Source organism: Silurus meridionalis, chromosome 1 (genome assembly GCF_014805685.1).
Source record: "Silurus meridionalis isolate SWU-2019-XX chromosome 1, ASM1480568v1, whole genome shotgun sequence".
NCBI lineage: Eukaryota > Metazoa > Chordata > Actinopteri > Siluriformes > Siluridae > Silurus > Silurus meridionalis.
This window is the reverse complement of record NC_060884.1, coordinates 12,571,827-12,716,005: the sequence shown is the minus strand read 5'-3', so window position 1 is coordinate 12,716,005 and position 144,179 is coordinate 12,571,827. Positions and strand designations below refer to the sequence as shown.

The following is a 144,179-nucleotide window of genomic DNA, read 5'->3' as shown; positions in this document are numbered from 1 at the left end:
ACCCATGTTTTTGTGATTTGAAATAATAGTCAGAAACATTTGTAAAACAAAACAAAACAAAACAAAAAATCATACAATAACCTAGTTTTATAAGTGTACACGCCCTTAAACGAGTACTTTGTTGGAGTTCCTTTTGAATTTATTACACCAACATTTTTTGGTAAGAGTCTATCCTGTCTTCACCTGGCAGTGTTTTTCCACAAACTTTCTTGATTTATAAACTATAAGGTAATTTTCTGTGCGATTTTCATTAAAAATCACTTATCTACTGTTGCTCTTCTTTTTGTTAAGACATTCTTTTGTCTATTTGGATGTATTATTTGAGTTATAGTTAGGATTCAAGTTTTTTATTGCCATATGTACAATTTGTACAAATTGAAATTCTGGCTCTGTGAAGCCTCCCTGCAGCCTATCACATAAATTACAAATTTACAAAAGAAAAATAGTGCAAATGCAAATATATATATACCAAAATCTAACAAAATGCACCAAAATCCGCAATGATGCACACTTTAAAATAACATAGCAAGAGTTATGTTTGTTGTCCTGATGATTTATGTAAATTAAAATGCCATAATTACTTTAAAACATTTATGAGAATATTTTGTCTTCATGCTCAATGTTGAGTATGGTTTTACTACAAATGTACAAACATGCATAGTATTAATTCAAGGTACATTTTTTAACAGAACAAAATGTGTAATTAAGTTGCGATTAATTGTGATTACATACATACACACGCACGCACACACAAACACACACGCACGCACACACAAACACACACACACACACACACACACACACACACACACACACACACACACACACACTCAAAATCACACAAAAATTCACACACAGTGTGTGTGTGTGTGTGTGTGTGTGTGTGTGTGTGTGTGTGTATATGTATTATGTCTACATGCATGTGCAAAGTATGTGGAGGTAGACTTATTAGTCTTTTTATGTTATTTGCATTTTAAAAGGTGAAATTCCTTTTCATCTTCAGGTTGCTAATAAATACCTGAACATTTTGCACTAAACTCAGCAGGTATTTGTAGTTATTCATGGGTATGTAGCTCTCCACCTATATACATGCCACAAGTTTGGCTAAAAAAAAAAAAAAGCACTGTACCCATGGTGCAACACAATGCTGCACCATGAGTACGATGTTCTTCAATGTCAGTATGGTGTTCTTTGTTTGTGATTTTGCTTATATGGTTTGAAATTGGTATCAAAACAACACATATTTACATTAACATTTACATTTACAGCATATATAAATATATTCAAGAAAAAACTTTTCCAGAATTGCTTACAACAGTGATTTGGGGTGATTGAAATGATCTTGGATGTTATTTTGTAAGCAAGTGCTTTTGTCTAGTTTCCCTGCCCTAAAGCTTGAGAATAAAAGAGATCATTGTCACATGCAGAGAGCAATCAATACTTGTCAGATATTTCTGAAGCTTAGCTTTTAATGTTTTTGTAGTTTTCTTGGCAACCTTCCTGGTATTATTTTGTCTGGTTCTTTGATACATTTTGAAGAGAATTTGTTTCTGATTGTTTTTTACTTTATTTGTGTACATGGTAAGAAAGAGTGGAAAAACTTCACACTGACAGTGGAAAAACTTTTCACTGTTTTACTTCACAAAAACCTGACATTTAATCAAGGGTGTGTAGACATTTGAACTCCATTGTACCAAATATTAAGAAACCAAGAATTCGAGGGTGTAATTTGTTTTATTTTTTTCAGCCAGCGCACTCCCACGGAATTTAGAACAGAATGAAAAATAGAAATTGTTACCAGACTTTTGGACACCACAGTATGATTAACTCACATTGGTTTCTCAAATGCATTCAATGAATTAGAGCAGATTTAAAGAATGGATTGCCATTTTTTATTTTTATTTTACTACATTATATTGTTTGCTATCCAAAAGTCACCTATGACGCACACACATGCCCTGTCTTTCTACGTTGTGATATAAGGTGCACTTAAATCTAGAACCCTAAAAAGATCATCAGTCCGGATGAGACTGTATTGAAAAACAAGCCTGGTGTCTTATGGGCTATGTTAAATAGCAGCCACTGCATTTCTACGTCTAGATCGAATGTCACTAATCATTCACAGCTGCTCCTTGTAACCTTGATTAGCACGTGTTTTTGAGTCTAACCTTGCACCACTTTCCTTGCCTCATGTGGTGTTTGTTGTTTTTCTCGGTCACCAGCATAGGGTATGTTTTCATGTTCATGTTTTGCTCTTGCTTGGTGGATTTGTTTTGTTTGTATTAGCAATTTTTTTTATGTTTGCACTTTAAATAAAAGGAACACTGGACGTGAGGTGGGAATACACCCTGAACAGGAAGCTGTATTTCACATTGAACAATCATATATCAACCCTACACCGGCTCACAGAGGAGTCTGGAGCCTATCCCTAGGGTGCTCAGAACATCCCAGGGCATAACTGCACACAAACTGGCATTCACACACTTTGAACAATTTGCAAATGGCAATCAGACTACAAAGCATGTCTGGACTGGGGGTGTACTTGAAGGAAAAACGAGGAGCACAGGAAGAATAGGAGAACTTTGTGCAGACAGGGTAGAGTAGGGATTCAAACTCCCAACCCTGTACAGTAACTAGTAAAAAATAAGCTTTATGTCTAAAAAATAGATCAAATACAAGACAATAATTTGTCTGAACCCCCCCCAGAAATTTTATGACGTAACTGCTACAGTCCACCAAATATTTCTACCCAAATGAGGAACAAAAAAGGGGGGATAACATCTGCTTGGACAGAAAAAAAATGAATTAGATGTTTTTATATGTCCAGTAAAAAGGCTGCTTGTTCACGCAAAGCACAAGGGATTATGTGAGACTTGCTGCATCTTTCAGAAGAAGGCTGTAAGGAGCTTCATTGCAATGCTGCCTTTTGAAGTTTTGATTTGAAGTTGATTTCAATACATTGTGTGCTTTCAAACAGCCAAGCCTGTGTGTGTGTGTGTGTGTGTGTGTGTGTGTGTGTGTGTGTGTGTGTGTGTGTGTGTGTGTGTGTGTGTGTGAGAGAGTGTGTGTGTGTCTGTGATGAGCTTTACCAGGTTTGTGCACACAACTCAAGTTTAACCAAAAGGGATGCCAGTCATGCATCAGTTGAGTGGATAAAGTAAAGTGGTGAATGGACACACACACACACACACACACACACACACACACACACACACACACACACACACACACATATTGTTTAGAGAAAAGTCTTGTGTCTAGAATAGAATTTAATTGAAAGCAGTCAGAAAAAGAGAGAGAGAGAGAGAATTTGGCCCAGATTCCCCTCTGACCTAATAAAGCAGCTTTGGAAGCAATCTGTCTGTTTAGTGCAACTTGCTGCACTAAAGTGTACTTTTCTTTTCACTACACCTCTCTTAACCTCTTAAACTGCTAGATTTATTGTTCAGTTATCATTTCTAAAGCATCCAAATATTAATGGTAAAAGTAATATAATATGATATGCAGCTCCAAAAGAAAAGAATGTATGACTGCAGCTGATGACAGGTTCTGGGATTCATTTATTCCATCCCTATTGGCATTGGATAGATTACTTAGGAAATGTAATCCAACACTGATTACAAATTACATCACAAAAAAAATATAATCAGCAATGCAATCTTTTAAATTCGGAGCAAATGTAATATTATTTGATTCCTTTTGGACTGCCTTTGGACTTCTGATCTCATTTGATTCATGTTGTTTTGTTTTTGTTTGGAATAATCTTGTATTGAAAGTACAGAAAGAAAGAGGAGCATATTTTACTTCACTGACTATATATATATATATATATATATATATGACCTAAAAGAGCTAAAAAAAATGAAATGTGCATTAATGAGTATTTAATTGAAAACCTATGTAAATGCATGTCCCTTCTGAGAACTGTTATATAATATATTAAGTTTTTAAGACATATTATTAAGATGCAATACAGCTAGGGCGTGGCAATATTTAGCTAATATGTCTCTTCCTGTATATTATGTAAAACACTGTAATTTGCTTAACAGTCAGGGGCATGGGATGACATTTTAAAACTGATATTCTTTCTAAATTTACAATCACAATATCATATATATATATATATATATATATATATATATATATATATATATATATATATATATATATATATGTTGATGGAGAAGTATAGAGAAGGTCAGAAGCATTGTGAATTTGAAAGTGTTTGTGGATTTAGAGAAAGCATATGACAGGGTGACAGGAGTTGCGGTTTTATGAGGAAGTCAGGTGTGACAGAGAATTATGTGAGGGTGGTGCAGGACAGTGTGACAGCAGTGAAGTGTACAGTAGGAACGACAGACTGGTTCAAGGTGGAGGCTTTATTGCATCAAGGATCAAGGATCCTGAGACCTTTCCTGTTTGCAGTGGTGATGGACAGGTTGACAGATGAGGTCAGACAGGAGTCTCCGTGGACTATGATGTTTTCGGATGATATGGTGAGAGTAATGAGCAGGTTGAGAAGAGCCTGGAGAGGTGGAGATATGTGCTGGAGAGAAGGGGAATGAAAGTCAGTAGGAGTAAGACAGAGTACATGTGTGTGAATAAAAGAAGTGCAAAGTAACAACAGCCTACGGAGAAGAGATTTGAATCCTGACAGCATGGTGTGCCACCAACAACCTGACCCTCAACGCCATGAAGTCTAAAGAGCTCATTGTGGATTTTCAGAAATCTAACAGCAGGAGACACTTCCCAAGCTACATTAATGGAACTGAGGTAGAGAGGGTCTCCAGCTTTAAATTCTTGGTAATTCACATCTCTGAGGATCTGTCCTGGCACCAGAACACTTTAGCTCTGGCTAAGAAGGCACAACAACTCCTGTACTTCTTGAGAAGTCTTAAAAAAATTCATCTGTTCCCAGGTATTCTAACAAGTTTTTACCGAAAGCATCCTGACCAACTCCATCACTGTATGGTAAGGAGGCTCCACTGTGTGTGAATGCAAAGCCTTTCAAAGGTTGATCAAAATCGTCCTACTGGCACCCAACTACAGAGCTTACAACATCATCAAGGACTCTTCACATTCCATTCACAAATTGTTTAACCTCCTTACATCAAGAAGGAGGTACAGGAACATACACACCAAAACCAGCAGGTTCAGGGCAAAGCTTTTTTCCATCCACCATTACACTACTGAACTCTACACTACACCTTTAAAAACATTGTTAAAACACTGTATATAACTTCTGTACAATTATAAATAAAATTTACATATTACATATTGTATATTTTATACCAGTCATTCCCTACACGTTGTGCCTTACATACATCCACACTACTATTTTATTTATGTGTATCTATATATACCTTACTGTACATCCTGCCTAATATTTCACATACACATGTATATATATTTAGTGTTCTTGTTTATTCAGCTTGCACATTTCTTTTCAATGCCATAGCCTTATAACATTTTACTTGTTGTACCTATACAACAGTGTCTGCACATATTTTTCACTGCCATAGACTTATAACTATTTACTTGTACTTTTCAGCAATGTATATTTATATTTACATGCTGAACATATACTTACATATTTATCTGCACGTGTCAATTTTCACAGTTGCTACTATTAGCACTTCTGGTAAATGCTCAACTGCATATTGTTTCTTTGTACCTTTACTAGGCAATTACAATAAAATTCTATCTATCTATCTATCTATCTATCTATCTATCTATCTATCTATCTATCTATCTATCTATCTATCTATCTATCTATCTATCTATCTATCTATCTGTCTATCTAGATAATTTTATACTTAGTAATATGTTACTTTTATTATAATTGTATAAATTTTTTACTTCATATTTTTATTTATTTTATTTATTAATTTTTATACTCTATCATATAAAGCCTTTCACAACATGCCATACTCTGTATGAATGTCTGTGTGACAAAAATAAATTGGTTTCGATTCAGCCATACGAGCATTAGTTAAATCAGGTACTGGTGCAGGGTGAGAGCTCAGCATTAAAATATGGGCTAAATACGAGTTATATAAGTTAATATACATATTACTATAAATAAAATGTAATAAAGCAATTTATAAAAAAGTGTCATTATGGTTGTGTTTTCAAAGGTAGTCGTAGACATTCATCTATTGTCATTCGGATTGTACAATGTCTCTCTAGCACACAGACAAAAATAAACTTGTGAGCGTATTTAAACAAACCTGACAGCCACTGTCAGTATTTCATAAGATGTACTGAAAAAAGTGTGAAATAAACACCATTACCTAACATGATGTGCCTATCTTATAACATTGACAGTAAATATCTTTACCCTGTCCCTTTCTAGATTTAATGTGGGTGCAAGTGTTTCTCATTCTTGTTCTCTCCCAGATAAGAGAACTGAAGAAAAGCCAAGATGAAGATAAGAAGGGGGGAGGGGATGTCTTTTCCTTCGACACCTGACTGTCTACTGCTGGTGTGTGTGTGTGTGTGTGTGTGTGTGTGTGTGTGTGTGTGTGTGTGTGTGTGTGTGTGAGAGAGTGTATTTGCATGTGAGTAAGAGATGCTAAGTGCTAGAGACAGAAATCTGACGTGTTGATAAGCAAAATGACTCACTGTGCTTGTGTTGCAAACATGCTAACAGTGACAAGCCATCAGATAAAAAAATATAAATTTCGGCATAAGAGCGAACTAAATTCTAGAGAAAACCCTGCCTTACTGTTTCCTATCAAGAAGAGAATTGTTTGAGCAGAAGAATGATTCCTGCAAGCACACACAACAGGTGTGAAACAGGATGACAGAGATACAGAGGCACGGAACGGCCTTGATCTTCACACACCAGCCGAGGCAATTACCACCCAGAGCACACTAAAGTAGCTCATTATCCCGGAACCACTTTTGATGAAGAAGAATGCAGGGCTGTGTGAAAGCTACCCATTTTTATTTTACTTGCACTTAACTACACATGACCTGAGTATATAAGAACATATTGAGATCATGCTGTACGTATAGTAATTCCATTTTCTTTGTCACATATCAGTGCCTAAAGGGCCGTAGTCTTTTTATTTTGCCTGTATATACTCTTCTACATACAGGTTACGTAGGATGCACAGTGGAGCCCTGTGCATTTTTCTTAAAACATAAACTACATTTCATGGCTCTCACATGACTCTACAGAATCCAATTTCCAATCTTGATCTGTTGGGATGATCGTGCCAGCTGTGCACTTTAGATTGAATGAAAATGGGGCTTAAGATAAGAGACATTTCTTTCCCCCCATGACTCGAGGAAATTAGATTTGTCAGTAAGTGCATGCTGTAAGCGAGGTTCTGCCTTTTCAGAACGATTGCTTAAGCGAGTGGGAAAGCGGACGGATCCAGTGGGGAAACAGTACTCCCATTAAACTGTCAAAGTGCATGTTCACTGGAAAAAAAAATCCCAGTCTCTTGTAAGTTCCATAAAGATTACATAACGGAACTGAAGTGTGTATAGTCAGAACACATGACGAGTGTGTCAAGGAGCAACAACAGATTTAAAGACTTAAACTGACTTAGTATGTTAAAAGTAATAGATGTGTAAACCTGCACATGGTTGTGCATAAATGTGTTGTGTGACATTGATATATGCAATAAATGAATTTCTAACAGATTATTAAGAATTAAAGCTGCCATGCATGGTTACTGGCAGATTTACCAGCTGTGTGTGCATGTTTCTAAAGAAAAATACATAGTTGGCCAATGCACTAGAAATAAGAAGAACTATACCTTCTGATATGATTTATTTATCACTAACTATTAAATATTGTTAAATAAAACATTTAACACTAGAATTACTGACTTTTTATTTGTTAGAAGGTGTACATTTTGAAATAGCTAAAAACAAATATATATACCATCAGTTTTAATGCAAATAAAAATGCATCTGAGGTTGCAGACAGATTTTCTCCTTGTAACTACATATATTTATATACATTATATACATACAGACCATTTCTTCAAAAACTTTTTTAGAGCTTATCTCTGAAACACTTAAGCATGAGGTAAGAGTATACCCTGGATGGGAACTGCATAAAAACATTATCAGAAGGTAAAATATTCAAATAGATAAGATAATTTAATCCTGATACATTTCAGATACAAAGATGGCCTGCAATGTCTTTTTCTTTACACACACACACAAGTCAGATGATCTTTAGTGGATTTAAATGCTAAAACATGAACTCGTTTATGGACCATGACACAGAAACCACTTACCATTCCCTGAAGATAAGGCTTTATAAAAATTTGCAGCCTAGAACCACTACTTTTAACACACTAGCTACACATACTAACCGAGCATTCATTAGCATTTAAATAGGAAAAAGATAATACAATGGTAAGCCTCCGTTGCTCCTCTCTGTACCCAAGCCAGCAGACTTCAGTGGGATTTTCTCCGAACTTCTCTGGTGAGAGTCCTATTTCAAACAGCTGTCTCACAGATGCCTGAGAACAGATCACTTTAGCCAGTGCTTAAAGGTTCCTATGATATAATCACACTTTTTTCATAGACTTAATGCCGATCATTATCTATCTTTTAAAACTTTTAGGAGTTGAGGAGTTTAGGAGTTTGTACAGGTATATTACAAAAATTATCTGGTGACCCAGAACCATGGTCTTGATTTAATTCTGCTGAATTAACATAGAAAGCAAACTATGTTTATCCAGAGAGAAGAAATTGTAAGAGAGAATTTGTATCTACATAGAATCCCTTTTGTACTTTTACATTAGAGTCAGTTATGGTAGAGATGTCAGTATTCAATATGTTCATATTCCAGAATAAAACAGTGTAACTAGTATATAATTTTTATGTTGTAAATTTACATTTATGTGTCAGAATATATGTTACTTTCACCCTGTAACCTTGTCGCTCTGATTATATAGGAGCTGTTCTCAGTCAGAATGGTGGTTTCCATTAAATATGAGCTTCACTGACCTCTGAACCACTCAAACTGTAACAATTATAGTTTACTGACCTTGACACTTGTATCTATAGCTCTGTAATTATGGCTTCTGATTGCAATGGATTCTGCTATTGAGATTTCCGAGATTTATGTCTATATTGCAAAAAGTGACATGTAGGTGTTTTGTGTATACTTTTCTTAATAAAAGATTGTACAACCCTGATTCCATAAACCCATATTTAACAGAGAATTCATATCAAATGTTTAAACTGTAGAAATGTAACTTTTTAAAAGAAAAATAAGGTCATTTAAAATTTGATGGCTGGATGATGTCTCAAAAAAAGTTGGGACAGTAAAACAAAAGTTTAAAGTGTTATTAAAACTAAACAGCTGGAAAATCATTTTGCAACTAATTAGGATCATTGACAAATGATTGAGGAATCTCTGTGCACAAGGGTGAAAATCCATGTTGGATGCCCATGATGTTTGGGCCCTCAGGTAGCACTGCATTTAAAACAATTATCATTCTGTGATGGAAATCATTACATGGGTTTATTGACACTTCAAAAGAACATTGTATGTGAACACAGTTTGCCATGTTATCCACAAATGCAGTTAATTTTTATCATGCAAAGAAGAAGGTATGTGTGAACATAATCCAGAAATCCCACCATCCTCTCTGGGCCAAAGCTTATTTAAAATGTATTGAGGCAAAGTAGAAAACCGTTCTGTGGTCAAACGAATCAAAATTTTAATTTAATTTTGGAAACCATAGACACCACGACCTCTGGACTAAAAAGGAGTGGGACCATCTGTTTTGTAATCAGCGCTCAGTTCAAAAAGCGGCATCTCTGATGTTGGGAGATTGCACATTCAGAAAGGCTCTATAAATGCTAAATGGTATATACAGATTTTAGAGCAACAAATAATTCTATCCAGAAAATGTCTTTTTCAGGGAAGGCCTTGCATATTTGAGCAAGACAATGCTAACTGCATACTACATCTATTACAATAGCATGACTTCATAGTAGAAGAGTCCTGGTGCTGAACTGGCCTGCCTGCAATCTGGACCTTTTACCATTTTAAAACATTTGGCACATCATAAAACAAAAAATAAAACAAAGGACACCCAGAACTGTTGAGCAACTTAAATCCTGTATCAGACACATATGGTACAACATTCCTTTTCCAAAACTTCAGCAAATGGTCTCCTGTTTCCAGATGTATATGGACAGAAAACATGATGCTACACAGTGACAAACATGGCCCTGTCCCAACTTTTTCTGAACGTTGCAGCTAACTAAATTAAAATGACTTTATTTTTTTTCCTTAAAATGATGTATATTCTCAGTTTAAACATATGATATTTGTTTAATTGTGAATAGAATATGAATTAATGAGATTTGCTAATCTACCCAGCACAGATTTACCGTGTTTCTTGTTGTTAGATTTGTATAAAATACAAGTGTTTTTCTTAACTTACAGGAGAATTACCTTGCAACAATGAGCACTTGCTTTTTCTGTATGAGTTCAAACAACAGATTTCAAAATAGATTTTTTTTTCAGCCTCAGTTTTAGATCCTCTCTGTTTTTCTGGAATTGGCTTGGGCTCCACAGTGATCCTGAGCAGGCTGAAGGGCTTACTGAAAATGTTATCACTGATGTATACATTTTATTTTTTATCAATTTCTTTAAAAAATAATGAATGTTTAGAAATGTATAGTTTTGTCTAAGTTGTTTTTATTTTTGAGGATTTTTTTATGCATGCTTTTAAGAGAAAGTATTATTATTATTATTCAAATATACTCTTTCAAGTTCAGAAAAAAGTGAAATTTAATATTAAATATGTTAGAAGCATTTGCTTTTTCCCTAGAAGAAGAATTTTCACTGTATAATATGATCACTTTAAGTAAATTACAAATACAGCTGTCTGGTCCACTAGGGTTCAGTTATTCATTGCATGGAAGAACTGTATTTGTTTCCCATCTGAAGAAAACCTGAATATACTACTGGACCATTAAAAATAAAGTGGTTCTGTGGGAACAGTACAAAAGAGTTGTGTCTGTTTTAACTTTGGCTTTGCTTGCTCTATAAAAGCCTTTGTGCATTATATGTATACTTATATACGACTATTACTGTATGTAGAAGATGCTTCAAGGACCTCTATTTTAGTTTCACATGAGAGTCATATATTATTACACTGGGAATTAAAATAGCAGTGAGATTCCCCGTATATGTACGGCTCCAATAGAATGAATGTGAATAAAGGGAACAATGCTTTTTCTCCGTACAAAGCCACCATCAGCGTTATTTCTGCGGACACATATGGATCTAATCATGGCACATTTGAACAGGGTGTCTCCCGAATGAAAACAATGGCCTAGTTTGCAAAATGCCCCACCATCCTGTTTGGGGAATTACTCTTCTCCCAACTGTGTTGTGTAATCCTCCTCCTGTCAAAGCACCCATCAGAATCCCCATGTGAACCCCCTGTCACGGCTCATTGTGCCCCCTGTAAATGACAGACAGACCTCCATTTGGAGCAGAAACCAGTGTGCTATGCAGGCACATGCTCTGAATATGGGCTGTAGACCTCATCTACAAAATTCCATGCTCTAATGACATGGGAAATGGACTGAAAGCAAGACAGACAGAGTTAACCATGAATTTCAGACCAGAAAATATGTTGAAATCATTTAGTTATATGGGAAAAAAGAGAGGAAGCACTATAGCAGGCTCCATTCACTTGAAATGAGATGAATAGAAAATGCTGATATGAGTTGAAATTTGTCAAAAACAATAAAAATAGAAAAACATGGCAGGAACAATGTCCAAATAAATTTAGATCATTTGTATAATAAAAGTTCAGCACGTAACTAATATTTTGTTCTGTTAGTTTTGGGTCCCACTGTATTTAAACAGGCTGACAATGATGAACAATCTACATTTTATACTTTAGCATAACATAATTATGTTGGTATTGGTAATGCAATAAGGTTATGGAAAACTTAAAGACACTGATTAATAAATATTTTGTTAAAATTTAATTGATTAATCCATAATCTTCAAAAACATTTACTCTGGACAGCCAGTAGTATATTATGTCCCACAACTTTATTTTAAATAGAGAATTTGCTTCAAATTGGCATTTATCTTTTGCCAGCCTGACTCTCTCTCTCTCTCTTTCTTTCTCTCTTACAGTATGACTGAATTCAATAACATTTGATAAATTATGTGTGTTTTACAGATGTAAACAAATATTAATACATTATTATAAATAAACAGATGCAATGACAATGTCCATTGTTAACAGCACTTTACAATCTGAATTGAATTCAATCATAGAGCAGTGAAAAAAAACTTTATTAACATGAGCACGTGGTACTGAATGATGCATTCACATTAGTACTTCTGCATTTACCATAGTTTATGCCTGGTGAAGCTTCTAGTGATTGAAATTATGCTAATAGTTTGTTTATATTTTAGAAAATATAGGAGCATGTCCTGCTTTTTTGTTTTCTTTGTACTTAATGGTATGGTTTGTTTTGAGCTACAAAACATTTCTTATTTTGTATAAGAACTTCAATTGAAGTCCAAACACAGATACAGATATTTGGAGTGCTAAACAGATGTGTCATTGTCATTGTGTTATATCCCTAATGTGTATGACAAACTGACATGGCTGCCTAAAACTTCCATTAGAATTCATGCCTCAGCAGCACACAGTATCATATTATCTGATCCAGATGTTGACTCTCAGCATGAGGTGCTTGCGTGCGTGTGTGTGTGTGCATGTGAATATGTGCGTGTGTGTGCATGTGAATATGTGCGTGTGTGTGTGTATATGAATATGTGTGTGAATTCATACTATGGCTAGGATTATCTACTTTATCCAAAATAATCAAATGACATATGGTACTGATGCTGCAATGATATCACCACTATTAATCCTTAAAGAATCACTTTGATTGGTCAGACTGTTCCATGAGAATATCAGGACATCAATCATCATTATGATGGCGTTTTTAAACTCCTTTAGAAACAAAAAAAAACAATCTTTCATTATGAAACTCAAGTCTCTACATACTGTGCAGTTAGTTTAATATGGGCCACAGCTTTACCCAAGAGATATTAATGACAATATGATTTACTCATTTGATAGATGAAAAAGACTCTTTCTTCCCACATGTCCACAGGTTTTGCTGAATAAGCCCTAAATAAGCTCCTAGATTTCATTATAGTGTATCAAGAAACCAATGTAGAAATTCCATGAATACATTGTTCAGCTGATTTATGATGGGCTTAAAATGGTACAGTGGTCTCAGAGAAAACTATTCCTTATGCTTCAAGTAGTCATGGGAACTAGTGTTTAATGGGAATACATCCCACTTAAAATACACCTATCACAGCAGAATGATGTATAAAGTACAAAGTTTGCTTCCTAGTTAGAAGGTTCTCAGGTGACATGGTGAGGATCAACATCTGCTTCAAACCATCTCTCCACTGATGTCCCACAAGGCTCAGTACTTAGTCCTCTCCTGTTCTCAATTTATACTCAATCTACTGTGAAAGTTATATCCTCACATGGGTTGTCATGCCATTGCTATGCAGATGACACTCAACTAATTCTCTCCTTTCGCCTACAGACTCTCCTGTTTATGCTCAGATCCCAGCATGTCTGGCAGATATCTTAAAGAGAAGGGCTGCTCGATCGTTAAAGCTTAATCCCAGCAAAACCAAACTGCTTTTTATCCAAGGTGATTCATCCCCACATCAAGGTCTTGTGATCTCTGTGGACAACTCACTTATCTCACCGTTGGTCACTGCTCACAACCTTAGGGTAACCATGGACAATCAGCTTTTATTTTCTTCTTACATTGCTAATCTAACATGTCAATTTAATTTCTCCTTTACAACATCAGAAAACTGAGCAATTTTTGTTCACACATGCCACTCAGGTGCTTGTTCAGTCCCTTGTCATCTCGACTGAACTACTGCAGCTTGCTTCAGGAAGGTCTACCTCTAAAAGTTATTTACTCTCTGCAACTGCATAAATGCAACTGAACAAATTCTTTTCAACCTTTCTAGGGTCTCCCGCACCATCCACTGCTATGCTCCCTCCACTGGCTTCCTATAGCTGCCTGCATCCGATTTAAATACTGATGCTTGTCTACAAAACCAAAAGAGGACCAGCACCCCCAGTCTTTAAATGACAGCCTCATTCAAACCTCTTCCAAAAGTTCTTTCAGGACTTCTTAGACTTTAAATAAAAAAATATATACTTTCTCCTATCAGAGGTTTAGATGGATGATATTCTATGTCCTATGAACTAGTATTTGTCAGTGTGCAGACCAACGCTGAGACAAAGAGAGTAACTCTATCATGTTATCATCATCACACCAGAGACAGATAGAGTTTACGAACCGTAAAGCGGCGTGAGTCCGGAAGATGGGTAAGATCGGTGCAGCGGGTATAATCCTTGGAATGGGGATAATCCACAGAAGGGGTATGATCCTCGGAAGGAGTATAATCCACAGAACGGGGTAATCTACAGAACGAAGATAATCCACGGAACGGGGATAAACCACGTGATGGAGATGATCCACGTGAAATAGATGATCCAAAGGGCGGAAGTAATTTGAGTTGGAACCAGCGGGGAATGCTGGTGGTCGAGGGTCCACGATAAAGGTTAGTCCGTAACAAGGATCAGGTGTTTGGGATCAAAGCCGGGAGCAGCAGAGATGACAGCCGCTGAGAGAGTGTGGCAGGTAGAACCCTAAAAATTACCCCCCACCCCCCTCAGAGGAGGGTCTCGCCATTCGTCCAGGGTCGAAGGAGGCCTGGTTAGCATTGCCGTGGAACAGGGGAAACCCGAGGCGAAGCGACGCCCTCTGCAGAGGTCCGGAGCGAAGCAACACCCTCTGCAAAGGTTTGGAGCAGAGCGATGACCCCTGCGAAGGTCTGGAGTGGAGTGACGTCCTCGACGGAGACCATAGGTTGAGTGACATCCTCGGCGGAAATCAGGGATGGAGCGACGTCCTTGGGGGAGGTCAGAGGCCGAGCGACGCCCTTGGCAGAGAAATGGCGTGAGTCCGTGAAGCGGCGTGAGTCTGGAAAATGTGTAAGATCCGTGCAGGGTATAATCCTTAGAATGGGGATAATCCACGGAACGGGTATGATCCTCGGAAGCAATATAATCCACGGAATTTGGGTAATCCATGGAACAGAGATAATCCACGGAACGTGGATGATCCAACGAACGGAGATGATTCAAGGGACGGCGATGATCCACTGGACGGAAGTAATCCAAGTTGGAACCAGCGGGGAATGCTGGCGGTCAAAGGGACACGAGATCGGTAGCATGACATTCAAGAACCGATAGCCTGTGACTCTGGAACAGGCGTTTATAAAGGTTAGTCAGTAATGAGGACCAGGTGTTTGTGATCAAAGCCGGGAGTGGCAGAGATAGTGGCAGCATGACAACCGCCGAGGGGGGCGTGACAGGTGGAACCCTGACAGTATTATAATGTATTAATTGATGAAAATTTTAAACCACTTTTAATTGCTCTAGAAAAGGATGTCTGCCAAATGTCATTACCGTAAATGTAATGAAGTCCTAAAGTTAGGACTCAGGAGCATAGAAGCACACAGAGCAGTGGGTAGTCCGGAATGATCTATGGTAGTAACCTGTAGATTGGGTGGTGAGTGAGGGGGAATCGGGACCTTATAAAGGTGATAGGTAAACGTGGAACAGGTGTAGGTGATTAGTGGGAGTAGGACAGCTGTATGTAATTAGTAGGAGGGAGAGTCTGAGCGAGAGTGTTGAGTGAAAAAGGGAGGCATGCTGGTGGTTCTCTGACAGAGGTTCTCTCACAATATTTATATTGGATTATGGTCAGTACTTTGAGTTGGCCAATCCAATTATTACCTTTAACTGTTCTTTGGTAACATTACTTGTATTCAGTGGCGGGTGGTCAGAAGCACTGACCTACATTTACAGCCTAAATTCTAATATTTGTTTCATGAAATTGTATTAATTAACAGTCTATTCTCTTTATTTTGTAGCGTTTCTCTTGGCTCTACTGCTTCTAGTATGTGTATGTAGATGTTAGTTTTTTTGTTCATTAAGATTTCAGCCTCTATGTGCTGCCATGTCAATTCAATCTGCCCAGGGCCTGCAAAGTCAATAGTGCTGGCTCTTTGACCACAAAGAATATTAGCAACGAGTCTGTTTCTTTAACCAATCAGATTTCATATTTGCCTCACAGGGCCAGTTGGCCCAGAATAGCATCAGCATTTTTACGTCCTCTGATTGGTTAGTCAGAGGGAAAATGTTACAGCCAAGTTTGACTGGCAAAACACGTCTGTAGCTCTGCACACATTAATACATCCGAGTAAGACTTTTGTATGTTTATGGAGTTAGAGAAATTGATTTGTTCTTAGACATACTTAAAAAAACATTTCCAGAAAAGCTAGACATCGTGAAGGGAGTTTGCCCAACCCCGAAGCTAGCTCGCTTGTCTCAACGCGGAAAAAGGTTTGTTCGCCGCTTCCAGACCAGTGAATACAAACGGTACCATTGGCTTACAGCCTCTGAGGAGCGCAAATTGTAAGTATGCATCTCTGGTGAGTAGGTTGTATTTTATTTACATTTTTATGTTTCTGTCATGTTATTAGACAAATATTGATTCTGAATTGCTCCAGATGATGTAGGTGCACAGTTGTGGTAGTGTAGAGGTTTGGAGTTGTCTTAACTGGGTTTTTTTGCTTTAGTAAAATGGTATTCACCCTCCAAATGTGAAATGCCTCTCTCTCTGTAATGCCACACGTTGTTATATTGCATTTTTGTACAGTATTGATGGTTTCAATAATCGCAACATGATATTGGTGGTATTAAGTCAGGTAAGTCCTCACTGAAGGCCCGGGTACCAAATGCACGGCCTGCCACTGCTTGTAGGGTTAGAACTTGATGGAAAAGTTTATGGAAAAATCTTGCTGAAATAATTCTAAATGTATTGCCTACAGCAAAACAATCATACAAACACCACCCATTGTGATAAGTTTTCATGCTGGATGTGTATCTTGCTCCAAATATAATTTTTCTCATTTACACCTAATTTCTCCAAATTATTTTGTTCTTTTCCATCCAAAACACATTTTTTTAATATATGTCTGGCTTGTTCAATTGATCTTTGGCAAACCGCACACAGCAGCAATGTTGTTTTTGCAGAGTAGTGGCTTTTGCCTTGCAATCCTCCCATGCACATCATTGTTGTTCAGTGGTCGGCCTACAAAATCCCTGTGCATGACCTAATGATGCTTTGGCTGCCACTAAGAACTTAGTTTGCCAGAACAAACAGGGGCTACGCTTCCCAACAACAGACTTTGTAACATTCACATTTACCCGAGTACTAATCACCCACAACGGAGAAACAACACACCTCACAAAATTTGACCTTTTCCTAGTTAAATAAATATCAATGAACTCCCACATTACTTAGCAAGCGATTTAATATGATTATAGATATCTCCCTGAATTATAATTGACTGTTTTTGATGTGTTTGTATGGTTTGCCCCTCAAACAAAGCTTGTCTGGATTACAACTTTGACTTCCGATTAGGAATTTTTAAATGTGTTGCTAAAAATGTAAGCTAGCACAGCTTATACATTAATACATTAATACAAAAATGCTTTCTTATAAAGTTTCTATTAAAGCCACATGGCAGAATATAAGAAAAACGCTGTTGAATATCGGATTTTGCTCATTTAAATAGTTTAACATGGTCATCAATATAATATCAGCATACTCTATAAGCCAAATTTATGTAGACACCATATGTGTTTGTAGAGCATTAGTAAAGTTCATCCCAAACGTTTTCAGTGCGGTTGAGGTTAGGGTTCTGTGCAGAGTGCTTAAGTTCTCACATCAAACTTAGCAAACCATATCTCATTAAACTCACTTTTTCATGCACAGGGACACTGTTGTGCTAGATAATGTTTATACCTCTTAGTTCTAGTCAAGGCAATTGTAGACAAACTCATTTAGGTCAATCGTGTGCTTTTCGCTTTATAGCTACTGTTTGGTGAAGGAACACGTGTTAACAACTGTTTGGCCATAGAATGTATTAGGGGTTTTGAAATTACACAGTTAAAAATGTTGATATTATACAGGAGGCATGACCATATATAGATCACCAGTCCACAACTTTTAATTCCTGATCAACTATCACATTAGTTTATGAAAAAAAAAATATATCTATATGCCCAAACAAGCATCCATGAGATAGTTTGTCATATAGCCCATTGAGAGTAAATGTAGACAATCTCTAAAATCAGATATTTACATTCTTATTACAGAAATATAGCCATTTGCTGTTAAAAATAGAGACATTTAACTTAATTTTCCCTTCGTTGATTACTTACCACCTGCTGTGCTGAACCCGCTCCGTGTGTGTGTGTGTGTGTGTGTCTGTGTGTCTGTGTGTGTGTGTGTGTGTGTGTGTCTGTGTGTTCTAATCAATCAGTTGCTCCCCAGTGAGCCAGCATTAGTGTTAGACGAAGATTCTCATTAGAATGGCAGAGCTTGCAGCTTGCATCTGTTAAAAAAAGAGGACCCTACATGATCTCTGTACCAATGACAGATATTCATAAGTCTTGTGCATTGCTAAAACCTTTCTTGTCACAAAACATATATATATATATATATATATATATATATATATATATATATATATATATATATATATATATATATATATATATAAACTTTTAATAAAAATTATAGCTAGGTACAATTTCAAGAACACAAGAATCATTTAAAATGGATTATTCATTTATCATTTAAGTATAATTACTTAAGTAGCATAGTGTTTACATTTTCAAGCAATCATGCATTATTCTGTACTTAAATGTTCTTCATTTTTCTATATTTTTTTGTTCCAACTTTCAGGAACTGTTGCTAAGTTCAAGCTTTCCCTTTACATTACATTTTCTACGTTTCTTTTACTGTTCATTATATAACAGACAAACAATCTAACCATCAAACAAGGTAAAGCTAGTGCCTGAAAGCTTGATAGAAAATTTGCTGTCTGGATTCAAATAGATCAAATTTAAAAAATGTATAATTTGTTTTTTATATATGTTCATTACCTGCTGCTGTACATTTCCTGTAAACTGCTTATACCTAAAACTCACCTTCCTGTTTCAAATCTTGCATGGTTACTGTTGACATTTATCATTTAAAAACTGCTGTTGTAAAGCAGTGGTCACACCAGAATTTCACTTGCAAGATTTCTTTCCCTGGGACAAGCATGTATGTATGTATGTATGTATGTATGTATGTAAAAAGTACAATTATAAACTGTTTTTTCTTTTCTGTGAGACTGTACCATGTGGCTTATGCATGTTGAGCCTTCTACTGTTTTCTCCACACTGCCAAGGTAAGTAGATTAATGAATTAAAAACTCAACTATAATAACTATTTAATATAGAAAAAGGGGCAGATACAAACTTAAAAGTAACATCCTATTCCAGGTACTGCAGGTTATCTATCAGGTGTTAAAGCAGCTTCATCATATTTATCCTTTGCTCATTCAAGGAGTTTGTTTACAGTAACATCATTTAGAACATCATTTAATATATATTTTTTTTTCTAGAACTTCTAAACTTGTATGTGGTAATGATTTATAATCCTACTGCCTGGGGTCACCCAAAAGAAGGTGATGTGGGTTATTATTCTGCTTTCAAAGTTTTTTTTGTTTTGATGTTTTTTTTTTGTTGTTGCCACAGTCAGCTCTGAATTGCCTATTAGGGATCCAAATCTACATCTGGATTTCTGTAAAGCTGCCTTGGTTCAATGTCTATGATTTAACTTATTTGAAAATAAATTGTAATTAAATTCAGTTGGACAGCAGTCAATGGGTTATAAATCCAAACTGTACCGAAGGAAAAATACACATTCTCATATTTATTAGAGTCTTAAAGGGAAACATAATAACCACTGTAAGTACCTTTCAATGGGCTCTTAAGAATATAAAGGTTTGCATGTTGGACCAAACAATCCGTATTAGATTTCACACTGCATTTTTCACAGCCAGAGTATGAAAGTTTTTGAATTTATCTGTTGCCACAATTTCAGTACATTTTGCCACATTCTGTCTAGAGCTCTGTTTGTTTTTGCCTGCCTATGGTTGTATCTAGTATCAAAATATGGTCAAAGGTTTGTAGACATATACATGTGTATGATTCTTGCCATAAAGTTGGATGCATACAACTGTTGTATAGGAGGATATTTTATAGTGTAGCATTAAAATGTCACTCAAATGAAACTATAAGGTGTTTGAGCATGACACTGCCCCTCATCAAAAAGTGAGCGGCATTATGACAGTTTTTGAACATTGGAAGGGGTAAACACCAATGGCCTGCACAAAGTCCTGACATCAATTTCACACCTTCAGGATCAACTGAAATGAGAGCTGCATCCCAGGCCTTCTTACCCAACATCAGTGGCTGACCTTATGAATTCTCTTGTGGCTGAAAGAACACAAATCTCTACAGTCACACTACAATATCTAGTAGGAAACATGTTTTGTTTAGTCAGACATCCACAAACTTTTGTTCATGTGAGGTGCATCCTAAAAGTATTCACAATGCTTCACTTTTTCCAGATTTTGTTATGTTACAGCCTTATTAAAAAATGCTTTAAATTAATTATTTTCCTCAAAATTCTACAAACAATACCCCATAATAACGATATGAAAAACGTTTGAAATGTTTGCAAATGTAATAAAAATAATAATAAAAAATACCCACAAATAAAATACCCACATGATTCAGGTAAGAGGTTAGACAGGGGCTCAGTGTTGGTAAAGCAGGAGTACAAGGAGATGCGGCAGCAGGTGAAGAAGGATGTGGTGAAAGCCAAGGTAAAGGCATATGCGGAGCTGTATGAGAAGTTGGACACTTAGGAAGTAGAAAAGGATTTATACTGATTGGCCAGGCAGAGGGACCGAGCTGGGAAGGATGTGCTGCAAGTTAGAGCAATAAAGGATGGAGATGGAAATGTATTGACTAGTGAGGAGAGTGTGTTGAGGGGTGGAGGGAGTATTTTGAGCAGCTGATGAATGAGGAAAATGAGAGAGAGAGAAGGTTGGATGGTGTGGAGATGGTGAAGCAGGAAGTGGATAGGATTAGTAAAGTGGAAGTGAGAGCAGTGATTAAACGAATGAAGAGTGGAAAGTCAGTTGGACCAGATGACATACCGGTAGAAGCATCGAGATGTTTAGAAGAGATCTCAGTGGAGTTTTTAACCAGATTGTTAAACAAGATTTTGGAAGGTGAGAGGATGCCTGAGGAATGGAGAAGGATTGTGCTGGTACCGATCTTCAAGAATAAGGGTGGTGTGCAGACCTGCAGTAACTACAGGGAAATTAAGTTGATTAGGCACACCATGAAGTTATGAAAAAGAGTAGTGAAAGGCAGGCTGAGAGAAGAGGTGAGCAACAGTATGGTTTCATGCTGAGGAAGAGCACCACAGACGCATTACTTGCTTTGAGAATGTTGATGGAGAAGTATAGAGAAGGATAGAAGGAGTTGCATTGTGTGTTTGTGGTTTTAGAGAAAGCGTACGACAGGGTGCCGAGAGAGGAGTTGTGGTATTGTATAAGGAAGTCAGGTGTGGCAGAGAAGTATGTGAGGGTGGTGCAGGACATCTATGAGGACAGTGTGACAGCAGTGAAGTGAGCAGTAGGAACGACAGACTGGTTCAAGGTGGAGGTTGAACTGCATCAAGGATTGACTCTGAGCCCTTTCCTGTTTGCAGTGGTGATGGACAGATTGACAGACGAGGTCAGACAGGACTCTCTGTGGACTATGATGTTTGCTGATAATATTGTGATTTGTGGTGAGAGTAGGGAGCAGGTTGAGAAGAGCTTGGAGAGGTGGAGATATGCACTGGAGAGAAGGGAAGTGAAAGTCAGTAGGAGTAAGACAGAGTACATGTGTGTGAATGAGTGGGAGGGCAGTGGGGTGGTGCGGTTGCAGGGAGAAGAGGTGGTGAAGGTGGAGGAGTTTAGGTACCTGGGGTCAACAGTGCAAAATAATGGAGAGTGTGTTAGAGAAGTGAAAAAAAATGCAGGCAGGGTGGAGTGGGTGGAGAAGAGTGGCAGGAGTGATTTGTGATAGAAGGGTATCTGCAAGAGTGAACGGTAAAGTTTAAAGGACTGTGGTAAAACCAGCGATGTTGTATGGTTTGGAGACAGTGGCATTGACTAAAAGACAGGAGGTGGAGCTGGAGATAGCAGAGCTGAAGATGGTGAGGTTTTCATTACGAGTGATGAAGATGGACAGGATTACAAACGAGTTTATTCAAGGGACAGCGAATGTAGGCCTATTGAAATGCTGGCAATTTCGTTTGACAGCATTTACGTTCTACTTTCCAAGTTGTCAAGTTTTTTTCTCCCTGATCATTTTGGTTTCAAGGTGAATTCAGTGTCTTATGTTACATCTAGATTAGACTACTGTAACACTTTACCATCTTGGTGTTCGAGTAAGTGCATAAAAAAGCTTCAGTTATTTCAGTATGCAGCAGCAATTGTCTTTAGCAGATCTAGAAAATATGACCACATCACCTCTCTTTTAATCCAGTTTCATCATTATAAAATACTTATACTGAAACATAAAGCACTTAATGGTCTTGCGTCGCAGTATCTGAGTGAACTTCTGTAGCATTATTGTCCCCCATGCCTACTTAGATCAAAAGGTGCAGGCTATTTGTTGGTACCTGTAACAAAAAATGTGGAATGTGAATACACACTAAGTGTATCAATTTAACATACCTGATATAGCATCAAGCTAATATAGTAATAATGTTTGTGAATGAACCAAACAGAAGAATCAGCAAGCAATAGAAAGGCTAATTGTACAATTGTTTAAAATAATTTTTGAGAAGTGGGGGGAAAACCATTGAACATGTATAAATAATACGAAGTGACACTAAACTGAGTTCAGGGTCAAACTAGGGACCCTTGAGCTGTAAGGCAGTAATGCTGCCTGAGAACATTTTCAATTTAAAGAAAAATCTGTGTTTTTAGTATAATCATTGAATGGGAATGCAACTGCATATAATTGGACTACTTGACAGTCTGAAAGCATTTTTAACATCTGTGTTTCTCTGTTTTTATTGGCAGAAGTATGATTGTCTGTACAAGCATGTCAGCTTCTGTTTTAGGAGAACTCAAATTGAATTTTTTCACTGAGTAATCACAAATGTCTCAATGAAATGGTATTATGTAAATACGTCAACATTAATGGTTCCAAACTAGTGGCTCTTAAGTTTTGTTTAAAAATGACACTGACTCTGGTCATTTGCCTAATTATTTCATTGCCAATTCCAAACCACTGGTTAGTTTTCCCATCTTTATTACATGGGAGCAATGCCAAAGGTGACTGAATGGAGTGAAATCATCATTCCCACCTTTTTTTTTTTTTGTTTTCTTTCTTACTTTTTACAGCTTTTGAATGCCCTATCTGTCATATTAATGTGATTGCCTCACAAAAATAGTGCTTTCTGCACTCTAAAAAGAATATCAATTGAAACAAAGGAAAATGAAAATATATTTTTCCATCACACTAACTGGCTGAACTCCTCTGCCCAGCTCCAATATATTAAGAGAAAATGTGCGCTGACTGTTTGTGTCCACATTGGAGATCAGGCAGCTCACAACTGTCATCTCCTGTTAACTGTATTCTGTCATCACTGCATACAAGCAGTCAATTAGCAACATAGATGAAAATATAATACATACTGTAAAGAAGACCATATAGATCTGTGAGTGATGTATATTATATGGTGACCAGGGGAGGGCTAAAAGGGGTAATACTAAAAGTCAGCACTGAAGTGCCTAATAAGTCTTGGCATTTTTATTAGTGCAGCCCTTGAACTAAACATCTTTACAACAAAAACCTGAAAGCAAGAGAGGAATGACAGTGACAGGAACACTAATGCATTTTAATTTTTACAAATGATTACTGACATCTTGCAAGGATTCAGATTACATCAATAAGATCAATTGGTCATATATTTATATTATACTATATATGTTACATAGTTTTTTTATTTTTGGCCAACTTATAAAATGACCCCATATTAAGTAAACCCATATTAACTTTATTAACATTGATTGGTAAAATAAGAGTTATTTTCATCTTTCAGCAATATCTCCAAATAGTATTTTATCTCTTATCTCTATATATGTCTTATAGTTGTCCAGAAAGAGCAAGTCTGCTTTAAAAAAAAAAGATGGTTATAGGATAAGGGATGATGTTTCAGAGATAAAAAAAAGTGTAAAAAAAAATTCTGTCAAAGCAAATTATCATCAATTCCTTCATCTGTGTGTGCAGTGAGCCAGAAATATTCCATTTCACTTCCTATTTTTTTTCCTCTTTTTACCTGAATTGACTTCTTCCCTTATTACTAAACAGTATGTGTTTTTCATAGTGATATGGCGTTAAGTTATTAATCAGAGAGAAAGAAGAAGAAAGTGTGAGAAAGAGAGCAACCATTATCTTTCATTAATAACTCATATTCATATGAATGAAACTGTCATTCATAGCTCGCACCCAGCCGTGTATTAATATCATTTTGTAACCTTAAAAAAGTATATTTGTAATGAAATTATTATGAGCTGACACTTCACTTCCTCACCAAATCGAAATCCTATTGTCTTGTATCATGATCAGTTAAATCCGGTTGCACCTTATACACACACTAATCTGCGTTATGTCAAATTTGACCTTAAGGGATATAAATTAACTTAATTGTCTGAAACAGGGGAGAAGAGCGCAATCATCACACAGACAAAAGGAAATGACTGGGTAAGAAAGCGTCTAAATTAGTTTGCTGAAAGATTTTATTTATAGCGATGATGAAAATAATAATAGTTGAAGCCTGTTTTGAAAAGGATGAGCCCTAGCATGTTGGTGAAGATATAATTTCCCTACATTACAGCAGTACAAAGGCGAAGTGTTGTTCTACCTATTAGATTATACCAAGTCCAATTTCAAACTCATTCCTATGGTCTCATGTACACACACACACACACACATGACACACAGTCACTCTTGGCATTTGCTGTGAATAGTGACTGGTATCAGGGGAGCAGCTGTGATGTAAACAGTGTCATGTGGCCCGATGTCTCCACTGATCCTGTAGGCATAACAAGGCGAGCCCAGGGGAACACGCCAACTACTCCAGGGCTTTTTCTCACACTAAGTGACAATAGAACAACAACATCATAAAACTGGGATTTTAACAAGAATGACAACCATTTAGTAATTGTTTTATACAAGTGTTCTGTTGTGTTTTATTTTTCAGCAGCTCATTAAAATTATGAGATAGAAGTAGAAAAAAAGAAGAAGAAGAAGAAGAAGAAGAAGAAGAAGAAGAAGAAGAAGAAGAAGAAGAAATGTTTTAATAACTTTTTTAATTAACTTTTATTGGGATTTGTTTTTCAACTCAGTCATATTACATTCACTTGTATATGCTTTTTCCAAAAGCAAAAATTCATTTCACTGAAAATTTCATAAACAGTTCAATCTTATTCACTTAATCTCTGAAAACTTCAGATTCAATGCTGCTGCCTTTTGTTGCCAAAGCCAGGGAGTAAACAGTGTGTGTCGATGGAAAGGGAGAAAAGCATATCTTACCTGCATGTGTTGAATTATTCAGTGTCAGGGCTGAGAAACATTGCTCAGGTCTATAGGTCACTGGTCACAAAACTTCATCATTAGCTCAATCTGTTGCATCAATACACCTAAAACATTTAAGCAAGACTACTATTAATATGCATTAAGAGTCCTTGCATATAGTACGTACAGATAAATGCACGCACAAAGCATCAGAAGTCTCAAAGCAGCTATGTGTGGATTGTGTTACCATAGAGACAGAGAGGTGAGCATTTCAATGAATAGAGGGTGAGGTTAGAAGAGTAAACACTGGTGACTGAGACTCATTCAAAGTCAAAGTCAAATCATACACTGCTGTGAATCTGTTGGTTGAAAGGTTGTCCTATATGCAGAGATACAAATTTTTAATTATTGCATATATATATATATATATATATATATATATATATATATATATATATATATATATATATATATATATATATAAAATTAACAAACAAATAATAATATATACTATGACAAGAAGGTCTTTTAAAACACTTGATAATCCAATGTATGTTCTGACATAGCCCTACCCAGAAGTCATTGGATGTTCAGAAGGATATTGGATATCCTCTAAAATAGGACCTATGACTCCAATAACTTCCATAACCTTGAGAGAGGCCTTGATCTGACTGCTATGTTGCCAAAAGAACAACCCTAAAAATATAAGCTCCATAGATCACTTCCAGATTAGTCAACGGTTCCAATCAGTGCTACTGGGTGTCTTGAAGGCTACAATTTCAGAGACCTGTCACAAAATTGTTAATTTTTTTTATTAATTTTATATATGTTGGCACAGTGGGTATCCTTGCTCTTTTATAGCTCAAGAGTCCCTGGTTTAATCTTGAGCTCAGGTTACTGCCTGAGCAGGGTTTCACTTGTTCTCTCCATGTTGTTCTGGGTTTCCTTTGGGTTCTCCAGTTTTCTCTTATATCTCAAAATCATAACATTAGGTGTACTGTATTGGCTGAATGTCAATGATTGTGTAGATGGTGCCCAACTCATGAAGTGATGTCCCATCCAGAATTTCAAGCACAGTGTTCCTATCGCACCATCAATCATAATTTTTGTAAATGTTTGCTAGAATAAAGAATATATTAATAATAATGCAGAACTACCTTTTATTCATAATGCAGAACTTCTGAAAATGTAATGCACATGCTGCAGACATTGCAAAATAATCTTCATAGATGTCCCTCTGTCTCTTAATTCATTTCAACACCTTTGATTTGTTGGTTAAGTGAAGAAATCTTCACCACATGGAGAATCCATTATTGTTCATTGTGGGAAAATCATTGTTGCCAGAGAAAGTTGTAATATTGAGAAAATGACAAAAAACTTGGCTGAAAGCTGGAGGTGGTAAAGGGAAGGCCTAGGGTGGCACAGACCCCATAGAAAATAAAATGGTCACCATCAGCACTCTGCTTCTGAAGCTGGCTGCTTGTATTCTGTCATGAAAGCGTGTCAACATTTTAATAAAATGTGTTAGTGTTTCAATTTAGAACATTCATGAACATTTCAGCTATTGTTTAATCAAATTTGGGCAGAAACAGAGCTGGACCAACCCACCAACTAAAAAGTGCCTTTTTTACCTGCACTTTTTATAACAACCATTATCAGATAAAAAGGACAGGAATTTTTTTTTATATATATTAACACCTTATAGCTTATATCCATGTCTATTTATCTGTTACCACATCACATAATTATTTTGTCCAATCACATAATTAATCAATCAATCAATTTCTTAAGATAACTGATTCCTCTGCTGGGCAAAGTTTTAAAAGCAGTGTCATTTGATTAAACCATGTGTGATGAAGTTACTCTGTTTAGGTTAGTGATATTCAATTTCAAATTCAAACAACTTAACAACTTGGCTGAAAATGTTATCGAAAGATATTTTAACTTACTCGTATATCTAATATTTTTATGTCAGCTTTGGGCCTCATCTCTCAAGTCAGTCTCGACACCCTGCTGACTGTTAAATAGATTAAGACTACAGATTCTGTTTTTGATAGCACTGCAGCATTGCATTTGAGCCAATATCAACAACAAAAAAATAGCATATGGGTTAAATTTTCATTAGCAGAAATACATTGAGATGTGGATATTTACTATTCATCCAACCTAGCCAAAAAGGAAGTTAGATGTCTGGCATTAGAAAGGCTGCATCTGATCTCTAGAAAGCAAACACAGGATGCGACTTTGTTATTAATAGTAATATCTCAAGTATGCAAACGCAGAATTCGCACCTGCCTTGCCTAAACCAGTATGACCATGTCAGGTTTCCTGTTTTACCCTGTCACTCTATCACCATCTTCTTTAGCTGCATCCTATGCTGACCTCAAGTTCCTCTGGACTGTTACTGCCAAAGGTTTCAGATAGTTTGGCTCAATGTTCTTGTCTTAAACCTGGTAACACTGTGCAGTAAATGTGTAATGATGCGATCGAATTGAAAAAACGTCCTTGAAAAGGGTGTGTCATTTAGTGTTATGGTGTGATTTTATTTTTAAAAAGTATGTATAAATGGATATTCCTGAATCAACATATACATTCAGATGTTAGTGGTGCATTGGTGCATTCACTGACTTCCAATGACCACAGAGGATGTACTCCTTGACCTTTGGCCCTGAACTGTTGAAAGCCGTCTGGTTCCTGTTTCCATGGTCGCTCGAGTAGACAGGCACTCCAGCCAGGATTAATGAAGGAATGGGGATTAAGTTTCAGGAGGACATGCTGGAAAGGGATAGCTCCCACTTTAAGACGTTGTTCAGTTCAATGGTGAAGTGCATTTTGTTGGTTTTGTTAGGGTGAAGCTGGGGTTGATGAGGACAAGGTAAGGCTGATTAGATGAGACAAGACAGCCAAGACACAAAAACGGGCGTTGAGTTACACTCAAAAGCTGTGTTGGAGAGCTTAAATCCTCTGCACATGTTTCATGGAAGATATGGTGGACCACAGTGTCAGGATCACTTAACGTCACTGACCACTTTTGTAACCTACACATTGGTACAAGCTCGAACAGATACATATCAGATTGACATGTGTCTTCTTTGGCACTCCTTCAAACGGTTTTTCCATTCAATCCAAAATGTTGATAATTGATAATAATTGTCGAATTACATGAAACATTTCTGTGTAAAAGAAGCTTTAATATCGAGAAGACTAAAAAAAACTGTATTTACTTATAAGGATCTATATTGATGGCTGTAATAATACATTTACTACCCGAAAAAGAGCAAAAAGCATGGCACTTTTGATAATTTGGACATATGGTTATGAACAATAGCAAAGTATATTACACTAGTTCTTACATATTTGCTTAATATTTCTCTGGTTAAAATAGATTCCAATGAAGCATCCATGAAATATAATGTGAGCAACGGATGAGTCAACATTTGAAACACCCATGCCTCTCATTTGCAGATTTGGATTTGAAAAAAACATTCACAGTACATTTGCTGTGATTTTCACAGTCATGTTGGACATTGGATGTAACAAATAACTTCAACCAAAAAAAAAAAGCCTCTTCATGTTCCCATCCTTTTGAAGGAGTATCCCTTCATACAATCCATCAGCGGATGTCAACACCCCTGTTCTGTCTGATTGCCTCTCCCCAGGGGAATGATGTATCCTGCTGCAGAATTCTTCACCTTGCCCCGAGTGTCAGTAACATCAGGCACAGATACCACTGCTTTTCTTTCACAATAATTTCTCTCCCATTTAAAACCTTATTTTCCATTTAATATGTTTCACATGTTCGAGTGTTTGACATTTCTTTATCTGTGGTTGGGATTGGTTTGACTTCCTTAGGGATGTTTATATAAAGGCTCAGGTTAAGGTCTGTTCACTGGCTCCTACTGAGTAAGCCAGCAGGGAGAGAGACACAATGAGACTCGTTTACACAGGGAATGGATTTCTTTTCTCATGAGGGGCCAAGTCGGACAAGCAATGTTCACAAGTTTTTACGACTGTGTGCTTTGGGGATGAAAACAAACTTGTAGTCAAATTTCAAAGAATCTGGTGCAACAGAACACATATTCTTAATGGAAAAATGCACAACTGCAAAATCCCGGCAAGCATAAATTACTAGGACAAAATTTTATGTCAACAAATGAAGCTCTGACTTGATTAGCAACAGACACTCGTAATCCTTCCATCACTGGTTGATTACTTTTGCAGGCAATTAGAAATGGATTACTACAGGCAATAAATTCTCATTTCATATGCATAAACAACATGCATTCAGCTGCACCTTACAGCTGCAGGAAAATGATGTGCAAACCTATAAATAATTATTGCGAAACATTATTATTGGTTCTTGCGATAATACCACACTACTGGCGCCACTCATTTTAGAAACTCCAAACCGAAGAGGCCAACAGCAGCAGCTTTAGTTTTATGGACCTTAAATCCGACCTCTGCTAATGATACAGAGGTCAAAGGAACTATGTTTTTAGTGCAAAACCATTTCCAAAAGGAAGTGATTAATTACAAGTTCCTCTTGCACAGCAAAATGGTGAGAGAAGGTGCACAGTATGGCTTCTGCAGACCCTAGAGTCAGGCGTCGCACCATTAAAATTGCTACAGGAACTAATGCTTTACTTGTGTACCCCCCAAGCCAATATTATATGTTCTGGATGAAAAACTGCACTCTAATGAATATTTTTTGAATACTGCCCTTACTCTGCTTATTCTGTGCCAAACATTATATACTTATTGTCTACAAAAAATCTTAGAAAAATGACAACCACAGAAATTAGATTAAATCTGTTTGACCAAATCAATGTCAGCATTAGCAACTAATCCATTTGCTTTTCTCTTCATTCAGCCTAGTTGTTGTTTATTGGGGATAATATAATATTTTACCGAATAGGACTGTGAAACCTAGAATATATATTTATTAAAAGCTTCAGAAATATAATACGATTTATTTAGTAGTTCCGATAATAAGATTACAATAAACTAAATATAAGATTATAAAACCAAGCATGAAATAGTCTTGTTGCAATGGCTGATCATTTTGCTCATTTAAGCTTTTATTTCTAAAAAGAAAACTACAAGCTTGAAATAGGAAATAATGTCAGTAAACATATTGATGATCTTATAATTACATTCATCTTATAATTAGTAATATTAGATACATTTGAATCTATTAAAAACATTTTGCTGGCACTTTTATTGCAGCATATGTACATTTGGTCAACATTATTCACCTGAAAGAATCATTGATTTTTCTAAAGCAGACAGCTTGTCTGTGATATATATTAGAGAATAAAACAGCTTTTGTATTTTTTTTTAACCTAAATAAAATACAAAATCTTTAAAGCTGTGTATATGTGAAGAAAAGTTTCAGTATGTGAAAAATACTAAAAAGCCCACAAAAGCTTCAATTTAGTAGTAGTAGTGTCTAAAGACACCTCAGTCACAGACAAAAGGAGACAACATTTTCCTTTCTGTTTGAGTGGCATGAGTGTCTACAATGTCTTTAAGGTTCACCACAGACAGGCTGAATTTGACCTTACTTGTCAAAGTGCCTCCTAGATTGTTGTTAAGTGTTGAATAATAAGCTTGGTTTGTGAGCTGAAGGGTGCCACAGGGGAAATTCAGTGATAATTACTAGAAGAAGCTCGGGTGGCACAGCTTTAATTTCATTTCTTCTCCAATAACAGGCCAGCGAAGCGTAGGTTTTGGGTGGGAGACGGTTGGAGACTCAGTTTGGTGCATGCCGGCCACTGGGACATGAGCATGGTGATTAGTGAAGAGTGAGTGGCGATGTCAGAGGTAAGAAACCCATCAACAGCTCATTGTGTTCTTACCATTTCTATCTCTTTTTAATCCCCACCCTCCCACCCTCAATCTCCGAAGAAGCTGGTGAAAATCATCTGGCTTTGTGCTGAACGTGAGAGGATTCCCTAGATGTTCACACACACACACACACACACACACACACACACACACACACACACACACACACACGCACACACACACACACACACACACACACACACACACACAAACACAAAACTAGAATAACAACACAATCCTATTATTATAATATGATTGCTTCATTCCAAAACTGCATGTTGCTAATAATTAAATCTAGTATGTTCAAATTAACACCGCACAATGAAAAACATGCTAATTAGTCCCTCAGTAGCACCAAGTAATTATTAGCTGTTGTCTATCTATTATAGTCTGCCTGGATTCTGGTATCAGCCAGCAAGTGCAATTATAAGACCTTTCAATTTGATGCACACATTCCAGCCCACTCTGCTGAAGGTACTTTTGTCTGTAGATCAGGTTATGTCATTCATTAATCTTCTTCCAGACTTATCTGAGTCATTTCAATGCTGACATGCATCAACAAACATACCAAAAGGATGTATAGTTTTGTCTCCAGGCCTCTAGCACTCCTATTGCACGGCATGCAGATTATCAGATGATGAAGCCTTTGTTCTTGGAGAAGGATGGGGGTATTTAAATTGATCTCTCTTGATAGTTCATGATCAAATGCAGTGCTAAAGAGTCAGGATTAGAGGACTATGGTCCTTGCCAGATAAATAACAATAAATACAATACATGTCACTTGGGGATATAAAATAAATGTCAACTAAATACATGTATGTCAACTAAAGCAAATTGGCTACACAATTCCGCCTATTTTTTATCCACTACCAACCTTTAACACACAACAGATAAACATCTAAATCACATGATCCTTATCTTCAGGTGAGTCGCGTGATTCAATGTGTTGTTGTTGCTCTCAACACAGCCAACAGGCAGCAGAGGATAACTGTGTTTTGATGATTTCAGGATGATATTGTTGCAAGCACCGGGAGGCTCAGGAGAGCAGTCACGCTATAGTCTATCATAACATCTCTGTCACACATAATTGGCCTCTGGCAGGTAGAATATAATATTCCCACCCTGGGAAACTCTTTTAGGGATCATGAAAGGGCACAAAATCTTTTTAAGTGTAACTGATTAGGAAAGAGATCAGTAGCTGGCTGAACTCTGTTGCAGTTGCTGTTCTTATAGCCAATCCCTGTATTTATTCTGTCATCTTCCTGTAGCAGCTGGCCATAACAATTTATAAAATTTAAATATATATTAAATGCTTGACCAAGTGGATATTTTTCCAATTAGTTTGATGCAGGATATATTGTGGGCAGCAAAACTCTATTAAAGTTTGGGTTAGAAATAAATGTTCTGAACATATCTTGTTTGTCAACTCCATTTTGAAGCTATTGTTTTCTGTATGCACTTTATTTTTGCATAGATTTGTATTTAAAAAGAGACCATGATTTCATGATTTATTCTGTTTTCAGGGCACAGAGTAACCATGGCTGTCTGATAGTTTAGATACATTGCAAATAAAAACAAATCAAAGGATATTGTTACTTGGTACTTGCTTTGGAACCTTTGTAATAACAACATCTCAGAGTTCCCGCCATCATTCCCTTTTACAGATCTATTGTTCTATTGTATTCTTGATGTAGTAGTTTATTTGTTTTGTGTTTTACCCCCATCCTTGGCCTCAATTTCTGGGGTACCAAGAGAAAATGCGAGACTGATAAGCTCTGGGTTTGGTAATCTCCCTGAGGTGCTCAAACTCTCTTTTGTTTTTGCAGTCCTGAGCAAACACAGGCTACTGGAAAATCACATGTACCCAACTTCTAAAATGTTTATATTACTTACTGAATTTCACAAATGTATGAGGTAACTGTTTTAATAGTTAGCCAAACATATAAATTAATACATTTTAAGAGTATTTGTACATAGTAAAAAATGAGAAAACACAATTCTATTTTTAGGCTACTTTATTATAACAGTGAAAAGAACACATCAAATTACACTTCAATTAACAGCTATACACAGACTGCAAATAAAATTTCTAGCTTTAATGCTTTTGTATGCTACATAGTCCAAAGACTAGAATAAATGATTTAAACAATATGTGCACAAATTAATACATTAGAGCATTGCATTAGAGTATTACATCTAATGTCTAAATACAGACAAAAAAAATATGTGAATAATAATTTAAGAAATTATATAGACGAAAATATTGGAACAGCTGAATTCTCCAGTTGAGTTCCATGAAGATATGGTTTACATGGTTTAGACTGGAAGATCTTGAGGCGCCGGGTTCAGAGCCCTGACTTAAATCTTATTGAACGCATTTGGGATGAATTGAGCACAAATCTCCACAACCAGTCTCCAAATTCTAGTGGAACAGCTTCCCAAAATCTAGTGGCAGCTATAATAACAACAAATGAGTACTATATGTGACATTTTTTGTTCGAAAGCACACATGAAGGCTATGGTCAGATGACCACAAACTTATATTTTGGCATATAATTTTGAAATAATTGAAATATGGTTTGGACATGTGCAGAGGAGGGCCATGGGGTATAATGGTAGGAGAATGCTGAGGATGGAGCCACCAGGAAGGAGGAAAAGAGGAAGGCCAAAGAGAAGGTTTATGTGGTGAGGGAAGACATGCAGGTGGTTGGGGTGAAAGAGGCAGATGTAGAGGACAGGGGGGTATGGAGACAGATGACCCGCTGTGGCGACCCCTAATGGGAGAAGCCGAAAGAAGAAGATGAAAATATATCGGCCAATAATCAAATAAGACAACTACAGAATTCGAGTAAAACAAAAATAATTAATTATTAAATACATTTTTTAAATAATCTAATAAACAAAATCTTTGTTGCATTTGCCTATATTCAATACAATACATTTATCAAGAATTGTTCATTTGGATATGTAACCTGCAAGCCCCAACAAAAATTCATGGTAAAGAACAAACATGAGGCTCTTGGCACAAATAAAATACATGCCGATTAAAATGGGAGCTTATTGAATGCTGTAAAGTGACATTCGGTGTGCCTAAAAAAAAGTCATTGCTAGCTGGTTTTCTTCTGACAATAAAGAGCTATTTAAATATATAATTCAGTCGAATACATTTGATAAAAAATAAGATTTGCTATAATTATTACAAATTGCCAGACACTGATGATGTTACAGGAAAGAGTATGGAACAAAAGAAAAAGAAAGAAAAGCAATGTGATATTCCTCTGCACTGAAATACAACATTACAGTCCAGAGATACACTTCCTAATTTAATCATGGGGTAAATTGAGAAATACTTCTCAATTTTCACTTCTGGGGGATCTGAGATGTGCATCCGCATTCAAGGATGATTCTCTCAGCTACATTCCTGATTAAGGTAGCACTGAGATCTGCTTTCAGCTTCAAACAGAAGTGTCAATGGGCCTGTCGTCAGCTGGCTCATCCATGGCGCCTCTGAAACCTGACCTTGGGGTAATAGATGGATATTCTGAGGGGTAAAAGACTGGGATGGATGAACATGACAAAACCTTTCAGCAAAGAAGAACAAGCAAGCAGAGCTGGGAATTGTGGTAAAGAGGTAGGGGTTGGTTGAGTAACTGTAGGAAGAAATAGTTACTCTGAAGACTCTGAAAAGAGACTAAATGAATATGATTTTAGAGCACCATATGGAGAAAAGAAAAGGGTAAAATTGGTAAAATTAGTCATTTCATGACTTATAACAGCACAAAGACTAGTGGCTAATAGCACAGAAACCTGTTCCTGCTTCTTGTTTAGAATCCTGATCAGGTTTGAAGAGAGAGGAGTAAATCGGCTCAGGCAAAGGGATTCAGGTTTCACCACTTGTTGCCTGGTACTAAATAAACTCTGGCATGCTGTGTGCATGCTGCGTGGATACTCTATCCTATACTGAAAGGAGTAGTGACATTGGATAGGATCTTATTGCTTACCGACCCTTGACCATCAAGTCCTTCAGGTCAGAAGGATCTCCTGCCCCTTTCCGACAAGGTCACCAATATCTACGCATGCCCCCATGCATACAAATGGGTACAACGTTGCAACCCACTGCTCTCCACAGCAGCTTGTCAGCCTGGTGATAACAAGACAACCAAGGGTGCTGCAGCTCATTTCAGGGGGCATATTGGGAGAACATTTAGACAGAAAGATAGACACCGGAGTCTGGCTCTCCAGAAGTGTGAAAGCCATATTGACTTGCACCTGCAAATCATCCTTGTCTTTGTCACTTTGGCTTAGATTTATCATAACTTAAGACAGCATATATAAAGTGTAAAGCAATTCTTTTTTTTTTGAGACACATCAAATATCTTCTCAACCTAGCATTTGCAGCCAAACATATAGACCATCATTAGATTTTTTAAATGCTAGATAATCCAAAGAGGCCAACCCTGATCAGAGACATTCTGAACTTTTTTTGGCTTAAATCTTAAGATGCAGTGATCCACAGCGGGCACTCTCATCAGAGAGAAGCAATCAATATTTCCAACTGCAACTGAAGCCAGCTCACCAAAGCATGAGGAGCAAGAACGATGGAAAAATCAATGGATCTCATATGCCCATGGACCAATAGTGCTAATGAAGCAACACAAGGACATAGAAACTTCTCACTGCTAACATATCAACACACCAATAAAGGGGAATGGAATCAATGGGGTGAAACTGAAATCTGATTGCTCATCGAATCTGATTGAATCCCCATTTTCTAGCCACATTGTCTAGCCACACCATTATCTCTGTCTTCAGAAGTGGCAATATAGGGAGAATGTGACCACATGACAAGCAATGACAGAAATGATTCAATGTGAAAACACATCCTAGAATTGCACTTATTCATTTATTACTGTTATTGCCAATAAATGATTAAAGAAATAATAACCAAGAACACACCAATTGTCAACTGCCAGTAGATATTTTAGTGGTTACTAGGAACATAACAAAAAAAATACACATCTATAAATTTCAGAGAGAATATCTTGTTCATCGTGGCATTATCAGTGACATCTTCAGTTAACATCTGGCTCCACACAAAGCATATATCACTTGTTCTTTGTCCTATCTAGTATCTGTCTTCAGCCTGTTCCTTAGGCAGATGGCCCTTGGCTCATGTCCTTTCTAGACCTTAACATCTCTAAGTTCTCCTGACAGCTGCTGAAATCAAAAGTATAGAGGAATAACAACAGCCGGGGGTTACTCATTCCATCAAGACTCACTTTCACTTAGCCATTTATCCATACTGAACATCTGTTTATTGTGTTTCACTCTTGGATTAAAGTACTATACATCCAACAACACCTATTTAACTTACTTTAAATCACTCAGTCTAAAAGAAAGTACAAACATACTTTTATATGTTTGATATTTGGATTTGTTAGCGGTATAATGCAATTAATAGTGTATAAGATCCATATAGTGTATCAGATCCATCTATCTAAGTTCATTTGCATCATAAATACATAAATGAATTAAAACTCATGTTTTGACTTCGATGACTATATCCATATTGCATCCAAATTCACTCTTGTTATCATTTCCTGTTCACAGTTCATAAGAAAACCAAGAGGTAATCTGGATTTATTCCCCATTTTTTATAGCTAAACTTAACCCCATGCCTGTTGACACATGAGCTAGGGAAACAAAACCTGTATGCGTCCCTCCTGCTGTCCTTCCTGGGCCTCTGGTGCCCCATAGAACCCCATGGTGGCATTCCATAGTAGGTCAAAGATGGACTCCTGTGGAGTGGAGCTTTGGGTTGCAAAAATGCCTCCCTCTTTATCAAGACTGAAAAGGAGAGGAAAATCTTGGCAATTTCTCACACAGTCAAGGGGAATACCAGAAAAAGAAGAGGAAAGATCTGCTCAGTTGGAGTTAAGCCTTTGGCTTTGTCTATGAGGCAGTGGGTGTTGTTGTTGTGAGGCTATTTTAACCCTCCAAAAACTCCCTCTTATGGACTCCCTAGAAACCAAAGCCTTTAGTCTGTATCATCTCCATTCATTTAGCATCCAGTCAAGTGGCTGAATTATTTATAAAGGCGCCAGAGCTTTTAATGGCTGCTTGGATTGAGTTTGTTTACACTTAATTGCTGGGGGAAGGAATAAAAACAGACAACAACCCACTGTTCGGTCATGAGTAGCCTGAGAAAGTCAACTATAAAAAGATTCACTGCTATATGTGAACAGGTATATTGGCAATTGAGGAAAGTCAATAGTTGTTTAAGGTGGATTTAAGTGAGTGAGTGAGTGGGTCAGTTCAGTGTTCAAGGTCCTAGCTCTGAGGAAAGTTTGAAGTAGGCAAAATATTGCAGGATTTCCAGGGCAACTATTTTTCAGAACAGGATTTCGAATAAATAGATGTCACTAAATTTGATGTATGAATTTGGTGTATGATTCAAATAAATTGTTAAAATAAACTTCTCACATAATATAATATACTAACCCTTACCCCTCCAAAAAAACAACAGTATTGCAATGTCTTTTTTTATTTAATTTGCACTGTCAACAGTTTCAATATTGATCAGATTACATACCTGCATCAAATCCAGATGCCACAAAACCAAAGTGAGATGAAACCAAGATTAAGGCATGAGCATAGTTTAAAAAAGGTTTTTTAAATTCGTGGCCAACAGCAGGTCAGTAATATGTAACAGATCTAATATGGAATATGAAACACCTGAAGGGCAAATAAATAAATAAAAAACCTAAGTAGCTATAATATCAGCAAAATCTTGAAAACTGAGGTACAAATCAGCAATAATGTATGAAAAAACTACTTAAGCATCTGCAACGACAGAATACATACTTTGAATTTTGAACTGATATTCTCTAATATTTGTTAGTTCAGAGGTGTCATAGGATATTTTTGTAAACCAGTGATATTTGGAAACACTGATAGAAGCATCCTGAATTAAGAAGTAAAGAGAACCCAGATGTTTCTGCTAGCATGATTACTTTTCCCAGTGTGAGGTACAATTGATAGTGTCAGCTTGAAATTGTAAAAAAAAAAAAAAAAAGTATTTTACCACAGATTCTGATGTTGTTACACAATATATATTGTGTTCATGTGATTGTTATACTCAACCTATTTGATTATTACTAATTTACAATGGAAACAACCAATAATAATATAAAAAAATAAACAAATAAATAATACTAATAACAATAATAATTATGAATTAATATGTTAAATGTTTTAACTATGGTATGTGCAGGGCTTTTCTGAACAGTGGCTGCAAGTGACCTTTTACGAGATAAGTATTTTATTTTCGCTAATGATGAGACTTTAAATGACCTTTTAATCTTATTTTCTGTGTTGTCATGGATTCTTATATGTATATTCATTCTTGGTGTAAAAAGATATTGAAATACTATACCTTAATAGCCTTGTGAGCAAAAACACTATAATTCAGATTACTGTGTTTGAAGTGACATTTACATCTAAACGTTGATAATTTCAAAAACATTAATTTCTTCAAATGTGGAAAAAAAAGAATGCTAAAACCACAGCTAAGACTACTAAAAAACATTAAGGAGGGTGATACATAGGGTGAAGTTGTGAACATTGTTTATTTATTTCCTTTTAGCAGATAATATGCTGCTGGTTATGGCTTCAGCTTGCTATAGTTTACTACACCCACCAACTTAGCCAAATTTGCATCTCTCCTGCATTCACAGAGCATACCAGCCATTACTCTTAGCCTGACATACAAAGGGAATCTTTTGCAGGTCCTCCATTCCCACAGAACCATCTGGAGAAAAATCTGAGGTGTTAAAAGGTGAAAGAGGTCGTGACAAAACCACATTGTTGTTTTTTAAACATTTTGACCCATGCCTGCTCTTCTCTCACATGTGACTGGTATTGTCTAGATGGAAGTGTTATCTCAGTATGGTCCAGAGATGAAAGTAATGTAGCTCAGATTTTCCATTTCGGTTGGGAGAATGGTGGGAAGGGTTATAATATGAACATTTTGTTAAATGTTAAATAAAGAGCTCTGATTTCTATAGACTTCTATATAATCATTATATCCTACTGATCCAATAACATGACCCAGTTGAAACATGACACAATACTTAATTCAAAGCCCATGCGATACATGTGGATGAAAAAGTGATAATAGAGAGTGTTGACCATTGGAAAATTAGTTAAACCACTACAATAAATTGTAATTATATTGTGCAAATGTACAAATGTGTTTGTGTTTGTACTATGATTGTCATCATCTTCTAAAACCTGTGTCCTACTGAAGGATGTGTGCAAGTGAGCAGAATGTGAACATGTCTATTTTGCAAAAGAATGATGCATTTTATTCCACATGACACACCATATCTGCAGATGTTGCAGAATTCATGCTGACACAAGCCTCCCACTGTACTGTAGGCAAAGTCTAACTAAAGAAAAAGCCTATAAACTGACAACTCAGCATACACTGCAATCAAATAACATCAATCTATCAACATCAAACTGTAAACGTCAAATAGATTGGCAATAATAATCATAGAAATTAGCCAAAGTTTTGAATGTTCCTTCATTTAGAATTTGCAGAAGGGGAGGGTTCTAACATGTTTAAACTGAATTTATGCAACAGCTATTCTCTTAATAAACAGTTACAAAACTCGACATCAATTATATGTAGAAAGACACTTCAACAAAGAAAACCTTGTGGAAAATTGTAGACTAAACAACATAATTAGGGGACGTGACTATCAATTCATGACTTAAATTTCAAGAGACTGTGAAGTCTGGTGACTCACACACTGAGATATATACTTATTAAAGCCAGTGAAATATTGTACAAAGCATATTATGTTAAGGAGCTTCTAGGTGACACTCTGAACTGGTAGTTGAATTTTCTGTCCAGAATAATGTACTTTGTCTTAAAAGAAAAGTGAATATAACATTATTTTATAACCTAATTTTAGTAATTTGATTATCAATATTAATTGCAATTAAAAAAATCCTACTTGACCTATAACCACAAAAAAACAATATTATTTGACAAACATAAAATGCACAAGCTTGCTTTCCAGATTTGGTTCTCATCAAATATTGTTTGCCAAGTTATACACAACCTCAACATGAGATGAACAATCATCAATGAACAATTATTAATTATTTATTATTAATTAATCATTAATTTTATATAAAGAATATTATTAAGCAAAATATATAGGTGAAATTTCTAAACATACTAAGCAATCACCTAGACTTATTAGATATTATAGTATCTTTATAAAACTTATAAACTTAAAACTTTTAAGACTTAAAGAAATCCTCAAAGATATAAACCTGAGCAGGAAGTCTGGCTTACCCTATGTCTAAAGTTCCATGATGCCATCTAACTCTAATTCTAGTAAAATGTTAAGCCATTTATAATTGAGTACATTTCACAAAACAGGAAGAATGTCACCTATGAGCTTTCTAATGATCACAAAAGATATGAGGCTTTTTTTTTTTTTTTTTTTACAAAAACCACAATATATGTTCATGTTAGATGAGTCCCTGTTATAGCAAGTAAACCAGAATTGTCCAGCTAAAGTCTGAATGGCCTTCCTGGTTTTTCTTCCTGGTGGCATGCCTGTTAAATTAGTTTCTAGGTGTGACCTTTCTAATAACCACTTACACTTATCACTATTAAATTCATTGTTAACCAGAATTTAGGCCACCAACATACATACTAGCCAGCAGAAAACAGTTTAAACCAGCAACAAGGTAATGCTGGTTTTCATTTTCTTATATTGTAGATTAAATGAGATGTAGCAAATCTGTAGCATGAAGTGAAGAAAGAAAGAAAGAAAGAAAGAAAGAAAGAAAGAAAGAAAGAAAGAAAGAAAGAAAGAAAGAAAGAAAGAAAGAAAGAAAGAAAGTATTAGCTTTCAAGAAATCAGTGTACTCTGGTGGGAAACATGATACATTAGAATTAGAAATCCAGAACAAATCCTATCATCAGAGGAACAAACAAACCTCCTTAATCCGGTTAAAACAGGTCACGGAAGTTAATCTTGGACCCATTCAAGTGAAAGATGTAATGAGTGCTGTATAACAGTGAATTAATTGTCTAAACATTCAAGGCACAATGAGATGCATTGTCATAAGCTTACTTCTTTGGCAATGGGACTAGGGTCTTGATTTCCATAACTGTTTAGATATACAGTTCTGTAAAAAAGTTGACAATTTTTTTGTTTTAGAAACGTTTTAATGACCATTTATATTTATTTTTTGTCTATTTATTAACATACAAACAGAAATTTCAGTATTTAATGTCATCTGTGTAATCTGTTTGTATTTTTCTGCATTCATGATCACATCAATTTGGACAATATCACCAAAATCACTGATAGAAAATGTATTTTGTATTATTGAAATGTATTTTCATGTATTATTGAAGGCCACATGAACTCATTCTTTTATCTCTCTCTCCAACTCTTCTTCTCATATACTGTCAATGATTGGACCCAAAAAATCAACCTTTGATTTCTCACTCCATAATAATCTTTACACTGATTTTTATTCCAATCTTTGTGGGATTTAGCATACTGTATCTTAGCCTTGTCTCCTATTCCCCTTTAGAAAAAGTGCTTTCTTTTCTTCTACCCTTCCAAACACCATTCCTTCTCAAGCTTCTTGGATTGTAGAAGGGTCCACTGGGCATCCCAAAGCTGCCAGATATTAAGCCAGGTTCTTGCAGGACTTTTTCTGGTCTTTCATAGAAGACACTTTAAAAAACTCTTGGCCTTGCAGTCCTTTTTTCATCCTTGACGTCTCCTGATTCTTCATTTTCTGTTTGTCAAGTCAAGTGGTTTTTAATGTCATTTCTACTATACACAGTAACCCTGGTGCTACACTAAACAACATAGAGCCACAACACACAACATAAAGCTACATAAAGTGCATCGAGTGCAACCTAGTGCAAACAGTGCAGACAAAAAAAAAACAGTACAAACAGACAGTACAGACAGACAGACAACACAAGACAGTGTGGGACAAATACACATAACACAAGATAGCGCCGACCAGTAAACCTACTGTATACCTCTGAAAGAGGACTATAAAAGACTATGAACAAGTGTATATGTAAACAAACACAATGCAGTGCAAAAAACAGCAGGAGGAGGGAGATGAGCTTTCCTTAGCCTTCTCAGGCAGTAGAGATGCTGCTGGGCTTTTTTGAGAGCTGGTGTTGAGTGAACAGGTGAGGTTATCCACCGGATGAACAACAAGGATTTTTGGTGTGGATCCAATGAGGATCCATTGGTGATCAGTAAAGAATGGCCACTCTGTGCTCTCCTGAAGTCCACAACCATCTCTTTGGTTTTGTCATTGTTCAGAGACAGGTTGTTGGCTCCACACCAGGCTGTTAACTGTTTGCTGATTTCACTTTAAGAGTGGCCTTGCTGATGCAAAATTATGATTTTATGTGTGTCAATTTTGTGATCTTTGGCATCTAAATGGATTAATGTGAACAAAGGTCTTATTAGCAAACCTTTAAATTAATTAAACATGCTCAAGCATGTCTTGCACAAACCTGGTGTAATAGACCTTTTTAATGGCAGTCATTTTGACATGAAATTGTAGGACAAATACAGGTGGTAGCATTGACATTTATCAGAGTTCATTACCTCTTTCAAACCATTTACCTGCATGTCTTCCCTCACCACATCCATAAACCTCATTTTTGGCCTTCCTATTTTCCTCCTTCCTGGTGGCTCCATCCTCAGCATTCTCCTACCGATATACCCCATGTCCCTCCTCTGCATATGTCCAAACCATCTCAATCTCGCCTCCCTCATTTTATCCCCAAAATGTCCTACATGTGCTGTCCCACTGATAAACTCGTTTCCAATCCTGTCCATCGTCATCACTCCCAACGAAAACCTCAACATCTTCAGCTCTGCTACCTCCAGCTCCACCTCCTGTCTTTTACTCAATGCCACCTTCTCTGAATCATACATCGCAGGTCTCACCACATTTCTAATAACTTTCCCTTTCACTCTTGCAGATACCCTTCTATCACAAATCACTCCTGCCACTTTTCTCCACCCACTCCACCCTGCCTGCACTCTTTTCTTCACTTCTCTAACATACTCTCCATTACTTTGCACTGTTGACCCCAGGTACCTAAACTCATCCACCTTCACCACCTCTTCTCCCTGCAGCTGCATCACTCTCCTACACTTCTTCTTTCCTGCTGTCTCTGTAGACGTATTCCTCCTCTCCTTCTCCTCCTTTGGCCAACAGTAGCCCAATTTCCACCGGTACCCTGTTGGCTAACAATACCTGTGGCGGTCGTTGGTAACCCGAGCCTCGACGGATCCGGTATGAATTCCCGATTTGTGATCCGCATATTTGATCTGGCACTCGTTTAAGTTGGAAGCCCTCTCTAACGAAACCCTTCCTATTTCTGGGCTTAGGACCAGCACTAAGAATGCACTGGCTTGTGCAACCCTAATGGCTGGGTCAAAAGTAGCCATTACTACTACCTGTTTTAATGTCACACTGGTAAATGGACCTCACATCATATTAATATATTAATACAAGAGAATTTCAAACTTTCTTATCTAATGAATGTATCCAGGCTGAACATCCATATAGAACACAAGCAGAGAAAAGATGATGATAATCAGGTGATCAGGAATGTTTACTTCGCTGACTTCCTCTGATTCATCTACATTAGCCCTTTAATTCTTGTTGCCTTCTGCTTTGCTCGTTGTTAGCTTCATAGACTAGCCTGCGTCTGTGGTGCATTATAGCCAGGTAATGATACACAAGTGATAGGTTGAAAAAGAAATGACAAGAAATAGGATGATTGGCTGAAAACACTGAGGAAAAAAACATTGATCATGTCACCAAATAGATTAAAACTAAAGTAACGAGCCTGGTTTAAAAATGTAAGCAGTAAAAAGTACAGATATTTGTGTAAAAAAAAAAAAAAAGTGAAAGTAAAATGTTGTCCAAAAAATAAATAGTGAAGTTAAGCACTGATACCAGAGAAATCTACTTAAGCACAGTAACAAAGTATTTGTACTTCAGTACTTTCTTTCTCTGGGCATAACATTATGACCTGCTTTAAATTGTGTTCGTTTCTCTTTTGCTGCCAAAACAGTCCTGACCTATCGATTATTAACAACATTATTTTCTTCAGCAATTCGAGCTACAGTAGCTTGTCTGTTGGATCAGACCACACTGCCAGCCTTTGCTCCACTGTTCCTTTCTTAGACCACTTTTAATAGATACTGACCACTACAGACCGTTGTCAAACTCGTTTAAAATCCTAATGCTTGCCCATTTTCTCTGCTTCTAACATATCAATTTTGAGGACAAAATGCTCAATTGCTATCTAATATATCCCACCCAATAACAGGTGCCACGATGAAGAGATAATCAGTGTAATTCACTTCACTGGTTATGCTTGGTTGGTGTATTTCCTATAAACTATGTAGGCCTAATCTGCCAATCAGAATTAACATAATGTGAATCATTCACTACATTAAGCTGCACTGTAGCACTTTACAAATGGAATCATTTTCACTGGTTGATGTTGTAAAAAACTTTTTTACACATCCATAATAAAACTCTAATGTCTGGATTGCAAGTCATTAACTATGAAGAGACAAGTTTCTGCCAGGTTGCCAGGCAAGACAAAGATGAAGCAACATTTATGTTTTCATGTTTATGTGTGGAAGGCAACAATGTAATAGTAAATTGAAGTGAGCAGTTTCAAACTTTTTTTCTTTGCCTGCAAAATCACAGACATGTGTCTGTGTGTACACAACAAAAAACATCATATAATCTTTAAGGAAATGAAAAAAAAAATGTAATCCCATCCAAATAGGGTCTAAGATGCTATATGTTGTGTCTTCTCGATCTCCTGGAAAGTTAGCCATGATGTATGAGAGGTCTTTGCCTTAGGCAAAAATCTCACAGACAAAACAATGATCCTGTCATGATGGTGATTTAAGGCACATAAGAAAAACACATCTGTAATGCACATGTAGACTCTGTGTTGGTGTTGTTTTTCCAATTAGCAACTTTAAGATGGAGATACTGACGGCTCTACGGGAAAGTATTGATTTGGTTGGGTTGATTTAACACACTAAGTGCCATGGCTTTAATTTGCTGATGATAATAATAATAACGATGATAATAATAATAATAATAATAATAACGATAATAATAATAATAACAATATTATTATTATTATCGTTATTATTATTATTATTATTATTATTAATAATATTAATAATAACTGCTACTTGTATAAAGTCTTTTTAAAAAGTATAATACAGTGTTTAAGTGAAAATGTGTCATATAAGCTGTGTGTGTGTGTGTGTGTGTGTGTGTGTGTGTGTGTGTGTGTGTGTGTGTGTGTGTGTGTGTGTGTGTGTGTGTGTGTGTGTGTGTGTCTGTGTGTGTGTGTGTGTGTGCAGTGGTCATTAGTGATGTTGTTATTGATGCAATTGGACCGTTAAAAGTGATCCACCTACTCTATCACTGCCCAAGGTAAACAATTAAGCACTGTGACTTGTCACACACACACACAAAGAGAGAGAGAGAGAGAGAGAGAGAGAGAGAGAGAGAGAGAGAGAGAGAGAGAGAGAGAGAAAGAGAGAGGGAGAGAGAGAAACGTGTACATGGGATTAATGTTTTATAGTTAAAGTGTTTTTTCACTTTACAATAAAAGTTGTTGTTTTAACAATGAACATTGTCTCAAAGCAGCTTTACACAGTTCATGCAGTAATAAAGAACAAATAAGAATGTTCTTCATAAGTGTAAGTTTGTCCCTACTGAGAAACAAAGGTTGGAAGTAACAAACTGCAAATACTTCGTTACTGTACTTAAGTAGATTTTCCTGACAATTATTTACTTTGACTTATTACATTTTGTACACAAATATCTGTACTTTCTACTTTTTACATTTCAAACCAGACTCATTACTTTAGTTTTAATCTGTTTGGTGAAAATTTTCCTTCTCACTGCAAGCAGTGCAATCAACCTATTATATATATATATACAGTGAGGAAAATAAGTATTTGAACACCCTGCAAGTTGCAAGTTCTCCCACTTAGAAATCATGGAGGGGTCTGAAATTATATATATATATATTCATCAGAAAAAAAATTTGCATTTGGTACCTGGGCCTTCAGTGGGTAGCTTTTCTTGAAAATGTATTTTTAAGTTTGTCTGAAACCAAATAAATGTATCTTCCTCTGTACGCATAAAAAAGTCTAACTCAGATTTATTGATGTGTACTAGTCGAACAGTTTTCCTCTGACTAACCAATCAGAAGATGGAAATATGCTGACACTGACGAATTTCAAATCTGATTGGTTAAAGTAACAGACCCATTGATAATATTCTCTAAGGTAAAAAGGCCAGCAGTACTGACTTTAAAGGCCCTGGGCAGATTAGATTGACATCGCAGCACATAGAGGCTGAAATCTGATTGGACAAAAAATCTAACATCCACATATATGTACTGGAAGCCTCGCAGCCAAGAGAAACACTACGAAATAAGGAGAATAAACTGTTGGGAATAAATTAATACAATTTCATGGAACAAATATTACAGTCCAGTAGTACAGTCCAAATCCATCATCTAAGATCCTGTTTTACTCCGTAATTTCATGGATCCCCAAGCCGTTGATGTGAAACCGTCTCCAGCTGCACAGAGTATTTTTGATAAGAAAAACTATTACATGAGATGTGTTTTTGTAAGTTCCCAGTGGTCCAGCCCTTGATGTGCTAAACTTTTTTGAGTTTTTGAGAAAAAGAAAATATTCCTAATGTGACCAATATGATCAATCAACAACATTTCTATAACAAAAAAACCTTTACATCCTAAAATAAATACATTGTCATCTTATAGGTCTGTACCTGAGTCTGTGCAGTCTTTAGTAAATGTGCACTGTCCCTGTAAAACACATCAGTATTCTACAAAAAAGCTGAATTCAGGCATATTCCTAAGTCAGCAAGGATGATGGCAATAATTAACGGCCTCTGCCGTGCCTGGCGCAATCTCAGACATCGACAGTTGACACCTAAATTGCTGCCAAGTGCAGAGCAATTTCAGGCACCCATGTCAGAACAGGCTTATTCATGCAGAAGCTGCCTGATGAGCTTTATACTCAAACAAAAGAGAACATAATAAAAGACTTTAGATGACAGTATAAATGTGGCAGCACAGCAAAGGATAGGTTGTGTAAATGAACCGATCTAATAGCTTGGAATACCTGCAGGATATGACCCTGCCCCTGGACAAAGCAGTAAAGGAAGCTTTTACTTTGAGATCTAGGGAAAGTTAAGGTGCAATAAAACCACAGCAAATGCAGTAGAAAAGCACTGTTAAACAATTTACTTTGGATATGTAGTACAGTTAAAACTTTAAAACTTGTACACTACAAATTTTTGTGCTTTCCACCCTTCTTAAAACATTATTTTTTCCCAATTCATGATGTGGTACATAGATCTTATATATCTTTTTTTGTAAATAATTTTCTCAGGCAACATAATAATAACACCAACCAGATTTGAAAATATGTTGCCGCTTTGAAAATCAGTGAATCTTTGCACTTTTTATAATGGATGTGTTTGAATCCCACAGTTATCAAAAATGTGAAAAGATCATGCTGTTTTGTAAGAAAATCAAATATGCAAAAGTTGCTGAAAAAACAGATAATGAGCAGTTCCTGGATAAACATCTTGGATTCCTGGATAAACAACAAATGTATTAAGAAATATGTGAATGTAAACTTTTGAACTCCAATATTAATTATGTATAATTGTGTCTTGTGGGCTAAATGTATACATCTGCTATGTGATATAGGTTCATCAAGTTAATTTTTATTATCCTTTCTATTTATTTATTATTGATATATTTACTTTATTTAACCATTAATTATTTAATATTTTCACATTTTATTGATTCTGCAACGCATATGTAAACTAGTGACCTCAACTGGAGCACATCAAGCCCTCAGTCAGTAAAAGGGGCATAATACAAAAATGTGCAGTGCATCTGCCTGAGAACCACAGCTTTATCCCAGATTATAACACATAATCTGCTGGAATTTATCACACTCTTCTTCTTTAATATCAGCAGAAGAGAAAACCACAGACTGAGGCATTTGTGGTGCTCTTGCTAATGCCTGATCTGGTTTCTACAGTTGATTTATATCAAGACAGCTGTAGACACGCTATGCACTTTTCACAACTTGTCGACAGAAGAACGCAGCGTAAGAGATGGCCTTGTAACTTGATTCTTGTGGTTAAGAGTGTCATATCATACTCAAAGCTCAGAAAATGGGTGATAATGGTCCATGAAGATGGTTGGGCCTTTACAAAGAGAATCTTAAACAATGCATGAAGTTTCTCTCAAACTTGGATTCAGATAAGTATAGTTAATGTGTTTCGCAAGTATAATTTCAGAACTGGTGATATAAGAGCTGTCTAACATAATTGTTGGAAACAATGTGTTGTATGCCTGAGAAAAAGAGGACCTGAAAAAGAAAAGAAAAGAAACAAAAAGAGTTCAGATTTAAACATTAGAAATTTTGCTGCTGTTTATGTAACTTCTGTCAGTCATTTGATAGACCTGCCCCAAAGCTAGGAAAGGCAAACATGTAGGAATTTCCTATAGACTTTTTTGTAGGCTGCAATTATCTGCTGCAAAGATGCACAATGGCAAACATTTCAAAGAGAAAACAAAATATCTTTCCAAAAATTGAGTAACTGGAGATGTTGAAGGACACTCAATTAGCTACATTTCCATTGGACAGGTAATGTGATTATTAATTTATAAACTGGTAAACTGATTGGGTCAGTGACTGCAGCATTAATTGACAAGGTAATTCTTTATTTATTGCTAACCTTGTCATAATCTATTAATGTCTTCTTCATAGGCAATCTGTATCATTGTTAAATTAAAAAAACACAAAGTTTATGGTGTAAGTATTGTGACGTTGTCATATTTGTCCAAATCACATGTGGCAATAAAAGGTTACGTAGCCTGTAGCTACTGAACTAATGTGAATTAACTCCAACACTGGCTAAAGTGTTAAATCCTCCTGAATGTATCCAAACCTACCTATAAAAATGTCTACATTGAACATAAAAATATAACATATAAGCCCTGATTAAATTTTTTTTTAAATAAAAACCTTCATATACTTTGTAATGGTTTTAATAGTTATAATAGAATTGTACAATCCCAATATCTTCAAAAGATTCAGAGAACTTAAAGGAATCTCTGTGTGCAATGGGCAAGGGTGAAAATTAATACTGGAAGCCCATAATCATTGTCTGTGAAAACAGTTTGCCATTCTATCCATTGATGCTCTATCATGAGAAGTCATATGTGAACATGATCCAGAAATACCACTATCTTCTCTAGGCCAAAGATCATTTAAAATGGAAATTTTTTTGGAAATCAAGGAAGCTACGTCCTCCGGACTAAAAAGGAGAGAGACAATCTAGTTTGGTATCTGCATCTTTCATGGTATGTATGTGCAGTAGTGCCTGTGAAAGGTGGCAGTGTGTGTAAATGCAAAAAGGAAAAAAGTAAATGTAAAAACAAGAACAACAAAAGTATTTAGCAGCATTTACATAATACAAGGTAGAAATCGTATGAGTTAAGATGTATCCTGGTGGTTATGAGGAATAGAAAACAAATTGGTGTTGCTGTAACACTGTTTGTAGGCTATATGGTTTGTAAAAGGAAAAACGTTTAAGTCGCTATAGAGAAATTATACAAGATGTGATGAGTTGATTCATTCTGATGTGGTGAGGCTTTTCAATTTTTTTGGGCAAAACAAAGGGAAGGAGTCTGGAAGGTTGTATACACACACACACACACACACACTCATTGTGGCAAAGATAGCACAACAGCTGAGTGATAAAAAATAAACTGTAATAACAACTTTATCCCAAATTGTTTTTCCCAATAGGCCTAAACACACCCACACTGATACACACACACAGCCCAGCTCTCTGTGTGGCAGAGCTGGCCTCTGGGGTCCACTTACTCTCACTGTGTAGCCCCAGTGCCCTGTTCAGATTACGCAGCGTGGGAGGTCAGGAGAAAGCAGGAAAAGTGGGACCATTATCCCCTTTTGACCCTGACGACACCTCCGGACTTCTGGCTGATCCATCAAACATATGCTCCCATTCCCACAGTACCTGTGCATGCTCACACACACTCTAAGAGAATGTTCAACCTGGTGTGATATTTTTCCATATAGAACCAACTTTGTTCAACTTTATTCCCATCAAAATCACATAACACAACTCAGCATATGGAAAACTAATTGTACTACTGTATTTTATGCCATTAAAGGATAAAGGAACAGTGATAGGAATTGAGAACAATGAGGGGGAAAATATTATAGCTTTTGAAAGGACCTAGGGTGCAGGGCTGAAATAATGGGATTCACTCACCTGCAGTAAGAGAAGATAATGAACCCTGCACTTTTGGAAATAGTGCAAGTCTTGGTGAAAGTAGTCTAATAAATGTTTCGGAATATCCCAGTTCAGCTCCACATTTTTGAGTTTTCCAACCTGGGATTTTTTCGTGCTAAGAAGCAAAAGTGATTACATGAATAAATTCCTGCCTCATTTGTACACTGTAGCAGCAGCTTGCAATAATCACGAGCTTATAATTAAGAGATGCAAGAATTAATTAGAATTCATTAGAATTCATTAAAACTTGTTCCCAATCTAGTTCTGTGACCTTTTAAACTGACACAAGCAATCATCCACCATAATTAATGACAAGAAAATGAGAAATATAGTGTACTTCCAGCTTGCTGTCAGCATATTGAACATAGTAAAGTCCTCATTTATTCAGGTTTGGGGATTATATGACGATAGGATAAATAAAAGCTAATGAATCATGTAATGAATGTTTATGTTTCTGCTACAGTACATGCATATGTAAATACCACCACACAATAAGAGAGTGGTTTGTATTTAATATAGGATGTGAGCTTTCAAGCAAATCCTTTTAAAATTGTATTGAAATGAAGAAAGGAAAAAAGCACACAAAACGCCTAGAGGCTGTTATGACAACAATCATTCTGCGAAATACCGAGCTGGTGTGGAAGTACTTTGAAAAAGATTGAGTTCAGGTAATTTCAAGCATTTGCAGTGAAGTTGGCGCAGGCTGCTGGTGTGACAGAAGTTAACTGCGCACAAAGATGGTCTTTGAGAAGTCGTCATTTTATGTGCATTTAATAGGTGTTATTATGGTCCATTTGCAATGACTAATAGTGCGATTTTCCCAACCTCTCTAAGTTGTTTGTTCAGTTCAGTATTGTGCAGCTACAGATGGCTCTAAATTACGAAAGAATTATGCCACTTCTAATGCAAACACATGGCAAAGACAGATTCACGATAAAATGTACACATCAGCACAAAAGAGCAGAATAAGACAAATGATTCAGCACATTTTGTAAATCTATACAAGTTACAAGCCCCCCATACAGAAGTAAACCTGGATCACTAAAGGTTACCAAGACATTCATAATAAACAGTGTTCTCTCTGTGTGATCTTTAAATAGGCTAAATAGGGGTTTGACTGACAGGGACTGACTTCAAATCCACACTGTTTCAAAGGGCTGACAACATGGGAAAAGAGAACTTGAGCTATTAAAATGCAAACACACACTGGCAGGTTAATAAGCAGCTAAAATATTCGGATGCACACAGTATTATGTCTGGTTGTGTTGTATTTTGGCTGTGTCGGATTTGGATTAAAGCTGCATTGTATTGGGGTCATTTATATCACTTCCATTGTTTAAGATGTATATGAAATAAAAAAAAATGATATTATTTCTTTCTAGTTATTAAAGATGACATTTGAGGGTCTGAATTAGACATAATGTTGTTCACACACTGACTTTAACAGCCATTTCCAGTAATACTAGGTACAGTGTGGTAGAATGTGCCATGGATGGCATACCAGATCATCTCAGGAAACTATTCACACAAATTCACACACTAAATTACACTTAGGGAGAATTGAGCATATCTTATCCACATACCAGCATGTATTGGACATTTGGAGGAAATTAGAGAATAAAGACAAAAACCAGGCATGGAGGCACATTTTTTTCATTAGTTTAAAACATTTTAAATACAATCATTTATTTATATGCAGACAAATGTATATGCCAGGATCACTTTTGTTCTATGTTCAGCAGGCTTAAATCTTACATTGTGCTCAAACACCTTTCAGACAAAGATTTTATGGTTTGTGTTCCTTCCACCACTAATGAATGATCTATTCTGCCCCATTTTACAGAATACATTATGAACAGTAAGAGTCTATTTTATTTGTCATATGTACATTCAACCCAGTCTCACGGCATTTCGTGATATAGTCAAAACCCTAATCTATAATATATAATCTATTGACTCTATTCCCTCTTTTTTTGTGTCATTCAGCACGACTTTCCATCGAATGTATTTCAATACGATGTATTTATCGTGCCTCCGCCACATTTTTATTTCTGCCACTGGGAGCCACAGACACTGTATGGTTTTGTTTTGTTTTTCTCATTTGTTACTTATATTTTAAATATTCTTCCAGCACCATTACTCAACATTTAATAAGGAGATTTTAATTTTGCCATCACTTTTTAATTTTGCTGTTACTATTTGGAGAAATACCATTTTTCGATTGGTTAGGTATGTGAAATCTAGCAGTAAATCCTACAGTACCTACTATGAGTCTTATCGACCATTGCTATGGTGAAGACACCAGCTAAAACTTAAGTGGACCCGCCACCGATTCTCTTTTAATAATATCGTCATATCTTCTCAACACAAAGACAAAATTTCAACAATACAACCATCTGTTGTTTTTTGTTCAGTTGTGGATTAATGGATGCAAATATATCAAGATAAAATAACTTTTAACTATAAAATTAAATTCTTTACTTTTTCGTAATTATAATAAACAATATCACATTTAATTTTTTTTTTTTTGGAAAGTGATTATGCAAAGGACTTTTGGAAAGAAATGTTTTGTATTGTTTTCTTTGTTTACAACCTAATGTTGTCTGCATCCCATGTGAATTATATATATTTTGTTATATATATTGTTATAAAACTGGAAAAAAGAAATTGTGAAATTAGACTTGCTAAACAGTGCTAGCTAACTTCATTATAAGCCATGTCTATTTTAAGCTTTATAAGATGAAGGGTAACTTAGTACTGCATTATTGTGTGGGTTAGGGGTCATTTGATGTGGTGTAGAATACCTGGGGGATTTGGGCGACATTTACATTTAACAATGTAAATTCCTGTGTTCACGTTTTCAAGGCCCAGTCTAAAAGGAGTAAAAGAAAATAAACCCTATCAATTATACCAATTTTCTTTTTAATTATTTTTACATTTGACACTTCTGTTTCTCTCACTTTTAAAATGATGGCTACACCCTTGAATGTGTCAGTAATAACAATACAACTTGGCCTAACATTACTACACATAACTACTTCTTCTTCTTCTTTCGGCTGCTCCCATTAGGGGATCATCCGTCTTCATACTACTCTGTCCTCTACAATCCACAAACACACAACGCAACTGCTTCTGACCTTCTCTATACTTCTCCATCAACTTTCTCAAAGCAAATAATGCGTCTCTCAGCCTGGCTTCCACTACTCTTTTCCATAACTTCATGGTGTGACTGATCAACTTAATTCCCCTGTAGTAACTGCAGGTCTGCACATCTCACTTATTCTTAAAGATCAGTACCAGCACACTCCTTCTCCATTCCTCAGGCATCCTCTCACCTTCCAAAATCTTATTAAACAATCTGGGTAAAAACTCCACTGCCATCTCTCCTAAACATCTACATGCTTCTACCGGTATGTATCTGGTCCAACTAACTTTCCACTCTTCATCCTCTTAATCGCTGCTCTCACTTCCTCCTTACTAATCCTATCCACTTCCTGCTTCACCATCTCCACACCATCCAACCTTCTCTCTCATTTTACTCATTCATCAGCTGCTCAAAATACTCCTCCATCCTCTCAACACACTCTCCTCACTAGTCAACACATTTCCATCTCCATCCTTTATTGCTCTAACTTGCAGCACATCCATCCCAGCTCGGTCCCTCTGCCTGGTGAATCGGTACAAATCCTTTTCTCCTTCTTTAGTGTCCAACTTCTCATACAGCTCCTGATATGTCTTTTCCTTGGCTTTTGCCACATCCCTCTTTACCTGCTGCTTTATCTTCTTGTACCCCTGCCTACTTTTCTCATCTCTCTGTCGATCCCAATTCTGTTTCTCCAACCTCTTTCTCCTAATGCTTTTCTGCACTTCCTCATTCGACCACCACATTTCTTTCCTTTGTTTCTTTTTTCTTTGTTTCTCTTTCCAGATGTTACACCAAGTACCTTTCTAGCTGTCTTCCTTATCACTTCTGCAGTAGTTGCCCAGTCATCCAGCACCTCTTCACCACCACCGAGCTCCTGTCTGACCTCTTCCCTGAATCTCATACTACAGTCTTCCTCCTTCAGTTTCCACTATCTTATTCTTCTTTCATGCCTCACTCTCCTTCTATTATTCTTCACCATCATCCGATGCTGTCTAGCTACACTGTCCCCTGCCAACACCTTACAGTCTCCAATCTCCTTCAGGTTGCATCTCCTACATAGAACATAGTCCAAATTTTACGCTATGATCCTCCTTTTTCCTAAAATAAGTGTTCACCACTGCCATTTCCATACTTTTAGCAAAGTATATCACTGCCTTTCCACATTCATCTCCTTAAGACCATACCTACCCATCACGTACTCATCACCTGTGTTTGCTTCACCAACATGTCAATTAAAGTCTGCCCCAAGCACCAATCATTCTTTATTGGTACACCTTCTACCACTTTATCTAACTCACTCCAGATTTTTTCCTTTTCCTCCATGATATTTATCATCACCCCTTCAACTTCCAGCTTCACGTTCATCACCCTATCAGAAACTCTCTTCACCTCCACTACACTCTTACTGTACTCTTCCTTCAGTATCACCTCTATACCATTTCTCTTTCCATCTACATAATGAAAGAACAGTTTAAACCCACCTCCAATGCTCCTGCCTTACTTACTTTCCACTTGGTCTCCTGAACACACAACATGTCTACCTTTCTCCTCTCCATCATATCAGCTACCTCTCTCCCTTTACCAGTCATAGTACCAACATTTAAAAAACCCACCCGAACCTCCACTCTCCTACACTTTTCCTTTCCCTGCCGTCTCTGTAGACGTCTTCCTTCTCTCCTTCTACTCCTTCAGCCAACAGTAGCCCAATTTCCACCGGTACCCTGTTGACTAACAATACCTGCAGATCCTGTCCAACAAGTCACCTGTCCAAATCCAACTACACCTGATTTATAGAACCCAAAGTGCCACCATATCTCTCTCTCTCTCTCTCTCTCTCTCTCTCTCTCTCTCTCTCTCTCTCTATCATTTTTTCTCTGTATAATTCAATGTAAAGAAGCTGAGATCAGCCATGATACAGCATCCCTAAAGCACAGAGGACTAAGGACCTTATTCAAGAGCCCAGGAGTGGCAGTTTGGCAATACTGGGGCTTGAACCCAAGACCTTCCGACCAGTAAGCCAGAGACTTAATCACTATACTACCACTATCTTATAAAAAACAAAATGCATTACAAATGCATGCCACTTTTTACCATCTTGCTATACTAGTTAAATATCTAAACAAATTACAAATCTCTTTAATCTGCAGCCAATTGATTTCAGTACAGGTTTATCATAATATCCATGTGTTTAATTTATAAGACTTTGGCAGGTCTCCTTCTTATTTCTGTCCCTTTCTACAACCAGGATTTGTTAGGTAATAAACTAGGCCCTCTATTCTATAAAAAAAAAAAAAAATGCATTTAAATCCAGTGCATATCCAGGCTCCTCTTCAACCTGGATAAATTAATTGCATTGTATTTAGGATTTTAGTATTGCATTTTTTTACTCTCTGTAAGCACTTTTATAAATGTTTAAATTTGTATATCTCTATTTTACTTTCTCTATTTTGATAGTACTTTTGCTTTTTATTTATGTCATATTTTTTCCCAATTCTTTAACACTTTGCCCTTCTATAATCTGCAAGAGGCTTTGCCACTTGCCAGACTACCATTAAATGTAATCATTCGAATAAATTAAAATGAGATCAAATTTAATTAATTTAAATAAAGAGAATTTATGATTCAGTCATAGACGTTAACAATTTATCCTTTATCGTGGGCCAAAGTAAAATGAGCACATTTAATAATCCTCTTACATAATGTTTTTCTCTAACATTGTAATTTATGACAAAAGTTAACCACTGAGAACGAACACACTGAAAGGTAATACTGGATTCACAAGGGTGGTCTTTTGTAGAGCTGCTGTTAACACCAGGGTTCATTTACAGCTGTCATTATGACTAGAAAGCAATGGTTACATTATACCAGTGTAATGGCATGTAAATGGGTGATGCCTGTTTTAGCATAGCATACAAGAATAGCATGACAGCATCTCAGATCCTGTAACAGGCTGTTAGCAACTTCTCACTATAATGAGAATAAAAAAGAGTGAATATGAGATCGAGGAATTTGTGGCTAGTCATGTTTGTCATTAGCTGAGCTTTTATATCTATGGTGATCTATATCACACACATTATAAGCTCAACCACACATACCACAACTCCACACTTAATCCATGTTACTTCATTTGAATGCCTGCGAGAGCAAAAAAAATTAAATGCAACCGAGTGAAGTTTCAAGAAATGAATTGTGCAAGCAGAAACATGCCATAGCGTTTTCATTTCAGAACTCCCCCTTCGTTAATGTTTGTTTTAAATTTTTTAGAAAGAATATTTCACCCTTGTTGCCAGAAGGCAAATAGTCCATAATTGGTTCTGCTCGCTGGAGGGGATGGGTGTTTTTTTTTCTCTCGCCTGTCAATCATGCACTTGCACATTGTGGGTGTCTGTAAACACATGTATACAGAATAGTATTAGTACTTTTCCTTAAGCACATTTTACGACATTGTATGTACAACAGTTTGAAAGATGTCAAACTAAGAGTACTATGCGTTATCTATCACACATCTGTCAGATTTGTAGCTGTCTTTTGATACAGATTGCAGGCTTGTAGGCTGTGACAATAACTAAATGGTGAAAAACTTGTTTTTAAATTCACTGCAGTTATTTAATAAATACTAATAATATAAAGATAGGTTTAGCAAACACTATACTATGGGGGGCAGATGACAACTGTGATGCATATGCACCAATCATGCATAACTTTATACCAATACTGAATTTATAATACCTTTATACCTACCTAATATTCCTCCTACAGCCACTCTTGTTTCCACTCAGATCTCAGCATGTCTGGTAGACAACTCATCATGGATGGCAGATTATAACTGCATCATAATCTCAGCTAATCTGAACTGCTGTTCATGCTAGTTGATCTCCAGATCAGGATCTTAATAGCTCTATGGACAACTCTCCTATCTCATCTTGGTCATTGCACTCAAACTTTGAGGTAGCCAGGGACAATAACCAATCTTTCACTACTCACACTGCATATTTTGTCTTTACAGCATCTGGAAAGTTTGTTAATTTCTGTCCACACAGGGAACTATGGTACTTGTTCAGTCCCTCATCATCCCAAGACAGGACTATTATAATTTTCTCCTGGCAGGTCTGCCTCTGAAAGACATTCAGCCTCTGCAACTGATTCAGAATACAGCTGCACATCTTGTTTTTAACTTATATAAGTTCTCCAACCACGCCCACTGCTACACTTCCTTTACTAGAGGATGTAGCTGCCCACATCAGATTTAAAACTGATGCTTGCCTACACAGCCAGCACCCCTCTACTATATCACTTATCTCACACCAAACTGCATCACGCTCCCAATGATCCTCAACAAATGCTTATGTACTTCACAAGACTCTAAAGCTGTGCTGTGGTAACCTTTAAGTCCTATAAAATGCAAGGTAGGCCCTATACAGATTGGACCTGTTTGTCTGCCACATCCCACAGATGTTTGATTGGACTGATAGCTGAGGAATTTGGAGGCTAAGTCAACTCCTTAAACCGTTCCTCAACAATGTGTGCAGTGGGGTAGGGTGCATTTTACTGTAGAAAGACGACCATGTAGGTGTATACTTGGTCTTCAACAATGTATAGGTAGGTTGTTTGTGTTAAAGTTTTACAAAAAGGACTCAATGTGTCACAGCAAAATACTGCCCAGAGCAACACGCAGCATCTGTTTGCTTGCCATTTTCCTATAATGCATTCTGGTGACATCTTTTTCCCCAGATAAGTGACATAGGATTAAATTGACATCTAAGGAATTTGGAGGCCAAGTCAACACCTTGTCAAGTTCCTTAAACTATTCCTGAACAGTGTTTGCAGGGGGGGTATGGTACATTATACTGTAGAAAGACGACCATTGAGGGGGTACTTGGTCTTCAACAATGTTTAGGTAGGTGGTATGTGTTAAAGTAAGATTCACATGAATGTCAGCAAAATTTTGCACAGAGCATTATGCAGCTTCTGCCCACTTGCAGTTTTCCTATAATGCATTCTGGTGCCATTCCGCTCCCCCCACCCACCGATAGTCACATTAATTCCTGACCATTCACATGATGTAAGTAAGGCCATCTTCTTTTATTGCCTGATGATTCAGTGCCCATTATAGGCACTTTACATATCCATAATTTGTGAAACACAGTGTTCTTATAAAACTTCCTATCAAGCCAGCATTAGCCTTTTCAGCAACAGTACAGTAGCTCTTTTGATGATGGATCAGACCAGACAGGTTAGCCTTCAGCCCCCGCCCCACCCCCACCACACACAGACACACCCAACCTGTCGTCCTGACCCAGTCATAAACTCATGACAATTTGGCCCTTGTCAAAGTTCCTCAAATTCTTACACTTGCCCATTTTTTGTGCTACCAACACATCAACTTTCAACTTGCTGCCAAATATATCCCATCCCTTTAAGAGGTGTCATTACAAAGTCCAAAAGGCAAACTACTGGCCCAATCATTCAGTACCTGTTTAAGTATCTGATGTAGTATTTGTATGCAACCAATGGGACTCTAAGGCATTTGTGAGACTTCCATAATACATAAAGTGTACAAACACACACACACACACACACACATATATATTTATATATATACACACAGCACTTTAACAATTAGTCAGTCAACACAAGACAGAATAGTTAAAGACTTCAGCAGCTGCTGTGGTCTATGAAACACATGCTAGCATTGGGAGCAAACTCCCAGAGCATTACCTTCATTTTCCTCTCAAATGTACATCTACAGTGTCAGGTCAAGTTCCTCCTTGTGTTTCGTCAATTCACGACAAGAACAAAAATCTAGTTGATAAAAAAATGACTTGAACATGTTCTATTTAATAGCTTTGTTTCTAACAGAGAGTTTCTAATCTTTTAAACACAGAAAAACATAAACTGCTCCAATTGCATGGGAGAGACAAACAAAGCACCTTAGAAACCTCAGTTTGTTTTAGTGACCCCATTTAACCAGAGCCTGTATCAGTATGGCATGATGACAGACAGCAAGCCTTCCCGTTCTCCTTCCCTCCCTTCATCCGTCTGTCTCCGTCGCTCATCTGGAGCCATTTTAGGGTGGGGAAAGGACCATCATTAATCTTCTGTCAGAAGAGATTATGCTACATTACAAAAGGCTAAACAGGGTAAAAAGACATCAGATTCTTCCCTGACACTGATGTTGGCAGGCAGGATTACTTTACTGTGGTAATACTTTATTTACCTTTAGAGGCATTAGTATTCTGAGCATTTAGAAACTTTAATCTTAGACTGATTTACAACATTTGTCTGTTTATACTGGGATGGGTTTTTGGCATCTATTTGGCATGCAACAAATCATTCGCCTGTTTTAGCCCACCCTGCTTTCTGCATCATGGTTCAGTAATTAAGAATCGCTTACATTCAAGTACCATCAGTTACTATTTCCAATGAATCCAAATCGCGCTTTTCTAAAAATTTCAAGACGTTTATCATAAATAGAAAGATTATAAAACATTGATAAAGTAAAGACAACTAAGTCCTGATGGATCTACTGTACGGTGTCCCAAAATAGTGCTCTGGAGATGTAGCTCCAATTCATGTATGTAAACATCACAGAAAAGCAAGAAAAAAAAATATTTAACTCAATAACATTGCTATGTTAAAAATGTTTGAAGCTTTATTCGTTTTTTTTTTGTGTTATTCATTACAAATTCACTGAGTCAGGCGATTCTAAAGCACACTCTAGTAAAAGAAGGAATCGTTGCAGGAAAACAGTTCAATACATCATGTTTTAATGGTTTCATCGAATAATCTTTTACACCAGGGTACACAAACCTGGTGAACATGCAAACAAAGCACAAATGCATTTATGCAAAATGCAGCACATAACTGAGCACACACATCACCCTCTCTGCTTGCTTTAATCATCTTTTCCTAGCCTCATTTGTCCAGTAAGTAACTATTACTACATATACACTCTATGTAAATAAAACTGTTTATTTCAGGATAAGAGTGACAGCATTATATAGAAAAGGGGTTGCTCAACGATTATGATGCTTGAGATTAAATTTGGATTAGAAAGTTGTGAGTTCAATTCCCAGCACCACCAAGCTGCCACTTCTGGTTTCTTGCACAATGCCTTAATCCCCAACCGTTCAGTTGAATAAACGAAGATTTATATTTATCTCATTAAATTTAAATATAGATAAATCACTGTGGATAAGGGTATCTGCCAAATGCCAGAAATTTAAACGTATATTGATACTTGTTCACTGGAGCGTGAACTATTTAACTCTACCTATCTAAATCTTTCTCAATTATCTATATGTACCTGAAAAGCCAATGAATTCCAACATTAACTAACATAGCTCAAATGTTTCATTGAATCACTGAGACCATTAAAGCATTTGCATTGGGTCAGTAAGGAGTCAGAGATATTCTAAGCTGGCTTCTGGCTATGTTTCTGGAAATTTCTAATCATTTCTCTGAAATTGGATGTCATGTACGGAAAATACAAAGGTCCATCGTAGGTTATATAAGCAATATTTTTTTCTTAAATAGTCTGTCATCTTTTAATGATTCTTACATTCTACAGTCCATATGGACAGTTCATTCTACAACAAAATTTATACAGCTTGTTTGAGCCATATTCCTCCTCCTGGAGAAACATTTTTACATTTCAAACACTGCTCATTTTGGAGACAGATGACTTGGGGACACATCGCTATCACTGTACACAAAGCGGTGTGGTATTGGGGGGTGGGGGGGGTCAACTGATCATAATTTAAATTTCAAATGCTGCTTTAGTGCATGTAATGAGCAGTCACTCCCCCATCCCCCTTTTTTGTGGGGACTATCTCAAGGCTGGACAGGGATCCTATCTATTTTAGATAAAATACACTTTGGTACAGGATAATGAGACCCCCTGTACAGCCTCCATACACCTCCTGCTGTGTCAGACCTGCATCTGCCATGGATACAATCTCCCCCCAAACACTCAATGCCCAATTTCTACCTCCATACACTCTTTCAAGATCTGCATTCATGCAAAGTACACTTTTTTTTAGTCTGTTTCCTAGTCTCCTATAAGATAATTAAGACAGTGATTGTGCCATTTGTCTCTAATGGAGGGGGGAGATTCAGAGGATAGAGGGATTAATGTGAAAAGATGGAAATGAGAATGCATAGCCTAGATAAAGGGCAAATGGTCCACCTTTTAATATCAGGGCTCTATTTGCTTCAATAAAAATGGACTCATTTTATGTACCAACAGATTAAATCCTTGCTGTGGTGCCCTTCAATATTTAAAGGATGTAAGATGAAAAGAATGCAAATTACAATAGAAAGGTGGTGTAGAAGATAGCAGAAGATATTATGGAATATTTAACCAATTGATGATGCAAAAAAATAAAAATCAAATCACTTTGGTTTTACACCATACATAGATGCCAGTGTCACTCGCACATCAAAACAAATAGAAAAGTCTTTTATTAGTAAGTTAAAATTCGAAATGTTACATACACAAGGGAAATTTGACATTGTTGCACCTTTGAATAGCAAAACTGAGCCATTCAACAAGCAAGGAAGGTTCTTTTGCTTACTTATCCTTTCTTTCTCCCCCCCCTTTGCTATGATCAATCATTTAAGCATGACTACTCAAAACAAATAATGCGAGAGTCCACATTCTTCTCATTCAACAAACGCAGAACGATGGATAGAGAACAAGCGTTTTCGTTTAATGAGGAAATGAGGAAATCACTCATTCATTGTATGATGGAGTATGGTAGGATGGGGTGGGGGTCAGCCTTAGCAGGTACAGCTGATTAATTACCTACTAAGCACCCTTGCTCCCTTGGCAATTGTTAAATTGCAGTTCCAGAATCCAAGTCGAGACAAAAACCTCGAAGAACTCCACGTTTGCCTTAATTTTAAAGCAATATCCAGAAACTGACATAGAAAACCCAAAACGGTTGTATAAAAACCCCTGACAGATCTGATTTAACTAACTAACTGCTGAATAAGGAAAACCCCAGACATGTATTTGAAACTCAAAGCCTCCTTGTAATAAGAGGTAGAGATGTGGTTTGTAAATGTGGAAAAACGCTTCTCAAAATATACATAATAGGTCAATTTTAAATATAAAGAACAGATTGTGATTTCTTGAATAACGACAAACTCAACACAGTAAACCGGTCAAGCTAAAGCTCTCTACTGCCACCCAGAGGTGAAAGATCGGTAAAGGTCCCTTGTAATCTGCAGGGACATTAAATGGTAGTCTAAACAAAAAACACAAAATAAACAAAAAAATTCCTTATTCAAGTACTAGAGGATTATAGTATTAAAAAAACGAAATAATTTCGTACTTACTCTGGCAAAAAGACATACCAAACTTTAAAGTTTTTAATGGTCTTAACAAATCATTGATAATGAAAATAAGATTAAGTACACTATTTGGGATTATTATTACACTTCTTCATAGGTTTAAGATTTTTTTTAGATTTTTGCTATAAACAGCTGATGTATAGTTACAACTAGACATTGTGTTGAATTGTACAAACATTTTAATTGTATCTATATGCATACAAGAAAACATTACATTTTCCTTGCTTTGTTTCTATATTTTCCCTCCCCCAAAAGTTCAATGCAGCTTCAGTGAATGAGCAAAATATGGCACCAGAGCTCGCAAGAGCGCATTTATTTGATTCTTACTCATTTTCTGGTGATTTGTTAAAGTCATGAACAGTGTAATATTCACCAAATCTGGCTTAGCCCATTTTGGTGTCCAGGAGTGAATTTGAAATATTATATTCCAAAGACTGTCATATTCTGTACAAAAACAATTATTTGCATACCCAGAGCTCCCACCAAAATGGCTTACAAACCAATTTACTGGGATGTTACAAAAGCATTACATACTACAGGGCACTTATTGTAATTATCTTAGAGAGAAAAAAAGTACAGATGGCCTGTCATTTAATAACAATAATAATCTCTGTAATGACATTAAAGATGACAATGCAGATTATGGCAGTCAGTTTATTGACTCACAGAATACTGATTTCTACAGTTACAATTACATTTACAGGAGTTGCAAAACTCACTTATTTCTCATTAAAAAACACACAATACAAAGTGAAGGAAAATAAAATAGTGTCAAAGCCCTGAACAGTTCAGCTACAAAAAAGAAAAAAAGAAAACAAAAAATAAATTGTAGCAGAACTGTGGACTGAGAAAAATGTATTTATAACCATTACAGGCACAATCAAGACACACAATGGAGATTGAGCAGAAAATCGGAGTTAGCTCACAGAAATGGCCTGAAGTGAGCTGCTGGCATAAACTGTGCATTTCAGTGATTCAGTTCTTTAACTCATCATTCAAGCTCCTTAAAGCGTGCAAACATGGCCTTCCGCACAGCCTGCTTATAGGTGGCAGCATTCCAGACAACCGCTTCCTTCTTGCTCCGCTGTTAACATGAGGGAGAGAAATGCACAAAGTTGCCAATAATCCATGACAACTGAAAGAACAATCAAGCAGCTTTGTTGTATTTCTCAGGCTGTGGCTCACCTCAGTGGTCTCCAGACCTAGTCCTGGTCTCTCATTGCCTTTGTGTGTGTCCCTGCAAGAACAGCAGCATAGTCAAACATCAGCCAGCAATCTAAGGAACAGGTGTGCAACACAACACTGCTATCAGTATTTGTTTAGCACATGAATTTTATGTTCTTGTCTTGCGTTTTGATTGTTTACACATTTTATGAAAAATTGCAATCAGCGGAGCATTGATAATTGAACTCTAAAGTAGATGTCCTATGGACCTTTCTGGCAAGCTTCCTATCCTCACTTTAACAAGACTAAGCACGCATAAAATCCATCTTTTACAACAACGTCTTTCAGAACTTGGAGAACTGCTGTTTGCTTACACCTGGTCGTAAGTATCCTATGTGCTGTTTGAGCATCGCATTCCATATTTAGTCCCATTTTCTTTATTTTCCTCAACTCTTCCGGGAAGATTTTTCCCGATTTTGGAGTGTGCTTGTGGAGATGTGTGTTCAACACCCCACAAGGGTGTTACTAAAGTCAGGCACTGATAGAGGGTGCAGAAGCCTGGGGTACAGTTAGTGTTCCAATTCAACCCAAAGGTGTTCAGTAGGGTTGAGATCAGATCTCTATAGCGCCATGTAAAGCATATCTTAAAGGAGCTCACTTTGTGCAAAAGGGGGTTGCCATATTGGTACAGGTTTGGGTTTCCTAGCTCAAGTGAACACAAAATTGTATTATACCCTATCTAAAGACAACCTGTACAATTGTGTGCCCCCAGCTTTGTGGTAAAAGTTTGGAGAACCACATATGGCACGAAAGATCAGGTGTCCCAATACTTTTGTCCAAATAGCGTAACAAAAAGTCATGAGCTCAAGTCCCAGGGACACCAAGCTTTACCCCTCAACTGTTCAGTGCATAAATAAAATTATTGCAAGTGTGGATAAGGGCATCTGCCAAAAGCTGTAAATGTAAGATGCACTTCACTACAATTCCAGTTACAGGTACATCTCAATAAATTAGAATATCATTAAAAAGTTGATTTAATTTGGTAATTCAATACAAAAAGTGAAACGTATATTATATAAATTCATCACACACAGACTGATATATCAAGTGTTTATTTCTTTTAATTTTGGCTCACATTTAACAAAAACCCACCAATTCACTATTAGCAAAATTTTGAATACTTTACAAGACCAATCAAAAAAACATTTTTAGTGAATTGCTGTCCTTCTGGAAAGTATGTTCATTTACTGTATATGTACTCAATACTTGGTAGGGGCTCCTTTTGCTTTAATTACTGCCTCAATTCAGCGTGGCATGGAGGTGATCAGTCTGTGGCACTGCTGTGGTGGTATGGAAGCCCAGATTTCTTTGACAGTGGCTTTCAGCTCATTTGCATTTTTGGTCTCTTGTTCCTAGTTTTCCTCTTGACAATAACCCACAGATTCTTTATGGGGTTCAGGTCTGGTAAGTTTGCTGGCCAGTCAAGCACACCAACACCATGGTCATTTAACCAACTTTTGGTGCTTTTGGCAGTGTGGGCAGGTGCCAAATCCTGCTGGAAAATTAAATCAGCATCTCCATATAGCTGGTCAGCAGAGGGAAGCATGAAGTGCTCTAAAACTTCCTGGTAGATGGCTGTGCTGACCTTGGACTTGATAAAACACAGTGGACCAACACCAGCAGAAGACATGACTCCCCAAACCACCACTGACTGTGGAAACTTCTGTGCCTCTCCTCTCTTCCTCCAGACTCTGGGACCTTGATTTCCAAATGAAATGCTAAATTGTCTTTCCTTTCATCTAAAAAAACAACTTCGGTCCATTGAGCAACACTCCAGTCCTTTTTGTCCTTTGCCCAGGTAAGACACCTCTGACGTCACTATTTCATTAGTAGCTTAACACAAGCAATGTGTCAGTTGTAGCCCATGGATGCGTCTGTGCGTGGTGGCTCTTAAAACACTGACTCCAGCTGCAGTCCACCATTTGTGAATCTCCCAAAAATTCTTGAATGGGCTTCATTTCACCTTTTTCTACCACATTATTTCCTTTCAATTAACTTTCCATTAAGGTACTTGGTTACAGCACTCTGTGAACAGCAGCTTCTTTAGCGATGACCTTTTGTGTCTTACCCTCCATGTGCAGGGTGTCAATGATCGTCTTCTGGACAACTGTCAAGTCAGCAGTCTTCCCCGTGATTGTGTAGCCTGAACCAGACTGAGACACCATTTAAAGGAAAGCTTTGCAGGCATTTGGATTTAATTAGCTAATTAGAGTGCGACACCATGAGTCTCCAATATTGAACTTTTACACGATATTCTAATTTTCTGAGATACTGAATTTTGGGTTTTCATTAGCTGTAAGCCATAATCATCAAATTTTAAAGAAATAAACACTCGAAATATATCAGTGTGTGTGTGATGAATCTACATAGAATATACAAGTTTCACTTTTTGTTTTAAATTAATAAAATATATAAACTTTTTAATGATATTCTAATTCATTGAGATGCACCTGTATATTTTTTTTAAATAATGATACCTATTGATAACAGCAAAGGAAAGTTATACTGCCTTGTGCATAGCATGAACAATACAGAATGAAGGCTTTACAAATAAAAAAAAAACATTTATTTTGTTTGTAAAAAAAATATGGTTTTATATTATATGGCGTAAAAAAAAAAAAGCAGTGCTTTGGTCAGGGAGCACACCACCTTCTTGAAATGTGGGTTGTCAGAATCACAGGTTTTCAGATTACATTGGGCTTGCTTTGGAAGTACATTTTGTTGCATATTAATCAAAAATGAAAACCTGTAGTTTCTCTACAGTGTGCTTAAGCGTACCTCGAACTGCTGGGAAATGTGCTTTGTTTCCGCTTCTTTGCTTCAGGTGGACTGTGAGTTTCTTTCATATGCATCTAAGGCACAGGGTACAGGATCAGGAGACAGAACTAAAAATCAGCTAGCTAGATTATAACAAGCCAGTGCAGAATCATAATATTGTTCATGCGAGGAAATGCTAATTGCTCATCTATAAGACTGGCTGTTGAATGTGAAAAATCGAAGGGTCTGAATTATTACAACAAGAAAATCTATTAAAAAAAAAAAAAAAAAAAAAAAAAAAAAAAAAGTACCATGACCCAATTATCTACCAATATATAAAAATGAGAAACCTACCTCTTTTTCTTGGTTTTCCAATGCTTCTAGTTCCCTCTTTGACTTTTTAATCTTTAAGTGAATCTCCATATTTTGCTGGCAAAAAAAAAAAAAAGATCAAGTGTAAGTAAGTGTAAAAACCAAAATAGTGCTCATATTCTATCCTCTCATACTATTAAATACTACTTTGGGTGGTGGCTTGAGCAAGTTAGTAGTGTTGAAATACCTTATGTAGGTCTGAGAGCTGTTGATGGCGGATCAGGGCGTCTTTACTGGGAAACTGTCTCCTGCACAACAGACACGCCATTTTCTTCCAGTCTGTCAGTTTGTCTTCTTTCTCCTGGGGCTCTGGTTGGCTCTTTGCAGGTGGGGCAGGTGCTTCATGTTTCTCATGTTTTTCCTCTTCCTCTTCATCACTTCCAGCTGCATAGTCAGCAGCTAACATGCCCAGTGAACCCATGGGTTTCTAAATATGGGTTTTTACAAATGCACAACGTGTAAACCTTTTTTTTTTTTTTTTTTAGTTCAGTTAAATACTGCAGCTGAAATATGTAACCTTTGGCCATCGTTCTCAGAGCAGAGCTATTGCATGCTAAAGCTCACCTTGGATGTCTTCTCCTCTTTTCTTGGTGGAGCAAAAGGTTTTTTGAACAAGTCATCTCCACCAGCCTATGTAGGTAAGGAATATATGAAAGTAAACTATTTACCATGGCATATATGGATATTCCTAAACATACACAGAATACAGAAAAAAAAAAGGTTCCTGACCTTCCTTTCGAATACTGCGAACGCTGCATCAGCAGCTTTGGATGCCTTCTTGTCCTCTGCTCCACTCCTCAGGACAGGAGATGGAGCTCGGACACTGTCCTTCTGTCGATTCTGGATCTTGGCCCAGCGTTCCATGTCTTTCATGATCTGAACACATGAACCATTACAAATACAATATAAATATATTTTCTATTACAAATGATAGAATATGCCCTTTATACACACTATATATCTATGTCTGTATCTATCTATCTATCTATCTATAGATAGACAAATTGTCTAAATAGATAACGACAAAAGTAAGTGTACCCCAAGTCATAACAGCTCAATGTTGTGTAACAATTGTACTCTTTTAAATGCTCTAATATAATTTGTATATTATATATACACATACATACACACACACACACACACATATATATATATATATATATATACACATTAATAAAACCTGGTCATTCAGTATATTCAGGTAGTCATAGTCAGCTGACCTCATTAATCACATAACGTTGCTGAACCTAGACTTGACCAACTGCCCCTGCAGGCTTGTACGGTGGGCACTAGGCATGATGGGTGCTTCAGTTCATCCGCTTCTCTTCTTACACCCTGATTTGCCAATCACTCTGTAAATGTGGACTCATCAGACCGCAGGACCTTCTTCCATTGGTCCAATCTTTTGCTCCCAAGCCTCCACCCCCATTTTGATCATCACCGATAAGAAGTTTTCTTAAGGCTACACAGCTGTTTAGTCCCAATCCCTTGAGTTCCTTTCGCATTGTGTGTGTGGAAATGCTCTTACTTTCACTATTAAACATAGCCGTGAGTTCTACTATTGTTTTTTACGATTTTTTTTTATTAAACGTTTAAGTGATCGCCGATCGCGATCATTCAAGATTTTTTGTCCGACCGCATTTCTTCCTCGAAGCTGATGGTTTCCCACTATCCTTCCAGTTTTGATGGGATAATGCGTTAGACAGTTCTTAACTCAATTTTAGTAGTTTCAGCAATCTCCTTCGATGTTTTCTTTGCTTGATGCTTGCCAATAATTTGGCCCTTCTGAAAAAGATTAACATATTTTCCACGACAATAGGCTGTGTCTTCCGACATGGTTGTTTAAGAAATGAGAAGCTACTCCCTGCATCAGTTAGGGTTAAAGAACTTGTTGCCAGCTGTAACAATCATCCATGTAGTAATTATCCAATGGGAGGCTCTTAACTATCTTTTTGGACAGGCAGTGTATATTAGTATCACACAAAAGTGAGTACAGTTCAGAACATGGTGTAATAGTTGCATCTATGCACCTTAAACGCTGCCAGGCTCCTGGGTTTATCTTCCTTCTCTTTCTTCTCAGAGCGTGGCATAGTGTCGTCATCCTCCCTTCGCTCTGGTCCGCCTTCTGATGGCATTTTAAGTTCCTCAGCTGCCACAGTCTCAGCCACAGCCTCCACAGGAACATTTACTTTCTGAGCGTCTATACCCGAGCCTTCGCCTTCAACTGGTATATAGATCTTTGAGGCACTGTCCCAATACAAGTACTGCTGTGTCTGAGCATTGTAAAAATACTGCAAACAGACAAATCGGAATCAAGTGCAACATTAACACACTATACACGAATACCCATTCCACAAGTCTAAATACTAATCTTAATTTAAAATAGATGTTTAAATATCCAGCTTTATCATACAATTCCAGAATCTAATTATTCAATCTAGTATGAGAGAAAACATTTCAAGACATACCCTTGAATTGGGGTCATAGTACAAGGTAGTCTGTGGGTCATAGTAGAAGCCAGACGTAGCGTCAAACAGGAAGGCAGACAAATCTGGAGTGTCTGAAACTGAGTAACCGTAAGAATTAAAAACCCTCATATGCATAAACCTGTCCTCTGAAATTTCATCTTATTCTTAGAGATTATGCCTTACCAAAATAACAAAAAATATATGATCAGTGTTATGCAATATATCGCACAAAACAGTGACCCTCCACTAACATTGGCATGCTTGTTAAACATAAGCACAGAAGGCAGTTGGAGTTGTCTGTTTAACCTTATGATCATTTGCTCAAAAAAAAAAAAAAAAAAAAAAAAACATTTTATATTATTGGCACCCTTCATGAATTCATCTCGTAAAATATATTTCAAAGTATTTTCCCAATAATATTTTACTATCTTAGTACATCTGGTTGAGTAAGAACAGGAAATGATTCACTATGAATATACAGGGGTATAAATATAAGGTAGTATGTAGGCCAAACTGTGTCATTCAGACCAAGGAATGGAACAGTGATGTGGGGCTCCTGAGTGTCACAAAAAGGAAGCTTGCTTTAAGAAAATAGCTAATTTATTGAAAACTGATATTTCCACCACCAGATCAAAAATTTTCAGTGAAATGGAAATTTTATAGATCAACCCAGAAAAAGGACGTGTACTTTTATTGTCAATGTATTTTGAAGATAACGGTTTCAGTGGCCAAATAATTTCTAAGATCACAGCTAGAGAACTGCATTTGCAACTTGGGGTCAGTCAGAAAGTCTCCAAAACCTTTGTTTAAAAATAAATAAATAAATAAATAAAAATAAATAAATAAAACTAATCCAGAAAAGTCTTTGGTTAACTTCAGTTTACCAGACACTACTGGAACTTCAAATGGGATTGGGTTCTAAGATCAAATAAAACCAAAAGAAAGCTTTTTGGCAATAATCGCCATTGTTGGGTTTGGACAGAGAGGCAGACATATGGAAAAATATTTGGGGGCAGTTTTCCTGCCAGAGGACCTGGACATTTTATTAAGATCCATTACAACATGAACTATCAAATATCAAAAGATATTAAATGAATCATCTCTGCCAGTTGAGCTTAAAAAATTGGCTGTGGTTGGATCTTCTAAAAGAACAATGGTCCAAAACATACATCAAAATCTAAATTATTTTAATGACCACAAAATCAAGATCCTTCTTGGTACGAGATGTAGATGGACATGGACACTAAAGTGGCTATGAAATTTAAAAAGATCTGGAGAGAGTCTGTATGGTTTCATGAACAGTCTCAAACCACTTGTCATGTTACTCTCCAACCTCATTAGTCATTATAGAAAAACTCAGTGCTGTTATCTCGGCAAAAGGAGGTTTCACAAAATAAAAGTGTGCAAATAGGCACACACATTTAACAAATACGTGCTTTTTTTTTTTTTTTTTTAAACAATGTGGTGTTTACAATTGACCAAATTGACTCCATTTTTGAACAAAAGTACAAAATGTTAAAACAAGAGTTTTTCTTCCAGTTTTCTAAGGAAGTTTTCTAATTTCCTAAGGGTGCCAAATGCAACTAATGAACAGCAGCAATTCATTGTAAAGAAAGTTAAGCTGGCGGAGGATACAAAATATATATATATGTGGTGGTGGTGGAGGAAACCTCAAAAGGAGAATCCATCAACATCAGGAAGTTATCAAACTTAAGTTGCAAACTGTTTGAGGCAAACACAATGTTTTTTGTGTTCTTTGCCTACTTTACCATTATTGAATAACTTTTGAATGCCCTTACTGTAGCTATAGTCTTCAGAGCCACCAGCAGAGTCAGTGTAAGCAGTGTCAGTTGAAGATGTCTGTTGCTCCGTAGCTTCAACTGAAGCCTCTGCAAACACTGCACCCTAAGCAATGCCAGAAAGCAACTTGATATAAAACCCATTACATATGATATCAATATAAAGAGATAATAGTTTTTAAACAAGAACTCACTTGGTTCAAGCTTGATTCCTGTATTGAGGCTGAAGCAAGAGAGGAATCTGTATGCAAGGGATAAGCAGGCACACCCATACCTAAATACATGCAAAAACAGTATTTATACTATGTAGATTACTACAATCATGCAATTACAGTAATTAGTCATTAGCACTGGCCTACCTTGTGTGGTGCTTGAGATGGCTGTGTGAGTCGGATGGAAGTACTGTTGCTGCTGTAGAGGCAAACAAAAAAGCATTTAAAAGCATGTATTTAAGGTATTGTGTGTGTGTGTGTATATAAATATTTTAAAAAATCGCCAGAAAAACACCTCGATAACATCAGGTGGGAAACCTAGAAGAGAAGTGTTTGACTTGTCATAGTCCTTCTTGTAGCTGGAGGAGGAAAAAAGACTCGGTCAAATAAGCCCACCAAAGCTAAACAGTGGTCACTCTAAATACCTGGTTATGTTTTACAATGGAACTCACATCTGGTTCTTTAGAGGTTTTGCTACCTCTGCATATACCCGAACTCCATCGATCACAATTGGACGAGGTTTGGTGAGCAAGTCGACCAACCTTGTCACTTGCTGCAAGATGGCAAAAAAATAAATAAATGCAGTTTGTTGAGATCATAAAGATTCACTCACAAACCGAATCATAAAGCTTCGTCGTAAAGCTTACCTCGTGCGAGTCCATATCTACAAAGCAAAAGCATTTGGATCCAGGCGTTTTCCCTTTAACCAGACGGACGTTGCGTTCATCGAGGTAAGCAAAAGTATCTAGTGACCTCAAGATTGTCTCCACTGTAGTGGTGGGCAGTATGTTCTTAATGATCATTGCTAAAAGTGTAAAGGAAGTGAAAAGGAAATGTTACCACAGTTCACATACAAGTTTAACATAAACTCTGATCAATATAAAAGGTCTCACTCATTTAATCCTTAGATAGTTATACAGATTTCATTGATCATATAATTAATAAAAAAATGTATTATCAAATCATTAAAGTATAATTCTATGTGCATTGTTTCTGCAGGTTTTACCAATTCATATTTATGACTAAGACTATTAAGAAGGAAATTTAAGACCTATATCACGACATCAAATACACATGCGTGCGCACGCACGCACGCACGCATGCACAGTTAACAACTGGCCTAAAACAAACCCTAAATAATCTTTTTTCAAGTCAAGTATCAGCTTGTCGCCGTAGGTGAAAAATAAAACCCGCTTTACGTCTGTGGTACAATCCAAGAGTGATTTGGGTCAGTAACAAAGCTGATTGGCTGTTGCATGTTGGTCTCATTTGTAGTCATAATACAACAAATTAGATTTGGACTAGCGAAAGAACAAACAACAACACTAAGGAAACAAACAAACAAAAACAAAAACATTCTAAAGGGAACATTTCAATATGAATTAGAGGTACAGTTGTATTAAAGACCTAGAACACTAGAATTTAAGACTTTTTAAGGTCTAAAATTTAGATTTTTAGTTTTTAGACTCTTTAAGACCCCATGGAAACCCTATGTGTAGACAGCTTTGACTACCTAAAATACACTAACTAGCTTGGAGCCTGCACTCACTTTTGCTTTCCTTGAAAACTGGATCAGCCACCTGCTGGCTGAGCCGTGGACCTCTCTGCTGGGCCTGTTCCTCAGCCTGCTTCTCCATCTCCTGCTGCTTGTCGACCTGCTGCTGCCAGGCTTCAGGTGTCAAGTTGGAACTCCTTTGCCACCCGCTTTGAGAAACGGGCTCATTCATAGTCTTGGCACAACCTTCCTCATTCACATTTGGAAGAACTGGACATGGCAGCAGTCCGTCCTGCGTAGATGGGATGGCTTTATGGGGTTGGTCCTCATGCTGTAAAATGTATACATAATGTAAACATTAATGTACCCGTAAACAACAAATGGCAGTGCTTCTATTATGCAGGTAAACAATAAGGAGGAAACATACCGGTTCTTTTATACTTCTGTCAGATTGAATGTACTTCAGTAAGGCAATTTTACTACCAACTTTAACAGAACCCTGAAAAAAGAGAAAAATTATAAGTGACAATTGCCGATTCATTGACCAGTTTTCTCCTACAAATGCAACTGGACAAGGTTTCTTCCAGAAGGCATGACGCCAGACTCTTTAGAAGTAACTGGTAAGGATGTATGTGATAGAAACCCGGATATAAAAGGTATTCAGCTCCTATTTATAATAAAAATAAAATTCTTCGCAAGAAAATGAAATCTGTGCCTAGTATCTGCTAAAAGGCATAGCGCAGGAGTTTGATGGTTTGCACAGTGAGAACACTGCTGGCCAATATTTGAGTAAAAAAAAATATCCTTCGCAAACCATTATTAGGTGCATTATGTCTAAAGCGGGTAGCATGTAATATTCATTAATTACAGATTAGTAGCCAAGTGTAGCACAATAAAACAAAGTCATTAATAATTACCTTGTAATGGTTTCCCAAGAATAAATGAATAAATAAATAACAACCAAATATCTTTGTGTAAATGGAATAGAGAAAGTCGGATAATGTTTAAACTATTTCATCGTGAACTTTAGGAAAATGGCAGTTCCACTGTAAACATCTGGTGGAAAGAATTCCGTGATGAACTACAAACGTCATAGCAGAGCCCTTGATCATGATGGCAAATGGTTACCCATGGCAAATGATCGGACCCCAAACTTACCTCCGAGGTCAAGATGCGTAAACATTTTTCATATTACTGCATGCTCATTTATGACAAAGTGGATTCTAGCTCAGGTTTTTACACTTGCTTTTTTATCATGCCTTAGTAACACCTCAACGTGCTTTATTCCTTTTGACATTTAATGTATGCAATACAATAAAGTATCTTTTGTGCATTTGTTTTTCCAAATTATTGCATGTTTGGAGTTCAGCATGTGTTCCCAGGCTCCATTTTTCCCCCCTAATTTCCCCAAAACAAGCTCGATAGTGGACTGGCTATGCTCAGCTCCCCTAGATGTGAATGTGTGTGTATTATCCCGTCTGGTGGGCTAGCATTCCACCCAAGATGCACCTCACACCCAGTGATCCCAGAACTGGGTCCAGCTTTTCCATGACCAGATTCAAATCATTGCTGAAGCTGAAGGAATGGATCTTTTCACATTAACCACTTTTATAAATCAATTTCCCATGATCTTTAGTACTCAATCAACCTTCAATAGACCAGTTTAAACATCTGCAAACTGTCCAGACATATTTTTCCACCAACAGATACATTTTTCTTGATAGGCTGCATGCTATCCAAATAAAAAAAACAAAAACAAAAAAAAACCTGTTTGAGTGTTTTAAGACATTTGCATTTTTAACTACCATGAGGCAGGTAGCGATGGGGAATTCTAGAGATATCTGGCATGTTTAAACACAAGCAGAAAAAATGCTGACAGCTTTAGTAAACACTACTGGGCACAATGTAGCCCCAACAGGTTACTGTCCATCCACCAAATACACAATTTGCACGTCAATGCCAATGCTGGAATGGAAATCTAAAAGCAGAAAGAAGGATCCGACATGATGCAGTTGTTACGATCGTCTTTAACTTTCCATTCCAACATGCAAACTTTTGCTTTTGCTGCAGCAGATCGTTTAAACCAATGGGCCTGCAAATATAGTGATCACTGTAATAAAATGACAAGAATGCATTTCATTTTAGTCTGCACAATAATCACACTAGCAAACAACAAATAAGAGTCGTTGACATGATTTTCCAAAATAAAAGTCTCTGAAAGGATAAAGGAAAGTATGTTCAAAATCTAACCAGTAAAATCTTTAGTTCAAGCATTAATAACTCCTGCAACCAGAAACCAACCACTGAACCAACAATTTCATTTTTGCGTTCATGAAATCCCAACCTGACATCTCCCACGGTTAGCAAGGTCACCATCCCAAACAAGTCATGTTTCAAAAAGAACCAAGCCAGTTCAAAATTTCAACCCACCGAACATCCACGTCACGCTTTCCAGACCGAGATGTGAGTAAGGAATCAAACAAGGCAAGCAAGGAGGGACAGAATTGCACATGATAAAAGGCTAGGGCTGAAAATCCTTCAAAAGAAAAACAGCCCAGTGTGAGTGAGGATGGCAAATGCCAAGAACGAAAGGCTAATAAAGGCCAAGTGAGTATAGAACAACATCCGGATTGTGAAAAGTGTCATCATTGTTCTGGAAACCACTCAAGGGCTGATTGCTGAATAACAAGTAATGAACCAGGAAGAACATTCTGAAGTCAGTAAGAAGTTGTGAGGATGGTTGAAAAATGCCTGGTGCCACAGAGCAATAAAGAAACGAAAGCAGCGTATCGCTGAAAGCATGAAGTTGTTGGCCACAGCCAATGCAAAATTTGAAAAGAGAAAGTGAACGTGTGGACAGCGAACCACAAAAGACTATTATCAGGTAATGTATGGCAACTTCAACAAATGGATTAATTTTTTTTTCCAAATAAGACATTATTTTTACTGATGCAGATTAAAAACACTCAAAAAAAATTCTAAGATCATTTGAAGTTATCCTAATTTTTCTGCGCAATATATTGCCATTATAAACTTATATAAGCGCAACAAAAAAAAATGTTCAGTCCACGTTGGTCACGCAAGGCGATTAAACGAAAACCTTAATCCGTTTAATGGACACACAAATGAGCTGCTTTCTTTTAGACTGCTAATTTGTTCGTATGTGTAATAACTTATGGAGTGGTTGAAGGCGCTTTTCCCCATGTGCCCCTCCCACGTGCTGAACACCCATTCCCCCACCCCCCCTTGGCCCTGCCCCAGCCCAAGCCTTCTTTAACTGAAGACACAGCAGCTGTAGAGGGACAAGAATGGGCCACCTGGTTGGACTCCATGAAGTGGACAGCATCCTCGATGTTTAAAAACTCCACATAGGCCGTATCGGAGCTGTAACCTGGGGACAGCATTTGAAATACAAATGGGTCTGTGTTAGTTAATTCCATTAAATAGGTTTAACATAAAAAAAATTATAATAATCACGGTGAATATAACAGCGACCTATTCTCTTACAATCCATACATTTAGTAGTCTTAGTGATGACCGTTAAAACTACAAAAAAACTTTTTGCTTTCGTTAAGTGAAAAGCAACCACACAAACAATTGTTTGAGTTCCTTCCGCTCGCAACAGTTTAAATGCAAGCTTGATGTGGCTTTTGTAGTTGCTTGGATGATGTACAGAAATTCACAACTAAATATAGCTCACATATCTGATTACAAATTTGTATGATCATGTCAACAATTCAGGTGATTCGGAACGATCTGAACATATATTACTCCGTATGAGGTCTGCTCTTGAAGATAACAAAATTGGCCAAACCGTCATCGCAATGTGTAAAACAGGGTTTATACGTGTAGGATATTCCTCGGCGGTCCAATGTTACTACACAGTTTGAGCATTCTTACGACAGACAAGATCCAGTATGGATACATTTTCTTGTTTAAGACCCTTAAGAATATTTGACTCGTAATGAATTCAATAGTTGTACCTTCTTGGGAGCCTCAGTTTATCCAATGATCAAGCAAAAACATAGAACCATTTCACAGAATATTTTAGGATTTCACATATTTTAGGATTTGTTTTAAAAAAAAAAAAAAAAAAAAAAAAAAAAATCATTAATTGGCCTACAGCTCACAAGTCAACCAAAAAAAAAAAAAGAAGGAAAAAAAAAAAAAAGAGGCCACATGTGACAACCTCGTTTTTTTTTTACTGAGAAGTAGGTGGATTCAAGGGTAATCACCTGCTCCCAGTAGTGTATTTGAAAATCTGCTAAACCCACAAACCATTTTAAGATGGAAGGTGCTGAGAGAGAACTGCACAAGCTCCAGCACAAGATGAAAAAGGATGAGGGACAGGAATCCAATTGTTTAACAAGGTAAAAATGATGTTATATATATATATAAAAACTAAAGGTGTCTTAAGTGCAGTCAATGGTTACAAGGGAACCGAAATGAGCGCGAGATTCGAGGAGCGGAAAGCGAAGTGTTGCGAAACGTTACAGAAGATTTCAATTGGGAAATCTCACCTGGAACAACATCTCTTATCTTCATGCCTTGCATTGGGACTCCATCTCGAACTGCAAAGGCGTTCAGTATCTATAAAAAAAATTATAGTTTTGTAATCAGTACCTATGGCACTGTCTAAGATGACAAAAATGGAAAATAAATAAAGTTAAATAATTCACAAACTACCTGTTGCATAGTGGCAGTTTTTGGAATTCCAGAGATGGCAATGGTATTTGCGATCTTATCCTGAACACTGGCATTCCTGTAATCCTGATCCTGTAAGATTTAACACTTGTGTGTGTGGCTTTTTTTTTTTTTTTTTTTTAAAGTTGAATCTAAAACATCTCACTTCATATTGCCACATATTTTCTATTGAAAATTCTATTGAAAACTATGTAAAGTTCTAACATTTACTACAATAAATGGCAACACAATACTGATAAAAACACTGACCTTAGAACCAGAGGCACTTGTTCTTTCAGGTGGAACAGGTTTGGGTGCTTTGATGTCCTTTTCTGGCCCTTGGAAATCCTCAAGGATATAATCATATTTTTGCACAGAACTGGTCCTGTAATCAATGTCTCCATAGTCCTGGTCTCGCCTTCCCTCTCTGTTATTCTGTGGATCTCTTGGGCCTGGAATAAGATTCCCTTTCTTTTGACCTTCATCAAGAGGCATATCTTTTCCCTTGCAGTTTCCTTGAGCAACTGAAAATTGACTCTCTTTGACTGACAGACTCTTCTCTGGAAAGAACGGGTGTCTTCCCGCTGATGGTACAATGCTGTCAGGCTTTTCTTCTCTTGACCATTGTCCTTGACTTTCCTTAACTTTGCTTGGGATATTTAGACTGGGATTTAGTGGTAAAAGTGGTACCTTTTTAGTCACTAAGTGAGATGGATCTCTGACTGGGACACCAGTTGGAATACTGTCCCAGTTTTGGACTGTAGGAACCTCTCTTTCAGATCTGGAGAACTCTAAAGTTCCTCGATCCTTGGCTTTATTCTCCGCCAATTGCCGCTCTCTGTCATTGAACTGTGACAGTTCCCCCAAATCTCCTTGCTTATCAAGTCCAGGTGCAAATCTCTTCTTCGGGTCTCTGGGCGAATTGGAACCTCTATTTATTCTCCTACACCACTCATCTGAGAGGGATTTTTCATCATCTCCTCTAAACCCAGACCTGTTCTCAGTTTGTTCAGGAAATTCTCTGTCCCTCAGAGTTGGTTCACCTGCTCTCCCTGGACCTTGACGATCAAGAGGCAACTCAGGTCTTCCCTTTAGATTCATGGCGTCACCACCGTGAAACATCTGAGGAGAGCGATCCCTAAAATCACCTGATGGCCCAATTCGATTCCTAAAATCCGTATCAGATTCGAACCTTCCTCTAGAATTAAGGGGAGGGGGGCAACCTCGTCTATCAAAGTCCACTGACCTTTCACGGAGAGGCATATCCATACTAAATCCATCAATGTCATTCATACCCACCTGTGGCCGCTCTCTTACATTTTCTCTTACATGGTCATTTCTGTCCATAGATTCCATTGCAATCCTTCTCCTAATATCCATGGGTGACATGTTGAAACCAGGCATGTCCATTCGAAATCTGTCCCTCTCCCTCATGTCCATGAATTGATCTTCAGGTCCCCTCATGTTCCTAATTTGCATGTCCCTGCCACCCATATCTATCGGAGGCCGACCCTGCCCCATAAAACCAGGCGCGTTTTGCTCCATCTCAAAGCGTCTTCTAATATCGAGTTCATTTTGCGGCATGAAGCGGTCTCGAGGAGAATCTCTTCCTCTGTCAAAAAGACCCATGTTTCGCCCTACCATATCTGGCGGGTGGTCAAATCTCCTCATGTCCATGGGCGGTCGGTCCTGACAGCCCATATTGATTCCTTTTTGGCCTCTGAAACCAGGCATTGGTCCGTTTCTTCTTTCGAACATCTCCCCACGTGAGTCGCCACTGCAATGAAACCATGTGCTTTACAAGTGTCTAAAATACGTTTGCAATAGCCTCACCACATAGGCATATGTCAAACCTAAAATGTGCAGAGCAAGAATAAGTTATCCTGTAATTTAACACTTAATTAACGGCTGTCACTACGTATTTCTATACCTACAAAAGAAAAATTGAAAGGTGCTGGAATTGGAAAAAAAATGTTAAAATAGCATGTCTTACATAACCAGCATATCACTTCTTAATATTAGCTAAAGCATGCACTATAAAGTGTGGCAGTTGAACACCTCCATTAAAGCTTTTAATGAAATGCACAGCATGGTATAGTGGATTTGTGCTGTTTAACTTAACTGGCCACTCTCTGATCACACTTTGTGCACTATGTTTAAGATGTTTTTAATGGCTCGCTTGATATTAGCAGAGATACGGCCCCATTTTCTTACTGAGGCTAGAGATGAACATGGCATATATGCGCCTTGAGTCAATTTCAGATTATTGAGTTCTGTTGAGAGCTACAAGCTTCAGCACAGAGAGCACCCAGCTGCAGAACAAATGATACTTCTGGGTCACATCTGTCACCACATAACCCATAGACTTTATCCAATGTTCAAATCAAGTCGCTGTCGAGTCTATTTTGTAAATGTTTACACACATCCCAGCTTACCAAATAAATGAAATACCTAAACAAATAAAGGAAAAATCTGCAAACCTTAAAATGATACTCAGTATATTGCCTCTCATGTAATTCAAATGCAAATACTATATTCTGTTACTCAAATAGTATGACATCTGAAATATATTGTATTATTGATATGATTATACAAATACCCATATAAATATTTATCAGAGACATTAGGTGCACTAAAGATGCATTAGATAAAAAAATTATAATAAAAAGGTAGAGGTTGACTGATATGGGTTTGGCCAATGCTGATATTTAGAATGCATGCAGGGTTTTCTTGGCCGATACGTTTGGCCGATTTTCTTTTTTCCTCCCCTTCATCTCATAAAATCCAACACATAATTAATAAGATGTGATACAGAAAACTGCTTAAATTGAACATTTATTGAACAACACAAGCCTCTCCAATCAGTGCATTTCGTACCTGTGCCTACCTGTATCCTAAACTACAGCTCGTTGCACATTTATCCACAATACAGTTCCAAAAAGTTACTCGCATTCTCTCTTGAAAAGTGTCATATGAAATTTACATCCGGAAAGTATTCACAGCGCTTCACTTTTTACACATTTTATGTTGTTACAGCCTTATTTCAAACTGGGTTAAAGTCCATATTCTACAAAGTATGCCCCATAATGTCAACATAAAAGAGGTTTAAAACCTTTGCAAACTTATAAAAAAAATAATAATACTCACACGTATGCACAGCCTTTGCTCAGTTTTGAAGCACCAATTACAGCCTTAAGTATTTTTGAGTATCATGCTACAAGCTTGGCACACCTATTTTTGTGTAGATTTTCCCCATTCTTCTTCTTCTTCTTTTCCTCAGGCTGGATGGGGAGTGTCAGTGCAGGTTTAAGTCTGGGTTCTGGCTGGGCCAGTCACATAGTCCTCCCATAGCCACTCCTTTGTTATCTTAGGGTGCCCAGTCTGAGGTCCAGAACGTTCTGGAACAGGTTTTCATCAAGGATGTCTCTGTACATTGCTGCATTCATCTTTCCCTCAATCCTGACCAGTTTCCCAGGTCCTGCCGCTGAAAAATATCCTCACAAAATGATGCTACCACCGCCATGCTTCACTTCACTGTATTGGCCAAGTAATGAGAGGTGCCTGGTTACCTACAGACATGAAACTTGGCATTTAGGCCAAAGAACTCAACCTTTGTTTCTCATGGTCCGAGAGTCCTTCAGTTGCCCTTTGGCAAACTCCAGGTGGGCTGTCAAGTGCCTTTTACTGAGGCGTAGCTTCCATCTACAGGCCTGATTGGTAGAGTGATGCAGAGATTGTTGTTCTTTTAGAAGGCTTTCCTCTCTCCACAGAAAAATGCTGGAGCTCTTTCAGAGTGACCAGCAGGTTCATGGTCACTTTCCTGACTAAGGCCCTTCGCCCACTCTAGGAAGAGTCCTGGTGGTTCCAAACTTCTTCCATTTACAGATGATGGAGGCCACTGTGCTCATTGTGACCTTCAATGCTGCAGACATTTTTCAGTACCCTTCCCCAGATCTGTGCCTCGATACAATCCCGTCTCAGAGGTCTACAGACAATTCCTTGTACTTCATGGCTTGGTTTGTGCTCTGACATGCACTGTTAACTGAGGGACCTTCTATAGACAGGTGTGTGCCTTTCCAGATCATGTCCAATCAACTGAATTTACCACTGGTGGACTCCAATCAAGTTGTAGAAACATCTCAAAAATGATCAGTGGAAACAGGATGCACCTGAGCTCAATTTTGAGTGTCATGGGAAAAGCTGTGAATACTTATGTGAATTTTTATGTTTTTTATTTATTAATTAATAAAGATTCAAAAAAACTTTTCACGTTATCATTATGGGGTATCGTTTGTAGAATTTTGAGGAAAATAATGAATCTTTGGAATAAGGCTGTAACATAAAATATGAGAAAAAAAAAAGTAATAGCGCTGAGAATACTGTATACACCCCGGCCTGTGACATAGGTGGATACATTTTTTTTTTTAACTATTTTAATTTTTTATTACCAATACTATGAACATTTTTAAATATTACAAAAAAAGTCCCACTAAAACAAAAAATATTTTATTGCTCTCCCGGCTCAGGACAATTTGGAGCACAATCGCTGATGCTGATCAATTAAAAAGATCCCAGAAATTGGCCTGACTAATCTACTATACGGCCATATTACTGGGTACTAGTAGACTTAAAATTAAAATACAATTTTGCACATTTAACTCGAAATTGAGATGTAGGGCTAAAACTAATACTCAAGTAATTTAAGTAATTCGAATACAAAAAAAATACAAAATCATCGAGACATTGGAGCATTGTGTTTCCCCATGGACCAATATTACTGACCACACCCGCTAAACTCTGGAGCGCTCTGCACAGGAAACACAAAAGACACTGCAGAATGAAAATTGGAGGAACGAGAAGAAAACAGCGGTGGAAAGAGGAGAAGCCTGTTTCCACCACATTAAATAAAACGTTTGCATAATTCTGACTTGTTTTAGCCAATCAATAGAATTGCATGGTATAAAATTAAGCCTCTGCTCCCTGAAGAGCACTTTGTCTAACAATCAGCGCTGAAGGAGACGGAACAAGACAGATGAAACAGAGGCGGCCTCATTCAAACACCAACCAGCTTCAAACTTCAAGCTGACAACATAATTACTGGTGGATGCACCAGAAATGTGGGATGTTTACGAGAAATAAAGTCGCAATTAAAAAAATGTCTTTCCCTGATTCCTAGTGAGAATAAACATTTGATTGATCTTACCAAAAGGGCATCCCCCCTCGTTGTCCTGATCTGGAACCATTCCACATAATGGTTCAACTGCTCAGCTTGCACCAGCCTCTTCTGCACAAAAAGTTGGTCACCTGCAAACGTGCTTCCATTAGTACCTGAATCTGCGATTTATCATTAATAGATCGTCTACGTTTGGTTTTGTAACATGTAGAACAAATAATTAAAATAAGGCATAAAACAATACATAGAAACTCGAGGTTCACCTCTAGAACAATTCGATAAAAGAACAAATTAATCTGACATTACAAAGGGGTTTTGTTCTCCTTGTAAAGCCACAAACACATTCACGCTGATTCTGAGAACAAAACAAGAATGCTGTTTTATTGTATTTCTCCCCTGACTTCTTTGTTCATCTTTCTGAGTGTGTACACCCATACAAACTCCCAAATATAGTGAACTAATGATCCGGACATCCTTACACGACATTCTTGGCATATCTGGTTTGAGTGATCTTTCTTTTGAGCAATTTAAAGATTTCAAGCTGTTTAAAGGTACAGACACCCCAAAAGGGCTGGCATTATTGGATCTTTTCTTTCTCTCACTTTCTCATGATCTTAAAATAACAAAAGTTGTTTTTTTCCACAAGAAATGTTATGAGGAAATCCAGTACCTCATGAATGGTGTTACGTGCACATTGTTCTTGATCACCATTAATTAAACAACTGCAGATATTCACTTCATTTTAACATTCAATGCTGTATATTTATAACATCAGGGGGTCTAAAACATTTTACATTGAGGGACTCTATTAACTGTAAATGATCACAATTGTAGCTCACCTCAGCAAATCAGGCACCTGGTTTCAATGTGTAAAACAATATCTAAAATATTATCCAACTGCCATCTGATTTCAGCTGACATTATTTATTTAATAGTATTTGGATGCATTAACAGTGAATTGCCGACAGTAATGGGGGAGTTTTCAAAAACAGACAGACATGATGCCATTTCAGCTTTTCAACAGTTGTGCTTTTTATTATTATTATTATAAAACCTACATAGTTTTATGTCAAGTACAGGAAACAAAAAGCAATAATAATTACAATTTAAAAAAAAGGACACGATCTCTTTAAGCTTTCGTGAAAGAGTCCAGGAAAATTTGTGAATGTGACACTATGTCAATGACCTGCAGATATAGTACTAGACCACGCCATCGTTCAAAACTACATATACTTCTGATATCACCGTACCACAATACCCTTCACTTTACAGTATTAATGCTCACAGTGTGTTCAAAACAATTATTAACACCTCGCTTCTACCATAACATCAAATGTAAAATAAATAAATGAAAAAGAAAAGAAATAGAAATAAGTGCGTTATCAGACAGTAAAGAAATATACTTTTCTTTAAATTGCAATTTAATCCACTGAACACTGGACAACTGCATAATAATTTAACTATTCACAGTCAACCTTTTTCCAAACTTCACCTTCAAGGTTGATTAAACAAATCTTAATTAGATCAATAGTTGGATTTGAGAAAATGTTTACTTCCCTACATTCTGCATTACAATAAATTTCCCATTTCAAGGCTTTAATTTATGTAAACCTTACAGAATCCCATCCCATTCCCATCATATTCCCAAGGTTTATTGGAAGGCAGCAGTCTAATGCAGGGGTCCCAATACGTTTTTGCATCATGGAAAACAATGTGGGGGGGCCTGAATAGTGTCACACGCCATAACGTGCATGTTACATTACTATTATACATATTTATGATCTGCTTGATTTGGTCATTACATATATAATGAAACTGTAGTTCGGCCTAATACGGAATTAGTGCGAGCTTAATTTTATCGAAATAAGTGCAAAGAAATGGTCGTTTTTAACAAAAACAGATCACAATAGTCAATTTCATTAAACTGAAATAGAAATTATAGAAGTGTTTGATTTTTGATTCAATGAACAATGGCCCAGTGGTTGGAGCCTCTGATCTGTAGTCATCTAGCACTAGATTACATTCACTCCGGCTTGATGGGGGGGGAAACCGCGCTCGTTAAGGAGAACGAAAGCAGCCGACGTTAGCTTAGCAGCTAAACATCCACGGTGAAAGCCTGTTCATGTGAGCGGATAGTGCTAATTCAGTTCACCGTATCAAACTGCTTCCTGTATATTTGTGTATAGTGCGAAATAATAAGACGTTAAATGAACGGACAAACGGCTAAAAAGCTGGCTAGCTACATTTATCACTAGCATGGCCGCAGGTACTGGACTAGCAGCACAGTTCGACTAAAACCAAATTCCCCCAAAACAACCAACAAACGTGTATTCACGGCTTTCTTAAAGTATTCATTAAAAAATTGTTTATAAAGAAACAAGGCAGTTGTGGCACTAACCTTTGCTGCGCTGTTAACGGAAACTGTTCTCAACGCAACCGGAAATGATCAAACATGAACATCGCGTCACTTCCGTTAGAGGAGGGGCTTTATTAGTCATCAGCCATTTTACTCACCCACATAATAATCCTCAACAAGTTTATTAACTGGATGTATTGGCTTTGCAGTTACATAAAATATCATTTTTGTAAAGTAAAACTGCTATATAGGTGCCCTTTGTAGGTATAAAAATTACTAACATCCTCTCAGTGGTGGGCTGCATTTTACACCTAAGCCTAAGCTTTTTGCACTAAAGCAAAAACAAACTAAAAAAGTAAACACAATTCAACAAGTCTCCTTTTACTGCAGCCACAGCTGCACTGCATACATCATCTCTAGCAGAAGCACAAAATGTGTGTAAAGTGTGTGTTTTTTTTGCAAGATCTATGGAAACGAAAATGCAAAAGTATAAATAGTTAATGAAAATGTTTTTAAAACTTTTGGCTGAGCTTTTCCTTATGATGTCCAGCTTTTCTTGAAATGTCCGTCTTGAAAATGGTATACCCTTAACCAAACAAATTTCTTTCCCTCTGTCAGCCATTGTGGATTAATAAAAAAGCTATTACATTCACTCTAGAGTGCTCTCTGACCAGCCAATAATCAAAAATGCAACAACAAAATAATTTAAATGTAAAGGTAAGGCCATGCTAGCCCTACTTTGTCGAGCTAATTTGTAGATTTACAATTTAGAGACTATTCAACACTATAACCCAGAAGATTTGTGTGCATATCCATCAGTGTTGCTATCATAATTGATTTAATTAATGTGCACACTTTGTCACCACTTTTGGATAGGTGCATTTAAACACTATCTGTTTTTTCACTGTCGAGCTACATGTATATGTCTGTGATATATTTGCATGATCCCGACACACATCTACTGTTTCGCCCACCCTCCAGACATGCCATATGTATCCTGATGCTTCACTTCTGTTTCAAGCTTCTGGAATTGTGACTCACTCTCTGTTGCTTTGGTTGGGGTACTCTAAAGATATCAACTGTACTGCAACGTCCACCTAGCCTCACCTGTTATAATATGGTTACAATTTTAAAATCATAGAATCTTGCTAAGGCCATGTTTGTAGGTTCATGCCTAAGTCACCATATAGTTGTGCCCTATATATATATATATATATATATATATATATATATATATATATATATATATATATATATATATATATATACAGTACAGACCAAAAGTTTGGACACACCTTCTCATTCAAAAAGTTTTCTTTATTTTCATGACTATGAAAATTGTAGAGTCACACTGAAGGCATCAAGGGCTATTTGACCAAGAAGGAGAGTGATGGGGTGCTGCGCCAGATGACCTGGCCTCCACAGTCACCGGACCTGAACCCAATCGAGATGGTTTAGGGGTGAGCTGGACCGCAGAGTGAAGGCAAAAGGGCCAACAAGTGCCAAGCATCTCTCGGGGAACTCCTTCAAGACTGTTGGAAGGCCATTTCAGGTGACTACCTCTTGAAGCTCATCAAGAGAATGCCAAGAGTGTGCAAAGCAGTAATCAAAGCAAAAGGTGGCTACTTTGAAGAACCTAGAATATGACATTTTTCAGTTGTTTCACACTTTTTTGTTATGTATATAATTCCATATATAATTCCACGTGTTAATTCATAGTTTTGATGCCTTCAGTGTGAATCTACAATTTTCATAGTCATGAAAATAAAGAAAACTCTTTGAATGAGAAGGTGTGTCCAAACTTTTGGTCTGTACTGTATATATATATATATATATATATATATATATATATATATATATATATATATATATATATATATTTCTTTTTTCTTTTAACTGCCCAGTGAAGACATAATGAACAAGATTAATCTGCATCCTTATCGTTTTGCCCAAAGCATTTCGCAAAACTAGATGCTACATAGCCAAATTTAAAATGAGCTTTATAGGAAAAGATTTCCCCTACTTAATTTTTTAATTATTTTTGCCCTGATTGAACTCTGGAGTAAAGGAGTAAAGTCCCATCTTTTATTTTGATAGATCCACATAATTTCACATTGGACTAGTACTATTATATAACAGGTACCTGGCTTGGGCTATCATGACACCACTGTTGGGTCCTTGAGAAAGACCCTGACCACCTTAAAGGTTCAGCTGTACCATCTCGATTGTGATTAGCGGATTTAGCTAACATAATGTGCATAAATTATGAAGAAATCTAAAAATTCTAGTGGTTCAACCGAAACCACTGTACCATACATAGGAACTGTTTCCATTTTCCCAATGCTGCATTTGACTGCTCCCCATTTCACTTTCTCTCAAGGTAAAAAATGAACAAAACTAAGTGCTTAGCCTAAGCAATGTCTTTATTAGAGATGCAATTTAACACAAACATTATACTTAAGGGCAAATCTGCTGTTGAAAGTGTGTTATTCACTGCATTGATACATTACCAGAGCATAGACTAAAATATGTTTAAACAGATAAACAAATAAAAAAACTGTCAAATAAAATTAGTTCAAAACTAGTTCAAATGGCCACAACAGTGTGATCAATTTTATGTGACTTAAAAATAAATTAAAGTTTTATTAAATAAATAAAACAAACTCACTGTGGAGTACAACAGCGTTCTAAAACAATGATGTAAATTGCTCAATAATCTGCATGAAAGATGGCATGTGCCCCCCCCACATCACCAGTATGGCAGTTTCACAGTATCACAGCAATAGAAATATTGCTCAGTTTGTACTGCACATTTAACAGAATCCATGAACAACCCCACTCATGGGCTTTTTTTTTTCTTTTTTTTTTTTTTTTAACTAACTACACAATGACTACTGTATTCACCATAATATGCATTTCTTTGGGAAATGCTGTACATATATCTACCACATCAATACAACAAACATACAATTTACATACAACATACAACTGATTCAAATTCAATCAAACCAAGTGAAAACACCAATTATGTAAAAGATGATGTAAGTTGGTTAGTCAGTATTAAAATATTTTCATAGTTAGCAAATAGTCTGCTAAAATGTCCAATTTACCCATTTAGTAAAATGTATTTTTATTTGAACAATAAATAGTATAGGCTTGATTGAATTTGGCATTTCAATCTCATTAAGAAAATATAAAATACATGTCAGGACAACAGTTTATGTGTACAGAATAGATTAATTACAAAACACCAAGATCAATAAGGACACATGCACATTTTTTTAAATAAAGCAATCATCTCTTCCGAGAGACAACTAACTAACTTGAAAGCTTTAACTTTGACATACATTAACATGAAATGGACATAATTTATTAAATGTTTGATAAATGTGTGCTTAAATAATTCTGGACAGATTTAAGTTTTAATAATGCTAAATCAACCAATGACCAAGTATGTTTCTAGCACAGCTGATTTACATTTAGGGACTTTCATTAAACTCAATCAAAAGCAAAGCTCAAAGAGCTGTAAAACCAAAATGCTGACCAAATATCAAATTTCCTAAAGGTGGTGTGTGATAAATATATTCCACAAATGCAGCTTAGCCACTGCAGTGTTATGCCTACAATCTTTTTTTTATTATTTAAATTCAGACAACAATTTTATTTGCCTTTACTTTTGTTTTGTTTTTTGTTTCAGATCACTTTCTTACTTGTTATAAATATTAATATGAAACTGCTGAGTTAATATGAAACTGCCGAGTCACGCTGAGTTTAATGAAAATCTTCATTAAAAATTCGTTATGCAATTGAGATAAAATGATGATTAAATCTTGAGCATGTACTTCATATAAACCATTTCTGCAAGGAGCTTTTGCAGAATATGAACTAAGTGGATTTTCATGAATAACACATTTCTTGTGTAAGTGCTCTTGTGAATGATTTATAACTAAATACATTCGCATTCAGTCTGAAAAATGAGGCCCAGTGAGTGTAAACCACAAAGTCTGAGAACGACATAAACATGAGGTGAACAGAGGAAAATGCATTTGTACAGCAAGAAATAACCCAAAATACTGGAACCTAATTGTGCAGGATTAAGGATTTTTTTTTGTTTACACATGAAAAACATCAAGTCATTAAATGAAAGACATTAACACGTCACTGTTACTCCTGTTATTATTTCTATAGTAGATTTGATTTTGACATAAGGAAAAATACTAAATGTTTGTGTTTTGAGTAAAAGACAGTACCAGGTAATTTATTCTCAAACATAGGCAGGAAAGATATACACCAAGAAGTGCTTACTTTTAGTGAAAAAATAAAACCAAAGGTCAGACAAAATTCTTACATTTATTTAATAGAATTTTTGTTTCTTTATCTATATACTCACTTAATAAAAGGTCATTTATATTATATTTGTCATGTCATGTATGTCATGTCATGCATTTTCTTTGTATTATTTATTCGTTTTTCAATGAATAATTATTAGGCTGCCCTCCCTATTTTACATTCATCTAAATGTGAACAGGAACAAAATGTAATTTAGCTTGTTCTTGTATTTTAATCTACACTGTAGTCTAAGAGTTACACATGAATTAATGTGAACTCATGCTTCATTTGAAATAATATACGTTTGTGGTTTTATGTTACTCTAAACAGCTTGCAGGTACATTTGAACAAGTCAAAAACACACAAACTGAGATGGATATGCAAATGGATTAAGTATGAGTAAATGGCTCTCAACAAGTAATTTCACTTGCCCAGTGATTTTCAATATGTCTTCCTTTCCAAAATAAGTGTGTTTGCCTTGGCGACATGTTAGCCATTCTGCTCTTCTCTGGTCTCGACACTAAGCTGCAAAGGAACAGGGATCTCTCCATTACACCGTGCTGGAGCCTCAACTGCTCTTATTTCCTGGAGCTCAAGGGTGCTGCACTGAGGTTCGGGAGTTGCAGCCATGGCAACCGGTGTGCTGCTCGAAGTCACTGATCCTGCAGATGCTCCGAAAGCTGGACTTGAGGCCCCAGAGTCACTCTGATCTGGAGCACGGAGCCTCTTCATTAAGGTTGTCACACGGACTGCTTTCTGCATTATAGAAGAGAAGACATGCTAAATTGTGAGTGAAATATGAAAAGAATGAGAGCAATCTAAACAAAAACGACTGTTTTACCTTCCATTTTGCTTTAGCAAAGTTCTTTTCAATCTGAGCACAGACACCATCTTTAATATTCTTGTCAGAAGCGGCATTTCCAGATATCCTGAATAATACATTTCCAGAAAGACAAATACATTTCCTCATAAGCATAGAAGATTTCCAAATGACCATAATGCATCAGATATCTAAGGAGGGTTCTCACCACTCATGGCTGATTGCTTCCTGTGCAGTCAGTCTTTGGTCTTGATCCACTTCCATTAAAGATGCAACTAGACTTTTAGCTAGAATGTGGAAACATATTTATTGTATTTATTACTAGCTTAGTTGATTTTTACTATATGACACTTGACTAATGAGCCATGCTGTGCATGTGCAGCCCATGTCTAATTGCCCTGGTTATGTGTCTACTGTGTCTACTATTAGCTGTCCTCAGTGCTAACATCTAACTCGCAGCTGACATATTTACAGCATAAGATGACCCAAGTACTGCAAATTATATAACTTATATTCATACTCATATACATATATGCCAAACAATCACTGATAATTAAGGTAAGAAGCCAAGAAATTATCGAATACCTTCTCTAGGCCTGTAGATGAGATGGTAGACATGTCTGACTAAAATATTTAAGACTAGAACTGAAGCTGCATGTAGGAGCTCTTGCCTTTTAACACTGTCCTCTTTATGGCCAAAAAGCTAATTCTCCTTCCTAATATCCAGTGTAACAGTGAGCCAATAGTTGAATGGAAATGGTAGCTCTGGCTTCAACAGCATCCAATAATGAATGTGAATTGGCCTCTTCCAGCCTGTACCATTGGAAAGCTTCAAACACTCTGGGACAGCCAGAAATGTACATTAACATGACACTGGTATGCAGTTAATAACAAAGAATGCTTCCTTTCACAGAAAGATTTTATTCTGTGCCACAATAGTTTTTTTTATTATAGGAGTACTAGCAGGACAAGGCAAACCCTTTATGCAGGACCAGGCAAAAACCTAGTTTATATTTTTTAGCCTTTCAACTCCAAAATCCATGTTGTTTCCCCTTACCAGAATCTGAGATATCATCCCAGTAGGGTGAGTCAAACTCATAGTCTCCTGTCAGAATTTTCCGAAACATGTTCTTGTCATGACTGTCGTCATCGTCATCCTCCGCCTCGTCATAAAAAGGAGGGTTTCCTGACAGTCTGGTTAACAAAAACATTCTCAATACATTGAATTTAGCACATTTTTATTTATAGTGCCTCGATAAAAAAAAAAAATATTTGGGCAGACTGATAAAACCGATTGGATAAATATACACTTAAGCCTGTCATATGCTTATTTTTGCTCTGCTAGCAGAAATAGTTTCCAAAGACGCCATACTTCTAAAACTGGTGTCCTTTCTTTCTTTTTATCTTCATTTTTTGTAATAAATGTTATACTCCTGAAAAGAATCATTTGTCATGTCTGCTGATAATGTCACTAATACTATTATAAGTAACCGACAGCAAGTAAACACACACATTTAAAGAAATACAGTCCCTCTTGAAACGCTGCTCAACCAATTAAATGACTGTTAATGACTGATAAACTGTTGTATAAAACTCCAATAGATTAGAACAAAAGAATACACAATAGAAAAAAGACTCAACAAAGATGAAAGAGAACATATAAGAGATGTAATAACAAATACTCACAACACATCTTCACAGCGAACTCCTTATATGATGAACAGTGACCGAACAAACAACATGCTCTGAGAACTTCCACTGAGTGTTGTGAATGTCTTCAGAAAACTTGTGATCTCAAAACAGATCTCGTTATATCTTATGAGAATGATTTAGTAACATAAACATGAAATTTAGGAAGTCCTGTACAATCTTCACTTTAGAAAATGTCCAGTTATTAACAGAATTTGGTTGTTACTTATTTTTAAAGCAGTAACAGGACAATGTCGCCAGGTTACGTATGTAACCATGGTTCCTAGAGGCAACAAGATGCTGCGTCAACAACGCTTTGGGAACGCTTCCATGTTGGTCCTGCTCTGAATCACGTGTGTAATCAGTCCAATGGAAAGCGCGGCATCACCAGCGGGGTGACGTCACGAACCAAGAAGCTATAAAAGTACATGGAGTGAAACCGGCACCAGTTTCTGAAAGGGAAGAAAGTGCTGCAGGGATGCTGGCAGTGTGGAATGGAGACGCAGCATCAACAACGCTTTGGGAATGTGAGTCCAATAACGCCAGACTGACCAGTCCCTGCCTAGTGTGGATGGGCACAGCAAGGTCGAAAGTACAGAGGGGCCAAGAGTGGCACTAAGGTCAATGCTATAAAACCTGACAAAGGTCAGTGGGGTGGACCAGCCCGCATCGTTGCAGATGTCATGGAGAGAAAATCTGAGAACAAAGCCTTAGAGGCTGCCACACTCTGAACTCTGACCCCGAAAGGAGTGGGGAGAACAGAGGACTTTCCGTTGGACTGATTACACACATGATTTAGAGCATGGACAACGTGAAAGCATTGTTGATGCACCTCGAGTTCCAGAAGGGAAACTTTGTTGTCATAGATATTCTTTATCCACAATACCTAAGGAAGTGTTTTCCTAGCCCAGAAAAACAATAATTATTGAGCTTATCACACACACGACACAGAGAATTACAAACACAAACAATGGCAGAATGAGCTTATGCACAAAGACCCTTTATATATAAAAAAAAGAACATGTGGGTATTGTTCAGAAACACACAGAGAAAGCGATTCTCACTGACAGGATGTACATGACCACTCCAATGGCCCAGCAGTCCACTGGTCTGCCATATCGCTGTCTGCCAACAACCTCTGGAGCTGAGCAAAACATAAACACATAAGACTTTGATTAGCACCAGTTTCTAGTATTTATGTCTGATAACACAAATTATGTTGTACATAATGTACAATGTGCAGTTAAATTATTATAAAAAATGTTTAAAAACTTGAGATTTTACAGTTTTGTGCAAATTTGTCTAGTAGTCTTCTTGACAGTTTTTACCCAGGTATTCGGGAGTTCCACAGGGCTCTTTAATTAGTCCGTTCTCCAGTTTGGCCAGATGAAAATCGCTTATCACAATTTTCGAGTGCTTCAGACGATTGTAATAGACAAGGTTTTCCAACTAAAAGTAAAAAAGCACAGAAGATTAAGAAGGAGTCATATATTGTTAGGAGAAGAAGAAAAGAAGTCAGAGAACATTAGCAAGAATGTGCACAGCATTTTTTTTAAATCTGCATAGTCCCTGCACATGATGAAAGTATCCAAAACACAAAAGTGAAGTGTCAGGTAGATCCTTATATGTGCTTAAATAATATAGCAGGAACAATACGGAGTTAAATTTAGTGCACTACACCGTACATTCATCCATTTTTCAATCTATCTGAACACCTATCTTGCTGGAGTAATTCCACTTTTAGCCACTTGATGGGAGTAAGGCAGCATGTTACCTTCAGGTTCCTGTGCACAATGCGGAGAGAGTGAAGATAAGCCACAGCCTCAAGCACTTGTCTGATAACATTGCTAGTGTCACGTTCCGAGTAGTAGCCCTGGTCTAAGATCCAGTCAAACACCTCTCTGCCTGTGGCTCTAAAGCAGATAAAGGGAAATTGCAACTTTACAATCATGTTCATACCTCTTTTTTTGTGTCTGCTAGCAAAAAAGTATAAATAAGTCTTCAAAACTTAGCAAAATGGCACTTGTTTAGTATGTTTAGTTTTTTTTTTTTTTTTTTTTGCATAACTATAAAAGGTATGTTCAAACAAGTGCTCCAACAAAGCATTACTTTCATTAAAATAGTGACAAACATTGAAAAAAAATTTTTTTCATTGAACCCTTGACTGGTAAAAAGTTATATTTCACCAGACCTAACCAACAGTGCCAGACAGTATCAGCTGGCTACCTTTCTTGTTTGTGTACACATGCATGCCGAGACACATGATGTAATATTTTATATAAATACTATTGTCATCCGGCTATCATTTTCATTTCTGCTTCTTGCCTCATGCACCTGTCGGAATTCATGTGTATCTTGGTGCTACCTGTGACTATAAGTTTGTTACTATGGTTAGAGCTAAAGGTAACCTTTCATCTCCTTTCATCATCATGGCTGTGGTGAGGGTATTTCATACTTTTTGGAGCAATTCAAAACTCAATGACTTCTAGCTCAAGTTTGGTTACCCTTATTACCCTGCTAATCTAGGCTAAATGTCGATTATTCCTGTGCTGTTTAAAAGTTAGCTATCTATTCTTCAGGTGCACACAATGGGAATCATAATTCCTTAATGGGATCATCTTTAGGCACTTTTCTTTTTAGGCACAATTTTCACATCGCCTGTGGGCTGTTGAACTTTTAGCCAGTGAATATGTAGCACTAGCATTGCTGAGTGGTCCACATTTACCACATGGTGCTTTCCACCACTCAACTTGAAAAAACCAAGCAAACTCGTCTAGATTCCACTAAATGCCACTTTGAGTCTGATTGACTAATGAGCCAATCTGCGCTCATGCAGCCAGTGTCTAATTTCTCTGGAAGGCGAGTTATATGTCCACTATCTTGGCATTGACAAATATAGACAAGCAGTTTCTGTTTTGGCTGTCCTCATGCCAAAATCACACACTTTGCTGTCATATTTTTATCCTGATTCAGAGAACAAGATAACCCTATTGCTGGTTCTGTGCTGCTTGTCATAAACACTCATGTCCAACAATCATTGATATAGGTTTAGGGTAAGAAAACAAGAAAATAGTCTGAATTCCTATCTAGAATTGTAGACAACATGGATTTAGACATGAAATCTTTGCTCCTATACCTGAAACTGCATGCAGCAGAATCTTGGGCTTTTAGCATGGTCTTCATTATAGACAGGAAGCTAATTCCTTCCCTAATTTACACTGTGACAGTGAGTCAACAGTTGAATGGAAGTGTTTAGCTTTGGCTTCAGCAGCATCCAGTAATGAATGTGAACTGGCCTCTTCTAGCCTGCAACCCTTGGCAGGCTTCAAACTCTCTGAGACTAAGATTTAACAGAATGCTGGTGTGCAGCTCATAGCATAGAATGCACATGACACCAGTTAGAAAGATTTTATTCCGTGCCATGGTGTAAAGACTAGAAGAGGTTTAAGGGATTTGAGCTCTGATATACCGTGCACAGGTTGTGTCCCATGTACCTTAGCTAACATGATGGATTGGTCTAGGACACATGCTTGCATCATTTGCATAACTTGCATTGCATCACTGGTGGCTTCACTGGAGAAAGTACTATATTCAGACATCCACTGTCCAAACACAGAATACAGAGACAGTGATGATATCCTGGAAAGGTTTTACAACTTTGGTACATGTAGTAAGTTAGTTAGCCATTGCACTGGAATAATTTCAATCTGCAGCAAATGTTAAAAGTAGAGTTTAGACTGATGCCAAAGTTACTTATTGGCACTTATGGTTCTTCTTGGCAGAGCTTGACCGTACACTGGATCAGGAGAAGTGGCCTAAGAGTTTACTGTACACAATTCCATCTTTACCACTGATTCTGCAGCACAAATTCATGCTTTTGGCCCCAAAGTGTATTGTATGACCTTGGTTTTAACTGCAGCTCCTACTAGTGCTGTAAAAATTTTGGCAGTTTCCTCCCAGAATACACCCATTGTCCCTAATTGACAGAAACATTTGGCATTCTTGGGTAGACCAGTCTCACAGGACCTGGCCATTGTACAACAATTAATTGCAACAATAAAGATGTTGAAACTGTGCTTTGTATGATGCCATGTAAAGATGAATGAGTGACATATTTGCACTAACGCAAGCATTATATATCCTCAACTTTACAACAAAGATGCACAGAAGACTTGGTCTTACAAAATCACTCTAAATAACATATCATGAATATATAGTATATGAAAAACAAATACAAATATTGGATATTGTGCCTACTTATGCAAATTATTCAGCCATACAAACCAGTTGATCATCATGGAAAAGAATATGTAATATTCTAGGGAGCAAAGATTGAACTCTGGAGCAATGGAAGAAGGTCATGTGGTGTGATAAGTCCGGATTTACCCTGTTCCAGAGTAATGGGCACATCTGGGTAAGAAAAGAAGTGGATGAACTGATGCACACATCTTGCCTAGTTCCTACCGTACAAGCCTATTGGGCAGTGCTATGATCTGGAATTGCTGCAGTTGGTCAGGTCTAGGTTCAGCAATATTATGTGCCCAAAGAAAGAGGTCAGCTGAACAGGTTATTCCATCAATGGATTTTTTCTTCCCTGATGGTACAGGCATATTTCAAGATGACAATGCCAGGATTTATCGGGCTCAAATTGTGAAAGAGTGGTTCAGGGAGAATAAGACATATTTTTTTAATATGTCTTAGCCACCACAGAGTCCAGCCCTTAAACCCATTGAGAATCTTTGGGATGTTCTGGGATGACTTTCATTCAGTCATCAATACAAGATCTCAGTGAAAAATTACTACAACTCTGGACGGGAATGAATGTTGTGACATCACAGATGCTTATTGAAACGATGTCATGGCGAATGCGTGCTGTAATCAAAGCTAATGGCAGTCCAACAAAATATTAGTGTGTGAATTTTCTTTTCGACAGGTAATATATCAACAAATCTTTAAAGTGAGTAAATGTACTATTTTAAGAAAAAAATTAGGTAATTTTAAATTTGCTAGCAGCAACATTCATTCATGTCAGATACAGGATTTTAGCTGCTCAACAACCCTTTATCTTCTTTGTCATATTTTTTCAGCAAATGCTGCTTTAAAGCCTGTATATATATTTCAGCATTGATGGTTCCTGTCCAGAAGAGCAAGCTGCCCATTCCACAGGCACTAATGCACCTCCATACCATCAGAGATGCAGGCTTTTGAACTGAGCACTGAAATCAAGCCAGATGGTCCTCCTCCTCTTCAGTCCGGAGGACACGTCCTCCATGATTTCCTTAAAGTTTTTTACATTTCAATTTGTCTGACCACAGAACAGTTTTTCACTTTGCCTCAGTACATTTTAAATGAGCTTTGTCCCAGAGATGATGGCAGCATTTTTGGATCATGTTCACGCATGCCTTCTTCTTTGCATGATAGAGATTTGACCTGCATTTGTGGATGGCACAGTGAACTGTGTTCACAGACACTGATTCCTTGAAGTATTTCTGAGCTCATGCAGTGGTTTCCATTACAGAATCATGCCTGTTTTAAATGCAGTGCCACCTGAGGGCCTGAAAAGCACAAGGGTTCCAATATAGATTTTTACCCATGTTCCTTGAACAGATTTATCCAGATTCTGAGAAGTTTTTTATTAAATTGTGAACTGTAGTTGATGAGATTTTCAGTCTTTTTATTAAGTCTTTGCAATTGTTTGGTAGACAGTTTTTTTTGCAGATTGTTTAACCTCTGCCTATCTTTACTTTTTTACTTTGCCTCTCTAAGATAATATTTTTTCCTAGTCATATTACTGATCTGTCGCCAATTAACCTGCAAAATGTTCCTCCAGCTGTTTCTTTTCAGTAACACTAAAAAGCCAGGCTTTAAATTACCTTATTTTTTCTTCAGATTAACCTTCAGTGTAAACATTTGATGTGTTCTATATTCTGCTGTAAATAAAATGTTTATGGAATTTGCAAATCATTGCATTCTGTTTTTATTTACATTTTATACAGCATCATGATGGGAATTGGGATTGTATGCTAAAGGTATTTATATCAAATATTTCCTCAAATGGTCACATTATAATTTTGTTGAAGGTCTCAGCACACACAACAGCAAACCCTGGCGAGTTTCACAAACAGGTACATACATTACTAAACATAATGACATCCATTGAACATTAACCTACCTTAGATAATACAGAGCTTTTGTTAATAAAATAATAGCAGAACAATACATTAGAAATAAATCAAATTATTATATAACACACACACACACACACACACACACACACACACACACACACACTTCAACGGTACTCACAGTTCCAAGAACAGGAAGTACTCTTTTCTTGTCTCAAAGACATCGACCAGCTGGAGAATGTTATGATGCTTCACCCTGAGAGGATAAGAGAGGACTAGACAGTTTGTGACTGTAAACCAGGAAGCAGAAGAAAAGTTCTACAAATGGCTCAGTATGGCTATTTAAAAAAATAAAGCTGCTCCCAATATAATAAGAACTCTGAAACACTGAACATTAACAGCTTACATTTTCAAGATGAGTATCTCATTCTTCGCAGCCTTTCGCACTTTCCTCCCGTCTTTCTTAAGGAATTTCTTGCAGGTGTACATTTTCTGTGTATTCTTCTCTTTGGCCCGGAAAATCTCACAAAACTCCTCGCTGTTGTTTTAAAAAAAAGCAAAAACCCATATGAAGCATGGTAATATGGTAAGAGATGAAAGAACAAAATATACGAATGAAAACGTATGAATTATGCTTACGATCTGACCATCTGCCCCAGGTCATATTTGTCAGTGACCTCACCAGGACTGTTATAATCCTTCTTCTCTCCAAAAATTAAACAGCCAAATGGCATGGCTGCGTCGAGTTTCCCAGACAGAAGACAAAAAGTAGGTTATATATTTCCTACAAAAACAAATAGCAAAGTTTAGTATGATTTGTCATAGAATCACATCAGTCATGCACTCAATGTGTCCAAATACCAATGAGATAAAGGCTAGACATAGAAAAGCTCATTATGTTACAGTTAATTATATCTGAATTTTAAACAGGACAACATGTTAGGCACAATTATGGTTAAGGCAAAAGGTCAGGATTATCAGATTCTCAAACATCTTTTCCGAAACACTCTACAGCATTACAGTATAGCTCTGTTAAATCATGTCAATAATTTACAAAAGCAAACCCCAACATGCCTTTTCACAACACCTAAAAAAACAAAAGATGCACAAATGAATAGAAATGATCTTTTCTACAGTGTTTCTCTCATTTCCGATGTAACTGCTAATTGGAAAAGCAATCTACAAAATATCCAAAAATCCCATTAAAATTTACATGCTTTCCAGTTTTTTTTTTATGAAGTGAGTCAGCTATCTGACACTTTTTGTTCCCTGTGCAAGAACAATTTATGTGTCCAATTTATGTTCAATAATTAAAACAGTCTAATATGTTAATGTTAATTATGTTAAGACACCAAATATACAGTATACACAGAATATTTTACACCAAAACATTGCTTAAAAGTCTCAATTTGTATGATACCAAATCATAAGAAAAGGTATCAGCTCTGATACCTCAACACAATGCATGCATTTTGCATCAATTGATGGCAAATTCTTCTTCATCTTCTTTTCCTTGTTCTTCTGGTCACCACAGCGGATCATCCGTCTCCATACCCCCCTGTCCTCTACATCTGCCTTTTTAAAACTAACTACCTGCATGTCTTCCCTCACCACATCCATGAACCCCTCTTTGGCCTCTTTCTGGTGGCTTCATCCTCAGCACATGTCCAACCATCTCATTCGTTCCTCCCTCACCTTGTCTAGAAAACGTCCTACATGTGCTGTACCTCTAATAAACGTTTTTCTAATCCTGTCCATCCTCATCACTCCCAATGAAAATCAGCGTCTTTAGCTCTGCTACCTTCAGCTTCGCCTCCTGTCTTTTACTCAATGTCTCTAAACATCGCAGGTCTCACCACAGTCCTATAAACTTTCCCTTTCACTCTTGCAGATACTCTTCTATCACAAAATACTCCTGCCACTCTTCTCCACCCACTCCACCCTGCCTGCACTCTTTTCGTCACTTCTCTAACACACTCTCCATTACTTTGCACTGTTGACCCCAGGTACCTAAACTCCTCCACCTTCTCCACCTCTTCTCCCTGCAACCGCACCACTTCACTGCCCTCCCTCTCATTCACACACATGTACTCTGTCTTACTCCTACTGACTTTCATTTCCCTTCTCTCCAGCTGCTCACTACTCTCACCACAAATCACAATATCATCCGCAAACATATTAGTCTATGGAGACTCCTGTCTGTTCTCGTCCATCAACCTGTCCATCACCACTGCAATCAGGAAAGGGCTCAGAACCGATTCTTAATGCAGTCCATATTCCAACTTGAACCAGTCTGTCATCCTACTGCACACTTCACTGCTGTTACACTGTCCTCATACATGTCCTGCACCACCCTCACATACTTCTCTGCCACACCTGACTTCGTCATACAATACCACAACTCCTCTCTCGGCACCCCGTACGCTTTCTCCAAATCCACAAACACACAATGCAACTCCTTCTGACCTTCTCTATACTTCTCCATAAACATTCCTAAAGCATATATTGCATCTGTGGTGCTCTTCCTCGGCATGAAACCATGCTGTTGCTCACAGACCTCTTCTCTCAGCCTTGCTTCCACCACTCCAATATCTTCATGGTGTGACTGATCAACTTTATTCCTCTGCAGGACTGTACATCTCACTTATGATTAACGAACGGTACCAGCTCACTCCTGCTCCATTCCTCAGACATCCTCTCACCTTCCAAAATCTTGTTAAACAATCTGGTCAAAAACTCCACTGCCATCTCTCCTAAACATCTCCATGCTTCTACCGGTATGTCATCTGGTCCATCCAACTTTCCACTCTTCATCCTCTTAATAGCTGCTCTCACTTTCTCTTTATTTCACATCATCCACCCTTTTCTCTTTTTTTCAGGCCTTGGTGGTCACAGGTGGGAAACAGAATGATTCTGATGCTGCTTTCATTTCTTTGTAACTTTTAGAATATTTATGTCAAGTTCCACTTCAGGTAAAACATTTTTTTTCCTCCAAGGTTGCTAAGATCTTTGTACACATATTGCATGTGCAAACTGCTACAAAAGACAGATTTATTGATACCACAAAAATGCAAAACTCACAATTCAATCCAATGTAACTGATTGTAGTAGCTGGCATCCATCATTGTTTATTCCATATTTAATCAAAATCTGACTTTGCTTTTGATTTTTGATTCAACAGAATATGGTACATAATAAAACTAATTTAAATAGCATAGACAAAAATACTGAGACTCTCAACCTAATATTTTGTTGAGCAACATTCTGAGGCAATCACTGCAAACAAATGATTTCTGTAACTCTCAAAAATATCGCTTCATCAGTCAACAAGGATTGTTTTGAAAAGTGCCTATGTTAGACTGCATCTTTCAACTCTTTCTGTGGATTCTAGACAGGATTCAGATCAGGGCTCATAGAAGGACACTTTAGAATAGTCCCGTTTTTATTTTTGTTTTGGGTCATTATTCTGTTGGAAGACACACAAGCTGTGACTGAGATAGAGTTTTTTAATGCTGGGCAAAGTATTTCAATCCAGGATGGCATAGTAGTTTTGAGATTTCATTCCACCCTTCACAGATTGTCACAGATTTGTCTCATCTGTCCAAAAGATATTCTTCCAGTAGAATTGCGACTTGTCAATGTTTATTTCAACAAATGTTACCATACATAAATTGTTTGAAAGATCACTATAATGAAATTCGTTATATTTCTTTTCTAGGGGTGCCAACAAATTTGTCAATGTCTAAATGTTGAACAAAAGCATACATTTGTTCCACTGATCCCCTTTCCCTTTTTCTCAACAGCAAATTAACATTGCTACTGTCTCAAGGCTTTATCAACGAACTGATATCTACAAAGAATAAATAATACACTTTCAACCTGCAATATGATACCTTGTTATTTCTGTAAAGCTGCTTTGAGACAATGCCTGTTGTAAAAGCGCTATACAAATAAACTTGACTTGACTTGACTTGTTATGTAAAGAGAAGGATGGGGTGAAAAACAAAAGACTGCTAAAAGTTCATCCTATCAAACTGTCAATCAGCCAATACCTATGCTGAGCCATGCTGCATTTAAAAGACTTCTTCTTCATACTTTATTAATTTGGCAAAAAACTGAGTGTCATGCACCCTATCACAGCCATGACACTCAAGATGTCTGGAAAGGCTCTGGATATCTGGAATGCATCATGAGTCTCATTGTGCCAGCTAGCCTAGCACACATATTGATTCTGTTTGTGAAACTTTAATATCTACTCGACCAAAGGAAATTTACCTTGGAATGAACATTGATTCACACACACAGAAGCTAGTTAACACTTAATAAAGCTTAGATTTTATGGGTGTGGTATATTTTAATCGTTGTTTGTGTTTGGTGCTGCCTTTAAATAATTATAAGTTTATAAGTCGGCTGCTTCCATTATGGGTCACCACAGCAGATCATACATCAACATTCTCAAAGCAAATATCGCGTCCGTAGTGCTCTTCCTCTGCATGACACCACTGTTGCTCACAGATGGTCACTTCTTCTCTCTGCCTGGCCAATAAGTACAAATCCTTTACTCCTTCCTTATACAGCTCCTCATATGCCTTTTCCTTTGCATTCGCCACATCCCTCTTTACCTACTGCCGCATCTCCTTGTACTCCTGCCGCATCTTCTTGTACTCCTACTTTTCTCATCTGCTGATCCCAATTCTGTTTTGCCAACCACTTTCTCCTTATGCTCTCCTGCAATTCCTCATTCCACCAACATGTCTCTTTGTCTTCCTTTCTATTTCCAGATGTCACACCAAGTATCTTTCTAGCTGTCTCCCACATCACTCCTGCAGTAGTCTACCAATTATCCAGCATCTCTTCACCACCACCGAGCCCCTGTCTGACCTCTTACCTGAACCTTACACTACAGTGTTCCTCCTTTATTTCCCTCCATTTTATTCTTTTTTTAGTCCTCACTCTCCTCCACTTCTTCTTCACCTCTAAAGCCATCCTACAGACCACCATCCGATGCTGTCTAGCTACACTGTCCCCTGCCAACACCTTACAGTCTCCAATCTCTTTCAGGTTGCATCTAGTGCAAAGAATGTAGTACACCTGTGTGCAACTTCCTCCACTCTTATATGTCACCCTATGCTCCTCCTTCTTTTTAAAATATGTATTAATGTATTTATACTTGAATATTGATCAGTTATACATTGTTATAAAATGAAACTTTTCAAGATAAGAAGACATTATTTTAAACTTATGTTAACATGGTAGCTACTGGTTACTAACAGGGTACCACTGCACATTTGATCAGGGGTATGTATGTATGGCACCCCGACAAAAAACATGGGATAAATACAAGAATAAATATGGTGCCCCCATGTGTGGCACCCCTATGCACTGCATATAGTGCATACTTTATTTTTGTGCCACTGTTAACTAACAAAAATAGTGAGGCTAGCGAGTTGCCTTGCCAATGAAAGCACTGCTTGATAAATAATTAATAATAAAACATTTCTGATATGTAAAGAGCAGTTTTGTAAAGAGCAGTATTTGCTCAGCAGTACAAACTTCAACAACAGAAGCACACATTTAGAATAGTATGATATCCAAGTGTGTGTGTGTGTGTGTGTGTGTGTGTGTGTGTGTGTGTGTGCGTGTGCGTGTGTGTGCATGACCATAGATGAGTCAGTCATGACAGTATCCGCTGTAAACAACACTACCGATCCCTGATAAAGCGCAAGTTGCTTCACAACAGAGATTTGATCATTGTTAGTAAGATGAAATCCAAAGCATCTGTCAGTTCTGTCGTATACTGATTAATGATATTAACTTAATTTACATTTTTTTAATATAATTATTGTTGTTCTTGGAAATGCAATTGGGACATTCCTAGGAAAAAAAGATTCCATGCGTAATAAGTCTTTATTAATGCTTTCAGGTTTTTAGTACACCATTGTTCACCAAATGAGGAGCTCAGAGAAGGTAACCAACGATCTGACTCTACATACAGTACTTCCTTTTTTTACTAAATATGCAGTTTTTTTTAAATACTGCATACTTTTAACCTATTTAGTCTACTTACCTCAACACAGTAGAATACATAATATACCATGTATTATTTACACTATACACTAGGAGACCCAAACCTCTTTCAGCCTCACAATACCCCTGTGCACAACACAAGCTCCAAGATATGGTTTGCATGTGTTGAAGTGGAAAATCTTGAGAGGCCTTCTATAGAGCACTGAACGCATGTTTGGGATGAACTAGAACACTGACTTTACCCCAGGGCTCCTCACCCTACATCAGTACCTGACATTACAAACACTCTTGTGGCTGAATGAGTGCAAATCTACACAACCACATGCCAAACTGTAGTGAAATTCCAAAATCTAGACGAGTGCAAGTTGTTATAACAGCAAATGGGGAATGGATGTTTAAAAAGCAAAAGATTTGATGGTTTTGTGTATAAAAAAAAAAGTATAAGGTTTTGATAATGCCAAATTTAGTCTATAAAGTAGAAACCATTATTCGCTATTCCTCCAAACAGGAAAAGAAAATGCATTTCATGTTTAATTAATAAGGATTCCACATAGGTACGGTATAATACTGTATAACACTATACCTATATAGCTGAAATAATCATATCTACATACATATATGCACAAGTATTTCCAAACTCTTTTTTATAATAATAAAATTCCTTTTGTGTAAAAAAAAAATGGTAATTTTGTCTTTTAATTTTAAGCTTTTATTTGCATGATCTAATTACCATTTCTGTAACCCATTAGAGGTCTGCTTATTAAGCTGCTGGCCAATCAGAAGTGTCAGCCTGCTCACACATACAGATGTAGGCAGTCGGTATTTATCTCAGAAGATGTAGAAGGTGCCTTTACATGTCTCACAAATGTATGAGTTTTTTTTTTTCACACTTCCAGATTGAATACTGCAGCATGAGTGAGGAGACTGACACAACAAATGGAAACAGACAGCAGCTTGGGAGATAATGTAAAAAAATTATAATTAAATAAAAAAAATATCCAACAACAAAACACAAAAATCTATCTAATGAAATAATTATAACAACCCAAACTTTGAGTTAAATGTAGACTAATATTTGAAACTGAATTAATAATTTATTATTTTATGATTAAAATCAGACATTTTTTATAATAATATTTAGACACCTGTTTATATGTGTAATACCTTTAATTTATATACATAATGTAATTTTGTACTGATTTGAGAGTTATCAAACACCACAAATTTGCAACATTAATATTTGTTGTCAATTTGTTGCTGTTATTCTGACTGTATGTATGGGTGTATGTATTTCTTGTTGAAACATCCATGTTCTTCTGAGATTCAATTTCTTGGATAATGAGATTAAATTCTCCTGTAATAAGTCCCAGTACATTGCTTAATGGTTCAATTGATTACCTGTAATGCCTCCAATACTGTAGAGAATCAGCCCTATATCATGACTTCCCACCTCCATTCTTCATTATGGTTATGGTGTTACTGGGATCATATGCACAATCTTCTTTCTCCAGGTATGACAAGCTGTACACTGTAAGTGCCAAAAAGTACATTGTGTTTCATTTTATCAAAGGTGGATTGAATTAGACAAAGATAAGTGAACTGTATTACTTTTAGTATAGTTGTTTTTCCACTGCTTTTAGGTCATCCTGCAACTCTTTTCAAGTAACTGCTTGTTTCTCTCTTACCTTTTTTTCATTAGCCTGAGAGTGTGTTTTGAAATCTTGCATGGCACACCCTTTGAAGGAAAACTTATTTCACCTTCAGTCAAGATTGAATGTTTATTGATGGGGAACTAAATCTCGTGAAGCTCTTAAGGGACAAAAATTGTTTAAGTGGATCTTTGTCTAGCAACACAAGAAGAGAAGGCGACTATGACATGCTTTGAATGCTTCAATGTTCCTTCTTCAATGCTTTTTCAATGTTCCTCATTCCTTTAATCAGGATGAGAAAACACTAAAGAAAAACCATGTGATAGTAGGTCTTTTACCTCAGAGGCATATTTTACTGCCAGTACAGATTCAAAAAACAACACAATTCAACTATTTTACACAATTGGTATAATTCAGGTATAATTCAATGTGCTTAGGCAATGGCTTTTCATTTTTGGTTTTATTAGAACAAACCATTGCTGTCATTTTAGCTAAGGTCAAATTAGCTACTGTACAGGAAGAACATGGACAAAGATTTCATTAACGCCAAAGAACTACTCAGTAATGATTGAAATGCTTTGTGCTTTTTTTGTGCTTGCTGTTACTGTAATCTGTAATCCTTTGACACTTTGATTACTGTTGCTGTAATGTGTTTTGTCCTTTGACATTCTCTGTGATTTTACAGTACATGTAAAATGTTAAAAAAAAAAACATTGAAAAGTGAATGCAAGAAAAAATCAAAACCATTGTAGGTTATTATTTTGAACTTGTCTAAGGTTGGACATGGACATATTATTTCCTTAATCTGTGATGAATCATGTGTTTTCCAGACACCCTAAGATCAGGAAAGCAGGACAGGGTTGTTGTTCTAACTGAATATGCATCATTTGTCACTTCTCCAATGCTGAGTGTCTAACACTGTTCAAATAAGGCAATGTTTTGTAAGAATCTTGTCTCATTTTGTTGTATAATATAATCTCCACAGCTATCTGTGAATCCCAGGGAACACAGCATTAAATATTCAAAATGCTTGTATCATCCTTATATCCAATATGATGTTAAATATTGTATAAGTTTAAATAAAAAAAGTGAAATGTGATAAAACAGTACTGAAATAGAAAAAGAAAAGCTCAACTGACTAATCTAAGCTGACCAAACTGATCCGTTTTTTATTGAGCACAAATTGATTGTCATCTCAGCAATGCACAACTAAACATTGATCAGAATATTGGCAAGAATAAAAATTCTCTACTGAGAGTTTCCATGCCACCATTTGCTGATTTACATTTTCCACAGTGTTTGGGGAAAATCTAGAAACAGGGAAATTCCTTTATATAGACTAGTGCACATAAATTAAAATTCTTGGTATAAAATAAAAGTGCCTGCATTCACAACTGCACACCAACTGTTTAAAGCATCTCTTTTGAATTCTTTCTGTAAAAGCCATTTAATTTAAACGTTTAAAGAATTCAATAGGATGGGCTCTATTGTATTGTTACAGCATTTATTTGTGTATTTCCTGTTTATTCCTGGCCCATGATTTGTTGTCAATATCATTAAAAGATTATATATTTTGCTGTTATGGCCTTGGTCTAAATTATTATTATTATTTTTCCCAAGACTGTATGTAGGTTTACATTTAGATTAAATGTAGGTTGAATGGTGAAAGGGATACTAAACCAAAATGGCTTACATTCCATAATTCAACACCAAGCAATTCGATCTGGACTACGGTTAATTGGAACCAACTTCACCATGCAACAAGAAAATGACTTGAATCATACATCCAAGCTTTGTAAGTATTATTTTGAGAGCAAATAGTCAACTGGAGTCTTATATTTCATTTTATGGCCTGACTAGTCTGTGAACCTAAATCCTATGCTCTGGGATGAAATGAATCTAAAGTAAAAAATGTTAAATAAACTTGAGAAGAGCACCTTTGGCAATCTTTACAAGAGGCATGACAAAGTATTTCAGCTGAATGTTTGGAGAAACGAACTATCTGGAAGTCAAGAGTGTGAAAAGATGTTCTTCATGCTAATGGATGGTTTTTCTATGAAATAAAGTTTAACTGTTATGTTTTTGTACCAACATACAACCTACAGTTATTTGTGTTTGGTTAAAGTAAATCTTCAAACCATTAAATTACCTACTGTAATTTGTTGCGTATAAACTAAAAGAACATGCATGTGTTTATCAATAATGATACATGACTAGGTGTTTCCAAGCTTAGGACAGGCTTTTTATCGTCTATATATACTTGTTTATACACAATTCTTTCTTTATGTTATGTTATGTAAATGCCTTCAAAAATCTCAGAGCTGTCAGTGTTGAAGAAAGAAGCAGAAACTACAGACTAGTTCTTGGGTGGAAAAGACATTCCAGACTATTTCTTACAGTTGACCCACTAACAATTGAGCAGTTGTTTAGAATTGTTTCAAACTGTGAAAACCTCCCTAAACACCCACATGCTTCCACCTTCTAGGGTTTATATATGACAACATTATTGCATTGTCTTTTCTTGATGACTGTGTCCTTTCAGGTCAAGGAGTGCAGAAGGAAGAACCAGAAGAACTTACAGATATGATTAATAGTTGGTGTGGTACAAGCACGAGCTGGGAGAAGGTTTTTGAAAATATCTCAGAAAGGCTGTATGCAATCAATCACATAATGAATTGATATACTACAGGTTTTGAAATATTATCCTCTTCTACACTGTTATGTGTCAAGAAACTTGACATAATGTCACAAGCAACAGGATCTTCAATGTGCTTCGATTTTCTACTCTGGGCAGTATTAACATCTATGCTTAGTAACTGAATTTGTTTAAATTCCAAAATATGAGCAGAATCATTATCTCTGACCTGCTTGGAGTGTATTGTGTGCAACTGTAAGCAGCTTTGAATAATAATGCATGACAAATGATAGATGTAAAAGTACTTGGTGCTCTGCTTACTTAAAAAATAAACTCTTCACACAGAAATTTTGTAAATATGTTTATGTATTATCTAAGTTACATCTACCTTCGGGCTCAAGTCATTCTGGAAGAGTACCAGAAAAGCAGGAATAAAAGAATAGGCTATCATTACAACTCCATAACTTAGTGCTTTTTATGCATAAAAATCACCATTGCTGATATCTCCTAAAAAGGAGGTGAGTCATTACATAAATAGCTAGCTCAAAGGCAGGGGCGTCTCACTGCTCATCAACAGAGTTCCAGGGTCTTTAATTAATCACCCTTCTGGCCACCCACAACCCTGCTAGACCCACAGATGCATTCCAACATGCAAAAAAGCACAAATAGTGGCACAATTAAAAAACATGTACAATGGGTCTCTTTTTGTCATATTTCCAATGCTTGTAATGTTTAGCACTATCAAATAAGGCAGTGTTCTTTAAGAATCGTTTCCTATGTTTGTCATCTGACATAAAGGTAACAGGGACCACAGAATAAAATATTTAAAATATTTGTATGATCCCCAAATTCGAACTTATATTAAATGTTACAATGAATAGTAAGCTGAACTTACTGATCAAATCAAGCTGGATCTGTTTTGTTGAGCACAAATTATTGCTATCTTAGCAAAAAGCATTTTTAAACTTAAATACAAACAAAACCTAAATTCATCAATGGTATTTTACTGTTACACATGTCAAAACCTTGTCCCACTCGAAACAGTCTGTATATTATTCTTAGCATTTAAATTCTTAAATATCTCCTCACCCTTAGAGTTCCCCTGTGGTTAACAAATTAGCAATGACCCCCAAATAATATGAAGGATGTAACAGCAAACAAGTGTGCATTAAAATCTGCATAAACTGTAGTGTCCTTCAAGATTGCTTTACTTGTGAAAGGTCTGAAGAACAACCTGGACATAGATAAGCGGGGGAGCCTTATATCACGTCACTTATCACTGTGTGGTTACAACACGTGATAAACCTTTTTTTTTTTGTTCAATACTGTTACAACCTAAAGTTAAATGTCATTAATCTACACGAATGATGAAAGAGGGTAAAAATCACTACATGTTAAAAATTTATGTTTAAACTTTTTTTTTTTTTGCTTGTGTACATTTTTAGCACCAGCAATGTGAAACCCCTAAATTAGGTTGGGTGCAACCAGGTGCTATCAGAATTCACATAACTAGTGCAGCTACTCGTAACCTACGAAACGGAAGTGTTCCTGTATCACCGGTGCCGGAATCAATGCTAAATTCCCACTGCCAGACCACAACAAAATTGACTATAGCACACAGCCATCATGGACATGCTAATGTTAACATTCACCCACCAATTTATTGAAGTCACCTGGAAGGAATCCAAACTGTCATGCTGTGAAGAATACACTCCGTCCCTTTGGTCCTTGATATTCTAATAGCCATTTTTGTTCTTAATATTAGTACTGGTTTAGTGAACTTGCTCTTTCATGCTCTAGTCAGTGGCATTTGTCTACTGCCTTATCATTGCATTCACATTCTGCATTTGTCTCGTCTATATTTTGACTGTTGCATTACACAAAGTCTTGTATACCTAAACTTACATACATACCTGACAGTTTCACTACATTTATTTATAGTGCCCCAGAGTTTTCTAGAAAATACAACAAAGTAAACATCATTATAAAAGAGACAAGAAATTAAAGAAGATCCAGGACTAAGTTCTGTAAATGTATAAGTCAGATTAATAAATAATATCCCCTAATCTGAAGAACCTGCAGAGCACCATTAGCAACGAAAAAGCCAAGGGTAATTTTAAAGAAGCTGTAGAGATAGACAGCTCAGCTCAGCTCAGCTCAGCCAAGCTTAGGCTTGTCCTTTGAATAACTTTTCGCTTGTCCTTTGAATAACTTTTCCAGGCTGAGCAGATACTTTACAAATGTGGACATTTGGATGAGTGGAAGAAGAGGAGAAAAAGCCACACAAGTTTGCCAACAGACAAAATATGTAAAAACTGTTTTGTCAGGTCTGATCAGACCAACATCTTGGCATCTAAACCTCTTAGAAGCCAAGGAAAGACTCATGTTCGCAGCCTTTTGAGGTTTCCCTTCCAAGGACTGGCTTTCCAATTTAAAGTCACATAACTTTAGCCTCTCTCTACCTATATGAGTGTTCTCAAGATGAAGCCGCGTTGCCTCTAATGGCCAGGGGCGTAAGCATGACTGGCTCCTATGCAGCCTTCACCAAAGAGCATGCCATCAGGGACACATCCACTCTGCATGTATTACAACACTCAGTCTCACAGTGAACTCAGAAAAGAGTTCCCTAGTATCGAAGCAACCACATAATACACCAGCTAGCAAGCTACAACAGATTTATTTTATTACTTATTTAATAATAGTATGAGATCAAATAAAACACTGTTCACTAATTGGTAAAAGACCAAAGGAGCTATTAAAGAGTAAATTATTTTTTCTTTTCTTTTTTTTTTATCTATGTCTTTCTTTGTTGTACCAAGACAAACGTCTGTAATGCAAAGCCCAACATATTGACAGAAGATTTCTATAAAGCATTTTCAATGTCCACAGTAGGCCTGGCGGACAGCCGGGAACCTTGGAAAGCTTCAAAGGGCGAACAAACTCAAGCTGTGGTGAGATTGCAGATGGTTCAAGACAGAGCCAAAGCCCAAAAACCTTGTGCTTCTTGATCAGAACTTGATGTTTTTTGATTGTTGCTTTCTATTTTCATAAGAGGTCACTAGAGATGGTATGGATTTAAACCATAAACATTACCTCTGCATCAGCTCAGCTCTATAACATAATAGGCAAGCATTATGAGAAGCAAATCTTAATGGTATTCTTGACCGACATACTATAGGTTAAAATAAACAACATGCAGCACACCCCCTGAAATAATGAAGACTAAATGCCTTTTAAAAAGATGGCATTCCTACAGAGTTAAACAAATGAACTTGCCCTGCAATGTAATATGGTCCATTTTTTTTTCAATATGTGAAACTGTTCACAAAGTGTTCAACCTAATGTCATATTTTTGGATTATACAATTAATATACTATACACTTGTCATATGATTGCACCCCCAATATGAACAAATACATTCTTGATCTGTATCAAAACACAAAAGTCCTATGACAGATGTGTTGAAATACCAAAAAAACAAAACAAAAAAAAAACAGCTTCATTTAAGTTTCATTCATCCATGTTCCTTCTCTGATTAGACATGCCCTCCATCCATGACATACACACAACACTGATGCAGCTCAGGCACTTAATACTTAGCTGCAGAGAGAATACAAGGGGTTATTTTATAGTAATAAGTTATATTTACAATTGATTATTATTTATTTCTTTCTTTTATTATTATCATTTTTTAACAAACAAGTGCACATTGTGGATACACTTCATAAACTCTATATTCTGCAATATGGAACATGGCACATATTAGTCCTTTTGTAAATATCTTACCTTCCAATTTACTTCTATGCTAATTTTTAAGATCCCAAGACATCCAAAATGCCTTACAAGCCTTCTGCCCAGAATGTCGTAATTGGTGTGTGTGTGTGTGTGTGTGTGTGTGTGTGTGTGTGTGTGTATGCTCACTTTAGTGTATTAGCAGTCTTTACTTCTCTTCACGCCCAGCTGACTAGCCTGATCATTCTGTTTCAAATGTTGTTTGTTGCCTTGGTTACCAAGCCCTACATAAGCATAGCTATATACTACAGTGCTTAAAGCCACCAGCCAGTGTGTGTGTGTGTGTGGTTGGAGTGGGGGTTATCTCATTATAGAGAATAAACAACCCCCCCACACACACACACACACACACACACACACACACACTCCCAAATTATGCCCTTAAAACAAAATGCTAGAGGAAGTTTTTTCCAAAAACATTCCACAAAATCCTGTGTGCATGTGTGTGTCTTTGTTGTGCATAAACGTCACACTGCAGAGCCCAAGGAAGTAGACGAATGATACATAATGATACAGCTCATCCCCATTCCTCCCTATGTGCAACAAAAAATCAAATTTTTATCTTATTTGGATGTCTCCTGGGAATCTGCCGTTTCTATGAATGAACCAGGAATTGCACTATTAATAGCTACAGCAAATCAGATGCCTTCTTAGACGCAGATAAAGAACTGCAGAAGTGAAGTCACTTCCACTTGTATCCATCTGTTCGTTTTTTTTGTTTTTTGTTTTGCTTGCTTCTCTGTCCATGCCTTTATGAATAATTCCTCATCTAACTCAGCCAATTTGTAGACTTTTTTACACTTTCATACTCCAAATCTCATCCCTCCATTCCAAATGCCACACCACAAGGAGGCACTGAAGATGGTTTAGCGTTTAGAAGGAGGAGGAGGTGGAGTGCTGGTCAATGTACTTGATCAGTTTCTTATTGGAAATGTTTCTATCTTAAAAGGAAGTGGGGATAAAAGAGAAAAAGACGAGAAGGGTTGCTAAAAGACAAGCACCCGCCTCATAATAACATGTTTCCCAGGCAACAAAGGGGGTGGGAAAGGAAGAGTATGTCTACATTCCAAATGAGTAAAAGCAGATTTTTTTTTTCCACAGGAGCTCTCATCCAAATTAGCATGATACAGGTAAATAAAACATGGTTTCTCTTGCGTCCAAAGATTAAGAACTGTTTAGACAAATGTATGCGAACATTATTGGACATGTTCAGAATTTATTCAATATACAGCTTCTGACACACCTCAGGAAAGCAGGGTATATACCATTCCGATATGTGCCTGTGTGAGCTGTATAACACAGAACTATGTTTCCCATCAGCCACCGCTTCTCCTAATTTCATGTCACATGATTGTTTTGCACTTGTTTTACAGTTATGACTACTTATGTACATGTATTTAGTCTCACCACCAATGCACTCATTGTCTTTTTTTATGATCACTGTTGTGTTTCGTTCAGGTTGTAGTCCTTGTTTTGTGTTCAGGTCGAGTGTTTTTTCTTTGTATTTGTTTTTAAATAAAAACAAATTTACGCTAATATCATAATAGCTAATATCAATATTAAGTGACATGGAGTCCAAAGTATACAAAAAAAACTTCTATGGACAAACGTTTGTGAACACACGACTATAAAATTTGTATGTGCTTTTTGATCATCCCATTCCATACTTAGTCCCATTTGCTGTTATAATGACTTCCATTCTTCTGGGAAGATGTTTCCATGTAAACCATATGCATGAGTATTCTTTGGATTATACTCAAAATGTTCCTATGCTAGATTTCTGGTCCACCAATCGGATTGGTCATATGGTATATCATTATGTGTGCCACCACACTTCACCACACTTCTCTATAAGTGCACAATTCGACAAAACAGTTACTACCGTATTGTTAGTGACATCACTAGTGAACATGACAATCATGATTTTTTAGAATTTAGAAAGCTCACCAAAAAAATACAGGGTGCTGATTTCATCCAAACAATTAGAATAATAAGAATAACCTGGAGGCACAAAATAATGCAACGAACTAGCTGCAAGATAACTAGCTAGCTGACATAATGTTAAATAGGTATTGCTTCGTTGCATTTATTTCACCTACTGGAGCAAAAATTATAAAACATTTAATCATATTGTGCCTATAAAGTCACTTAATCATTAAAAAAATACCATTTTGTGGTTATCGTTCATATTGGCATAGCTGTGATAAGCTAAGGTGAAATCATAGCTGTGTATTTACTGTAACTGCAGTGTCTTGTAGTGTTTCCCAAAAGCCTTTGTAGTCAGAAATTGTGAAAATTATAAGCACGTGCAGTCAGGAGTAAAGTTAAACTGATACATTTTTGTGCAGACCTTGTATGTAAGTTAAGAGCTCTAATCAATATAAAAAAAATATGTAATATCTCACCAGTGCTGAAATTTTCATTCGAAATGTGTAGATGCAGCCTGAGCAGCACGGCCATCAAGTGGTGGTTATAAAGAGGAATATGAAATGGAGATGTTAATAAGTATTTCACCCGCCTTCTCTGCTCATGCTGCTACAAAATCAACATTTCCAACTCCATCTGGTGATGCGTCATGTCATGCAAGTCTACCCGAAGCCAGACTAATGAGCATGGTCAGTACATCGCCTGAGGTGGCGACAATATTTCTGCAGAACTTTGAGTGCTCATGAAGTTTGATGGAGGAATAGGAAGTAGTCTATGAGACAGTCTCTTGAAAACTTTATTATATGGTCTGCATCTAGATTTATTTTTTTGCCATATTTATATAAGAAACCATCTGAATTAGTGAAAAGATTATTTGTTTAATGTCAGGAAGTTGGAGACTTTGCATGCAGATAGACTTTGTGAAGGTTTTTCAGTTATTGTCATTGGAAGAGGAATAAAGGTGAAAGCTATAAGGCTGAATTCGAAACGAAAACAGGCAAAATGAGGCGATCCGCCAGTAAAACAAAACCCAGAGGGACATGAAATCAAGTTCAACACTGCAAGTACGGAGAAGTAAACCTTTGCAAAACACAAGGAAAAAATACTGAAGTGTATGAATTGTTTAACACAGAGAATAAGTTAATTATTTTCAAATGTGTGACCTGACAAAGAAAACCACTCAAAAAAGACTAAACAAGAACTCAAAGCAATAAGAACTGGTGTGGGTTTCCTTAAAGTGATGAATCTTAATGAATAACAAACAACTTAAAGAAGGGAGCCTGTTCCATCGAATTGTTCGTTTTCAGAGATTTGCTATTTGTTAACTCCACCCAGCCCATATCAGGAGTGAAGCCGCACTAGTCGCACAATCAGTGACTCAAACAACAAAAACACACATACATAAACAGCAATTATGAACAACCGATGATACAGGCAAGTTTTGAAATGCCTTTGCTTTCCTGGTGTTCTTTTGTACTTAATTAAAAAGACATCATTGAAGGTCACTGGAACAGTTCAAAGCTTTATTACAGATTGTGTTTAAAGACCTATTCAAAAGCAACATCCCTAATTCAGGCTACATAAAAAACCAGTAGTTCATTCTAAAATGCACTATGTGTCCTGTTTTCAGTGTATATAACCGTTACCAATGGGAGTACAAAACCTCCACCAAAAACTTAAGTAAGGAGTTCTACATAAGGCTGTTGGGGAAATGTAAATGCACTGCCGATTTTCAATGCTGAAGTTTTCAAAAATGCGGCAGAGATCAACTTTCACACAATCCTTTAACAAAAGCTCTTTATTTAACACTATAAGCATTAGCACAAAATCTGAAAAAGGAACGAAGCAACCATTTTAAAGAGCATTTCTTGCTGACAGGACAATGATTAATAAGAAGCAAATGGTTCTTTTTTCAGCTGCTCTATTCAACAGTAGGCACTTCTTGGCAATTTAACAAAATGGTGAATCATCATCCTGTTAATGACTGGAATTAAGTAAATGGCACTACCTCTGCCACAAACAAACTGTTCTGTAAGGGACATGATGTCACCAGCAATGGGCATGAAGCACAAACAAATCCTATTAATATGTGTGTTGGAGATGGGAGGATTAAAAACTGCAAACATCTCATTGTTCTGGCTATTAATGACAAACAAATAGCTATATTATTATTATTTTTTATTATTATTATTATATTTACAGACTAGTAGAGAAGCCTTGATTAAATTTTTTTGAATATTGCAAATGCTTTAGAAGCAGCAAATGCCTTAGCTGGGATTTGTCCTCGAGCTTGACTGTACACTGCAGGTATTACTTAATACTGCAGCATTCATACATTAATTTATGGAAAATATTACCATTTCAACTATTATCTAAATCAGGATTGTAACAGATCATAAGCCTATTCCAGAAATCCTGTGAGCAAAGCTGGACTACATCCTGGACATAACACCAGTTTATTACAGGGTATCACACACACAGTACCCAATACATTTACGGGTATCAGCATGGGAATTGTTATCCATTATGAAGTTTATAAACATTATGAACAGCATTCTATTTTGTATTTTTAATGTCTAGACCACACAAGACTGAACTCTGTATGACTGACTCTTCACAGACTTGGATACTGTTGCTATGTCCGGCATGGTTTTTAATCATGTCCGTTGTAGAGTTTTCAATGAGAATTACTTTTTTTTTGTAAGATATTTGTGTACTGATGAAATCTATAGCAATTTGTTTCGAATTTAATATCCACATTTTACAGAGCAGTAAACTCTTTAATATGCTTTCAACAACTAAATCCACAGCATGACAAACTCTAGGCATTGTAATAATGACAAAAAGGATGAAGATGCCTACACAATATATGGCCAAGTACTAAGACACCTGACTTTTCCAGCCACTTGTTCCCCAAACTGTTACCACAAAGTGGCACAAAATTCCATACCATGTCTTTGTACATGGTCGCATTAAAAACTTTTCCTTCACTTACACTCGGGAGACCCAAAGCTGTTCTAGTAATGACAGTTCTCCTTTACACAAAATGAGTTCCATGAAGTTATGGTTTACATGGGTTGGAGTGAAAGATCGTAAATGGCCTGCTAAACAGCTCTGACCTCCACCTCTTATAACATTCTTACAGTCAGCTGTTCACAAACTCTTGTCCATATAGTGTATGCATGCAGGTATTTTTTATAATACTAGTTCAAATTTTCCTACTTACATCCTCACCCACAAACACAAAGCTCCGCCCCCCAGAACCTATTCAACTAGCGTTAGCTTGATAACTAGAAATAGTGTTAACAAGTATTGTCATGAAATCCCTTTCAAGCTCACGTATCCATTTTACGTTTTCGAAAGCCAAGTTACTGTAGATGTAATAGCATGTCACTATGGTTGCTTTTAAATTGTATAATCAATTAAGAAATGTTTTTAAAATATTTATTAATTATATGGTAATATTCAAAGTTGTCTATACAAAAAATAGCAGTCCACACAACTAGCAAAAAATATTGTTTCCTCTCTAGCAGTTACTCATGACCATAGATCACGACATTAATAAGGAGCTATCACAGTCAATTTAACCTGCAGATTACTACCTAGTAATCTTTAACAATAATCCCCCAAGAGATGACATCATACAGTCATCTGGCTACAGTCTAGCAGCACATTTTGAGTTGTTTTAGACGTAACATAGTTCAACTCTGTGCGAGACAGAGAAGCCAAGAGTCTGCCTGGTTGCAGGAGAATTTCCAACTCAAATATATCTCAAAAAGATCACTGAAACCACAGCATCCCACAAAAATTTCAGGAAGACATTTTTGTTCTTTTTCTTAGCCTTTGCATGGAAACAAGTTGACCATATTGCACATGCAGTTCTGATGAATAGATACTATCCTCTCATTTTTCCTCTCCAAATCTTTGCAGTAAACATTATTTATTTCTTCTCCTAACAGACTTTATACAATTTAATAAGATACATTTTTAGTTATATACCCATTTTTCTGCTTCCATGTCACCATAAGACATTTTACATTTACTACCCATGATCCAGGTGAAAAAAATGGCTTTCTGTTTACTTTCTCTTCCTCTAAACCATATACCACAGATATAAAATAATAGATCTGTAGAATAGAATATTTTGTGGTTCAGTCACATAAATGATTAGTACCTGCTGCTTTTGTTTTATATTATCATTATCGCATCAAGCTGCATTCAATTATTTTTCTTTCACAAAAGGTTAACCATGGGATGTATTTGGGCTTTTACTGTTATTAAAACCAACTCGCACTGTCTCAACCTCAATAGTTACTGTGTGAGGGAGACGTGTGGCAGCCATACCCATTATAACTTTAAATGAGATTTACCGGGTCTCCATTCAAATAATAAATACACAAAAAATAAAATAACAATAAAATTAAATAAAAATTTGTTTTGAAAGAGCAAAGTCTGAAGAAATAAAGCACCACTCAGAATTCTTTTATTAGCTATTCGGAATGACTGCAAAAATACTGCAAAGACTGCAAAGATGTTCAATCCCTCAACATTCATTAATGTGTTTTTTTCTTTTCTGAAAAGTCAATAAGCAAAAGACGTATCGTTTTGCAATACATTATTTTTAGTGTGACGTTTTAAATGCAGCATCGTCGCACAGTGGTGCCGAAGGTTGTGTTTTTTTACCTCAAAGCTCCGGAAACCCTATTTCAATTCGGAGCTAGAGTTACTGTCTATGTGAAGTTTCTGTGTTTCTGGTTTCTTTCCAACTCTCAAAAAAACATGCCAGTAGGTGGATTTGCGACATTAAATTGTGTAAATGTGTGTGCATGGTGTCCTGCGATCGACTGGCATCCCATCCCTTCGGATGGACTCCGAAACCATATGCAGAAACTAAATGATGAATGAGTTAATGCTGCATCAGCACTTTTTTGTTTGTTTTGACCAGATTTGCAAGTTTTACACATTCTATCTAGCTGGGTGAACTATTAGAACTACTTAAAAGCATAGAATATACATTTAACAAAAAACAAGAAGGTTGAGGACGACAACAGATTAGGCACGACTACATCTGAATACTGTCACTATGGTTACAGCCAAAATTCAAGGCCATCATGGGGAGGGAACCATCTCTGGGCGCCTGGTAACATCAACAAAGTGAAGACCTTATTGTGCACAAGTCTTTTAGCAGGCAGGATAAAAAAAAATACAGCATTTTGTATAGAGTGTCAGTTTTTCTGTCCATACTAGCAGTGTCCATGCCAGTCCTTTCTGCTAAAATGTAAGATAATAAAACAATTTAAAAGAAAGAAAAAAATAATATGTAAGTACAGATATTAAAACTACTGTAGCATTAGTCTTTCTGTTTTAAATCTATAGTGTGTAGCTTTTTCTACAACGTTGTACACACACAAACACACACGCATACATATATGTATATAAAACATCACAAATGTGCAAATAACATAATATAATAGGACAAGGGCTTAAAACTAGTTTTATAAATATATAAATGGATGCATAAACAGGTTTTTTTTCCTTTTAGGCAGGTCATTACTTTTTCCGAAAATCTCAAACTGAAAAAACAAACAAACACACAAAACCTCCACAAACAACAGATTCCAGTGTCCAATACAAACTGGTACATAATATAGGCCTATTTTTTGGTCTAGAATTTATTATAAACTCTAGAGAGAACTTAGTTTTCTTGGATTACAGGAGGGCTATAAAACTGTGTATGCATATAATATTTTACATATGAAAAGCTAGATGTATGTATATCGATTTTGGGCTGAGTATATACGAGTATGCCACAGTTCCCAGGTAATCGAACCGAACCGAACCGAACCGAACCCACTGTTGTCATTAGTTATCAATCTTCGTATGTGTTACTGAGTTAATATAGTGTGCAACGTTTGCTTGGGGAAAAAAATGACATGGCATAAAGAAGAAGTTCCGATTATTCGCCATAACTTTAGCGCATTGAAGTGAAAAGATGAAAGCGAAATTGTGGGCTATGGTGCGTCACTGTTACACAGACACAGGCTGAAGCGCGCGTGGATATTTAACTATGGTTATTGCCTAAGAAAAAAAAATATTCAGCTGTAAACAGAAAGATCTCATTCACACCACTTACCGATTTCTATGGAAGCCTGTGTGTGTTATGCCGCTGTCTTCGATTAGGCGAGCGCGTCTGTTCCTTGCAGTGGCTTAATGAAGGGAAAATGTATAAAATATTCCCAACTAGATTCGAGTTCAACTTCAACTGAAAGCTGTGCGCAGGAGCGAGTCTCTCTCTCTCTCTCTCTCTCTCTCTCTCTCTCTATCCGTGTGTGTGTGTGTGTGTGTGTGTGTGTGTGTGTGTGTGTGTGTGTGTGTGTGAAATAATGTCTATATAATTCTGACTGATATATATATATATATATATATATATATATATATATATATATATATATATATATATATATATATGAGTACCTGTAGGGTTTCTGTAGTAAAATGGCCCTAAGTCTTCAAATCATAATTTTTCATCACACCATAATTATCATGTGATTTACAGTGATATGGATTTCAGCATTCATCCGCATCTGCCCAATGTTTAAAATACATTTTCGAAGAAAATTTACGACTGAAAGACTCCTTCATATTACTGTGTCTAAATTCATGACTAAAACCAAAGCAAAAATTGCTAAGAACAGAGATTTCTTTTTTTAAAACAAAACTCACGTTATCATTAATAAATAAATGTCTAAATGATTCCAAAGAATAAAACATTATGAAAAGCTCAACATTTGGCTGTTTTCATTTTCTTGGGCAATGCATAATACTTTTTATCTGGTATAACATAATTGTCCAATCATACAACCTATAAAGCATGTCAGTCATTGTGATGAAGAACTTTCAGTCAGTGTGCACTCTATATGATTCTGTAACTCAGTGGGTTGGACAGGGGAACATCTGGTGTTCAAACATTTCAATGGTATCAGATAATTAATAGACCACTGATATCCAGTATGTGACTCCCACATTCCCATGCACATCGTTACACCCCTACATGAATGTTACACTTAATTTACATGATTATGTTTTTTCTTTAAATAATTCTACCAAACTCTCAGAAATGTTTTGTTTGTTTGTTTTTTTGTTTTTTTTTGCTGAAGCTACATGAGGGGGTAGTACATTCTCTCATGTTAAAGGATGGCTGTGTTTCTTTTTTTTTTCTAATTTACTATTAGAATAGTTGGCATCTCTGTACCACAACCAGTCCACCTTATAAAGGACTAGTATATTAAGTCTGTAATTAGAATTTTTGCAGTTGCGCTAAATCCACCACATTCACTATAAGCCATTGATAGTTTTTCTCTGCCATGTTACAGATCTGCTGTAATTATTGCAAACAATAAAGGATGGACTACCATTCCTTCAAACAAATATGGCAACCAAGCATAAACATTTTTTTTGCGGGTTCATGGTTTCAAAGGGTTTACAAGACGAAAAGGAAATGCAACAGCATCTTAACATGACCAGTAACTGCTCATTTATTTGGATTTAATGTGAGTCAAATGTAATTCCACGAAAACAATGCCAGCGCAAACTGTTGCCACAATATTGAAAGCGCACACAAAGGAGGTCTATTAAGACAAGTCATGCCAAGGTTGCTAAGCTCACTGAACACTAACTAGAAAGCAGACTGCATCTCATGCTTCCTAATATCAGTGCCTGACCTCACTGATGTCCTTGTGTCTCAGTGAGCACAAATACCTACAGCCATGCTCCAAAATCGATTAAAAATTGGGCATAATGAGCAGGTATCCACAAAAATCTTAGCCATATAGAATATATCATATACAATCATAATTAAAACATAACAAAAAAGGTTTGGTTATCCACTGTCACTGACATTGTTAAGAAGTCAAATTTTAACCAAAGGCATAAGATGAGGTTAATATTATTAGAGACAGCAGGTAAAAATAGGACCATGTGAATCCAATCTAAGGAGAGTATCATGTGAATCCTATCACAAGGAGAGTAAATTGGGATTAAAGAGAGTTTGAGAATTATCCCACTATATAATGGTTTCAAAGCCATCTGTCAGACATTTTATTAGGTTTCTAAGAAGGTAGTTAAAATGAGAATTATAAGCAAACAAGCTGTCTTAGCCAGCAAGAGAATGGTAGCCTGCTACAAACTAGACTTTCTGAAACCATTCTTTCTGAAGGTTCTATTTCTTTGACACCAAATCAGTTAATAATGGTCAAAATCACATAGCATAAACAATCACAGTTACTTGTGGGCTAAAATACTGATACTAATTTTTTCACTATCTCTTCTTTCTGAAAACTTGTGCAAACCCATACAGTTGCTTTAATATATATTTTTTTATGTGACAAGAAATATACTGTATGTAATATATCACGGTTGTCTTTTTTTCTTTAAGAGTTTATATTTTTTTATGTGGGTCTAGTAACACCTCCATGGCTTGTATCGAATGCTCAACTCAGGTGTGTTTGTGAAAATTAAGTCAGATAAGATAAAAATCATGAAATCACATGTTTTAACTAACCCATTAGTAGCCTAGTAAAAAAAAAAAAAACCCTTGAGAATGATAGAACAACTGCAGCATGAGACAACAAATAAAAGTAAAAGAGTGTAGGGAACAGTGAGTTATTTATTTAGTACAAGTGCAAATGATCATGAAACGCTAATCAGGTGCAAAAATTATCATGTGACTTGGTGCAGTGGCTTGTGGAAAATGTAGTGAAAATGCATAGCGTTCTGTTTTTGAGAAAACAACTATCTCTAAATGGTTGTTTTAGTCAGTACACTAAAGTTCAAAGTTTGAATGTAATATTTCCCTTTTATCATTTTTCCTTAGATTCGACTGGTTTTCAAAGTCACTCATGAGATGTATATTATGATGACATTTACACATCTTGTATCAATTTACTGTAGATTACCTTGCAGAGACACACTATGAAATATAATACACCAATGAAATAAATAGAGATCACCTGCATATGCTGTATTTATTGCTGAGTTTGGATATGGTAAATTAACCTTTTTTTTTAAACACTATCAGCTCATATGAACACATTTTAGGACCAGTGAGGATCTCATAATGTAGATAGGTTACAGAAATATTTATAACCCTGAGGTCTGTATAATTGATGATATAGTGTGCTTGTATGTGTCTGTGTATGTGTGACTCAGATAGTTGTGTGAGTCTGATAGGGACCGGCCACCTGTGCAGGATAGGAACACTGTGGGTGGATTTTGATGATGCGCACCAAACTTGTTTCACTATCGACACCATCCCCACAGACAGCCATGTGGAGGGATTTGTGTTCATGTGTTTTTGTGTGAGTGTGTGTGTGTGTGTGTGTGTGTGTGTGTGTGTGTGTCTGTGTCTGTGTCTGTGTTTGTGACAGATGTAGCAGAATGAAAGAATAGAAAGAAAGAATTTGAGAAAGGAGAGAATGAGATTTCAATAGAAAGTTACAGTAATAGCAGTAATAACGATACACTTGAAGACAACAGAATATTGAATTGCGTTTGAATGGAATTTTATTAGACCAATACTAAATTACATTTTGCACACTTTTTTAAAACACTAATAACTTAAATAAGCAAATACACTTAAGCAGTACAGGGAATTCTGCTGTAAACCTTCCCTCCCCTAACCCTTTGCCACCTGCAGACAAAAAGAGGACCACAATTAGTCCTATGACCATTATAGATCAGGACATTAAGCTGATTAATACTTATAGATATCTTGGCATCAGTCTGGGCAAAACCTGGTCTGGATAGCCAACTCATGTGCTGTGCATAGATAAGGGATGAGCAGACCCTTCATTCTATAATATTTGCAGCAAGGTGTTAGAGGTCTTCGACCAGTCATCAGACACCCTTATCAGAATTTACAAGATTTACAAAGGTGCTTTGAAGCCCTCTATTCCGAGACTGGTTCAAAAAAAGTCACAGACTTAGAATTCCATCAGTCTAAAAACCTATATATAGTGTTTTTTTTAAGAGAAGGACTAATTTCAGTACTTCTGGAAGAGATAGGTCTTTAGACGTTGTTTGAAGACTGATAGTAACTCAGCTTTTTGGATATCAAGGGGATGTTCATTCTACCAGCTACAGTAGCTGCCAGAACAGAAAAATATCTAGAATTTTCGGATCTTGTAATGCAAAAAAAGCTAAACATACTGAAGACTGGTTTGGTCTTAGGCTGCTCACTGGGCAGTTTTGTGGTGGTGGTGGTGGTGGTGGTGGTTATTGTTTTGGTGGTGAAACAGAAAATACAGTATACTTTCAGCCATTCTGGAAAATAAGCTGCATCCCCTTCAGTACCTATTGATGAAGCCACGAACACAGAACATGGACAGCTCATCACTTTGCTGGGACAATACTTTACAACAGCAGAACTTGAGTAGTTAAACCATTACCATCCACTATTTATATCCCTATGCACTACCACTTTCCCTATGCACTACTTGCATTTTTTTTATTTTTACACTGCAAAATGTTTGATAATGCATTGCACTGCCACTTTTATTCAAGCTTGATCCCAATGTTCACAACCCCATTGAACTACCCCAACATTTGCTTATATTTTATTTATTTTGAACTACAGCAAGATAATTGAAAATGAGATGCAATATTCCATTGGCCACATTTTACAAATTAATGAGATATCTATTCCTCAAACTTCACTTTATTGTTGGCCGAATAATTGTGGGGAAAAAAACAACCAAAAAAGCAAAATCTGGTGTAATCTGGTTAAAAGAAATAATTTTGGCATATATGATCACCTGTGCCTTAAATGCTGCCACACAACATTATGCTCCACATGTATGATCACAGGACACTTTTACCATCTGTACTTGCCAAGGGCTTTATTTGTTTAATCATTTATAATTCCCCAATATGGGTCAAAGATTTCTGTGTTGAAGGGACTGTACTAAACCATAGAATCCAGACAGGCGTAGCCAATAATGCCACTTTGGAACCATCTTCTACAGAGGGACAATAGAGAGATTCCTAGCAAGGGGTACTTTAGAGAGAGGTATCTGGTTTGCGAACTGTAATCTCAGACTGCCCTACAGTAGATTTTTGGAACCACTTTGGAAGTGTCTATAACATAATAATGGTCACCTGTGAAAGGGGGGTAATAATGAGCCCTGCTCAATACACAATTGGCCCTGCTGTTTGATGTGAAAGTAGAGGAACTCTCCTGTTATAATAAAGCATGCTATGTGCAATGCCTAGTCAGCCTACTGGTTTTCTTTTTCTAATTGTAGCACTTGCCCCATAGTACTTCAGTTCTTGTATCTTTCTGCACCTGCCTGAAGTTACACTTGTGTTTCCCTAGTGAAAAAAGAAGGAGTAAAGGTTAATGTTGTTATTACACTCCCCCCTCCACTCCTGCATTAGTGCGGTCCTCCTGCTGGACCATATATGCAAGTCTGGCCTAGACTGGATTCTGCTATTTTCCTGTGGGTGTTTTGGGAAAAGAGCTCTCGTCACAGTGTAGGAGGTGAGGGTTTCTGTCACCAGTCTCTGCAATTGGAAAACAGAAAAAACACAGCACACTTTTAGGGTGAGGGTGAAGTCCCAATGCAGTCATTGCTCTCTTCTTCTTTTCTGCCTCTAGGCCATGTGAAAACCCGCCCTCCACTTGGTGAGTTGAAGAGGTGCTGAAGAGGTACTGTCCGTTCAGCACCCAACTAGCAGTGTGCAAAAAATATGCAGCCAGCTGGTAGTGTGCAAGGAATGTGCTGTGTTTTGTGCGCATTTATTAGAGGCCTGCTATTACCTTTTAATGTTGTTGTCACAAAGCATTATATTACATTCCTTAAAGAAACAACTAAAATATATAATGTAGTTACTGAATAAAACTGTATTGCATAATTACTCAACACAGTGATGTTTGCAATTGTATTTATTCAATCAGTAAGACAGATGGCACTGGAGTTTCACAAGTTTTTTGTGTGCTTATACAGAATGAGCATTTTATTTTCAAGGCTACTGTCATGTGGATGATCTCAGATGAAAGTATGTCTTTCCACAACCTGTACTGTACACACTCTCATCCACTAGCTTGCTTAATAACCCAGCAATATGCAAAGGCAGAGGTTATATAATCTCTCTGTCTTTTTCTTTCCTTCTTCTCTCATAATATTAATCAAGACTTCTTTGTAATTCAATCAGCAGAGCTGTCATTTACTTTATTGGAGCAGTACAGATGGGTACATCAGCCTGGAGAGAAGACATGTTCCATCAGTGTTACATTAACACTCACCATCTTCAGTCCTCCTCTCCAGTCACACCAAAAGAGATGTTTAACACCAAATGCTCTGAATCAGTGGCTTCAATCCAAAGACAGTTAGGCAGAAAATCACAGAGAATTTTTGTGTGTGTGTGTGTGTGTGTGTGTGTGTGTGTGTGTGTGTGTGTGTGTGTGTGTGAATGCCAACTATATTAATAATGATAACCAGTATGTATATACACAGTCACAGTATACAATAAGTATGTATACATATGCGCATATTAACAAATATGAACAAATACATGTAGTGTTAGCAGACATTTAATGTAAAAGGTATTTTGTACCTGATATGGCAAAACATAATAATGTAGTGCTAAGGTTTTAATTTGCTGTTAAAGCAAAGAATAAGAATTATAAATTTTTTTACCAAGTGTGGTTCGGAAAGGCCTCCTATAAATCACAACATAATTGACTTGAAGCGATTGAGGTGACTGCCATTATGGGCTCTGCTTGGTTTCCTTGACAACGATTGTCTAGTCCTTTGCCAGCATCATAACAGCATAGAGCTGAGAGAGGACAAAAAGCTTTTAATAACTAGCAAATCAACGCTCAGTGAACAAACTGTCTCTTTTTCACATTGGTTTTATGAATCAATTTAATAGAATTGAGAGAAATAAAGGAAGTTCTCATGGCAAAATGAGTAGTACAATATGACTGGGTGTACTTGTTTTTTAACCATTACATTTAACACAAGTGCAGTCTGTTGCAACAAAGTGGTTCACAGATTTTATTCGCCTGTAAAACTAAAGTGCAATCTGCTTAAATCTGAGGGACCTTGTAGACATTTTAGTAAACCTATAGTTATTATGGCATTTTTATAAAAAACCCCTGCATTGTAACCCATATGCACACATAAAGGTTTTGATCTAGGACTTCTCCAGAATTCTCCAGTCTCCCTCTGTGAGAACATCAAGGGTTCTTTGCAGAAATGTACTTGTCTTTCCCTTTCAGAGAAGTGTTGGAAAAAGACAGATAGAAACAAGTGCATGTTGCCTGGTTTTTATTTTAACCAAATTAGCAAACAAAAAGGTTCAGAGCAAATTGAGAAATGTGAAGTAGGCAAATGGTCAGATGATTGGCAAAGAGCATCATCTGTGTAACTGTAAATCAGGACTTGACTTTGCAAATTGACACTGTTAAAATGAAATGTAATTGGGGGCTTGTATTTGTTAAGTACCATTTGTCAGTTTGTAGTCAGCTGAGGACTCAAGCTCCCAGCAACCAACACAAGCTCACAATATGGCACAAACAGCAAACAGTGAACACACACACTTCCCCACTTTGCATCTCCCTCTACTAATTGAGCACAGGTGTTCCAGATTACACACACACACACACACACACACTAAATATAAGAGACTCACTATAAACATCTTGTTGGGAAGCAGTGCTCTCAGTGAATTGTTCCTGGACATACTGAGACATTTGTGTCACATTTTAGATTTTCTGTTACCGTACTATTTGCTCTATTTTTTTTTCTTCTGCTATTGCTTCTCAGGGCTCTATGTACATCGCCTGACATTTGCTCATTTCAGACAATCATTTTGGCGCACATTTGGATTTGTCTATTATCATATTAAAGAATGTTTTATCTGCATTTGCATTTACATCTGCAAATCTTTACCATGCAAGCATGAGGCCCATATAATCAATGTAGGGTCGAAGTCTTATTTCATAGAGTCTGTCATAGGGTCTGTGGTAGGGAAACCACTTACCTTAAAATAAAAAAAATATATACTTAAAGATGTTTGTACTCTGGTGGAAGTGTGATCGTGCTGGTATTCACTTGGCTTTTAACAGTTGTGGTTGCTAGGCTGATAAATGATGTTTGAAAAAGTGTTTATGGCAATGTTTGGACCACTGGATAATTTGTTGGTTGGACAATCAGATGATAGGGTCATCTAGCTCTAACCATGGAAGGCTACGATTGATGCATTGCTTGGGAGAGACTGTAACCATGAACGTGATCAACTTGTTCAGTCTCTGTTGTTTTAGCAAGCTATTTATGTCATGGGTTCTCCCGTTTTGTGATCTTGTATCCTGTATATTATCGTTTGCACATAATCTGACCACTGCCTGTTCATGTTTTAACCTAAGCCTCTCTAGGGTGGTCCAACTTGTCTGATTAGCCAGCTATTCCTTTCCCACTTTTTCATGAGGAAAGCAGAGTCAATGTGAGTCAGATGCTGTTTGCAGCAGATACAGCTAAACTAAACTGCTGGTCATCCCAGGTGATTCATCTTCAGGCCAGGATCTCAGAATAACTCTTCACAACTCTCTACTCTCCTCTTCACCCACAGCTCACAACCTTGTGGTAACCATGGACAAAAAACTGTCCTTTTCCTCACATGCTGCTAATGTGACTCACTCTTGCTGGTTTCTTCTCTACAACATCCGAAGGATTCAACCATTTCTATGCACACAGGCTGCTCAGGTGCCTGTTAGGTCTCTTGAAATTTTGAGACTGGACTATTGCAACTCTCTGCAGGAAAGCTATTCGTCCACTGCAAATAATCCAAAACATAGCTGCGTTCAACCTGCCCAAGTTCTCCCACAACACCCTGCTACTACGTGCCCTCCAATGGTTTCCGGTTGCTGCAGGCATCAGATTTAAGACACTGATGCTTGCCTACAAAGACAAAAATGGACCAGCACCTTAGAGACCTCATCGTTCCTGGCACAGCACCACGCTGCCTGAGATCCTCCAGCTGTGCTCGAGTAGTCTTACCTTCTCTCAGGTAAGAGGTAAGTATACTTTAAGGCTGTTCTCTTTTCTGGCACCAAGGTGGTGGAATGAACTTCCTTGCATCATGCAGCTTGCATCTTCAAGCAACGGGTGAAGATGTACCTCTTCCTGAAACATTTAGCCAACCGTGCAAAGCGCTAGTTTATGTCATTGTTTTAAAAAAACTGTCAACAGAGTTGCAAATCTTACGTTTTTTAAGATTTAACGAACCAGTGTTGATTTTTTAATTGATAGAGATTCAAAGCACTTTTTTTTTTTACGTCACTCTGGATAAAGAGCATCTGCTAAATGCCGTGAATGTAAATGCTTTATGACCATCCAATCAAAGGGTGTGAAAATGCAAACATTAATGACTCCAACTTGAAATCTGATTGGTTAAACAACAGCTTCATGCAACGTAATTTACGAAAAAGGCACACACACTGCTGTGATGACTGAAATCTGACTGGATAGAAACTTAAACAGAAACTTACACTACAAGAAGCAGCACAAGCGAGAGAGATGCTATGAAATGGAGAGCATATGCTTTAGGGAATAATTGAATAGATTCTTGCTGGCCCTGACAGCCCGCCACTGCAACCTGGTAACCTTTCAATAGTATGTTTTATGTCATAATCCTGTTAATGAATACGTTCCATCCAGTGACAATGAGGTATATATTTAAATATAATCAGTTATTATATTTTGGGGAAAACCTCAATATTCATATTCCCAGCAATTTACTAATAGCAATTATTTAATTTAACAAAATGACTTACCCCCTTAGCATGTGGCAGCTTGATATAGCGCATCCTCATGTTCAGGGACTGAGGCCCATTTTCTGTCTATCAATCATTTCTGTCATTTTGTCTGTGCACCAATCCGTGACTCTCGTTCATGTAATATGTCAAGAATGAGTGGGTGAATCATCTTTGTAAGTAGCAGATGTACTAATTAGAATTTAACTCTGATCCAACTGGGTTATTGTCACAGCAATGCCAAAGGTCTAAAATATGTATTTTTTTTATTGCTTTTCAACTAGCAACATGTAGAGCAAGGCTTTTTGGATGCAGAGGCATCGCTAGCAAAACTGGTGGTATTGAGTAATATTTGCTTTATATTTTTCTCAGACACCTAATTGTGCACATCACTTACTGTTGCCACATAGCACTAAATCAAGGTCATGATATCACAGTTTGTTTGTGGGATTTTATCATGCTTTTAATTTACTACTTGAAACTTGATATTGATGCAATCAAATAAATCTATTGTTTTGCACTCTTCGATAAAGAAAATGTTGCACAAGTTTAAAGAATAAGATGACCAGCAATTTCATTTGCTATACTTATGGCTCTTTACAGCTTACGGAAATAAGTGTAGTTCTTATTCATAAAAATGTATTTATTGTCTCCAATCAAGACACTGTTCCCTCCAAAGTCAATAACAATACATATACTGTATAAACTCACATACGTGAGAGAGTATGTCATCACACCCACCCAGAGAGCTTGGCTAATTTCCTTCTTTGGCTCTCGGCCACAAATTCATCAAGGCCACTCTTGCATTAAACTTGTGATCTCAGGACAATACAGTGAATGCTTTTCTTCTCCACTGCTTGTGAGCCTTATTATATATTTGATATATTATTATTATTATTATTATTATTATTATTATTATTATTTCACAATCCATTTAAGAATTAATGTAGTGTACACAGGATCACAACATAATCTTTTTGCTTTTCATTTGTGTGTGTGTTTGTGTGTGTGTGTTGGATGTCACACAGACATTGAGTACATAATACCCTTAACACTTATCTACTGTGGGTGACAAACGCGTGTTGCCATGGTTACCGCAACACAGATGCCCCAGTTATGTCCAGCGCAATGAACATTGGCACATTATCTGTTATATGCCGAACAACACAATTAAAAACCTTAATAAAGTGACTTTTATATCAGAGTTTGTTGTTTTTCTTTTAGTCCCCATTTTCCTGTATTGGGTTTGAGCAACTCTGTGGGTGCAAGATGAACCAAAATGAGTTAAAATAACATGTAAAACACTGCAAAAGCCTTATGTATCTAAAATTTTGTTACTTGTGTTAAAGTTTCATTAAGACTTAACAAACGTTAAGCATGATTTACTCTCACCATTCAAAATATCCCAGATTGCTAGAAAGTGCAAATACAGCTGTCTAAAATGTGTTTGCATATTCTAATTTAAAATTTTAATTTCACTAGAACAAATGGACCCAAACATGTTTTAGCATAACAATGCTTCTATGCACAAAAGCAAGCTCCATAAAAATGTGGTTTGCAAAATTTGAAGATGAGTCCTCAAGCAATGTATATTACACTCACATTAAACCCCCTGAATACAATTTGGATGAACTAAAACACTGAAATTAGGTATCCTCACTCCCTTGCCCTCATTAATGCTCTTGTGGCTGAAACTAGCATGAAGATTTTCCAGAAGACTAACGATTATTGTAACAGCAAAAAACACTAAATCTCTAATGGGATGTTTAAACATCATATATGGGTGTGATGACCAGATACACTTGACCAAAATGTGTAAATTGCATCTAACAACAAAATAAAAATGCATCTGTTTATTTCACAAACTGAAACAAGCTACTGCATTTGTACATTTCCGGAAATTCGCAAAAAAATACTCTTCATATAGAGTTCACAAACAAAAAGATTTTTATATTTGCCAAACACCCTCATCCAGAGCAACTTTCAACTGATCTAATTTATACAACTGAGCAGCTATAGGGTTAAAGACTTTGGTGGGGCTGGGATTTGAACTCATGACCTTCAGATCCAGAGTGCAATGCTTTTAACCCCTTTAAAAGGTTTTATTATTAATACACATCAAAATACAGCAGTTTTTACCTAATGTATCATTTAGTAATTTAGTGTTAATACGCTCACTAATGAACAGAATGTCTTTCAGCCTGAATGACATAGTAGCTGACAAATGAATACTTTATTACTAAAAACTTAACTTGTGCAGTAAGTGCATGTTCAATTTACATCATCGCACAAGGTTTTGTCACATGTTTACTGAATTTTCAATCACAAAATTCATGCATTACATGTGAAAGATGTAGCTGCCCTCCCCGTGGGCTATAAATATTTCATGTTTTCTGCTATAGATCCACCTCAATGCCACACAAAATATATTCTCAGCTCTAGGATCTATACTTCTCCAGGTGAAACACAGAAAGCTAAAAACAAGCTATGGTTACAGTTCAAAACTTGGCACTACAAATAACAAACACTGCATAAAAAAAAGCCATTACAGTGAACAGTTCATTTCAACAGAGTATTATAATGAAAACGGTTTTTAATGTGTTAGTTTAACTCATATTATTGGATTTGATTTCCTAAAAACTTGTACTGTGTTCTAGTCTTTCAGATAAAAAAGTTCCTCATATATTTCAGGGGAAAAAAAAAAAAGCCATATGACTGTAAAGCTTTGCTTCTACCTTCCTACATATTCAGAGTCAAAGCAAGGTTGCCATAGCAATGAGCTTCGAAGCCAAAACAGGGTCCTTGGATGACAAGTGTGCATGTGTAGTTGTGTGTGTGTGAGTTTATATGAGTGTGTGTGTGTGTGTGTGTGAGTGTGTGTGTGTGTGAGTGTGTGTGTGTGTGTGTGTGTGTGAGGTAGATGAGTAGACCAGGATTAAGGGAAATAGAATTAAGATCCAGCTGGACCCCCTACCTCCCTAAGCACTTGAGGTCTTTCAGGTCAAATAATGACTCATATCTGAAAGTTTGCTCAATTCACTTTATTTGTGAGCAGCTTTGATGCATAAGGGACATATTAGTTTTCTAGCTACCATCAGTTTTATCGGTGAGTGTTCTTTTTTTTTTGCTGTTGACCTGCTTTCACTCCTGACCAGTTCTATTCACCTGGCAATATTAAATAATGTATTTAGACAGTACTAAGAAAATATCTTAGGAGCATTTTATTAAAGGCCTTAAAACATATATTTTGCTACACACCAGCACTAGAAACTTGCTTTACTTCTTACCTAGGAGCCTTATATCACTATGCAATTAAATTGTATACAAAGTGAATTATTTTATTATGACATCACGATTATTGAGTGCGATATGTATCATTTACAAACACACATTAAGCACTATAATATTGCAAAGGGAGAGAGTCTTTAATATTCTTTCCTGCATGAGTACTCCATATTCCAAATATTGAATATACCCATATAATTCAGCATTATGCCCACATGGCTGTTGTGGATAGAAGTTGATTTATTTAATTGTTCTTTTCTTTTCTCCAAAAAAAAAAAAAAGAATTCGAGGTATGCAGATTAGTCATTTGAAGCCCAAAGCCCAAAGGGAACTGTCAGCTCCTGATTGGCTAAAATTAAATCTGTAGCCACACTGACCCCCTGTGGATAAACTTGAAGAACATATTTAAAAATAAATAATTTAAATATATGACTTTAAGGCTTTCATAAATATACTTTGGATATGTGGTGGAATGTATGTGCAGTGCCTCTTGAAATTGGAGCAGGTCATTAACAATGGCTTGCAATGCGAAAATACATTTTAAAAATATGTATTACAAATTCATTCTGGCATAGGTCATGCTCTACGAAGACTGGAACATGAGAATAGCGAGACGTGTTTAATAAAGATATGCGCTGTGAAAAATGTGTTTCTTAGTCACTGTTTGATTATGACTATGACTCATCATTTGCTTGTCTCCCTGAGAGAAATAAAGAGCTTAGATAAGCCTTTAGATAAGATAATCAAGTCCCACAGTGCCCAATGCTTTTAAAGATACATTAACAAATTAAAGGTCATATTAAACATATTATGTGCACAATTTAATCAACAAAATCAACACTTCTCTAAGAATAGCACATCCACAATTGACTACCTCTGTGTGCCAACCTCTTGCTAGTTGGAAATATATAATACAGCTGTCTTCTCCAGGTGGTGTATCTCTAGCGGATTGCACAGAGGTCTGAAATATAACAACTTCAAAAAAGGAATCCTGAGCCAATAAATATACCAACATCTTTTCCACTATGTCACTACTATGTATTGTAGTTTTCCAGAAAAACGAGACAGCAGAAGAAGAATCTGTGAAACAAGGTTGTGGAAATGGGAATATTTTAAAATGTCAGTAAGGTAGGGAATGTAATTGAGACACAGCAGGAGAAACAAATCAATTGGATCAAATCTTAAGACAAAAATGAGAATTCTTCATACTTGATAATACTCTAAATATAATTTTGTTGTGTTATATTTGTTTCTGCAAACAAAGCTTTTTTATTCAGCATCCCCTTTTCATTAGAATGAGATTTCAGACTAAGATTTCTCCTATAACCCCAATTCCAAAAAAGTTGGAATCTCACAAACCCATATTTTATTCATAATAGAAAATAGAACATATACTAAATGTTTAAACTGAGGTAATGTACCATATTAAGGAAAAATAAGATACATTTGAATTTCGTGGCCACAACACATCTGCAAAAAGTTGGGACGGGGCAACAAAAGGCTGGAAGTATTAATAAATAGAAACAGCTGCAGGAACATTTTGCAACTACTTAGGTTAATTGGCAAAAAGGCGGTATAGTGAAACCTCGATACTTGTGACCTTGACACTCGTGACCTCAAGAGTTTGTACTAATAAATGACAGAAACTCTTTTATTATTGTATTATTCATATAAAGTAGTAAATAAACATTTATGTACAAGTAATACACAATTTTTGTTCAGTTTACAGAAAAAGGAACTATCGAAATGTGAGAGTCAAAACCTTGCCATTTTTTGGTTACTCGCGAAGGGTAGAATGTAGCGAGTATCGAGGTTGCACTGTACTACAATTGGTTATAAATATAGCGTCTTAGAAAGGTCTCTCAGAGTTAAAGATGGACAGAGGTTTTACACCAATTTGTGAAAATGTTGTAAATTGTGGGAAATTCCTCAAAATCAACTTCTTAAGTCTTTGAATATCTCATCATCCACATAGTATAATATCATTCAAAGATTCAAGGAGTCTGAAAATCTCTCTGTACTCAAGAGAATGGAGTATAAATCAATATTGGATGCCTGTAATCTTCAGCCCCTCAGACGACACTGCATTAAAACAGGCATGATTTTGTAATGAAAATCATTACATTGGCTCATAAAAACCTCCAGGAAACATTGTGTTAACACAGTTTGCCATGCAATCCACAAATGCAGGTTAAAGCTCTATCATGCGAAGAAGCTATTGATCATTTAAAATTTACTGAAGCAAAGTGAAAAATTGCTCTGTGGTTAGACAAATCAAAATTGTTTGTGTAGACCATCTAGAGGGGGAGAGGGACCATCTAACTTTTTATCAGCACTCACTTTAAAATACTGCATCTCTAATGGTATAGAGCTGCTTTATTGCCTATGAAATGGACAGCTTGCACATCAGGCAACAAACCATCAATGATAAAAAAGGTCACATTTTAGAGTAATATATGCTTCCATCTAGATGTTGTCTATTTCAGGGAAGGCCTGGACTATTTTAACAAGACATTACTCATCTCCATGGTGCCAGGTGTTGAACTGGCCTACCTGCAATCCAGACCTTTCACCGATTGAAAACATTTGTCACATCAAGAAACAGAAAATACAACAAGAGATACAAAAAATTACAAAAGTGTTGACAACATAAGTGGGTCAACGTTGCTCTCCCAAAACTCCAGGTCTCCTCAGCTTCCGGAAGTATATGAACCAGTGGTGGGCGGTCAGGGCCAGCAAAGCATGGACCTACATTTACAACCTAAATTCTAATATTTGTTTCATAAAATTGTATTCATTTATTCCCAACAGTTTATTCTCTTCATTTCATAATGTTTCTTTTGGCTGCACTGCTTCCAGTACATATATGTGGATGTTAGATTTTTTTGTCCAATCCGATTTCAGCCTCTATGTGCTGCCATGTCAATCTAATCTGCCCAGGGCCTTCAAAGTCAGTACTGCTGGCCTTTTTGCCTTTTACCTAGTCACTATTAGAAATAAGTCTGTTTTTTTAACCAATCAGATTTCAAATTTGCCTCACAGCTAGCTGGCCCAGAATAACATCAGCATTTTTCCATCGTCTGATTGGTTGGTCAGAGAGAGACTGTTACCGCCAAGTTCACCTCGTAAAACACATCTGTAGCTCTGCACACAATAATACATCTGAGTAAGACTTTTTTATGCTTATGGAGGAAGAGAAATTGATTTGGTTTTAGACATTCATAAAAATAAATTTTCAAGAAAAGCTAGACTTCGTTAGGAGAGGTCGGCCCGGGAAACGGTTTGTTTGCCACTTCCAGACCAGTGAATACAAGCGGTACTACTGGATTACAGCCTCTGAGGAGCGGTGCAAATTATGAGTCTGCATCTGTGGTGAGTAGGTTGTATTTTAGTAACATTTGTATGTTTTTTTCATGTTATTAGACAAATATTGATTCTGAACTGCTCCAGATAATGTAGGTGGCACAGTTGTGGTTGTAGTGTAGAGGTTTGGAGCTTGCTTAAGTAAAAATAGCATTCACCCTCCATATGCGAAATTCCTCTCATCCATAATGGCACGTGTTGTTATATTGCGTTTTTTGTATAGTATTGATCGTTTCTATAATTGCGACATAATGGTGGTATTAAGAGGTGGATTAGGTCGGGTTAGTCCCCACTGAAGGCCCAGGTACCAAATGCACGGCCCGCCACTGATATGGACTGTTGTTAAATGAAGAGGGGTTGTGCACTGTGGTAAAGATTGGCAATCCCAATTTTTTTTAAAAGCAAGCTGCACAAGCTCAAGTATATTCGTGTTGATTTAAAAGCTGTTTTTTTCCCCCACAATGGCCAACAGAGATTAATTTCATTTGGTCGCAGATATACAAGGACATTTTCAAAATGGAAGTTTTAGGAAAAACTGCACATCATGAGGAAAGGTCAGCCAAAACAGATCAAAACAGTTGTTTTGAAGAGCCAAAAGTTTTTTTCAAGAGCCATTTATACTTTTGCATTTTCTTTCCTGTAGAATTTGCACAAAAACAAATAATTAGCCAATCCCCAGGAAAACCATAATGCAGGGAAAATATGAACAAAAATGCATGTAAAACCTGGGGTCATTTTATGAGATAATATTTATGCTTCTGCTAGAGATGATATATGCGGGAGGCACAGCTGTGGCTGCAGTTAAGAAGACTTGTTAAATCGCTGTTCTCAAGTGAGTTGTGCACTAAATATTGGTATAATACATTGCTGCTAATACCACAAGCATGTCTGACATCACTCATCTGTGTCTGTTTCTAAAACTTACTGAACACAGGAAGCACAACAAGTATTACACTGCATTCAGGCAGACAACCCAGCCAAAGAAATCACAGCAGCTTATATTTAGTAGTGAAAAACAGTAAAAAAAAAAAAAGTGCATCTAGAGCTACAGAGAGTTTTATGACTCAAACAGAGCAAAAATCTAACAGCAGATAGAGGTAAGCCGGATGCACCTTATTTACATTTATGGCATTTGGCAGACGCCCTTATGCAGAGCTTTTGAAATTTAAGGGCCTTGAGTAAGGGCCCAGCAGTAGCAGCAGCAGCTAACAATTCAATCAATGCCTTAACTACTGCATCACCACCTACATCATCACTGATGGACTTCACAAATGGCACAAATCCCTATGCTCTATAATCCTGTAGAAAGGCCTCCCATAAGTGTGGAGGTTATTTTAACAGTAATGGAGGTCTAAATCTGGAAATCGGATGTTTTAAAAAAAAACACATAAAGAATGGGTGTGATGGTCACATTTCCACAAACTTTTGATTAAATATAATTGTGCTTTTCAAACAACAATCATACCAACAACAAGGAGATCTAATTATGATCAAATTTTTTCTTGGTTAATAAAACAAAACTAAACCTGCAACCCATGTATGAGCATACACAATATTCAACTAACAAGGTTTTCTGAACCATCTCACAGCCTCAGGTGCTCTTTACTTATATTAAAAAAATGCCTTAGGGAACAAAACAAAAGAAAAATTGTATTATGTGAAGTAAAAAGTTTTCAAATGAGATTTGAAAGACTCAATGGATATGCAGTCATAGTGAGACAACAGGAAAAGGCTTGTCTAATATAAGTGCCTAATGGTGCAAAACTCATTTGAGGACTATGAAGATCAGAAAGATAAGACCATACTAGGCTGTAATATAAATAATAAATAGCGAACAGTGAAACAGATACAGTACCTGACAGGAGACCAAGTGGAGTAAGACCAGAAACATTGGAGGGAGGTTAAAACTGTTCCATCATGGTGTGGATAGAAAGAGAAATTGTGTAAGGGTGATACTGAAGGAAGAGTACAGTAATAGTGATAGAGTGTAGTAGAGGTAAAGAGAGTTTCTGAACATGAAGCTGGAAGTTGAAGGGGTGATGATAAATGTCATCAGTTCTTATTCTCCACAACTGGATTGTGAAATGGAAGAGAAGGAAGTGAGTTAGATGAAGTGGTGGAGAGTGTACCTAGGAATGAAATATTGATGATGTGTCCTATTTCAATCGTCAGTTTGGTGAAGGAAACAAAGGTAGGGTGTGGAGGAATGTGAAGGGGCAGATGGTAGTAGATTTTGCTAAAAGAATGAAAATGGCAGTGGTTAATACTTATTTTAAAAAGAAGGAGGAGCATAGGGTGATGTATACGAGATATGAAGAAGATTGGAGACTGTAAGATGTTGGCAGAGGACAGCATCGGATGGTGGTCTGCAGGATGGCTTTGGAGGTGAAAAAGAAGAGGAGAACAGTGAGGACTGAAAAAGAATAAGATGGAGGAAACTGCAGGAGGAAGACCATAGTGTGAGGTTTAGGGAAGAGGTCAGACAGGGGCTTGGTGGTGGTGAAGAGGTGCTGGATGATTTGGCAACTACTGCAGAAGTGATAAGGGAGGCAGCTAGAAAAGTACTTGGTGTGACATCTAGAATGTGAAAGGAAGACAAAGAGACGTGGTGGTGAAATGAGGAAGTGCAGGACAGCATAAGAAGAGAGGGGTTGCAAAACAGAATTGGGATCGACAGAGTGATGAGAAAGGTAAGCATAAGTCATATGAGAAGTTGGACACTTAAGAAGGAGAAACGTATTTGTATTGATTGGCCAGGCAGAGGGACCGAGCTGAAAAGGATGTGCTGCAAGTTAGAGCAATAAATAATGCACATGGAAATGTGTTGACTAGTGAGGAGAGTGTGTTGAGAAAGTTGAGGGAGTATTTTGGGCAGCTGATGAATGAGGAAAATGAGAGAGAGAGAGAAGGTTGGATGGTGTGGAGATGGTAAAGCAGGAAGTAGATAGGATTAGTAAAGAGGAAGTGAGAGCAGCTTTTAAGAGGATGAAGTGTGGAAAGTTGGTTGGCCCAGATGACATACCAGTAGAAGTGTGGAGATGTTTAGGAGAGATGGCAGTGAAGTTTTTAACCAGATTGTTTAACAAGATTTTGGAAGGTGAGAGGATGCCTGAGGAATAGAGAAGGAGTGTGCTGATACTGTTTTTTAAGAATATGGGAGATGTGCAGACCTGCAGTAACTACAGGGGAATAAAGTTGATCAGTCACACCATGAAGTTATGGGAAAGAGTAGTGGAAGCCAGGCTGAGAGAAGAGGTGACCATCTGTGAGCAACAGTATGGTTTCATGCCGGAGAAGAGCACCACAGATGCATTATTTGCTTTGAGAATGTTGATGTAGAAGTATAGAGAAGGTCAGAAGGAGTTGCATTGTGTGTTTGTGGATCTAGAGGAAGCGTACGACAGGGTGCCGAGACAGGAGTTATGGTATTGTATGAGGAAGTCAGGTGTGTCAGAGAAGTATGTGAGGGTGGTGCAGGATATGCATGAGGACAATGTGACAGGAACGACAGACTGGTTTAAGGTGGAGATGGGACTGCATATAATCTGAGCCTTTTTCTGTTTGCAGTGGTTATGGACATGTTGACTGACGAGGTCGGACAGGAGTCTCCATAGGACTATGATGTTGTGGATGATACTGTGATTTGTGGTGAGAGTAGGGAGCAGAGTGAGAGATGCTTGATTGAGATAGTTTGGACATGTGCGCAGGAGGGACATTGGGCATATTGGTAGAAGAATGCTGAGGATGGAGACGGATGATCCACTCTGGTGACCCCTAAAAGAAGCACCCGAAAGAAGAATATATATATAGGGTGTAACAGTGCACAAAATTCACGGTATGGTACGTACCTCAGTTTTTAAGTTCAATTTTGGAAATCTGAGGAAACTTGCTGGTGTAATTTTCCTGACTATCACGCACTACACACATACGCTAGCCTATGAATCTAACAAGAAGTATTGGATAAATTCATTAGGAATCAAAATTAAAAATTATTTTATATTAATATATTAATATGTTGTGAGGTGCAGTTACCAGCATGACACCAAAACAGGTAGTAGTAATGGCTACTTTTTACTTGAGTGAAAAAGTGTAGTCATTACTTTAACTTTTACCAGTCTAATAAACATGAGTATCTGTACTTCCACTTGAGTAAAGGATGTAATTTCTGGGCTGTACTCACTTTTGTTGACAGCTATTTTGACAATAATGGCTGTATGTTGGGTTATTTTCAGAGGACAGTAAATCTATACTGCTATACAAGCTGCACATTGACTACTCTAACATATATCCAAGTTTTAATTCTAAAGTATTGTCCCTTAATAAAATGGTTGCTGAAATGTGAGGGGTGTACTCACTTTTGAGATATTGTATATATTACGGCTGTCAATCTATTTAAATATTTATTCGCAATTAATCACACGATTGTCATGAGTTTAACTCATGATTAATCACAACTATAAGACTTCTCAACGTACCTTAAATTAATACTTTTTAAGTTTTTATACTCTAAACAACATGGGCATTGACAAATATTGATGCTTTATGCAAATGTATGTTTATTAATGGTGAAACCACACTCAACATTGAGCATGAAGACAAAATATTCTTGTAAATGTTTTAAAGTAATGTGTTTTAAATTATGTATCCACACGGGCTGTTTTAGTTGGCTGGTGTGTAAATCATGGCGGATTTTGGTGCTCGATTTGAAAAAAAAAAACCTTTATTATAATTTTTTTTATATCTGAGTACAGAAAGAACATTATAAATAAATGTGTGTTGCTTTGAAGGTTTTAATTTAGCCTTTAATATTTTTTTCTATATTTAATAAAAATAAACTTTCTTTCAGCTTCTCGCATCAGGGGTCAATTTGGCACGTTTTTATGCTGGATGCCCTTCCTAACGCAACCCTCCCCATTTATCCAGGCTTGGGACCGGCACTAAGAGTGCACTGGCTTGTGCACCCTAATGGCTGGGGTAGCGCTCATATATTCACACAAGGTATAACGCATACACCATATAACTCATATTTTCACTGAACACTGAAAGCTGAGAACATGACTACAGTTAATTTGACAGTATGACAGTATGGATTTGAATAAAAAGAGTGGAACTGAAAACTAAGACTTGGGGCACACCATGGGCGACATAAGCAGTGCCTTTCTGGACAAAATCAGTTGACAAAAGTCATGCCATATCGAACTGTCTATGTTTAAACCTCTTAAATGAGAGTATGTAAAATCCCTGCACAATAAGAAAGCAGTTCTTTGCATCTGCATGCAATAAATTTGAATGCCCATGGCATGACTATCAGGGGCTAAAGCTGTTTGTAAACTCCAAAACAAAAAACAAATTAAATGTAAAAAAATAAATAAATCCAAAAACATTGCTTAATCTTCCTAGGACACTCGGTACTGTTACGGTGCAGAGTAATCTTTTAAAAAGAGCGATTTGATTTCATTATATTGCAGTGTTGCCAGGGTGGTTTTGCCATGGCCTACTTTTCTCAATGTTTTTAATACTGGTTCATTAAAGTCTATTGAAAGATGTTCCTTTTAGTGCATTTTAAAACATTAACCATACTGTGTGTAGGGAACAGTTTGTGCATATTTGGAGAATAGGATTCATTTTGCGTTTTTTTGGGTTTTTAAGTCGAAGAAGGAGTTGGCAAACATGCTCGTTACATAGCTTCAACACACACACACACACACACACACACACACACACACACACGCACACACACGCACACACACAAAAACAGACCTGGAAATCAAACTGTCACTTTATGCAGTGACAAGCAACCATTTTATATTTAGACCACCCGCAGGCAGGGGAGGTCTCACAACGACACATTCAATAGTATGTTCTGTCTTTTACCACAGTGTCCCCTTGATAAGTCCTTCTTATAAGCCTAGCAAAAGTCTCTCTAGTGATTGACAAACAAATCATGAATAAGAGAACTGTCACTCCAAGGGAGATTCACATGCACCTCCACACAATCATCAATTGTATTATATCTCCATTGTTGACAGCAACATCCAAACAGTTTTCTACACCCACAGTTCCTCCAAGTTATGAATAGGAACCTATTCTTCTCTCCATGTAACCAAAAATATTTTTTTAACTTGAGCTTCTTCTCAGAAACAACGTTTGTGTGTCTCAACTGAGATTTATTTTATTTATTTTTTTAATATTTCAAGTCACATCATACATCTGACAATATTGAGAATTCAGCCAGTCAGATTAAATTGTATTTAATTCCTTTTGATTCACAAGTTTGCACATAAAAAAAAATGGAATTTTGGAATGGAGAGAAGCTGTTAGTTAAACAAGGTCAAGTTCTTTCTATTGCTTGCTCAATCTTATTCAAGATTACTGATGTGAAACATGAGCGTACATACATGCAAATTGTACCTTTAAAAAAGTCTCAGTTGATGCTATTCTATAGACATATATGCTTAATAGAAAAGGGTAATATGCACAACTATCAGCAAGTAATAACTTGTACTCTTGAACAACCAGTCATCTTTTCGTCTCTGTAGGCAGAAACAATAGTAGCCATTCTCATTAATACTCCCAGTGCTTCATTCTGTATTCTTGAGATCCTGATGCAAGACTTGACTCTGATCATTAGAGTCTTGTATATGCTGCATGTTTACTAGCATAGTGACATTTACTACTGTGTTTCTGTGTCAGC

At 36.8% G+C, this 144,179-nt stretch overlaps 2 protein-coding genes across 8 annotated transcripts; both read right to left on the bottom strand.

The window, feature by feature from the left end:
- Positions 1-64,135: 64,135 nt before the first annotated feature.
- On the bottom strand, positions 64,136-86,168 carry LOC124384037 (RNA-binding protein 6). Of its 3 annotated transcripts, none has more exons than XM_046846513.1 (23): positions 86,077-86,168; positions 83,709-83,809; positions 78,776-80,282; positions 78,509-78,598; positions 78,343-78,412; positions 77,140-77,213; positions 74,250-74,321; positions 73,877-74,153; positions 72,975-73,132; positions 72,780-72,880; positions 72,623-72,686; positions 72,475-72,526; positions 72,310-72,389; positions 72,116-72,221; positions 70,317-70,414; positions 69,879-70,139; positions 68,578-68,724; positions 68,413-68,478; positions 68,036-68,275; positions 67,831-67,905; positions 67,498-67,571; positions 64,681-64,732; positions 64,136-64,579 (listed from the first exon to the last, which is right to left on the bottom strand). In XM_046846513.1, exons 2-23 carry the CDS (start codon positions 83,753-83,755, stop codon positions 64,487-64,489), a joined length of 3,804 nt encoding a protein of 1,267 aa, XP_046702469.1. In that variant the 5' UTR covers positions 83,756-83,809; positions 86,077-86,168; the 3' UTR covers positions 64,136-64,486. The 3 variants fall into 3 exon arrangements, 2 of the variants coding, with proteins under 2 accessions (XP_046702469.1, XP_046702478.1); XM_046846522.1 differs by having other exon boundaries at positions 72,310-72,356; XR_006925330.1 differs by having other exon boundaries at positions 64,563-64,579; positions 64,681-64,771.
- Positions 86,169-88,439: 2,271 nt separating this feature from the next.
- Positions 88,440-121,336, bottom strand: camkva (CaM kinase-like vesicle-associated a). Of its 5 annotated transcripts, XM_046852974.1 has the most exons (12): positions 121,160-121,336; positions 106,423-106,552; positions 99,637-99,733; positions 99,404-99,535; positions 99,179-99,253; positions 94,647-94,785; positions 94,201-94,321; positions 93,941-94,016; positions 92,241-92,377; positions 91,392-91,470; positions 91,205-91,292; positions 88,440-91,119 (listed from the first exon to the last, which is right to left on the bottom strand). In XM_046852974.1, exons 2-12 carry the CDS (start codon positions 106,478-106,480, stop codon positions 90,853-90,855), a joined length of 1,269 nt encoding a protein of 422 aa, XP_046708930.1. In that variant the 5' UTR covers positions 106,481-106,552; positions 121,160-121,336; the 3' UTR covers positions 88,440-90,852. The 5 variants fall into 5 exon arrangements, with proteins under 5 accessions (XP_046708930.1, XP_046708962.1, XP_046708938.1 ...); XM_046853006.1 differs by lacking the exon at positions 106,423-106,552; XM_046852982.1 differs by lacking the exon at positions 106,423-106,552 and having other exon boundaries at positions 99,637-99,781; positions 121,160-121,335.
- Positions 121,337-144,179: the final 22,843 nt, after the last annotated feature.

Excerpts from the sequence above, each read along its gene's own strand:
- LOC124384037 (XM_046846513.1), bottom strand. The coding sequence starts at position 83,755 with ATGTGGAATGGTTCCAGATCAGGACAACGAGGGGGGATGCCCTTTTG. Across the intron at positions 78,413-78,508 it reads AAACTGCCACTATGCAACAG|ATACTGAACGCCTTTGCAGT; the intron begins GTAGTTTGTGAA and ends TTTTTTTTATAG. Across the intron at positions 68,725-69,878 it reads GGAGCCTGGCAGCGTTTAAG|ATCATGAAAGACATGGAACG; the intron begins GTGCATAGATGC and ends TCATGTGTTCAG.
- camkva (XM_046852974.1), bottom strand. The coding sequence starts at position 106,480 with ATGGAGGTGGGAAGTCATGATATAGGGCTGATTCTCTACAGTATTGGA. Across the intron at positions 99,734-106,422 it reads CAGTATTGGAGGCATTACAG|CCATGCCATTTGGCTGTTTA; the intron begins GTAATCAATTGA and ends AACTCGACGCAG. Across the intron at positions 94,017-94,200 it reads TGGAACTCCCGAATACCTGG|CTCCAGAGGTTGTTGGCAGA; the intron begins GTAAAAACTGTC and ends TGTTTTGCTCAG.